The 144179-nt window shown below is 46.3% G+C and overlaps 1 protein-coding gene and 1 pseudogene across 1 annotated transcript; one reads left to right on the plus strand and one right to left on the minus strand.

Moving 5' to 3' along the window:
- The first annotated feature begins 7458 nt into the window (after positions 1-7458).
- On the plus strand, positions 7459-64691 carry LOC148220089 (uncharacterized; annotated as a pseudogene).
- A 1711-nt stretch (positions 64692-66402) lies between these two features.
- On the minus strand, positions 66403-74828 carry LOC148220090 (uncharacterized). The gene is made up of 2 exons (XM_088155774.1): positions 73069-74828; positions 66403-66427 (listed from the first exon to the last, which is right to left on the minus strand). The coding sequence occupies exons 1-2, from the start codon at positions 74826-74828 to the stop codon at positions 66403-66405; spliced, it is 1785 nt and encodes a 594-aa protein (XP_088011900.1).
- Positions 74829-144179: the final 69351 nt, after the last annotated feature.

A 144179-nucleotide genomic window follows, 5' to 3' on the forward strand; every position in this document is an offset into this window, starting at 1 on the left:
TGCACTGTGTGATAAGGGCCACCCACTTGCTCCATGTGCTATCGGTGGCATGATGGGTAGAGGGAAACTTTGCTTTGAACATCCACCCCAGCACCGGTAGTTGGGGTGCCAGGAGGAGTTGTACTTCAGTGCTGATTACCTCTGAGGTGGCTTATATGGGAAATGGAAAGGTAGAAACTTCCACAGATACTGAAGGGTTTGATTTGCAGCCGTGGAAAAAGCTTGGATTGATGTAAAAATAGAAGTACACAGACATTAAGCAGAAAAATTATAGACTTATATTTCTATAGTTGTAAGTAAGAATATCCCTTAAGTAAGAAACTATTAGATAAGATGGTGAAGTTTTATAGTGTAGTAATGTAATAGTATAAGGTAAACTAAGAGTTTAAGTGTTATAATGGAAGCATATGTGTGTACGTGTGACTAATTCATTGGATAAGAGTATATGCAATGCGGCAAATTAAGTAAAGGTGATAGGTCAGAAAAGCAAAATATACTTTGTAGCAATTTTCTATTGGATTCAAATGTTATATATGGCTTTGTAATGAAGAAACCTGAAACTGCTCTTGCTGACTTCTTGCTTTTCTAAATCTCACAACCTCGAGTCTGATGTATTTTGAAACATTAAATCATCCTTAGCACCATTGTTGTCCCATCCCTTCATTTTAAGGCGATGATAATAGACTTGGACTCCTTCATAGGCTGCTAAAATTTCCTTCTCTGTTGGAGTGTAGTTGGCTTCACTCCCTCTATAGCTTCGACTCCAGAATCCTAGTGGTCAGCCTCTAGTCGCACCAGGCACCTTCTGCCAAGGGCTCCATTCCAGGACAGACCATGGCTCCCGGTTGCAGAGTAGAGTATGCTCTTGATATCTGGTCCCGTCCTGACTGGGCCAAGGGCTACTGCATGAGCAATTTTCTCCTTAATCTGGGCAAAGGTTTGTTGCTGTCCAGGGCCCCACTGGAAAGTGTTCTTCTTGTGGGTAACCAGGTAGAAAGGGTTCACAATCTGGCTGTACTCAGGAATATGCAGTCTCCAAAAGCCTATGGCAGCTAAGAAAGTTTGTGTTTCTTTTTTGTTGGTTGTTGGAGACACTGCTGGGATCTTATTGAGGACATCAGTGAGAATCCGACGTCGTCCATCTTGCCACTTTACTCCCAGGAACTGGATCTCTCGAGCAAGTCCCTTTACTTTTTCTCTTCTTGGTGGTGAAACCGCCTTTAGGAGAATTGGAATAATTTTCTCTCCTTTCTCAAACACTTCTGCTGCCGTGTTCCCGCACACAATGATGTCATCAATGTATTGCAGAATGTTCTGGAGCCTCATGCTTTTCTAGTGCAGTCTGGATCAGTCCATGGCAGATAATCAGACTGTGCTTCCACCTCTGGGACAATCGGTTCCCGGTGTGCTGCGCTCCCCTCCACATGAAGGCAAACTGAGGCCTGCATTCTGCTGCCAGAGGAATGGAGAAAAATGCATTGGCAATGTCAATGGTGGCGTACCACTTGGCTGCCTTGGACTCCAGCTCATACTGGAGCTCCAACATGTCTGGCACAGCAGAGCTCAATGGTGGAGTCACTTCATTCAATGCACGATAGTCCACAGTCAATCTCCATTCTACTTCAGATCTACGCACAGGCCAAATGGGACTGTTGAAGAGTGAGTGGGTTTTGCTGACCAACCCTTGGCTCTCCAGCTCATGAATCATCTTGTGGATGAGAATCACAGCATCTTGAGTAGTTCTGTACTGTCAACGGTGCACTGTCGAGGTGGGAATTAGTACTCATTGCTCTTCTCCCTTCAGAATTCCTACTGCAGATGGGTTTTCTGATAGTCAAGGCAAAGTGTTCAATTGCTTAATGTCCTCTGTCTCTACAGCAGCTATTCCAAAAGCCCACCTGTGTTGCCTTCTGTTTTAGCCTTCTGATAGTTGACAGATTCTTTTACACTTTCTCACACTCTTTCTTCTAAACAATGATTGTTTTGCATTCCTCTTTGGAGGAAGAGGGGATTGATGGACGGGTGATAGGGCCAATGGAGTCAAGAGGTCTTACCCTCACGGTCCAATCCATGGTTGTTGTTGGAATTCTATAAATAGACATGCAATGTAAATAAAATGGTTCTTTTGCTGCATGAATCATCGGAGTCAAGAGTGTGAGTCTCTCTCTCTCTCTCTGTCATAACGACCACAGGTGGTGCCTCGAGTGAAGGAATGACCATGGGTGAGACTTCTCTCTCCCTTTCCTCTGATTCGGGGGGGTTTTAGCCATGGAGACTCCTTTGGTTTCTCTAGAGGACACTTTGGTTCTTAGCCTCTGGGGAGACCTTCTGAACAGATATCAGGCTTCCATCTCCCTGGAGGAGGTAGAACTGTTGTTCCTGTGGGCTTGGAGCCAGGATTTTCTTCCTAAGCCTGGCGATGCATTCTCGAGAGAGGCATGATCTCTCTTCAGGGACCATTTGTGGAGCACTCTGTCTACCTATGGAACAGATGGGGTGCAGTTTCTGTTGCTATGGAAAAGGATTGATAGCCTTGTGAACAATGTTTTTAGTCCCCGATGATCCGTAGAGGATCTTCGGGGCGGGAGCCCGTCTCCTGCTCTAGAGACGGACAGCGAATCTGATGAGAGTTTTGAAGTTTTTCCCTGGCTTCAGCCTTCCCGTTCTCTCCAGGCTGGGGGCCGGAGGTCCGCCCTTGGCCAGCTGCTTTCCAGCGGCCGAGGAATAGGCAGAGCCCCATGGGGCTCCGGGGCCCCGGTGGGGCGAGAGGCGCCAGCCCCTCCCGTCCCCGGGCCGCAGGAGCGGTCCGGGGGGCAACAGTCGCCCCCCCTCCCCCCCCGTGCATTCCTGGCACTCGGGGATGTGGGGTGCCCCCGGTCCAGCCGCCTCTAGCCACAGGGCTCAAAGTCGGGCACGGCACTGTGTCCAAGCGGTGGAGTGTCCGTGCGTCACGCACTGGACACAGCTGGACCAGAACAGCTCACCCTGACGCTTCTGGCAGTGGATGGGTTTGCGATCGCGAGCCCAGCGATGGCGCAACCCGCTGGATGCGCGCAGGCGCATGGAACCGCCGGGGTGACTCCCACCCCAATGGAGAGGCGAGTGGCTTCGCCCCGCCCAGAGGGGGTGGTGCTCCCCGTAGGTCAGCTGGCCACGGGGAGTGCTCCCCTGGGGGTGGATCCCGGGCCCCCACCTCTCTTCGCCGCCTCTGCCTGGAGTGGGGGCGGTCGAGAGCGGCGAGGGAATGACCCGGACCCCGACTGGTCCGCCCCCCCCCCCCCGCTGCCCAGGGTGCCTCTACTGCCTGCGCAGCTAGTCGATCTTTCCTGCACTCTCCCCTCCCCCGCCCCAGGTGGGAGTGGTTTCCTGCAGCAGCCTCCGTCATCCGGGGTGCCCCTCCCATCGGTGCCGGCCCCAGTGGCTGGGGCCCGAGGCGGGGATGCGGCGCTCCGGGCTTCGGCCTCCTCTGCACTCCACCCCTCCCCTGCCACGGAGGAGGATGAGGCTGGAGCGATCCCGATGGCAGCCGCGGGCTCTGCTGGGGTTGCAGCGGCCCGGGCAGCCGGGTTGACTGCGCTGCCTCTGCCTCCCGCGAAAGCGAGCGGGAAACCTGCGATTCCGGAATGTGACAATTGATAAAAGATTCGTGTTAATCACAAAAGCATTGGGGTTTGTATAAAACAGAATACTAAGCTCTAAAGTGAAGCATGGACACTAGATAAAGGAAATTATATGATTAAATAATTCTGTTTAAAATCACCTTGTTATGTTATATTATGTTGTATTATGTTACATTACATTATGTTATATTATGTTATGTTTTTCAAATAAGTTGTATCGGCTACCAGCTTGCGAAATCGGACTTCCCAAAAAGCCCTTCCTACCTTTGTCTAATCAGTACTGCCTATCCCAAAAACCAGACTCCCAGAACTTCCCTGGTGGTCATCTACAAGGACCGGATGGCTATCTGTGACTAATTATCACCCAAAGGCTTTGTGAATTTGTGAACAACGAGAACCCACAGTATAAGAAGAGGCTGCAAACCAAGGTTCGGTGGAGCGTGGAGTGGGCGGTGACCCCTCACGTTCCCCAGCATGCTGCTTGCTCTTTCTATATCAAATAAAGCAATCTAAATTTTACTGAATATCGAGACTTTTGTCTCTCATTTATAACAGGAAGAAACACGGATTGCTTAATTTGTCCCTTTTAAGTCTTGTGTTCACAGATCAGCTGACCCATCGCGAGGAGACGGTGGCTTTGGGTCTGCTGGGCTGCCTGCAATTCACTGGCCAGCGGTCCTGACTGAAGAACATCCCAAGATGCTGTGTACCGTGTCCCTCCCTGGTGGGACACCGCTGGAAGTTTATCTCCAGAGACTGCTTGACACTGGTGCGATCATCACAGTGCTTTGCCTGGCCTCCAGAATGGCCCCTGGATCCGGTGGAGGTGCTTGGTGCGGGGCTGGGTGGAACGAAGCAGTGTTACATGAGCCAGCGGTCCATGGTGATCACGAACCAGGGGGGCCAAATGGCCACGATTCGGCCTCTCGTTGCTTCAATTCCTTTTACCCTCTGGGGGGGGATGTTCTGTCCACATGGGGGGGGTGCACATCGAGGCAAATTTTTAATGGGCACCACTGTGGTGATGGAACTGATGGAGACACTGCAACCTGGTATGCTGTTGCCCACCATGCTTCCCACAGACTGGCCGATTTTCATAATTGCTTTAAAAAATTGTTTCTTTTTGATTCCTTTGCATTCTCATGATAGAACAGACTCTGCTTTCACAGTGCCAGCTCTCAACACTGATGGACCTGCACAAGGATATCAATGGACGGTTCTGCCTAAGGGCGAGTGCGTTCAGCAAGCGAAATTTGCTTGCCAAGTTTGTCGCATTGATCCTTCCACTGATGTCACTGTTCTTTTTATTACTCCAGATCAACAACCTACAGATAGTATTGACTAATGAGATGAAAAATGGTCTGATCCCTTGCACGTTCTGGAATGGGGTTTTTTTGCATCATCAGCTATGAAAAACGGCAACCCCAATCTTTGAATTGCTTGCTCACCTGATACGCAAATGCCGGCAACAGTGCTTGCAGTTGAGGGGAGCAGATCTTGCAGAAATCATACTCCTGGTACCGTGGGAGGACTTTGAGGTGGTCTTTGCAAGAAATGTTGCTCTGCAAAGTGCTCTTGACAGTTTTTCAGGGCAGATCACTTGTCATCTGCCCAGCCACAGGCTACTGTATGTGGCGAAATAAAATCATTTTTATTTGCGGCCCAGACATAGTCAGGGCCGATGCAAGGACCCACTGTCTTTCCTGACGGCTCGGGATGACCAGGAAAGGCCATTGTTACTTGGCAGGATGGATCTGAGTGGCAGATTCTGGAAAGTCATGAAGCTGGCTCAGCCCAATTGGTTGAATTGAGGGCTGCTGTCATGGCATTTGAGAGATTTTCTCAGGAACCTTTCAGTTTGGTCACGGATTCAGCCTATGTGGCCGACATCACACAGTGGTTGGGTTGTTAGTTTTGAAGGAGGTCAGTAATCCTGCCTTGTTTCATTTACTGAAAACCTTGTGGTGTGTCATTCAAGCCAGGGTTCATCCATTTTACATTCTGCATGTGAGGAGTCACACCGATTTGCCAGGATTTATAGCGGAAGGTAATGCAAGGGCTGACAAGTTAGCTAACCCAGTATGGGTAGCACCTCAGCCCGATACACTCGTGCAGGTCTGGGCATCGCATGGGTTTTTCCATCAGAATGCATATACATTACAGAAGCAAATTCAGCTGTTGCCAACTGAGGCTTGGGACAATGTTACCCAGATTGCTGAGTTTGGCTGGCTCAAGTATGTGCATGTAACGGTGGACACGTTCTCCTCTGCGATGTGGGCTTTTGCTAAAACTGGAGGGAAGGCCTGGGATGTCAGTGCTCACTGGGGGCAGGCCTTTGCCTCTCTAGGCATACCTTCTGCTGTGGCAACTGACAATGGTCCGACTGGTCAAGCCATTGTAGAACGTGCTCATGGTACTCTGAAGCGGGTTCTTGAAAAACAGAAATGGCGAATGCAGGGTGAAATTCCACACAGTCGGTTGGCAAAGGCTTTGTACACCATCAGTTACCTCACGGCTCTGCAGAACTCAAATAACCCTGTCATTCTGAATCACCACTTCTTGTTACAGGCTTCGGATGAGACGCATCTGCCTCGAGCCAAAGTTCGGGTGCAAAATCTGGTCACCAAACAGTGGGAAGGTCCTTACGACCTTATCACTTCGGGACGTGGGTATGCGTGTGTGTCCACAGATACTGGGGCACGCTGGGTACCTTCGAAGTGTGTCCGTCCTGACCTGCAACTGCAGAGACAGAATCTGGCCGACAGGCAGGGTGGAAGCTGTGACCAAACTGAAAGTCATCAAGTGGAAGCCTCATTGAGTGAGGACTCTGATGCAGATGATGTGAGTCATCAATCCAATGAGCCAACCATGAGCAGAGACTGATCATTGTTCATTTTCCCTTTCTACAGTGTTCATTTTTCTTTTTTCTTTTTCTTTTTTAAATGGTAAAAGGGTGAGATGTTGCCCTTATGTTTCAGCCTTCTGATTGTTAACAAATTCTTTTTGCAGTTTCTCACACTCTGGTCTTGTAAATAATGAATGTTTTGCATTCCTCTTTGGAGGAAGAGAGAATTGATGGACTGTTGATGGGACCTATGGACTCAGGAGGTATTATCCTCACTGTCCAATCCATGGTCATTGTTGGAATTCTATAGACATGAAATGTAAATAAAGTGGCTTCTTTTCCTGCTTGATTCCTTGGAGTCAGTGAGTGTGAGTGTCTCTCTCTGTCTGTCATTCTGTGACATGAAGCTTTGGTTGACACTGGTGCGCAGTGTACTCTAATACCTTTGGGACATGTGGAGGCAGAACCTGTTTCTATTGCTGGGGTGACAGGAGGATCGCAGCAGTTGACTGCTGAAAGCTGAGGTGAGATTGACTGGGAAGGAGTGGAAGAAACACCCTACTGTGACTGGCCCAGAGGCATCATGTATTCGGGGAATATATTTCCTCCAGAGAGGGTATTTCAAAGACCCAAAAGGACTCAGGTAGGCTTTTGGGATAGCTGCTGTGGAGACAGAGGGCATTAGGAAATGGAACACCTTGCCTGGACTGTCAGAGAATCCTTCTGCAGTAGGACACGTGAGGGTGGAAGAACAACGAATACCAATTATCACCTCAATAGTGCATTGCTGGGAGTATCGAATGAATTGAGATGCCGTGATCCCCATCCACAAGATGATCCGTGAGCTGGAGAGCCAAGGGGTGGTCAGCAAAACCCACTCACCCTTCAACAGCCTCATTTGGCCTGTGCGCAAGTCTGATGTGGAATGAAGATTGACTGGACTATCGTGGCTTGAATGAAGTTACACCATCGCTCAACGCTGCTGTGCTAGACATGCTGGATCTCCAGTACAAGCTGGAGTCCAAGGCAACGAAGTGGAACGCCACTATTGACATTGCTAATGCCTTTTTCTTCATTCCTCTGGCAGCAGAATGCAGGCCTCAGTTTGCCTTCCCTTGGAGAGGCATGCATTATGCTTGGAACTGTCTGCCCCAGGGGTGGAAGCACAGTCCCACCGTTTGCCATGGACCGATCCAGGCTACACTGGAAAAGGGTAAAGCTCCAGAGCATTTGCAGTACATAGATGACATAATTGTTTGGAGGAACACGGCAACCAAAGTATTTGAGAAAGGAGAAAAAATCACCCAGATTCTGCTAGAAGCCATCTTTGCCATCAATAGGAGTAAAATGAAGCGACCTGCCAGAGAGATCCAGTTCCTGGAAGTGAAGTGGCAAGACGGAAGGTGTCAGATACTCACCCAGGTCATCAACAAGGTCACAGTGATGTCTTCACCGACCAGCAAGAAGGAAATGCAAGCTTTCTTAGGTGCCATAGATTTGTGGAGGATGCACATCCCCGAATACAGCCAGATTCTGATCCCTCTTTATCTGGTAACACACAAAAAGAATTGTGCGTGTTTGGCACTAAAGACAATCCACAGAAGTGATTTTTTATGAGGGGAGCAGCTAGGCTTCTTCTACGTCTGACAAAAAAGCAATCAGTGATTGGTTTTGAGAACTGACAACCAGTTAAACCACTGAAAGAGATGGAAAGGCCTCTGTGAAATTCACATTTTAAAACTAACAAACCCTGGGAAAGTTCTCTCTCCCTTCCGGCCTCAGTACAGGAAACAGCCTGGCCCGGCCCCTCCGTCAGTGCTGGGCCCCAGTGATTGCTAGGCAGGGGGAGGAGATGCCATTGGCTGAGGTCCTGGCTGCTTCCCCCTTCCCCCAGCCAGGCCAGACTGGTCCATGGTGTGGCTGGAATGCTGCTGCTGAGTTTTGCCAGAAACCACAGGGCAAGGGAGAGGGGGAGTTATTGGCCTGTGGGTGCTGTCTCTGAATTCTAGTCTGGCTGTCGGGATCCTAGCCCCCTCCCAGAGCAGCCCCTGCCATTCTGGCCCGGGTCCCAGCTATCCTGGCCCAGGCCCCCAGTGCAGCTGTGGAAAAACTCTCCACCATAAAATAGTTCTTGGCCGAGGCCTGGAAGAGATCACATGACCATCTGCAGGCCCGGGCAAGATACTGACTCTTTCACTGCCCACAATGAGACTTGCATACACTTGGTTTTACCTCCTGAGTGAAAGAAAAAGACAGACATGAAGATACACAGAGAAACAGCATGAAAACACCGATGTCAGACAGAAGAAAGAAAGTCAGGTCCCAGATGGAAGGGATTGATGGAGATGCCTCAGTCTTGGACTGAAATTTCTCTTTTTTTTAAGCTATAGAGAATAGACTCTTGTTTCCCTATAACACATAGAAATGTATTATGGGATGGATGAATGTTCTAACTGTAAAGATGAGCAGAGGCGTTTGTGCTAAAGTAAGCAGATGTTGAAGTGGCTGTGATCCCATAGGTTTGAATAAAGAGGAGAGAAGAAGACCCTTGCTGCCCCCCAGGGAAGAGAAGACCTCTGTTTTCAAAGATGAAGAGAGCTTCTGTTTGAACTTTTATAATCCTTAAAGTGTGCCCCATAAGTTGATATGATCCTCAATAACGATTGTGGGAAGACTGTTAGTCCAGGAAGGAATTTTTACAGTGATCAGATTTCCATTCTCCCAGGGAGCTGATTCACTGTGACATCGAGGCCATGAAAAAACTGTTTATTGGGGAGAAATCTCCATAGACTGAAAAGAGAAGTCTCTTCTCCCAAGTAAATTGGTGAAAGACTATAGTTTTTAAAATATGGTAAATTGAATGATTTCTTTCTGTACGTTGTCAGTGTGAGAGAAAAGAGGGTGTGGGGGGGAGGATAAGTGTTCTGAAAGTTTTATTTTGATTCTTATTATTTTTATTATAGTTTCTAGTAATAAAGTTTTTCTTTGTACACTTTTATGTTTGAGCCTGTTTTGCCTTCCTCCTAATAATCCTATCTCATAGCGGGAAAGGAGTAAATAATTCTAGTGGATGCACTGGCAGTTTGCCCAATGCTAAAGTCACAACATAAATAATTTCCACTGGGGCCCTGAACAGCAACAAGCCTTTGCCCAGATCAAGCAGAAGATTGCTCATGCAGTAGCCCTTGGCCCAGTCAGGACAGGATCAGAGGTGAACAATGTGCTCTACTTTGCAGCCAGGAACAATGGTCTTTCCTGGAACCTGTACTAGAAGATGCCTGGTGAGACTTGAGGCTGACCACTTGGATTTTGGAGCCGAAGTTACAGAGGGTCTAAAGTTAACTACACCTCAACAGAGTAAGAAATCCTGGCGGCCTATGAAGGAGTTCAAGCCGCCTCAGAGGTAACTGACACAGAGGCACAACTTCTGACACCTCGACTACCAGTGCTGGGGTGGATGTTCAAAGGAAAGGTTCCCTCTACCCATCATGCCATGGATGCTACATGGCGAAAGTGGACTGCCTTGATTACACAGCACACCCTTATTGGAAACCTGAATCATCCTGGGATCTTGGAGATAGTTACAAATTGGCCTGTAGATGAGAACTTTGGTCTGACTGACAAAGAGGAGCAGGAACAGGTGACACATACTGAAGAAGCTGCACCATACAACCAATTGCCAGCAGAAGAAACACTGTACCCTCGTTTCACTGACAGTTCCTGTCTCATTGTAGGGATGAAATGAAAGTAGAAAGCAGCCGTATGGAGCCCCACGAGTCAAGTTGCAGAAGCTACTGAAGGAGAAGGTGGATCGAGCCAACTGGATGAGCTCAAAGCCATCCAGTTGGCCCTGCACATTGGTGAATGAGAGAAGTGTCCAAAGCTCTACTGCTACACTGAGTCATGGATGGTAGCCAATGCTCTTTAGGGATGGCTGGAAAGTCAGAAAAAGGTCAATTGACAGCATAAAGGAAGACCTGTTGTAATAATAATCAGCTGGGACTCAGTTTCTTCATGCAGGGAAAAAGCCAATTCTTTATTCACATAATGCATTTTTATACAGTTTTTACAGACCTTGTGTTGAACTCCCATTGGTTAGTAGTTTTATTGCTGTTCAATTCATTGGTTAGAAGGTGTTTTGTGTATACGTGCTAAGACACTCACTGAGATGCTTACATAGCTTCTTCACTGAATCTCATAGGATAGATTCATTGTTTATACAGGTGCCACTTATTTTTCTTCCCAAGAATAGGTTATTGTGCAACCGTATTATCATTCTCAAGATTTTTTCACATGGGAACTTACAAACTGCACTTAGAAGAAGTAACAAGCCAGCTGGTAATTTAGCAGAGCAAGGCCTGATTTTATAAAGCCTTTCTTTTATAATATCTTTACCTGTATGTAACAAAGACTGATCTGGGTTGCTGAAAAATGGCAAGACATTGCCACTTAGGTAGAGAATCTACCTGTGAAAGTCCGTCGTGTAGATGCCCATGTGCCCAAGAGTCGGGTTAATGAGGAGCACCAAAACAATGAACAGGTAGATCAGGCTGAAAAAATTGAGGTATCAGAGATATATTTGTATTGGCAACACAATGGGGAATTGTTTCTGGCTCAATGGGCCCATGATGCCTCAGGACACCAGCGCAGACATGCCACCTGTAAGTGGGCGTGAGACTCTGGGGTGGATTTAACCATGGACAGTATCTCCCAGGTTATCCATGACTATGAGACATGCTCTGTGATTAAGCAGGCCAAGTGGGTGGACCCCCTATGGTATGAGTGGTGATGGTCCAAATATAAGTATGGGGAGGCCTGGCAGATTGACTACATCACACTGCCTCAAACCCACCAAGGCAAGCGCTAGGTGCTGACCATGGTGGAAGCTACCACTGGATGGTTGGAGACCTACCCTGTGCCTCACGCTACTGCTCAGAACACCATCCTGGGCCTTGAAAAGCAAGTCCTTTTGAGGCATGGTACCCCTGAGAGAATTGAGTCAGACAACAGGACTCATTTCAAGAATGGCCTTAAAAACACCTGGGCTAGGGAACATGGTGTTGAGTGGGTGCACCACATTCCTTATCATGCTCCAACTGCTGGGAAAGTTGAGCAGTGCAATGGACTCAAAAACAAAATTGAAGGCAGTTGGGGGTGAGACATTCAAGCAATGGGATCTTCATTTAGCAGAGGCTACATGGTTAGTTAACACCACAGGTTCTACTAACTGAGCTGGCCTTGCCCAATATGAACCCCTGCATATGACAGACGGAGATAAGGTTCTGGTGGTGCATTTGAGAGATAGGTTAGCAAACACTGGATTAATTCTGCCTCGAGCAAAGACAAACTCATCCATGGCATTGTCTTTGCTCCGGGACCGGGTTGCACCTGGTGGGTGATGCCGAAGGATGGAGACACACAATGTATACCTCAAGAGGACCTTATTTTGGGTGAACTGTCGTAATACTGTTCCTGTATCTAGATCTAGATGTATAAAATTAGGGCAATGCATGTATGTATATAGTTTAAAGGTCTAAGTTTGATGTAAAGTTGCTATGGGAAAAAAATTTGGGGTGGATAATGACAAGAGTTAGATTTTTCTTTTTTTTTCATTCTCTCAGGGAGTTTTCTTCCCATTTGTTGCCCAGAAGATGATGAATGGACAGTACATAAGAGATAAAAGACATGACTGAGCATCTTGGCATTTCCATTGGAATGGTTCTGGGGGGGAGGGGAGAAGAGAGGGGAGAAGCAGTGTGATTTCAGCAGTCTCTTATCTGGGAGTAGGAGAGTCCTGGCCTGGCTTGGAGGAGTGACGGTGCTGGTGTTTGGTACTGGACTTTCTCCTGCTCAGGGGGTGCGGTACTGCTGTGAAGTTTCACCTGACTGCCTATTGGTTAGCCCGCTGCTTACAGTGACTTGTCAGTGGACTGGGAAATTCTCTGCCGCACCCACCCTCACTGGAGGAGACCCCCACCTTCTTTCTCCACAGAGAGAGCACCTTCCTCCACTGCTGGTGGTGTGGAACCTCACTGGAACTGTCATTGCCAGGATATTTTCATTGAACAAGTGAGGGCACGGGGAAAACAAGCAACTGCCTTTTCCCATTCACCTTCTCTCTCTAATCGGGGCTGTCATTGACCCCTGGGGAGGCTCAGGGCTTGCATTGAAGTGTCCCCTGAAGCCATGCAGGAGTCACTGCAGCCCTTCTGCTTTGACGTGATCCAAACATCGCCCCCTGCCGGTTGTGGTCATAATTACACCAAAAGGTAAAGTGCTTGACGGGCAGGGAAAAAGCTGTTATTGGGTTTTCTTGTTGGGTTTTCTGTCTTGGTTGTTGCTGTTGTTTGTTTGTTCTTATATATATTATAGTAAAGAACTGTTATTCCTTTCCCCATATCTTTGCCTGAAAGTCCCGTAATTTCAAAGTTATAATATTTTGGAGGGAGGGGGTAATCTTTTTCACTCCAGGAAGGTTCCTGCCTTCCTTGGAAGACACCTGTCTTTTAAACCAGGACAGTTTTGTTATCCAGACCCATAGGATTAGACATGCCTGCTGTGGTGGTTTGAAGTGGCTTGGTTTTTGGTTAAGGGAAAAAACCATCAGGCACAGAAGTAATTCTTTCTGTACAAAACATTACAGCTTCCTCTGTGTCTGGCAGGGCCAATTGCTGACTAGTTTTGAGAACTGGCACAGAGTTAGACAATTAGAGAAACTTGAACTCCCTCTATGAACACCATATTTAAGAAAGGAAAAACTCTCTCTTACTTCTGGCTTTTGGAGAGGTGGCAGGCCGGCCTGAGGAGCAGGGCCGCTGAGATCCTGGCAGCTCCTGCTGCTGCTAGGGTCCCGGGGCAGGCATCCCCCACAGAAGTGTGGCAGCAAAATCAACACCCTGAGTAGCTCCACGGCCTCTGTCTGGCAGAGATCTCGTGACCAACAGTGAGAGACAACTCCCTGATGCAGGGCTGGAGCAAGATTAACTCTTTCAGTGCTGCAGGATTCCCCAGAACAGATGAAACCTACAGACCTCAATCTTCTCCCGAGTCAGAGAAAAGGAAAGGGTGAAGACACGTGAGGAAAGTAATATAAAACACCAAGGTCAGTGAAGAAGGAGGGGCCAAAACCCAGAGGGAGGAGAAAGAGGAGATACCCTGGCCTAGGGGCTGAAATTCTTTTGTAAGGCTATGGTGAGGACATGATACACCAGGCTATTTTCCGTGTAATTCATGAAATGCATGGGGGATGAGCAAAGGCACGTGTGCTGAAGAAAGTAGATTCTGAAGGAGCTGTGATGTAATGAGAAGTTTGAACAGAGAAGGAGAGAGAGAAAGAACTTTTGCCCCTAGGATAGAAGAAGAGAACCTCTGTGGAAGATCAGATAGCTACAGAAGCTGAGCTGGGTAGCACAGAAGCTGAGCTGGGTAGCACCACAGACCTCCTGGCCTTGGTACAGTAGAAACCATGGCAGAGATAAACTCAAGGCAAGAACAAGAAGTGAAGACACCATGTCTGACCACTCTGATGAGAGAGGATGTTGACAAGGTGTAAGGGTTGGTCCAAAGTTGCCCTCGATTTTGCTTCCCGACCATCGCAAGGAGACCTCGAGGACCCCCACCCAGGCTGACTCTGGACAATGGTTTCCTGGCCTGGCCAAGATGGATGCTTGTGACTGTGTGCTGGTGTATTGTGTTCACTGGACTGTGCTGTCATGGCACCAAACAGAGGTTGTATTGTACCAACTAAGGACTGCTTGACCCCACCTGTCTCCTGCAGCACCACACAATGGTCCATAAATCTTCCCACCTCTTGGCCAGAAGCCACTCACTTTGGAGAAGGACTATAACAGAGTGACCCTCTGGGAAAGACCCTTTGAGATCTCCCCACTGATGAAGACTCGTCTATCGGATGACCCGTGAGGACGTCCGTCTCGTCTGTTGGTAGCTATTTTCCCATCCCCTTCTTTTCTTCCTGTTTCTCTATACTTTGTTCCCTATACCTCTCCCCTCTATCGTAACTGAATTGTTGGCATTTAATGAAATGCATTGCTGTTGTTGAATAAACTGATTTTCTGCTGTTGAATAAACTGATTTTGTCCCCTGCATTTTGCCTGTTTGCACCTTTAAGATCAAAAGAACCATCAAGACCCCCGCTCTGTATTAATAGCGGATCGTGACACAAGGACATCATTGGAGCAAGAAGATGTAAGAGGGACTTGATAACTGAAAAGATGGTGTCCCTAAGGGAACAGCGGCACGGGGGTCTGAGTGGAAAATTTTGTGGGTGTCCTAGGGTGATGTTATGGTGTTTGTATCTCCAATCGTGTTTCCTGATTATGTTTGGTATTATGTCCTGTGCTTCCAGGACTGACTCTGAGAGTGAAGCTTTGTTTTGTCTTGTTATCAGCCGGCTCACCTCCCCCATGGTCTATGTTTAGGAGAGGTTTTAGCTCGGTTTGCTTGCTTGCTTGCCTGCTTGCTTGCCTGCTTGCTTGCCTGCTTGCTCGCTTCTGCCTCTTTTTCTTTCCTTCGCTTTGCCCTTGCTTTTTTCTTATTAGTTAGTTCAGCTAGGCAGTCCAACCTTTTCCCTGGACTGTTTTCTCTTCCACCCCGTCCCCTCCCTCTCCTGGATACCATCTGAACCTGTTCCGGACGGGGACCTGGGAAACCCCAAGAAACACCGGGAGTCTACACTCTGTCACTGGCAGCAGTCATCCCCAGCACCAGAGACTGATAACTGAGCGACCACACGCCAGAGAGACTGAGTTTGTCATCCCTTCAGAACGGTGAAAGAGTTTTTTTGTCAGCTGGTGTTGTCTTTTTTCCCTGTGCTGGGGAGTGTCTTGCTTGTTAAATAAACAGGTTTTTTCTCCCACTCTTCTCCGAGGAAATTCTTCCCGAACCCGGTGGGGTGGGGGGGAGGAGTCGTGGGGTTTGCTGTCTGGGGGCTTGTCACGATCCGCTATTAATGCAGAGCGGGGGTCGTGATGGTTCTTTTGATCTCAAAGGTGCAAACAGGCAAAATGCAGGGGACAAAATCAGTTTATTCAACAACAGAAAATCAGTTTAGTCAACAACAGCAATGCATTTCATCAAATGCCAACAATTCAGTTACGGTAAAGGGGAGAGGTACAGGATAAGGAAAGGGGAAGGAAAGGAAGGGATGGGAGAATAGCTACCAACAGACGAGACGGGCGTCCTCGCGGGTCATCCGATAGACGAGTCCTCGTCCGTGGGGAGATCTCAGGGGTCTTCATCAGTGGAGAGATCTCAAAGGGTCTTTTCCAGAGGGTCGCTCTTTTATAGTCCTTCTCCAAAGCGAGTGGCCTCTAGCCAAAAGGTGGGAAGATTTATGGACCATTGTGTGGTGCTGCAGGAGACAGGTACGGACAATCAGTCCTCAGTTGATGCAACACAGTCTCTGGTTGGTGCCACGACAGCACGGTCCAGTGAACACAATACACCAGCACACAGTCATGAGCATCCACCTTGGCCCGGCCAGTAAACCATTGTTGGGAGTCAGTCTGGGTGGGGTCCTCAAGGTCTCCTTGCGACGGTCGGGAGGCAAAGTCGAGGGGAACTTCGGACCGACCCTTACACCACCCCGTGACTCACGATCGTCGTCAAGAGCGCCCTTTTGTAGAGTTGTAGTGAAGTCTTCAGTTGTGGTGTCTTCAGGACTCGTCCCCGTTGGTAGCATACCCCAGAAAAAACAGAGACAGGAGAGTAGGAAAAAGATAAGGGACAGGAAAAGGAGAAAAGGGAAAACAAAACAGATCAATTATGTTCAATTTTTGATTAGAAATAAAAAGCAAGTTTTTGATCTCAATTCTTTAAATTTTTTCAGTATTGATTAGAAATAAAGCAAGTTTTTGATTAAACAATTCTTTGTTCAATTTTTGATTAGAAATAAATCAATTTTTAAAGCAAGTTTTTGATTAAACAATTCTTATTAAAAAAAAAAGGAAAATATTCATTTTTCATTTTATCTGAAACCTTGTGTCAATAACCCTGGGGATGTCAACAGTAGCCGATCTGGGTATATCTGTCACAGATGCCAATTGTGTTAATCGTTTCGTTATCCTCCAAGTCATGATGTATAGAATTGCTGACAAAACAAAACCAATTAAAACTAAAATCAAGAGAACAATGGTGGGATGACACAATTTGTTCAGGATACCTGTAGCAGTAGGTGACCACCCAAATAGAGTATCCCACCACCTGTGTTCAGCATCTGCCTTTCCTCTTTCTAAAACACGATGTATTTTTTCCACATTGTGATGAACAGCTATTAGAGTTTTCTGTCCGTTTTTCTTGATCCTCTCCAAAATTTCGATCAGATCTTGGTGGAGCAACAATTGCTTCACCAGAGAGAGGTTCATTCCAATTGGAGTGGGCAATAGATGGTGGATCAGTGTGTAATTTGACTGCAAAAGATGGTGAGAAGTAACTGGGGCTACATAGGAAAAATCACATCCTGAAATCCTAGTAAAGTTGCAGACACAAAAGTTTGAATGATTTTTAGTATTCAGTACCAAATTTTCTATAAAAACACTATCACAAGCGGTTCTAAAGCATGCACATCCATTGCCTATATATACTAATACAGTTTCAGGAATCTCATTTGGATGGATTTCAAAGTTACAAACGTTCTGTTCTGTGTCCAAGCAGATATCTTGAGCTCTGATTGCATTACTTTCACAGATAAACCCTTGTTGTTCCCGGACAATGCAAGTTTCCAAATTGACAGTTTGCCACCTCCCACCGATTTGACGGGCCCATTCCCTATGCTCAAAAGGATAGAGAATGGCTCCATCATGGTTCAACCCTAATGCAATGATGGGGAATATTGAATGCACTGAAGCATTACGAATCGTCAGTACAAAGGCTGTGGCAATGCTTGTGCTGGGATCATAGGTAAAATTTACTAAGTTCCACCAGGACTGGAATTCTTTTTCAAAATCAGTGGCACTGTCCCAGACTATTTTTCGGATTTCAGTGGGAAAAGTGCCTTCCTCACCTTCTCTTATAATTAAAGCAGCAACTGACTGCATCCACAACTGGGCCTGGATACAACTGAGAGCCAAAGAGATGTTATTTTGAGTAGCACCAAGTGCATCGATTATCAATTTGTGGTCATTTACGTTTACCTTTTCCCAACTTGGTAATATGTTTGATAACAACCATTGTTGGGCTCCCAAAGCTGTTAAGGCTGTTTGTAGGGGCCGTTGTAATTTGGTTACATCTCCAGCTGTGGTAGCCAATTTATTCATTAGTACTTCTGAATCGATGCTATTCAAAATTCCCAATCCTGTTCCCACAACACCGGTTATGTCTCTTGCCATTCGTTTTTTAGCAGGATTTCGTTTCCGCAGCCAGGTTGTCCATCCCTCAAAAGAAGTTTGCAGAAAGGGTGAACAAGCTGGTTGGACTTCTGAGACATTATTTTGCATCAATAATTTGATTTGTTTGAGAGACCATGCCGGATTAAACAATATTTGTTGTTGGCCAGTTTTTCTAATTACATAAGGTCCAAATTGAAAAATCGTAGGGCTTAGCACAACCGGTGGTTGGGTAGTAGGTGTTACAACATTAACATCAAGCTCTCCCCAGTATTTTGTATTATTTTTCCCACACATGATTTTATAGGAAAATTGTACAGCAGTTAGGTTTAGCCAACAGTCTTGATTTTGGGGCTTGCAATATAAAGTCCGGCCATGAGATCCTATGCCATAACTGTATGCAGGTTCGGTGAGGGATTCAGTTGCTAATTTACAAGTTATTGCGACATTATCACCTTGTGTCACCAAGAAAGGAGGGAAAACCTTGTTTTTGTCATCTAACACTAGGGGGGTACTTACACCACGGTATATAACTACGGCGGTTAGCGTGGGTTTTTCTATAGCATTTATTCTGAATTTATAGGTCAGGCCTTTCAAGCTGGACTCATCTGTTGTGTTATTCTGCCAGGAGCATGTTACATAGGTTGGTCTGGTTAAAGTAAAGTTATGCCAACAGTCTGTAAGTTCATCTGCACAAAGCTTTGTAACTTCAACGTTGTTGGTGTCAGGGTCCAGGGTATAGTTACCAACCTTCCTTTGGCGACAGCACAGTATTAGGGGAGCTTGTTTTTTACATGTCCATGCTGTTGTGGGGCAGAGACTCGCCGTGATGTTAGGGTGCAAACTACTGGTTATATCTGTTTTTAAGTAATTCCCGGTGATTGTAATGGTGGTGGCTCTCTCCTGAAAGGATTTTTCCACTTTTCTGCATCCTACCTTGATCTCTTCACCAATTATTCCTGTTAGTACCCTAGCCCAGTCCTTTTTGTCCCAACCCCAGTCACTTGAACGGTATACCTCAGAATCGTGCAGTACTACGGTCGCAAGGCTTGGGTGACGATCTCTGGGGTAGGGTCCTAGAGCACTGGTATGCCTGATGGAAGCTTCACACCACGGCCACTGGGCCGAGTTTTGGCCATGGTGTGGTGGTAGGATACAGAAAAATATCAAAAAGATGATCATGGTTCGTCCAGTCCCCATGTCCCTCGGTGGTCTTCTGTGAAAGCAAACATAACAGAGTCTGCCACCAAAAGGCAGGAGGTCAAAATGATGGAACAATCCAACGGGTACTTATCCGATGCTCTTTTCCCAGAGCATTGGTGGCTACCCATGCATATTTATTTAGAGGAGTTTTTAGTACTAGTGGTACTTCTCCTACAGTAGGGAGGTTTACCAAAACAGGTTGCCCAGGATAATGGACTGGATTTTTGGAATCATTAGGTCCCTGTAGTGCAGGAATGATGCTTGGGGCTTTTAGACAAAAAGCAGTTATTTTGGGACACCCGTTTACCCCCCATCTGTCATTTATACCTTTTACAGCTTGCCATAATCGAAGATCCCAACCTCCCTCATGTGGCTTTAGGAGTCGCTTTAGAAGACCGTTGGTCCTTTCTACAATCCCGTTGGCTTGAGGATAATAGGGGGTGTGAAAAGTCCACTTTATTCCTTCTTCCCTTGCCCATTCCTGTACTACTTTAGCAGTAAAGTGGGACCCATTGTCAGATTGAATCTCCTGCGGCTTTGGAAATGTTCCAAACCATTCTCGCAATGCCTTAACAGTATTTTCTCCTGTAGCTCTATTAAAGGCTTCAGCTTGAACTAGCCCTGAAATTATTTCCACTCCCACCAGCACGAAGTGTTTACCACCAGACTTCTTAAAGGGGCCGATATAATCTACCTGCCATGCATCCCATAGGCCTTTACCTTTCCTTAAGTGCAAAGGGTCATCTTCCAAAGGATGCCTTTCTAGTCGTCTGCGGCATTGCTCACAAGCTGATATGCATGTTTTACACATTTCCCTGGTGACAGGCCAGCCACGAGCAAGGGCTTCTTTGTATAAATCTTTGGCACCTGTGTGTTGTCTTTTTATATGCAACCATTCTAACAGATGTTCCCAATCTTCTGTAATTTGTTCCTTTTTCAGGGGACTTAGTCTTGCTAACTCATCAGCAGCATTATTCCATTCACCAGCTAAATTTCCATCTGTCTGATGGGAAGCCACCCACCCCACAGCAAAGTTCCCGTGACTTGCTATATCTAGAATTTCTTGCCATTTTTCCTTGTGCCATACTGGGATTCTGTTGACTTCCCAATCATTTTGCTGCCAGAAAGGAAGCCACTCTGTACATCCTTTAAACACAGCATAGGAGTCAGTGTAAATACAAACAAGAGAGGTATTATGTGCCTCCTGCTTGAAAACACTCCAAACGGCAATCAGTTCACCAACCTGAGCACTGCCTTCTCCCTCAGTAATAATTCGTTCACCAGATGAAGTATGAAGGGCTACTGCTCTGTATTTCCACACTTTTCCCTCTCGTTTGGCAGAGGCATCAGTAAACCAGGAATTCACTGATTGTTCAGGGGAGAAAGGAGGGGCCACTTTAATTACTGAGGCAGGTTTATCGTGGCTGTTAGCCAAATTCTCTGTTTCTTGTATAGCCAGACTTTTTGCAGCTCCTTCTGTTACAGAGAAGATGTTACAGTAATGTTCTATCTGGGCATACCACTTCCTGACTGAGGATCTCTGGGCCACCCCGTCAGGGGGAGGGGTCCCGCTGGTGACTGCTTTGATAACTTTGAAGGGGCCTCTTAATACAATTGGTTGTTGACGTGTAATTTTTTCCACTTCTATGAGAGCTATACTAACAACAAAAAGCCCCTTTTCCCAGGTGGTGTATCTTTTTTCGGCATCTTTAAAACCACGAGAATAAAAACCAACCGGCCTTGTAGGGCCTTCTGGACCCCGTTGCCATATGTGCACTGATAGCCCCGAGGTAGCAAATCCCCATTCTACCTGGAAAGGATCTGTGGGATGAATAGGGCCTAGGGCTTGATGTGCAGTTGCTTCGAAAATCAGAAGTTGTAGTGCTTCCTCCTGAGAAGGGGTCCAATCCCATTTTACTTTTTTCCTCAGCAAGTCATAAAGGGGTCTGGCAATAATTGAAAAATCAGGGATGTGTTTTCTCCAAAACACTAATAATCCCAGAGCTTGTTGAAGCTCTTTCCTGGATCCGGGCATTTTAATTTGATCCAGAGAAGTTAGGGTATCCGGTGGAATACATGTCATGCCTCCTTTCCACCAAATCCCTAAAAACTTCACTTCCTGTGAGGGTTTTTGAATTTTCTCTGGGGGAATTTGTAAGTCAAGGCTTTCCAGATGAGAGATTATTTTCTGTTGGGTATCCCCCACTACTTCTATTTCATCCCCTCCCACCAGAATATCATCAATGTATTGATAGACAGCTACATTGTCAGGTTTGGGTATCTTTTCTAATTCCTGTGCTAAAGCATGGTGGGCTAGAGTAGGGGAGTGTTTATAGCCTTGAGGAAGCCTAGTGAAGGTGTATTGCTGTCCTTCCCAGGTGAAGGCAAAACGGTCCATGTCACCTGGTTGTATAGGTATCATGAAGAACATGTCTTTGACATCTATAGTTGCCATGATTGTATGAGCCTTCTCCTGAATTGAAGTTATAAGTTCAGCTAAATTTGGGACAGCTGCTGTGAGAGGATCTGTGTTTGCATTTAGTCTGCGAAAATCTACTGTCAGCCTCCACTTTCCGTTGGGTTTACGGACTGGCCACACTGGAGAGTTAAAGGGAGAATGAGTGTCAATTATCACTCCCTGATCTCTCAGGTCCTGAATAACTGGCTTGATTCCTTCTTTGGCACCAGTGGGAAGTGGGTATTGTTTCACATTAGTAATTTTACTGAAAGGTAAGGAGGGTGCAGTTTGGAGCAGATTAATATTAAAACGTGGTGTGCCAAAAGACCAGAGACAACCCTCCTCGTCTTCCCACTGCCTCCCAGCGAGGACATCCATTCCTAATAAATCATTTGGAATATCCCCAATTACAATTTTAATAAGTAACAAATTCTCTTCTCCAGGTAGTAGGATTTTTATCAGAGCTATATCCATAGCTTCTGTGGTCCCCAAGGCATTAAGGACAAAGCATTGTCTCCTCGTTGGAACAACTCCACATTTCTGCGCAGCTTTTCTTGTTAGTGCAGAAATTTGAGCTCCAGTGTCAACCACAAAAGTGACAGGTGACCTTCTAGGACCAACTATTGCTGTTATCAGGAGGTCCCCAGTATTGTGGTTTCTGGTGAGCGTTCTAAGAAATAACCAGTTTCCCCCCCCATCCCTCTGCTCACCCACGAGAGATGGGGTTTCTAGTTTCCCTGCTTCTGAAGCCGTTTTAGTTCCATTCCCAAAGACTGAGAAGGAGGAAACTCTGACTCAGCTCTCAGAACCTGTAGAGGAGATTGATTTGGCTCACTGCCCAGAATCTGGGGAGGGGTTAGGTTTGACTCACTGACCATGACTGGTGGAGGAGGAGGTGCACTAGGCTGAACAGTAGGAGAGTTTGATGTAAGGATCTTAGGGCAATGCCAATTCACAACAATTTTTATCAACTTGTCAAGTGGTAAGCCATCCATAACATCTTTAGGAATTTGTTTCTTTAACCCCAACGACCACCAGTACTGACGAGAAGTATTCAACTTCCCCTTTTCTGGCTTATCACTACTAGGAGAAATGATGTGTCTAACACCCTTGGTTTTCTCCACTTTATCCTCTGGGATTTTTACGGGTCCATATTTCCTACTGAAATTCAGCAATTCCTCTGCCACTTCGCTCCATGTCCAGATTTTACGGTTATTGTCCGGAGACTCTGGAGTCCGTCTAGGAGGGGTTTCATAGGGAGGGAAAGAGTCCACGGAACCAGATCGCTCACGTGAGTTTCCAAGAAATCTATCTAATCTTTCTACAGGTGTCATGGATGCAATAGTTTTTTGAAGGAGAATTGCGGTAGATTTGAGAGTTTCTGGGAGACCACGAATTAAAGGGGTCATGATTTCAGGCATTACAGGTAATTGCATAGGTGATTCATAGGTGGTAGTCAGTTTTCTCTCATGTATCATTTGCAAGCAAGCAGCTTTGTGAATGTTTTCCAAAAGTTGGTCGAGAGTACCAACTAAAGCTATAGGGTCTCCCCTTTCCAGGGGGTTAAGCCCCCCGGCCCAGAAAGCTGCACGTTGGGTCAAGGACCATGGGTAGCTTTTATCTCCGGTTGTTAAGAAAACTCCATGTCCCCAGTACCCACTAGCTTCGCTTTCTGATAATTTAATCTGATCTCCCCCAGTAAGAGACACTCGAAATACATATTCAGTTTCTGTTTCATGAGGGAGTCGCCCATATTCTTTTTTCAGTTTTGCTAATTCAGTGGCAGAATATGGGATTTCTTTTGTAGATATGTTTGGTTCAAAATCATCAGGACCAAGATAAGTATATTGTGTTTTAACCATAGGTCTTAATTTTGGACAGCAGTTTTCCCCAAGATTTTTCATTACAGTTAACTCCTTTTGGGGATAAATTTGATTAATGTGAACAATCTCCTTTTCCTCTGTTTCTGTGTGTGTTTCATTCTGCTTTAATTTTTTTGCACATTCCTTTTTTAGGGCAGCCTGTAGCATATGATTTTCGTCTCGCAATGAGTGGTTCTCATTTTGCAGAATTTGAACAAGATTTTGCAAAGAATCTATAATTGTGCTTTCTTCACTCACTCGCTTAAAGCGAGTTTCTATGGCTGCCGTAAGACAAGCTCCCAAAACTGAGCAGAGTATGGTTTTATTTTTGCCCAGTTTGAACCTTGACTCATGTTGCAAGGAATATATCCTATCAATCACATTCTCCAGATTAAACCAATTATTGTTCGCCCATTCCTCCCCACCTTGGGACGGTCTGGCGCTATACTTAGCTAATAGAGCATAGAATGCAGCTTTATTTGTTACAGTGGAATTCTCACTCATTTTGTGAAGGGATAAGTAAAAACCACAACAGGGAGGTCTATTGCTTAAGTTACCACACACAACGAAACAGCTTCCGCTGTGTGCCCCCCTTCGCTTCCCTGTGTAGGTGAAGAGACCAAACTACTTGGGAGGTACTCCTTAGTTACCAAAACACCAGGTTGTCTCTTCACTGCACCAAGTAGTCAAACATCATAAAAAACAACAAAACAACAACAACAGCAACAACAACAACAACAACAACAGTGTCCCGCCTTTTGCACCAGTAGATCTTTTGTGAAATTCTGACGACAGAACCCTCAAGCGAGTCTGGGGATGCTCCACACCAAGGTGTCTGCAGTCTGCAGGAAATCAGAAAAACCCCCCTTGCTTTCTAGACAGGCTCACCCATCCGAGGTGGCCAGCTAGGTGCGGCTGGAGTAAGACTTCCTTCCCCTGATACAGACTACAGACAACCTTGCATCCCTTCTGTCTGCCAGAAAATCCTGTCCGTGACGCCAATTTAATGTCACGATCCGCTATTAATGCAGAGCGGGGGTCGTGATGGTTCTTTTGATCTCAAAGGTGCAAACAGCCAAAATGCAGGGGACAAAATCAGTTTATTCAACAACAGAAAATCAGTTTAGTCAACAACAGCAATGCATTTCATCAAATGCCAACAATTCAGTTACGGTAAAGGGGAGAGGTACAGGATAAGGAAAGGGGAAGGAAAGGAAGGGATGGGAGAATAGCTACCAACAGACGAGACGGGCGTCCTCGCGGGTCATCCGATAGACGAGTCCTCGTCCGTGGGGAGATCTCAGGGGTCTTCATCAGTGGAGAGATCTCAAAGGGTCTTTTCCAGAGGGTCGCTCTTTTATAGTCCTTCTCCAAAGCGAGTGGCCTCTAGCCAAAAGGTGGGAAGATTTATGGACCATTGTGTGGTGCTGCAGGAGACAGGTACGGACAATCAGTCCTCAGTTGATGCAACACAGTCTCTGGTTGGTGCCACGACAGCACGGTCCAGTGAACACAATACACCAGCACACAGTCATGAGCATCCACCTTGGCCCGGCCAGTAAACCATTGTTGGGAGTCAGTCTGGGTGGGGTCCTCAAGGTCTCCTTGCGACGGTCGGGAGGCAAAGTCGAGGGGAACTTCGGACCGACCCTTACAGGGCTCCTTCTGGAGGTTTTCCCCAAATTTGCCCAAAACCAGGACAAATAAATTGGCGCCCAACTCGAGGCTCGAGAAAGTGGGAAAAAACCCTGTTCTAATAATAATAATTTGGTTCAAATTCTTTTGTGTTGGTATAGAGCAGTTATTGGCTATGTTGTTGGAATTCATGTCTTTTGGGGTGGAGGCCTGCATGGGTTTTTGGTCCCTAGGGTTTTTTGAAGTCTTAATACCTTTGTGGTCCCTGGGTTTATTTGCTTATCCAGAAATAGCTCCGGTATTGTCCCTAATGCGTAGTTTCTGTAGCAGAGGGGCATTGACCAAAATATCCATCGGGCTGGGCTTGGTTTTAATGGCCTGCAGGAGATTTATAAAGGTGCTGGAATCTGTTCCAGGAATGTATGGTTCTTGGTTGTGGTTGTGTACTCAGTTTGTTAGAGGAGAAGCAGGGGATGAGGCTTTTCAGCCTTTGTTCTCCTTCTTCTCCTCTGAATTTGTTACATCCTTATTAGAGAATGTTCAGTTCCCCCTGAGGGTTAAAGAGACCATCTTTCTGGTGTTTAATATAGTAGGCTTTCTCTATACAGTCTGCAGTTTCTCTAGAATGAGAGCTGAGATTTCTAGAGGGGCTGAGACCCCTGACCCCAGAGTAGAGCCAGGCGTGAGGAATCCTGAATGGTGTGGGAAATGGGAGGATATGGGCCAAATCTTAAAGGAATTTTCTGACCCTACATCCTGGGATTTTCCATGTGAACAAATTCAGAACCCAGCTGAGGTGGCAAAGTACCTGAAAGAGAAGTGCCATGGTAATTCTAAGGAGAAGAAGATCATTGCAGTGAGCTGGGCCCTGGCATATGCTTACCGTACCCTGCTAGATACTGTAGGGCAGCAGACAGAGGAAGGGGGACAGGCAGATAAATCAGCCACTATCCCAGTCACTCAGGCTGCAGCCAACACCCCAGGCTCGAGGCCAACAACTACACCAGACAGTGAGCCTAAGCCAGCAGCTAAACCACTCAGTAAGCCTCAACCAATGGCTGTTGCTACCAGCACGAGAAGTGGAAAGTGCACAGACAAGACTGATCGACCAGTGGATGATGATGATGATGATGATGCAGGAGAAGGACCCTCGACGCCTCCTGACATAAAACCAGGAGTCAAAGCAACTGGTAAAAGATCAGAGGCCAATATTGAGTCTTTTTCCCTAAAGGACCTCCGTGGCCTAAGAAAGGATTACACCCGACGACCTGATGAGTCTATAATTAGTTGGTTGGTCCGTCTTTGGGATGCTGCAGGCGAGGCTACAATTCTGGATGGCACTGAAGCCAGGCATTTGGGATCCCTGTCACATGATCCTGTCATCGACCAAGGAATGATGAGAGGGCCTAACCCTCACAGCCTCTGGGCACGGGTCCTGGACAGTGTAGCACAAAGATACCTGTGTGCAGATGATCTTTATATGCAGCAGACCCACTGGAAGACGATAGAACAAGGGATCCAACGCCTGAGAGAAATGGCAGTGGCAGAGATTATCTTTTCAGATGACATAACAACTAGGAATCCGGACTTGGTGCCATGTACATCTGTGATGTGGCGAAAACTTGTACGACTTGGGCCCCATGAATACGCTTCTGCTTTAGCAATAATGAAGCGGGACGAGAGGGATGAGACCGTGCTTGATATGGCAAAGAAGCTCCGAGCATATGCAGATGCTGTGCATGGCCCAACACATGCCAGAACTGCAGCTGTGGAAACACGTCTGCAGAAATTAGAAGACAAGATAGAGGAGAATCATAAGAGACTCAGGTAGGAGATTAAAGAGGACCTTCTCCAAATCTCAGCAGTACAAATTAGAGGCCCTGGTATCCAACGCAGACGTTCCCCTGATGGGGAGAGGAGGTACACCCCACGAGCTGAGCTGTGGTTCTTCCTACGTGATTGCGGAGAAAACATGAGGAGATGGGATGGAAAATCTACTGCTGCTCTGGCACAACGGGTGCGTGAATTGAAGGAAGGCAAGAACCAAAGAGGAAGTTCCACCAAAAGGAGAGCAGCTCCAGTTGCCCATAGCCAAGCTGCCAAGTATGATGATGATGATATATCTGATCCCCTTGAAGGAACCTCTAAGACATATGCCCAAGGAAAGAAGGATAAACAGGCTTAGAGGGGCCCTGCCTCTAGCCAGGGAGAGGCGAGGGAAAATCGTGTCTTCTGGACTGTGTGGATTCGTTGGCCTGGCACATCGGAACCACAAAAGTATAAAGCTTTGGTTGATACTGGTGCCCAATGCACATTAGTCCCATCAAGATATGTGGGGGCAGAATCTGTTTCTATTGCTGGTGTGACAGGTGGATCACAGGACTTTACCTTGGTGGAAGCTGATGTGAGCTTGACTGGACATGAGTGGAAAAAACATCCTATTGTGACTGGCCCAGAGGCCCCATGCATTTTGGGCATAGATTACCTCCGAAGGGGGTATTTTAAAGATCCAAAAGGATTCAGGTGGGCATTTGGGATAGCAGCTGTGGTGACAGAGGGCATCCAGCAATTGAACACCTTGTCTGGACTGTCTGAGAATCCAAGTACTGTAGGACTTCTGAAAGGAGAAGAGCAAAAGGTACCAATTGCCACTTCCATAGTGCATCGCCGACAATACAGAACAACTCGAGATGCTGTGGTTCCCATCCATAAAATGATCCGTGAGCTGGAGAGCCAAGGGGTGGTCAGCAAAACCCACTCACCCTTCAACAGCCCCATCTGGCCTGTGCGTAAATCTGAAGGAGAATGGAGACTGACCGTAGACTATCGTGCATTGAATGAAGTGACTCCACCACTGAGCGCTGCCGTGCCGGACATGCTGGAACTGCAGTACGAGCTGGAGTCCAAGGCAGCAAAGTAGTACGCCACTATCGATATCGCCAATGCATTTTTCTCCATTCCTCTGGCAGCAGAGTGCAGGCCTCAGTTCGCTTTCACATGGAGGGGAGTGCAGTACACCTGGAATCGACTGCCCCAGGGGTGGAAGCACAGTCCTGCTATCTGCCATGGACTGATCCAGACTACACTAGAAAAAGGTGAGGCTCCAGAACATTTACAATATATTGATGATATCATTGTGTGGGGGAACACAGCAGCAGAAGTGTTCAAGAAAGGAGAGAGAATCATCCAAATCCTCCTGGAAGCCGGCTTCGCCATCAAGAAGAGTAAAGTTAAGGGACCTGCTCGAGAGATCCAGTTCCTGGGAGTGAAGTGGCAAGATGGACGGCGTCAGATTCCTACTGATGTCATCAACAAAATCACAGCTATGTCCCCACCAACCAACAAGAAGGAGACACAAGCTTTCTTAGGCGCCATAGGTTTTTGGAGAATACACATTCCTGAGTACAGTCAGATCGTGAGCCCTCTTTACCTGGTTACCCGCAAGAAGAACAATTTCCATTGGGGCCCTGAGCAGCAACAAGCTTTTGCCCAGATAAAGCAGGAAATTGCTCATGCAGTAGCCCTTGGCCCAGTCAGGACGGGACCAGATGTGAAGAACGTGCTCTACTCTGCAGCCGGGAACCATGGTCTGTCCTGGAGCCTGTGGCAGAAGGTGCCTGGTGAGACTCGAGGCCGACCATTAGGATTTTGGAGTCGGAGCTACAGAGGGTCTGAAGCTAACTACACCCCAACAGAGAAAGAGATCTTGGCCGCCTACGAAGGGGTCCAAGCAGCCTCAGAGGTGGTTGGCACAGAAGCACAACTCCTTCTGGCACCCCGACTACCAGTGCTGGGGTGAATGTTCAGAGGAAAGGTTCCCTCAACCCACCATGCCACCAGTGCTACATGGAGCAAGTGGATTGCCCTCATTACACAGCGCACCCGGATTGGAAAACTGAATCGCCCTGGGATTTTGGAAGTAATTACAAATTGGCCTGAAGGTGAAAGTTTTGGTGTCACAGATGAGGAACAAGAACAAGTGACACGGGCTGAAGAAGCTCCACCATATAACCAACTGCCAGCAGAGGAAACACGCTATGCTCTATTCACCGACGGTTCCTGTCGCATTGTGGGGATGAATCGGAGGTGGAAAGCAGCCGTATGGAGCCCCACGCGACGGGTAGCAGAGGCCACTGAAGGAGAGGGTGGATCCAGTCAACTTGCTGAACTCAAAGCGGTTCAACTGGCCTTAGACATTGCAGGAAGAGAGAAGTGGCCAAAGCTTTACCTTTATACCGATTCATGGTTGGTAGCCAATGCTCTGTGGGGATGGTTGGAGAGATGGAAAGAGGCTAACTGGCAGCGTAGAGGAAAACCAATTTGGGCTGCTGAAGAGTAGAAAGATATCGCTCCCCGGTTAGAGAAATTACCTGTGAAGGTTTGCCATGTAGATGCCCATGTTCCCAGAAGTAGGGCTAATGAAGAGCAGCAAAACAATCAGCAGGTAGATCAGGCTGCAAAGATAGGGGTGTCAAAGATAGACCTTGATTGGGAACACAAGGGAGAGTTGTTCCTGGCTCGATGGGCCCATGATGCCTCAGGTCATCAGGGCAGAGATGCCACATATAAGTGGGCACGAGACTGAGGGGTGGATCTAACCATGGACAGTATTTCTCAAGTTATCCATGACTGTGAGACGTGCGCTGCCATCAAGCAGGCCAAGTGGGTGAAGCCCCTCTGGTATGGGGGGCGGTGGTCCAAGTACAAGTATGGAGAGGCCTGGCAGATTGATTACATCACACTGCCCCAGACACGCCAAGGCAAGTGCTATGTACTGACCATGGTGGAAGCCACCACTGGATGGTTGGAGACCTACCCTGTGCCTCATGCCACTGCTCGGAACACCATCCTGGGCCTTGAAAAGCAGGTCCTTTGGAGGCATGGCACCCCTGAGAGGATTGAGTCAGACAATGGGACTCATTTCAAGAATAGCCTTATCAACACTTGGGCTAGGGAACATGGCATTGAGTGGGTGTACCATATCCCCTACCATGCACCAGCTGCAGGGAAAGTGGAAAGGTACAATGGACTGTTAAAAACCACCTTGAGAGCATTGGGTGGGGGATCTTTCAAAAACTGGGAGCAGCATTTAGCAAAGGCCACTTGGTTAGTTAACACCCGGGGTTCCACCAACCGAGCGGGCCCTGCCCAGTCTGAGTCCCTGAATATAGTAGATGGAGACAAAGTCCCAGTGGCACATATCAGAGGTTTGTTAGGGAAGGCAGTTTGGATCAATTCTGCCCCGAGTACAGACAAACCCATTCGTGGGATTGTCTTTGCTCAAGGACCAGGTTGTACATGGTGGGTAATGCAGAGAGATGGAACAACACGATGTGTGCCTCAGGGAGATCTGATTGTGGGGTGAGGCAGCATGAGACAGAAGGAAATGTGTAAGTCTCGAAGGTTTGAGCAAGTGAGATGGAAGAAAATGTGTCCGAGTAAGTGAAAGATGGAAATTTCTACTTGCTGAAGTTTTTACATGCTGTTTAGTATGTTCACGATATGGAGATAAGGGGTGGAATGTCCTAGGGTGATGTTATGGTGTTTGTATCTCCAATCGTGTGTCCTGATTATGTTTGGTATTATGTCCTGTGCTTCCAGGACTGACTCTGAGAGTGAAGCTTTGTTTTGTCTTGTTATCAGCTGGCTCACCTCCCCCATGGTCTATGTTTAGGAGAGGTTTTAGCTCGGTTTGCTTGCTTGCTTGCCTGCTTGCTTGCCTGCTTGCTTGCCTGCTTGCTCGCTTCTGCCTCTTTTTCTTTCCTTCGCTTTGCCCTTGCTTTTTTCTTATTAGTTAGTTCAGCTAGGCAGTCCAACCTTTTCCCTGGACTGTTTTCTCTTCCACCCCGTCCCCTCCCTCTCCTGGATACCATCTGAACCTGTTCCGGACGGGGACCTGGGAAACCCCAAGAAACACCGGGAGTCTACACTCTGTCACTGGCAGCAGTCATCCCCAGCGCCAGAGACTGATAACTGAGCGACCACTCGCCAGAGAGACTGAGTTTGTCATCCCTTCAGAACGGTGAAAGAGTTTTTTTGTCAGCTGGTGTTGTCTTTTTTCCCTGTGCTGGGGAGTGTCTTGCTTGTTAAATAAACAGGTTTTTTCTCCCACTCTTCTCCGAGGAAATTCTTCCCGAACCCGGTGGGGTGGGGGGGGAGGAGTCGTGGGGTTTGCTGTCTGGGGGCTCCTTCTGGAGGTTTTCCCCAAATTTGCCCAAAACCAGGACAGTGGGGAAGTTAGAGAACTATAAATACTGGTAATCAGTGTAATAAAACTGACTTTGCTTGCATTGCATGGTCCTTCTCTTTCAATCGCTGCAAACCTCTGTTCCCAGAGATAGAAAAAGAGAACCTTTGCTTCTGTAGTAGAACAGATCATCCTTAAAATTGTAGCCCATTAGCCAAAGACAGTCCTTGAAAAGAGTTGGGGGAAAAACTGTGAGTCCATGGGAGAGACTTTTACATTGCTAACAGATTTCTTTTTCCAGGCGGACTGTTTTGCTGTGACATTAAAGCTATAAGAGAACCGTTTCTTGTGGAAAAGCATCCATGGAGTGGCAGGAGAGACTCCCTAAGTGAACTGAAGAAAAGATTTATTTTCAAAGTAGTAAACTGACTGAAAATCCTAAGTTTTGTCTCTTTATGTTGTCAGTGGGAAAGGGAAGAGGAGTTGGGGCGAGGAAAAGTGTTCTGAATGTTTATTCTGATTCTTACTATTCTTCTTTTAATTCTGTTAATAAAGCTTTCTTTATACCCTTTAAAGTTTTGAGCCTGCTTTGCCCTTCTCCTAATCCTTATCTCACAGAAGAAAATGATTAAATAATTTTAATGGGTACACTGGCGTTTGGCCAGCACTAAACCCACTACACCTGCTCATCTGTTACAGCCTGGAGACTGGGTCAATGTCAAATGGTGGGACAGTGATCCTCTACAAGCCAAGTGGAGAGGACCATTCCAAGTCCTGCTGACTACCCTCACCGGAGTCAAAGTTCCTGGCAAAGAACCCTGGATTCAGTACAGAATTAAGAAGGCCTCAGGTCCTGAAACAACTGGGAAAATAGAGACTGATAAAAATTAAGATTATTATGTGGTTTAAACTGTTCTTTCTGTGTTTGTTATCCCCACAGTTGGTAACCATGACTCAGGTATAGAGACAAAATTTGCATGTGACTCTAGTCCAAAATGTATCCAAAGCTCTTTATACAAACAACTGTTGGATTTGTACTCAAATGTCAACAATTAAAGGGAATAGCCACTGGCCATTAATTGGTGTTTTAATGACTAAGATGAACTGTAATGAGAAGTGGGAACAAATCACTAAGGCTTACCTGCCGATAACCCTAAGTGACCTAATTCCTGACCAAGAAAATTGTAAGGTTTCCTGTGTGATTGTTAATGTCACAGTAAGGGTCATTCTCCCTCCATATTTGTTACAAATAAATGTGGGGGTTAAGTCCCTGCCTTTTTCCTAGGCCTCTGGCAGCAGTCAGTAGCTTTATTGAGGTGGCCAGCACCCCAAAACCCACTCTCGTTAGCAAGTTCTTTAATAATGGCTGATTCGATCTATTATAGAAAAAATTATTTATTTAATAGACACAAAGCTAATAGACATAAGACTTAAAGCAAACTATCTACTACACAGGAATAAGGACAAAAAGAGACTACTAGCAAATAAATACAGCTCAAGGTTAAAGATACCATCAATTTTACAGCTAGCAAAGAAATAATATAACTTAGGATCCAGTGTTTCTTACCAACCAATTTGTGGTGGAGCACACATTGTGATCCTTTCTCTCAATTCCCAGGAAAGTAACTATGGAATGTGCATCCAAACTCTGGGGAGAATACGAGCACCTTGTCAGGGTGTGTGTGCAAGAAGCTTCTGCCTCTGTGATAACTTGTGTGTTTATAATAGTCTTTGTAAAAGAGTATCTCTCACTCAGGAATATTTATTTTTCTTTTCTCTCTTCCTACATTTGCTCTCCAGACTAAGATGTTGATTCTTAGCTGGGGCCTGAGCCCTTTTGGTGCCAGAGATGACCCCTTGCTGGGCCTGCCTGGGTTATCTCTTCCATATGCACCAACCATCTGTGGTAGAGAGGGGGGTGTAGACATGTCCTGCCATAATATTGTCGTGAAATTGAATCTGAAGAAAAGGCAAATCCAAAATCCGTAATAGCATGGCCACAGGCACCATAGAGAATGGTTCCCCCACAGGGATCAGGATGGTATTAGATATGTAAAAATGAGTCCTGGAAAGTTTTGCCCTTTGATAAAGATCGATCCTGTGCCCTAGGGGGTTTTAATTCCCAATATAAAAATATTTGATCACACTGAGGAACAAAGTGGATGGATGAGAACTTATGTAAGGAGGATGAAAAGATCCAACAGTCGCCTCATTGAGTGTCCCACTGTTTTCCATAGTGCAATTAAGGCTCTTATTCCTTCTTTAGGAGTAATTGAATTGGAGAAAGAAATTGTTAACATTTTGGTCATTATTGAAAATATTGAGAATCAAACTTCAGATGCAATCATGGCCTTACAAGATGTCCATGGTTTCTCTTGTGTGTTTCTGCAAAATAGAATGGCTCTCGATTTTTTACTAGCTGCACAAGGGGGTGTGTACTGTCATTAATACTAATTGTTGCTCTTATATAGATCAGAGTGGAAGGATTAATAAAGATTTGGCTGAAATTTAGAAACAAATTCAAATTTTACATCAGATAACTCTAAAAGATGCCTCATTGGACTTTGAAAATATCTTCCATACCCTCAAATCATGGTTACCAAACTGGACTCTCCTGGTTTGAAAGACAGGTGTCTGCTAGGGAAAGCAGAGCCTTTCCTTGAAATGGAGAAAGTAAATCCCTCCCTCTGAATTAGTATAATTTTGAAATTAAGGGGCTCTCAGGCAAAGATATGGGGATAAGAAAAGCAGTTCTTTACTAGTATATCTAACAAGGCAAACAAAACAACAACAACTACGGAATTAACAACAAACAGAACAGTAACCCAGTTCCAATCCTCCTCGGCCGCAGGCACTTTCCCCTTTGGTGTAGTTACCGTCACAGTTGGCAGTGAGCTCTGGCAGACTCACAGTGGACAGGGCAGGTGCGACGATACCTGCACAGCTGCAGGGGTGCTGGGGGTGATGGCGGCTGTGTCCCAGATGGGAAAGGGATGAAGGAGAGGCGGAACTCTCGGAAAACAGCAAGCTGAAGTGGGAGGGCATCCATGCAGGGCAGCGGTGAGGGGTCCAACAACAGAAAGGTAGCTCCAGGTGTTGGGATGGTGGGGGGGGACAGCAACCTTTCTCCTCCGAAGCCAGCAACTGCCCCCTTTTGTTAGTTTCACTTGAAGAAGAACAGACTCATAGGTTTTTCTCTATGAGAAAAGTCTTTTTTGATTCTGATGAGACTAATTGAAAGCTGGCTTAGTTATTGAGAGGTTAAAAATTTAATTTAAAAAGTTAATTCGCTCTGTGAACACACATTTTGAAGCAGGTAACCCAGGAAAAAGCTTTTTTTTTTTTTTTTCTGGTGGCAGTGAAAGTAACAGAATCCCGGCCTAGTCCCACTGCAGGCCTGCAGGTCTGGCGGGAGGAAGGGCCGGGCTTTCTTGTCTGGAGAACTGGCATGGCCCAGCAGAGAAGGGGAGGTAGCTATGGACAGTGGCCAGAGAAATTCAGGCTAATTTAAAATCCTAGCCGCTTTCCCCCCCTCTCCTTTTCCAGCGTAGCCAGGTTTCTGAGATCCTGGCAAAGCTCCAGCATTGCAGCCTTGGTTTTTTCCCTTTTCCCTGTTCAAAATCTTAACTTTTTTAATGCTCAGATAAGACGTGCAGACTTTTCAGTCTTCCCCGGAGTGAAAGGGAAAAAAAGAAATATTCTGAAGTCAGTAAAGGAAGAACTAAGTTTAAGTCTCTAGATAGAAAAAGAATGAGGAAATGCTGTGAAGATGGCTAAAAAGTGTTTTTTTATAAGGTTGTAAAGATGAACTGATGTATTAAATATTGCTATAAACCATAGAGAAAGACATGAGGGATGGGAAATATTCCATTTGATAGATCATTTGACCAAAAAGCACCAGTGTTAAAAATCTTTTATCCCAAGGAAAGGAGGAGATCTCAGTTTTCTAAGAATAAAGCATGAACAGAAAGAAAAGAGATAAAGAAAACCTTTGCTTTAGAACATTTCATTCTTAAAAGTAATACCCCATGAGTCTGACATGGCCCACATCCACAGCTCTAGAAAGGCTGTAAAGTTAGGAAGAGTGCCACAATTACAAGTTCCCAAGCAAATGCAAATCGTAAAAATAAAACCACTAGAAAACTGTTTTTTTCCTTCTTATGAAAAAAATCCCTATGGCCTAACAAGAAAAGGTTCTCTCTCCGAAGTAAACTGAAAAAAGGACTATTTAAGTTAAAAACTGACTGAAGTAGTTTTTTGTATGTTTCTTTTGTTGTTATGAAGGCTGGGAGAAGAAAGGAAGGACTGGTCTAAAAAATCTTATTCTGAATTTGGGGTTTTTTTGCTTCTTTGTGTAGTTAATAAATTTCTTTTTATGCCCTTTTAAGTTTTAAACCTGCCTTGCTTCTGCTTCTAGTTCTGTCTAACAACAAAAAATGAGTATATTCAAATTGACAAATCAAAACCATAACATTATTTAGTGCATTAGCCAGAAAAACAAAATTAAACCAAAACATTTTTTTAAGGAAAATTAAATTAAACCAACACACCTCCACCCTCCTTTACCTGCTTCTAATCTCATGGTGTTCCCCCCACTCCCTCCAAGGGAAACTCCCAAAAACCCAAGAAGGCTCCCCCCATCTCAAGGTCTCAAGGACCTAGCCATCAGTGCTTCTCAGCATGTCAATGCGAAAATATTCCAGAGGCAGAGAGGAAAGGAAAAACCAACCGCCAACATGCACCCGGATAAAAGAACTGTTCATACTGCTTGTATTTGCAGTCAGTTTCTGCATAATAGCTTGTTGAATGATTCGATGCTGTAATTAGATATAAGGGGTGGAGACTAGACAAGACAGAATTTTTGTCAAGTCTCTACAGGGGGGGAAATTACTTAAGATTTTTACTTTTTATGTATTTTTCATATATTCATAGCTCTGTATACTAGTGATGTAGCTCCTTGTATTTTTCCTACCCTTTCTCTTAGATTTTAGAGTAATAAGATTACCTTCTAACACATTAGTGAAACACTGTTTAGTCTTATTTCCAAGTAGGGGACCTACAAAATGACATAACAAATGGGGCAAAGAACCCCTTGGACCAACTCCAAGGGGCTGACCGAGGGATGGGTTACTGGGGCAACTGAATCTCCTATTGGATGTGCCTGTTAGATATCTGTCTTGGTTTGAAAGACAGATATTTGCTAAGAAAGATAGGACTCTTTCTTTGAAATGGAGAATGTAACCCCCTCCCTCCAAATTACTATAATTTTGAAATTAAGGGACTCTCAGGCAAAGATATGGGAATAGGAATAACAGTTCTTTACTAGGAAAATTAAAATAGAAATACGGTATGACAAAGAACAAACTCAAAACACTGACAAAGTCAGAATGCAACCTGAGACCCTGTCAGTCTGGGTGTTGGTAGTAGTCTGATTAAATGGTGGCTGCAGTCCTCCTGGAGGCATAGCTATGGTTCAGTTAAAGCAGTGCTCCTGTAGAAGGGTGCAGTTTTCCTCCAAAGGTCTAGTGATGATGTGGAAAAGGTCCGACTTTCCTCTGGGATCCAGTGAAAAAAAGGCTGCTTTGGTGTGCCAAATCTCTGTTTTTATCTAGGTAGGAAAGGCTTGGCTCCTCCCCCTGGCTGGACCATCTCCCAATGGGGTGATGTAATTTTATCAGTCATGCAGTGGAACTCAATGGCCCATTAACAGCCGATATCTTCCTGGAGGAAGGATGGGTTATGGAAAAGATAAAGATGATTGCTCCACCTGGTTTTAACAGATGGCACATTAGCAGAGAATATCTCCCATGGAGATAAGGATCACTGCCCCACCTGGTTTCAACAGATGGTGATAGAATACATACTTTTAGTCACTTCCTGTATTGCAATCTAAGACAATACCCTAATTAATTAACCTTATAAAAATTGTAGAAATTTGATTCTGAGTGTGCCCATAGCCCATAACTATGGATGCATGTAAAAGCTTCTAATAAGGAACTGCTTTTTTATCTTACCATTTTAATACTGTTGCATAGTTTTTTGTCTTTTATTTCAGGCAGTAATACCAATATCTGTACTTATTCATCTTTAAATATATAATCCAGGAACAGGTCTCTTCCCAAAAGAGGAGTCAAATACTCCAGTGAGTTATCCGTCTTTTGCCAAATTTAAAATTAATAGGGTTGAAGAATGCTCATTTATGTCTTTTTCCTGTTGCACCAACAACATTTAGTTTCTTAATTTTCTTTGGTTCATATTTAATTCAGTTTTTATTAAAAGTTAATTTTCTCTTTTCTCCTTCCCCAGGGGTTCAGCTGGGGTTCTGCCCACAGTTCCCATCCATCTTGATGTAGGGGTAGCTTTGCTACCTCCATCCCCTTCAACTTCTGGGGACCTTGGTTTCCAAAACCTTTGCAATACGCACACTGATTCAGTTTCAATCCTCCCTAGAAAGACCTATGTCTTTCTCGCCTTTCTCTTTTCAGCTCCCTTTTTTTTTTCTCTTTCTTCCCTTAGCCCTTACAGATGGTAAAACTATGAGCTCTGTCTGATGATATCTCTAGGGGACAACCTCTAATAATTACCAGGGGGCTTGAACCCCTATAGCCTTTTATTTTTCCAGGGGACCTGAACCCCTAATACCTGGAAGGGGAGAAACTCCGGGGGAAGAGGGGCAACAACTCTGAAAAAACCCCTTACCCTCTCCTTTTTTTGGGTAAATTTACCCAGGGTGTCTATAACCCAGATTACCTGTGAACCTGTGATACCCTTACTCTTCCCTATTCTGGGGACTCAAAATCGCCTTTTCAGTAACTCCTATATAGTTGTTACCAGTAACCTGAAAATAATAAATAATGCCTTTATATCGATGATGAGAGAGAGACGGGGACAGTGAATGGTGATCAGAATCCAATTTTTACTGACCAATACATCTGCTTTTATACCATTTACAGTAAGGCTGGTAATATTTTACTACAGCCATCTGGTTAACCATCACATAGTCAAACTTTTCATTTCGACTTAGTAAAATCTTATTTCCCATAACCCAGACTTGATTCAATCTTCTTTCAGTCAGAGCTCTATTTACTCTTGCCAGGGCATCCTCGTTATCAGGCTGCATATGCTGATTAAATCTGCAGTAGTATCAGTCTCATTTGCATTACCCATATCTGTGGCTTGACCCGTTGAGACTTTCACCCTTGTTCCCGACTAGCTCAGATGTTAGGATGAAGCCTCTGGGATCTGCCACACGGAAGTGAATAAAAGATAACAAAAGAGGCTCTTTTGCCCCTGGGGAGAATCTGAGGTTTATTTCTTGTGGTCCTCCAGGAGCGAAAAGAGAGCGAGGTCAGGGGGCACAGGTCTTTTCTAGGGTCTGTAAGGGGGCGGGAAGAAATTGGATCTCGGCCAACTAGGCATGGCCAGAGTGGAGAGGGACCAGGCCACAGGACATTGCAGGGGTCACGGAATCTACCATTTCCAATACATCTAGTGAGTTACAACATCTCCCCGTTTTTTGTTTAACAAAGTTGAAAGAAGGATATTAGGTTCATCTTGATTCAAATTATGATCTTGCTCACCACTTGCAGTTGGTGGGAGAGTTAGATTCTTCTAGGTTTTTCATCTCTATGTGATTGACTACTGCAGTAGAAGGAATGAGACCATTAACAGCCTTGAAAACCAAGTGACGTAGTGAATCGTTAAAAAAAAAACGGTATAATCACGGACAAAGACCCTCTAACTAATTAAAGTTAGAAAGTGGTATGTTTATTCGCCGGTGGGCAGCACGGGAGTCACCTCTGAAAGGTGCGACCGCCCCGAACAAGGTTCTTTGCCATCTATTTATTGCCCAAGATCTTACATACAATACATATGCATAACCCCAGCACCTCCCATCCCCATCCCATATTAAAATGAGCCCATTAGTCCTTCACGCGTGCTCAGTTCTTCTCTTGAATTTGGGTTGGTGGTCTCGAAATGGGTCAGTGGTCTCGAAGGATGAAGTCAGGAGAGTCTTTATCAGGTCTCTCTGACCCTCTGACACAATCCAAGGCCCAGTGCTTCATGGTTAAGGGTTTACTTATTTTACGTTGTTCTGTACGTAAATTTATAATAGCAGATAATTATACCAATTAGCTCTAGCCTAAGCATCTAGTAATTATTAACCTACCATTTACCTACCTAACTTACATCCTGGCCATGGAAACTACTTCTACTCTTAGCAAAAATTCTAACTTTTTTAAACCATGATTCAGTAGGATCCCAAACGCCATTATTACAAGGAAAAGAATAATAAAAATTAACATAATTGTTTTAACTATAGATGTCCACCACCCTGTGAGTCCCCAGCCTTTGAACAGTTCATTGAACCAATCTTCAGATTCTTGCTTCACTTGTCCAATCAAGCTGTTCATGCTTTGGAGGTTAGTACGGATGTTAGGAGCTCTCGAGATCAGGTTCATGCAGCAAAGTCCTTCAAATTCCTGGCACTCATGTCCATGCAGCAGCAGGAGGAAGTCTAAAGCAGCACGATTTTGGAGTGCGGCCTGCCTGGTAATTTCCTCGTCTTCCAGGAGGGAGCTGATTGTGGTAGATGTTAAGTTTGCCTGTTTGACCCCCCAGCCCTCTAGGTGGCCCAATTCACCCAGAGCTTTGGCTGCTGCAACCCATGGAAGGAACAGGGACACAGCAATTCTTTTGGACTTGGCCCAATGGAAAATTTCAGAATCACAGTTTGGGTCCAAATTGTCTGCACTTCTCTTTTGGATTTTATTATAAAATTTGTTTTTGTGAGTCCAATCATTAATTAAGGTTTCGTTGGGTGCCAACAGGGACAACCGGCAGAAGGTGCATGGCCCTCCTAAGAGCTGAGACGGGATTCCTGCCCATGCCTGATTCCACAAATCAAGAACAATCCCCTATGGAGGCTTTTGGGGCTTGAATGAGTTGGGGTGTCAGCTGCAATATGGTTTAGAATATTACACCACCTTTTGGCAGTGAATTCGTCACAATATTGCATTATGTTGTGGAACTCTTTCATGCTAGAAGGTTTTGGGAGGATCATAAAATGAATGCAATATTGTGCTGGGTAGGAACCCAACAGCTCTAATTCTTGGGGTTCCTGAGCTGCTTTGGGCAAACTTGGCAGCAACTCCTCTATGGGGTTCTTACTCATTACAGCTTGCTGCCTATGATTTTTGTATAATGAAATTGTGTGTGACTCAGGAAGTTCATTGTGCATCTGTGTTTCAAAGCTGGCTGAATATTCTCCAGCCTTCAATGGGATTCCTACCAGGCCGGTGGACATAGGGTTTTTTGTTGCTGCAGTGGACAGACATATGTTTTCCTGTTGGAGGGTCTGTGCCAGGGTCACCCAGATTTTTTACTTGGCTGAGGGACAATCCATGCAGCTGCCAAACTGTTCAGTGTTAACAAGAAGACAACTTGGATGGGGTTCATCACAGGACTGAGTGAAGGGAAGGTTTTTTGTAAAAGGAAAGACAAAAGTTATAAAACCTGTTAAAGGTCTCTGTCTGCCAGAATGTTGTCCTCTATGAGGATTTCCTTTCCTTTTTTCGGTGGTGTCTTCTTTTCAAAGCCACAGCCACTTGCTCCTTGTCCCCCTCAGTTGGAGCAGGATGTTTGGGGACATATGGTTTCACCCACTTTTGGGGAATCCACCGAGGGCCTGAGGGAGTGGATATGCATGCATAGCCACGTCCCCAGGTAACGAGCTCATAGGGACCTTTGGTTTCCCAGGTTTCTGGGTCCCTAATCAAGACTGGCAGATGTTGGAATAACTTGAACTGTTTCCCACTGTTAAAGTGACGTACCACAGGTGGACTCATGTTTTCAAATGAACAATTCAGGAATTGATAGTAAACATGGCTTTGCAGAGCTTCTGCTGTGGAGACATCCACACAGTTGAACTGCTCTGTTTAGCCAAGACCTGCTTGAGCATCTGATTGGCTAGCTCAACTACACCTTGGCCTGTGGGGGAGTAGGAGGTGCCAGTTTTATGTTCCACTCCCCACTGCTGGATGAATTTCAGGAACTCCTTGGACTCATACACTAGGCCCTTATCAGTTTTGATTTTCCTAGGGATCCCCAACACTGAAAAGGCTTGCACTAGGTGTTGTTCGGCGTGCACTGCCCTTTGTCCCCCGTGGGCAGAGACATAGACTGCACCTGAATATGTGTCAATGCTTACATGAACACATTTGAGGCAACCAAAACTGGGAATGTGTGTGATGTCTGTCTGCCATACCTCACAACTACCAAGACCTCGGGGGTTAACCCCCATGCCCATTGATGGCGTGGTCTGGAGCTGACAGTTAGGGCAGGTGGCCACAATGGCTCGAGCCTGACTCTGTGTTAGCTGGAACTGATGCATCACACCAGGCACATTCTGATGATACTGCTGGTGGCTCAGCTTTGCCTGTTGGAAGATGTCAGGGAGGCATGCTTGCTCTTCTGGGGTTGCTTGTTCTGCTGGGGTTGCAAGAGATTCTGCTTGACGATTCCCTTCTGCAATTTCGCCTGGTAAATCTGTGTGTGACCTCACATGCATCACATAGAACGGATGTTCTCTATGAGAAATCAAATAAATTAGTTTTGAAAGCAACCTGAAAAGCTGCTCATTCTCGATGTCCCTGAGCACTGCCTGCTCCACCCTGGACACTACCCCCGGTACATAGGCTGAGTCCGTGTGTTGGTTTGAAAGCAAAACCAGTGGGAGACTCCAAGTCAGTAATACAATTTAATAGGAAAAAAGAGAAAAAATAAAATACATGCAATAATACAAAAGAAAAACCACCGACAGAGTCAGAATACAACCTGACACCCTGTCAGTCAGGGTGTTGGTAGCAGTCTGTATAAATGGTGGCTGCAGTCCTCCTGGATGACAGATGTGGTTCAGTTGAAGCAGTGCTCCTGTAGAAGGTCCAATTTTCCTCTGAAGGTCCAGCAATGATGTGGAAAGGTTCAGCTTTCCTCTGGGATCCAGTGGAAAGTGCTGCTTTTGCGTCCCAAACCCCAGTTTTTTATCTAGGTAGGAAAGGCTTGGCTCCTGCCCCTGGCTGGTGCATCTCCCAATGGGATGATGCAATCTTTTCAGTCATACAATAGGACTCATCCCCCTGATTTTATCAGATGACACATCAGCAGAGGATATCTCCCACAGAGATAAGGATCACCCCCCCTCCCACATTTCAACAGATGGTGATATAATACACATTTTTGCATTGTAGCCCAGGACAGTCCGTTACCAAGTTGATTGGCTCTGAGAATTTCTCAAAGGCTCTCAGAACTGCTGCCAGTTCAGCTACCTGGGGTGATCCCTCCACAAACTCAACAACAGCTTCCTAATGCTGAGTCTGGGGATTTCTCCAAGTCATCACTGACTTGTGGGAAGCCCCGGATGCATCCGTGAACACTGTGAGAGATTTGAGTGGTCTCCGACTCCTCTTCTCACATGGAATGAGGTGGAATTCCTCATTAAACAGCTTGTGAGACAGGGCATGGACTGATATTTGTCCCCTATAGCTGTCCAGAGATAATTGGAGACTGGCATTGCTCTGGAGCAAATGCTCAAACATCTCTTTAGTCAATCTTTCAGGAGAGTTCCTCCCCTCCTCAGACAGTTTGACTGGGAGGTGAATACATGTGAAGTCACAACCAGCCAGTTCATACAGTCTCATCCTTGCTTTCCGAATCAGCTGAGCTATCAGCTCTTGCTGCTTAGTAATGGTTTTGTATCTTTGGTGGGAGAGGAAGACCCACTCTATGATTTAGAGTGACTCTCTCTGCCCCTCAATCCATTGGAATATCAACCCGTGTAAGTGTGGCAGTTTTCCTAGGACAATGAATTTGAAGGGCAGCTCGGACTGGTAACGATGAGCTTGCCTCTCTCCTAAAGCCTTCTGTACCTTTTCGATTGCAGTCTTTGCCTCTGGGGTCAGTTCTCTGGGAGAAACCAGCTCTCTCTCCCCCTTCAATAAATTAAAGAAAGGTTCTAGGTCCTCATTAGTGACGCCTAGCCAGGGCCTGATCCAATTCAAAGACCCACACAAGGAATGGAGATCTGCCAAGGTTTGTGGATTACAATTAATTTCCAATTTCTGCGGAACAATGGTCTGTGCAGTAATTTCCAAGCCCAGGTACTTCCAAGGTGGCATCCTTTGGATTTTGTCCTCCTGCAATTGAAATCCAGCAGAAGTTAAAACCTTAACCACTAGTTCAAGTGTGTATTGGAGTATAGAGTCATCAGGGGCACACACAACCACATCATCCATGTAGTGTAAGATGATGGCTTCCCTTCTCTGAGCACGCACAGGGGATAGCAACGAGGCCACGTACCACTGGCAGATGAAGGGACTACATTTCATTCCCTGCGGAAGAACTTTTCAGTGGTAGTGCTTCATTGGGTCTTCTCAATTGATGGCATGAACCGAGAAGTCGAACTGTGGAGCATCTTCTGGGTGTAGGGGAATGTGGAAGAAACAGTCCTTGATGTCTAGAACAGCCAATTGCCAATCTCTGGGAAGCATCGTTGGAGAAGGCATCCCAGGTTGGAGAGACCCTATGTCCTCAATCACTTTGTTTATTTCCCGGAGGTCGTGGAGCAGCCTCCACTTGTCCTTCCTTGGCTTCTTTATTACAAAGACCAGAAAATTCCACGGACTTGTGGTCTCCTCTATGTGGCCTTTAGCCAATTGCTTCTCCACAAGCTCTTCAAGCGCCTTAAACTTCTCCTTACTCATCCACCACTGTGCTACCCACTTTGGGGTATCATATAGCCATGTTAATTTATGGGTAGGGCCCTCTACAGTGGCTGCCTCTAAAAATCCTGGGGAGTCTTAGGAATAATCAATTTTACTCCCCACTAGTACATGGTGTCTCTCCCCCATAGAGGGCATTTATAGTCTGTAACAAATGGAAGGATGCTAGCCAATTTTCCATCCGGCCCTTCAATTTGCACGATGCTTTTTGATATTTTTGCCAGTTTTACCCCTCCTACACCTTGGATTTTGCCTGCCATAGGTTGTAATTCCCAATGTGATGGGCACATCTTCTCGGGTATGATAGTCACATCAGCGCCTGTGTCCAGTACCCCTTCCACATGGAGGTGGTCTGATCCACGAGTTAGGTTGCATGCCAGAGAAGGTTTGTCCTCACCCACCACTTCTGCCCAGTAGACTTCAGGTGATTTTCCATCTACTGGGACCTCTGCTGGGATGGGAATGGCCTGGGCGAGGATTTGTCCCTCGACCAGGTAATATGGTGGTAGAGGACATAGTGCCAGGAGAATGAGGCCAGTTATGTTTCCCTTGATGGTCATGGGCGCTACCTCAATCTCTAGGGGTGTGTGTGCTGTGTCCCCGATAACAAAGTACTCACTGTCCAGTTTCATGTGGTTTAACATCACGTCCTGTGTGCTGTTGGGCAAGTCCACTGTTATGACTGTCCAATCAGGTGACCTGAAATGAAAACCTTTGGTAGTCACGAGCCTAAAACAGCCTAGTGGCTGCCAAACCTTGTTAATTGAACATTTGACATTTTGATTGTCCTGCATCCCCACACCCTGTATTCCATCCTCCCCCCTTTTTTTTTTAAGAGGGAGTCTTTTGCCAGTGTGGATCCCGCAGTATTTATAGTCCAGGGCGCGATTGTGTTAATGGCGGGTGTGCGCTGTAGATCTAGGTTTTTTGTTTGTTGGTCTTCTTCTGTTTCTGGTTGTGTGGACAGTCTCTGGCGAAGTGTCCTGGCTGCTTGCACTGGAAGCAGATGATCTGCTGCAGCTGCTCTGGTGACATTGGTTGCTTCTTTGCTCCTGATGTCACAACTGCCGTCATCTTTGAGTGTGCCAGTCCTGGATTTCTCTTGTGCCCACTGAGCAGTTCTGCTTTCCTGGCGCAGGCTTCTATCATCTGTGCTAAGCTAGGCGTTGGCTCGAGGGGAAGGCTAAGGATAACCCTGTGGTAGGTTTCATTAGCATTCCTCTGAGCCATCTCCTTAATCACTTTGGCTTGTACCACCGGATCACTCACCTGTCTTTCCACTTGCACACGAAGGCGATCTACAAACTGTAAGAAATTCTCAGAAGCAAACTGTTTAATGTTAACATAACTACCCTTGGCATCCACTGTTGGTAATTGATTAAAAGCCTTTTTTGCAACATTGCATATTTTATCCAGGACAGACTTGGATAGTACTTTGGTTTGTTTTTCGAGGCAATGCCAATCCCCTTCCCCACATAGGTGTTCATATGTTATTTCATTATCATCAGCATCTTTTGCATCCTCCGAGCTTTGTAAAAGCTCTTGTAAAAGCACCTTCAAAAATATTTTCCACAGGCTTTTCCATAGGTCATATTCTGAGGGAGTTAACAGACATCGGAAAAGCTCCTTGATATCATTTGGGACTAGTTCGTTTGAGCTAAAGGTGGCTCTCATCATGCCTTTAAAGATTTCACTATTTCTGCCAAATTCTCTCTGTACTTTACAAATTTCCTTTTTATCTTGATAGGACAAAGGCTGATAACTTCTCTTGCCATTTCTCCTACCGAGATAAACCATGGGAGCAGCTGATGGTACATATTCTTCATATTCTTCTCCCAGGTTTTGACTCCCAGGGCTGGGCACCACCCCCCCCCCCCCCCCGCCACTGGGCCAGGGAGGCTGCCCACCCACCCCCACCACGGGGACCCCATCTGTCCCGCAGGGGCTGTTAACTGATCCCTCCTCACCCCCATCCCCACTGGCACTGAACCCAGCAAGGGCTTCACTGCCCCCCCCCCCCCCTGCAGTAGCTTAGAAGGCAGGCATGTGAAACTGGAGCAGGGGTGTGGTGGTGGGATCCAGGGTTGAAACGTGTGGGCGGGGTTGCAGGATGATGTCATGCAGGGCAGGGTCTGGGAGGAGGGAGGGGGCAAGGCAGCCGAGGGCAGGAGTGGGTTATGGGAGGGGAAAGGGTTAGGGGCAGGGACCAGAGGGTAAAGGGGATTGTGGGATGATGGAGGAAACATGTGGCTGCCACCATATGGGACCCCCACCACTCTCTCTACAGTGCCCTGGGGACAAGCTGCATGGCCAGAGCCGTCTTGGATCTTGTCCCCGGCCCCTTCAGGCTTAGCCACATGGCCGTTGCCCTGAAGGGAAGGGAAGTCACTTCTATAGCTTTCTGAACACTGCTACGAAGGAAAAACATTTGGGAGGGAAGGGTACAAGGAAGAATGACTGACAATTTCTAAAAAATCATCAGAACCGGGATACTGGGGAGGAATCAGGGCCCCAGAGCAGCTACGGCTGTGCTGGGTGCCCTGCATCTCCCAGGGAGACCCGTGGGTCCCCTCCAGTTCCAGGTTATAGCATTTTGGGGAAGGGGAAGGTGAATCTGAGCTATTTCACTGTTGCTGGCTGTTGTGTTCTGTCTGAATTAGAAGTTTCTGAATTTGTAAGAATATCGGGAGGAATACAGAGGCTGTTTCATCTCCATTTTCCACTTTTAAAGTTAATAAATCCCCAGTCCTCCAGGAGCGAAAAGAGAGTGAGGTCAGGGGGCACAGGTCTTTTCTAGGGTCTGTAAGGGGGCGGGAAGAAATTTGATCTCGGCAAACTAGGCATGGCCAGAGGGGAGAGGGACCAGGCCACAGGACATTGCAGGGGTCACGGAATCTACCATTTCCAATACATCTAGTGAGTTACAACACATATCCATACCTTTACTCACCATGGGATTCTGCCTGAGCCCCACGAGAAGACCAGAAGTCAAAGCTATCTTTCAGAATCCCTCAGAGACAACTGGAGATCTATTAGCTGCAGACCCTCCGGGGCTGAAGTCCGAAGTCCCAGTTGTGGTGCCAAATTACCATAAAAAAATGTCTGGAATATTAGAATAATATTGTCTCTCCAACAGTAAAATTGTGCTAAGGAGGGCTGTGGAGACCGATGGGCCAACTAAGAAAGCATCTGCCACTCTCCCTTGGAGAGGATAACCTTAAGCATTATCCCTCCTGGTAGTGGTTGGGAAAAATAGCTCCCAGCATGCCTCCCTGCTCTAGGCAGATCGCTTCTACCCCATTGGTCCTTCCCCCTTCACCCCGCCCCTTGTCTTCCCCATATAAACCCTACTCCCTGCGCAGTCTGTGAGCCGGACTTCCGTCCCTGCTCAGCAGCAGAGCAGTCTGTCCCTGGTCCCCTTCGTGGAAGAAGCTGAATAAACTTCTCTGCGGAATACCATACGGGGCTCCCTTCCTTCTCTCCAGCATCACTCGAGGTGGGTCACAAAAGAGCTGAATCACTTGGCCTGGAAGCATGGACGACGTGCCTGTTACCATCAGGATGTCTTTCTAAAGACATTACTCTGGAAGGTCGCTGCACCAGAGCGCCCTGTGCCCACCGGTACCTCCCCGCCGGTGCCGCTCCACTGCTACCCACCGTGACAGAGGGCATCATTTATTCAGGCCTGAGGAGCACGCAGGAGAGTCTAACCTAAACTGGACACATGACTTTACAAGACGGTTACCTATATACAGTCCCTACCATGGTACAATTCACCCATTACCATAAATCTCACCCCAAGTACCCAGAGATTCAGTCCTTTGTTTTGTCTATCACTGCATTCTTGGGCCAAATATCTTCTTATCTCCCAACCATCCTTGCTGAAAGCAGCTTTTGCAGGCCTTGTTTCTCTGCTAAAAGTTTCACAGGCACAGTAAAAATTGAGTTAACCCTTTTAGTATCAGGTACAGCTAGGTTTAATTTCTGATTATACCAAATTCCTCACTATAAGTGTGGTCACAATCCCAGATGCACCAATAATGTCAGTTATACTATGACTGCTCTCATTCGGAATCACAGATTCATCAGTAGCGTAGTTCACTATTTCAACACTATAAATCTGGTCAAGCTGGATAAGAACTTTTGTGAAAACAGGTTCACAAGTAGTGTGGTTTATTGTAGCAACAGATTATAGATTCTTTTAGATTGCTGGTGATAAATTCACTACACTCACAAAATACATGTATATAGGGCAATGTACAAGTGTCCTGTCTGGGTTTCTGTGAAAGCGGGTGGAAACACCAATTTAATGTAGGAGTTTTGGTTCGCCAATTTGAAATTTCCTGACCAATGCACCAATTTATATTGTGGCTTTAGCATTGACCAAATTGCCAGTGCACCCACTAGAATTATTTACTCATTTCCTGCTGTGAGGTAGGATTAGGAGGAAAGACAAACAGACTCAACTTTAAAGGGTACAAAGAAAATCTTTATTACTAGAAACTATAACAAAAAATAATAAAACTCAGAATAAAACTTTTAGAACACTCCTCCTCTGTGGACACACACATTTAGAGAGCTAGGAAATTACAGCTTGAGAATTCTTTCTCAGGCCTGGACTTCTCCTGCCTCTCAGGTTCATTCCCAGAATGATAAGCTGATTGTGGCTTCAGTTAGGGAGGAAGTCTCCCAAGATGATAATATGGTGAAAAACAGAATGGAATTCATAATAAAGATTAACACCTGGGCTTTTTCCCTGGGACACATCCTGAGGTAGGGTCTTATGGATGTTTTTCCCAATTGTCCAATGAGTTATTGTCCTGTCTTAGCTCCGCGTAATATGCTTTAAATACGGGATGTCTGTTCAATAAAGTTGGCCTTTTTTCCCTAAAGAGATCCATGTGTGTTGCTCTCCTTGCTCTCTCTCTCTCTTTCTAGCACAGTAACCACACTCCTCCCTTACGATTTCTTTTCTTTCACACTGACAACATACAGAAAGAAATCATTCAATTTACCATATTTTAAAAACTATAGTCTTTCACCAATTTACTTGGGAGAAGAGACTTCTCTTTTCAGTCTATGGAGATTTCTCCCCAATAAACAGTTTTCTCGTGGCCTCGATGTCACAGTGAATCAGCTGCCTGGGAGAATGGAAATCTGATCACTGTGTAAAAATTCCTTCCTGGACTAACAGTCTTCCCACAATCGTTATTGAGGATCATATCAACTTACGGGGCACACTTTAAGGATTATAAAAGTTCAAACAGAAGCTCTCTTCATCTTTGAAAACAGAGGTCTTCTCTTCCCTGGGGGGCAGCAGGGGTCTTCTTCTCTCCTCTTTATTCAAACCTATGGGATCACAGCCACTTCAACATCTGCTTACTTTAGCACAAACGCCTCTGCTCATCTTTACAGTTAGAACATTCATCCATCCCATAATACATTTCTATGTGTTATAGGGAAACAAGAGTCTATTCTCTATAGCTTAAAAAAAAGAGAAATTTCAGTCCATGACTCTCCTGCTTCCCTCATCTGGGAAGTGACTCTTCCTTTTGTCTAACCTTGGTGTTTTCATGCTGTTTCTGTGCGTATCTTCATCTCTGTCCTTTTCTTTCACTCAGGAGAGAGAACAAAGTGTCTGCAAGTCTCATTCTGGGCAGTGAAAGAATTAATATCTTGCCTGGGCAGTAGATGGTCATGTGATCTCTTCCAGGTGGCAGCCCCAGAGCTATTTATAATAAAGAGTCTTTCAAGGCCCCACTGGGGCTGGGCTAGGATCTAGGATCGTAAGGGCCCAGCAAAAAAGCAGTGGTGGTTGTTCTGGCTGCATGGCTGCTTTCTGGAGTTTACTACATTTAATTGCAGCCACGGGCTGATGGTCTTCCCCCTGCCCAGCAGGCACGGATTGCGGAGCCTTGCTGGAACAGGGCCCAACTGTCTCTCACCCATGCCCCGCGGGCACTACAGCAAGGCAGACCCATCCAACCCAGACCCACTCCTTCAGGGTGGGGAGACACCCTGCAGACCAGTGGCAGGGCAGGGTTTTAATGTCAGCTAGATGTTCTCCTGAGCTGTGGTCCCCCTGGCACAGCCAGGGGGAGGGAAAACTAAGATCTTAGCAGCAGTGCAGGCCTCCCCTCCCCCTTTCCATCAGGGACCCAGGTCGAAAATGGGGCCCGGAGGGCTTCCTGAGGTCTTCGGGCCACACGGAGGGGTCCAGGCTGGTGTTACCTGCACTGAGACTGGAAGGGAAAGAGAACTTTCCCAAGGTGTGTTTGTTTTAAAATGTGAATCTCAGAGAGTTGTGTCCATCTCTTGCAGTGGTTTAACCAGTTGTCAGTTCTCAAAACAAATCACTGATTGTTTTTTGTCAGACATAGAGGAAGACTAGCTGCTCCGCTCAGAAAAAATCACTTCCTTGGGTTGCCTCTAGTGCCAAACACGCACACGTCCCTGGGCATACTCCAATACAGTCAGAGGTGCAAATCTTAGCAAAGAGATGTCTTTGCTTTTGGGAGAAGAGCAAGCCCATCAACTAGTCTGTAAGGTGGTTGTATTATTATCTTCACACCAAGGAGTAAGAAGGAAATGCGCTGCAAGCAGAAGAAGGGACATGTAACCTGGGAAGGGTACAGGGATACCGTTCAGATGTGTAGGGATGGGATCTCGTGTTTTGCGATTCAATTTAAGTAATGAAATCTATGTGATATGTAACAAAAGGTTAACCACAAGTAATATTGCAACAAGATGTGCAGGTAAAGCAAGCGAGATAGCAGAGCTAACAAGATGGCAGAGCAAGTGAGATTCTAAGTGCCATCAAAAGCAAGATAGAAAGTTTTAACAGAACTTGCAAACTGCAAAATTAGCTAAAAACAAGTTAGACTGAAAAACAAGAGGCACCAGGCATGTGCTGAAGATAGAGGCAAAAAGTTCAAACACAAGGAAGACTACAGAAGTCTTCATCAACACACCACCAGAAGACTGATAACCACCACAGAAGGAACTGATGCATGGCAAAAGCAACAGACAGATGACAGCTCTAAGCAAATATAAGTATGCTAATGATTTGTTGTAATCGCAACGTTGCATGGAAGGACTTTTAAAGTGTAACTGAAGGCTAAAGACGATTGAGTGTTTTTGGTGGAGAGATCCTCCTCACTCCCAGCGCTGAATAAACAAATACTGGCTCTGTAGCCGTCTGACTATACAGTTTTATTATCTTGTTCAGTTTTGGGCATGAGTACAGAAGAGCAAAGAAAACTAAGTCTCTGTGAATAAAACAGATCAAACCCAGAAAGGTTCAAAATATACTCCAAAACTCCATCAAAAGCAAGGGAGGTTAAATGTTGGTGCCAAAAAAAAATTATATCATTTATTTACTAGTAGAAGAGGCAAAGAGAAAGAAAGAAAGAAAGAAAGAAAGAAAGAAAGAAAGAAAGAAAGAAAGAAAGAAAGAAAGAAAGAGAGAGATTGAGAGGAATTGGGTAGAAATATATCACCTTTACTAGGGTCCCAACAATGTCTCTTTGCTCCCCTCCATCTGGTCTTCTTGGTGGTGAGGCTCCCCCGTCACCCCGTGCCGCAGAAAAGTATAAAATCCAATGGATTAATATATGCTTGGGCCAGGTGGGAATGTCCAGGAGCCTCCCCTGGGGAGGACAAGTTTGACACTGTCCCTTGCAACACTGTGGATCTATTGCATCATATGTAGTGTTCTGGTGCAGGGTCTTGGGACCCCTTTGGGGGGGCCTTTGATGAGCCATGACACCCCCTCTGCCGTTTTTCTCGTGGATGCGGCTTTTCCCAGGGTGAAGGGGCCCCACAGCTGAGCTAGTCTCCACGGGGGAGGATGAGCGCTCACTGCCTCTGAGCAGAGGCTTTTTTACCACACGCCCAAATCCACTCCTCCTCCCCCTCCCCCCCCCCCTTTTGGTGCAAGGCTCTGTGCAAGCCTGACAGCTGATAAACCTGAGACTGTGGTCTCCACCCTGAAAGTGCTAAGCTTAATCCTTTTGTGAATGTATTCTCCCCCAGCCCAGACCTGAGTCACTTTATCTATCTCCATCAACTTGCAGTCCAGGGCCTGTCAGGGCCCCATTCAGGGTGTGGTGGTCTTCCATGCAGCTTTTGTTATACAATTTTGCTATAATAGGCAAAAGTCCTGCATGATGATGTTTAAGCTATAAATTATAACATTTCTGTCTCAGACATCAGGAAAGTCAAGGCATAGATGGAACGGGACTTGGCAAGGGATGTGAAAAATAATAAGCGATTCTATAAGTACATTAGGTCAGAGAAGAAAGGCCAAGGAAAGTGTACTCTTGTAAGGTCCCAAAATCTCCTTCAACAAGACACTTAAAAGGGCTTACTGTTTTTCATGTACTCTGAGTTAGACACAGGGGAGAAATACTGACAAGGTATTCTCAAGGTGTTACCGTATGGATTAGAAATCCTGAATATTGGAATATAAAGTGTATAAACTATAATAGTAGTAGTAATGCTAAGGCTTGGAGACTGCAGTTCCCAGAGTAGGCCCTGGGAAACTAACTTAGGAATGTGCTGTGCTGAGAAAACAATGTTCAAAAGATTTAGCAGAGCATGCAGAACTGTTAGTGATAAGGTTAAAGTATAATCATAAATAAAGTACTGGTGGTGGGCAGTGGCGTAAGAGAGAGATTAAGGGGGAGAACACTATAGTCCTAGGATAAGCAACCATGTAAGATTTATGACGTAAAATGCTATCTACAAGGTGAATGTATCTATATTATTTAGAAGAATGTGTACTTCTGCACATAAACCATTTGTAAAAAGGGTATAAAAACTCTCTAAAAAAGGGAACCGGTGGGATTCTGACTTTGGATGTGAGTCCGCAGGTCCCCGGGCCCCGAATAAAGCACCGCATAAACTGACACTCTGTTAGTTTGTGTTTTACTTGGGGTTTCGGGCAGCAAAGGGGTCAAAACAACAAAAAACTTTACTGGCAACTTCAGAAAATCGGAGAACTTTGGCAAAAGTTTAAAGCAGCATTCAATCAATTTAAAACATTTTACAAATCATTAACTTAGCCCATTCAACTTAGGATGCTCCAAGCCCATCTGATTTTCGGTTACTCAAAATTCTGAGTAGAGGGAATTAGAAGAAGAAAGAGAAAGAAAAGATATAAAAAAGAACAAGCATAGCTACCTCTCTTGCTGTGTTCAGCTGATAGAAATGCCAAAAGGAGGTAGGGTCAAGACATGCTTGCCTTGTGTTCTAGGTTAAATACCCTTTGGCTTTCCTGGGCCCTTCCCCCAGGTGGAACTTCCTGTCACTTGGCCACTCTGGGACTAGATTGGGTCTTCAGGGGTGAGGCATGGAGCACTGCCTCCAGTGTGCCAGTGATTGGCAGCTACTGCAGGGCTGGGATACAGCCTGGAGAAGGTGGGGTGTATGGGACAGTGCATTGCTTCACCAAAGGCAAGGCCCGACCTGCCCCTTTCCCCCCACACAAAATATTTTGAGCCAGGAGTCTCCTCCAGTCTCTCACAACTCCCTGGATAAATGAGAAGGGGGCACTGGTAACAACAGCTATGGAGAAGGCTGAAGTACTCAACAAATTCTTCGTCTCAGTCTTCACTGTCAGTCAGGATTCTCAAGTCTCTCAAGTCCCTGGACTTCCAGGTGGGGGTTGGAGGAGCAGAGTCCCTCCCACTGTAAGCGAAGAGTAGGTTCAAGACCACCTGATAACATTGAATAGGCACAAGTCTAAGGGGCCTGATGACATGCATCCTTATGGAAACAAGCTGATGTTGTTGCTAAGCGACTCTCCATCATATGGGAAAAGTCCCCAGTGATAGGAAAAAGAGAAACATCACTCCTGTTTTTAAAAAGGGAAGAAAGGAAGACCTGGGGGACTGCAGACCAGTGAACCTCATCTCTGTGCCTGGGAAGATCGTGGAGCAGAATGTCATGAAAGTAATGTTAAAGGTCAACAAAACAAGGTTATCCAAGACAGCCAGCACAGCTTCACTAAGGGCAAATTGTGCCTGACCAATCTGGTGGCCTTCTATGACGGAATGACTGCAATGGTTGACAAGGGAAGACTAACTGATGTCATCTACCTAGAATTCTGTAAAGCCTTTGACACAATTCCACACATCATCATTATCTCTAAACTGGAAAGCTATGGATTTGAAGGGTGGACTATTTGGTGGACAAGGAGTTGGCTGGATGGATGCAGCCAGAGAGTTGTGGTGTTGGGGGTTGAATGCTTCCCTTTTCTTTCTGTGGAATTTCTCCCATTGTTTTGCTAAGTGGCTACACCTTAAGAACAGTAATGTTCTCTCGAAGGGAGGTGGGTGGAGGGAGGGGGGGGAGACCGGAAAAGGAAAGGTGGGACGGGGGTCTACAGCGGGCTGGGACTCTCTCGCTTGGCTCGTGGAGTGGGAGGATGCCCCGGTGCTCTGATCTGGCATCTCCCCTGCCATCCCAGCGCTGAGATCCACGCTCCCTGCTGTTGGACATCGCTCTGCTGCTCTCCCACCTCACCCTACTACCTCCGGACACTCTGCCGAGCACCACGACCGACACTGTAAGGGGGGGGAGTCACTTCCCCATCCCTCTCACCCCTGGGCTGCTGCCGCCATCACTCCAGCCCTCTTCAACTGCGTGGGACCTGCCCTGCCCCCAGCACCGGTAACTGAGCGCAGGGAGACAGCCTGCAGCCAAAAGGGACTGGAACTGAGTTATACTGTTCTGTTCTGTTGTCAATTTTTATAGCTGTTGTTGTTTTCTGCCTTGTTAGATATCAGTAAAGAACTGTTATTCTTATCCCCACATCCCCTGCCTGAAGGCTTCTGATTTGAAACTAAAATAATTAAAAGGGTGGGGGTTGCATTCTGCATCTCAGGAAAGGGGCTCTTGCCTTTCCTTAGCAAATACCTGTCTTTCAAACCAAGACATGTGGTCAATAGCTCAATGCCTGGATGGAAATCAGTGATGAGTAATGTCCCTCAGGGCTCTATCTTGGGACCGGTGTCCTTTAATAGCTTCATCAATGACAAAGGTATCAAGTGCACCCTCAGAAATTTTTCAGATAACACGAAGCTGAGTGGTGCAGGTGACACAACATAAGGATGGGATGCCATCCGGAGGGACCTGGAGGTACTTGAGAAGTGGGCTCACAAGAACCTCATGAGGTTCAACAAGTCCAAGTGCAAGGTGCTGCACCTGGGTTGCAGCAATCCCAGACATGAGTCCAGACTGGGAGGTAAACTCATTGAGAGCAGCCCGGCGGCGAAGGACTTGGGGGTGCTGGTGGGTGAAAAGCTGGACATGAGTCAGCAATGTGTGCTTGCAGCTCAGACAGCACCCTGGGCTGCATCAAAAGAGCTGTGGCCAGCAGGTCAAGGGAAATGATAGCCAAGATCCACTCTTAATACAGAGCGGGGGTCTTGATGGTTCTTTTGATCTCAAAGGTGCAAACAGGCGAAATGCAGGGGACAAAATCAGTTTATTCAACAGCAGAAAATCAGTTTATTCAACAACAGCAATGCATTTCATTAAATGCCAGCAATTCAGTTACGATAGAGGGGAGAGGTATAGGGAACAAAGTATAGAGAAACAGGAAGAAAAGAAGGGGATGGGAAAATAGCTACCAACAGACGAGACGGACGTCCTCACGGGTCATCCGATAGACGAGTCTTCATCAGTGGGGAGATCTCAAAGGGTCTTTCCCAGAGGGTCACTCTGTTATAGTCCTTCTCCAAAGCGAGTAGCCTCTGGCCAAGAGGTGAGAAGATTTATGGACCATTGTGTGGTGCTGCAGGAGACAGGTGGGGTCAGGCAGTCCTCAGTTGATACAACACAACCTCTGGTTGGTGCCATGACAGCACAGTCCAGTGAACACAATACACCAGCACACAGTCACAAGCATCCACCTTGGCCAGGCCAGGAAACAATTGTTTGGAGTCAGCCTGGGTGGGGGTCCTCGAGGTCTACTTGTGACAGTTGGGAAGCAAAATCGAGGACAACTTCGGACCGACCCTTACAATGATTGTCTCCCCTTCTACTCTGACCTCATGAGACCCTGCCTGGAGTACTGTGTCCAGTCCTCAGCACAAGACGTGGACCTCTTGGAATGAGTCTAGAACAGGGTCATGAAGATGATCAGAGAGATAGAGCACTTCTGCTGTGAAGACAGGCAGAGAGAGCTGAGGTTGTTCAGCCTGGAGAAGAGAATGCTCTAGGGAGACCTCATTGTGGCGTTCCTGTACTTAAAGGGGACTTATTAAAAAGAAGTAGAGAGTTTTTACACAGGCAGACAGTGATAGGACATGGGGGAATTGTTTAAATTAAAATAAAAGAGATTTAGATTAGATCTTGGAAAATTCTTTACTGCGAGGGTGGTGAGGTACTGGCAGAGGTTTCTCAGAGAGGTTGTGGATGCCCTGTCCCTGGAACTGTTGAACGTCAGTTTGGATGGGGCAGTGAGCAACCTGTGGTATCCCGGCCCACATCAAAAATGTTAGAACTAGATGGTCTTTGAAAGTCCCTTCCAACCCAAACCATTCTGCGATATGATTCTGTCTCAGTTTGAAACACAGGTGTCTGCTAAGGAAGACAGGAGTCTCCCTTGGAATAGAAGATATGACGCTCTCCCTTGAATTATTATAATTTTGAAATTAAAGGGCTTTCAGGCAAAGATGTGAGAAAAGGAATAACAGTTCTTTACTAGAGTGTGTATGTATAACAAGGCAAACAAATAACAACAATTGTAACAAGAAAGAACAGAAAACCCAATAAACAGTCTCTTCCTGCTCTTTGAGCAATTCCCACTTTTTGTGTAGTTATGGTTGCAGCCTACAGGGTCACTGGCAGACTCCCAGCAGGGCAGTGATACGTTTAAGTTTTCTGTTCTGTTCTGCTTGGATGTGCTTTTCTGTTGTGCTTGGGTGATGAAGACAAAACAGTCCGATTGCAGCTAAGGACTCAAGGACAGTATCTTTAAACTTCAAGCCCTAAGCATAGACAACGTGAAAAGAGGAGGGAGGACACACAAGCAAGCAAGGAGGATTAAACTTCCCTATTTGAGACTATTAATTGGACAGTTGACTCCTGCATGCAAATGGACTGAAACCTATACAGGTGTGAGAACTTGTGACCAACTCCTCCTTTGCTTCCATCTTGGAGCCATCCAGGCAGGGGTCACAACTGTAGCACTCATACTGCTAGGGTGTGGCTTTTGCAGGCCTTTCCCAGACCTCTCAATAAATACCCCTTTTTGAGGGGACTCAACTCTGTGTGTAGCCTCTGTTCCAGCTCCTCAAAGCATCAGAGCTGGCGACCCAGATGGGACAGGGAAGGCATCTGGAAAACCCCCTGGACTGAAGCCCCAGAAAGGCCCGGCAGAGGTCCAGAGGTATCAGAGGCAAGAACCTCGGGAACAGAGGCACATGAGTGACCAAATAAAAAGGGTATTCTTTTTAGCATCTGGGTTAGGTGCTAGGAGTGTTTGTGGATTATAATTTTGTAAATTGTAAATTTGTTTTGGGGAACCTTAGAGTTCCAAGTAGAATTGTTTTGCTCTTTATCCATCTTCTTAAAGAGCAGGTTTAAATTGCAGCACCACTGACCTAAAGCCAAAAGATAGCACAGCTGATTAGTTTCTATGCTGTGGCTGTGAGGGTTGTGAGTTCTAATCCCGAGTCTCTGTTTGTGTCTCTTACTCTTTATTCTTGGGCATCAGAATGGGGTGTGTATTTTCTGGTGAACATGATAATGGTAGTTTTCCAAGGGATAGCCCTTTGGCGTTAATATTGAAAAATTGGACTAATCTAATCAGGGAAGAGTCTATACTTTCAAAACCTAAACTTATTAGACTCTCAGAGAAAATATGGCCAACATATGAACTAGATAATAGAGAAACGTGGCCTAAATTTGGGATTTTAGATCGAAAATTAATATCAAGTTTAATATCCCGAATACACGATTCTTTGAAGAATTAGAGTATGCCCGACTTTTATGGTATTAGCATGTGAACAGGACTAAGATAAGAAGAAAGAACATATATTAGTCTTAAAAGATAAAAAGAAAGAGCTACCTTTCAGTAGTATATATAAAAACCCAGAGGAGGCGGAGACAGACCTGCTTGCTCCTGCCATGAGGACAGGATCGGTTCTGGCCGTGCGGGGCGGGGACCCAGGCCAGGACGCGGGCTAGGGCCAGGCCGCAGGCTCAGGCCGGGGCGCAGCTTCAGGCCAGGGCCCGGCCCCTCCTCCGGCACCGTGGCAAAGGGGGGCAAGGAGAACCACAGCTCAGGCGGGGCCCCAGTCAGTGAAGGAGGAAGGCAGGCTTTGGCAGCAATGGACACTGCCCCCGCCGCCTCCGGCAGCAGCCCGAGAGGAGAGGCTGGGGGGCAGGGCCTTTTATAGGGAAGGCGGAGAGGGAACCTCCCATGTGGGGAGCGGTGTCCCCTCCGTTCTCAGGCCTGTGAGATACCATGGCAAAGCCGAAGGTCAAGAATCTGCCTCGGAAGGTGACATCACCAAAGATCGCATACACACAGCCCGGCAGCGGAGTCGCAACAGGTCTTGTATGAAGCTTTCTAGGATTGGGACTAGCCGAGACCAACTCTTGGCTACTACAGAGACAGACAGCTCTTACTCAAATGATTCTGATGAGGAAGAGGAGGATGAGGAAATGGACGAGATTATTGCTGCCTTAAACAGACTGAGAAGGGGAAAGATAGCAAAAAAAGCCCTCAGAGAGCGTAGCCCAATTGCTCACCACACTAGATCAAAAAGGGAGAGAGACAGGGAACCAGTTTTGCAAGCCCCTTTGTGACAGGCAGTTGGTAATCAGGGGCCAGTATACGTGAAAGTACCATACTCCCTTATAGAGTTCGAACAGTGGAAAACTACCATAGGAAAATATAAAGAGAACCCAAATAAAGTGGCAAAATTGGTGGAACAGGCTATTAACTCACAAAACCCTGACTGGGAAGACTTGAACTCCATGTTTGATACATTACTCGATCCCACTGAGAGACAAATGGTTAATAAAGCCATCACAACCTCTGTGGAGGGGAACATAGTCAGTGGATTGCTTCAAAGTACTGTCACTCAGATATTTCCACTTGAGAATCCTGGGTGGGATCCAAATATACCAGAACATATGGCAAGGCTAAAACGATATCAAAGTCTTGTAGTATATGGGTTAAAACATGGAGTACCTAAAGCTATAAATTGGTCAAAGCTTTATGAAGTAAGACAAAATTATGACCAATCACCATCTGATTTTTTGAACAGGTTAAGAGAAGCTGCTATCAAATATACTGACCTAGACCCTGAATCAGCTGATGGTAAAGCACATTTCGTTTTGTTCTTTATGGGTCAGGCCTCAAATGATATAAGAAGGAAGCTTCAGAAGATAGAGGGGGTCGGAGATATGGAGAGACAGCTAGAGGTTGCCTGGAAAGTATTTTGAGATAGAGGTTCAACTGAAAGAGTTAAATCCATTAAATCCCAACCCAGTAAGAAGGCAACTCAGGAAAAGTCACCCAAAGAAACTTCCCCTACGGAGAAGGACCAGTGTGCATACTGTAGAAAGTGGGGACATTGGAAAAAGGACTGTCCAGAGTTAAAAGAAAAATCCTCAGTTCCCCAGCTTCCAAAAGTACAGACCTCAAGTGGCTCAGGCTCCGAGTGATGGAGACCGAGGGCTATTCCCCCAGCAGAGCCCTTGGCTATAACTAAGCTGGGGAAAGATGACATCGAGTTTTTGGTAGATACAGGAGCAGCATATTCTGTATTAAATACCTTAGAAGGGAAACTGAGTCACGACACTGTACATGTTGTTGGGGCGACTGGGGTAAGTGAAACATGGCCTTATTTCCAACCTTTAAAATTCAAATTGAGGCAGCATTGGGTAACTCATCAATTCCTTTACATGCCTAATTCCCCAAAACCATTGCTGGGCAGGGACCTACTAGAAAAATTGGAAGCAGAGATCAAATTCAAAAAGGGAAAGGGTGTAGAAGTTATAATTCCTGAATCTAAATTTGACCAAGTTGCTGCACTTTTTATACAGGAAAAATGCAGTGAAATCCCCGCTGAAGTTGAAAATGTGGTAGATCCAGTAGTGTGGACCAGTGATATCCCAGGAAGATCCAAACGGGCAGAACCAGTGAGTATTGGATTCAAACCAGGAACCACACCGGTAAGGCAAAAACAATACCCTTTAAAATTAGAGAATCGTAAGGGATTGGTACCTATAAGTGAAAAATTTCTACAACATGGTTTGTTTGTACAATGTGAGTCTAAATTCAATACCCCCATTTTAGCTGTCAAGAAAGCAGACCGTAAGAGTTACTGATTAGTAAAAGATTTAAGAGCAATCAACAAAATTACAGAGGATATACACCCAGTAGTAGCCAATCCCTACACTCTCTTGACCACACTGACAGACGAATTAGGGTGGTTTACTGTTATAGAGCTGAAGGATGCCTTTTTCTGCATTCCTGTGCATAAAAACAGTCAAGACCTTTTTGCTTTTTGAGTGGGACAATCCCGAGACAGGGAGGAAATGTCAACTTACCTGGAGAGTTTTACCCCAAGGTTTCAAGAACTGCCCTACCATATTTGGAAACCAACTAGCAAAGGAATTGGAAGATTGGAAAAGACAAGAGACAGAGGGAGTTATTCTTCAATATGTGGATGATACCTTGATTGCAGCCAGAACCAGAGAGGACTGCATACGATTCACTGTAAGTTTATTAAATTTCTTGGGACTGAGTGGATACAGAGTCTCTAAAGACAGAATACAGATTGCTAAAGAAGCAGTAGTCTATTTGGGACTTGAGATCTTCCGTGGACACCGACAGCTTAGCAAGGAAAGAAAATAAGCCATCTGTCGACTCCCAGAACCCCATACTGTAAGAGAGATGCAAGCTTTCCGGGGAATGGTAGGTTGGTGTCGTTTGTGGATAGCAAATTATGGACTACTGGTAAAACCCCTATATGGGGCATTAAAAGCAGCCAAGAAAGGAATTATCCCATGGACTGAACATGCTAGAGCAGCTTTTAAACAGCTGAAATACTCTCTAATGCCAGCTCCAGCAATGGGACTGCCAGACCTAACTAAACCTTTTGAACTTTTTACATATGAGAGACAGAGTATGGATCTGGGGGTACTAGCACAGCGTCTTGGGAACCAGCAGAGAGCTGTGGCCTATTTTTCCAAACAGCTAGACAGTGTTGCCCAAGGTTGGCCAGGATGCCTAAAGGCCGTGGCAGCCACTGTCATTTTGATCCAGGAGGCCCGAAAACTCACGCTTGGGGGACACATTGTAGTGTTTGTACCCCATGCAGTAGCAACTGTCCTCGAGCAGAAGGGGGGACATTGGCTGTCTGGCAACCGGATGCTGAAATACCAATCTCTGCTATTAGAACAGGATGATGTTACCCTGAAAACTACTTCTGTTGTTTACCGTGCCATGTTTCTGTCCTCCATCTCAATTGACAATGAGCCAGAGTATGACTGCTTGCAAATAATTGAAGAGGTCTATTCCAGCCGACCAGATCTGAAAGATGTGCCCATGGAGAATCCAAATTGGGAGCTTTTTACCAATGGAACCAGTTTTATGAAAAGTGGCAAAAGGATGACAGGCTATGCAGTGACCACACAGGACAAGGTAGTTGAGGCAAAAGCCCTGTCAGCAGATGTGTCATCACAGAAGGCTGAACTGATTGCATTGACAAGAGCCTTAGACCTGAGCGAGGGAAAAAAGGTAAATATATGGACTGACTTGAAGCATGCATTTAGTGTTGCCCACGCCCATGGAGCCATCTGGAAGGAAAGAGGACTCTTGAACTCTCAAGGTAATCAAATCAAGCATGCTGAGCAAATCCTTGCCCTCTTAGAGAGCATTAAAAAACCTGAAAAAATAGCTGTTATTGTAGAGGTCACCAAAATGGAAAATCCACTCCAGAATTGGGAAACTGTTTTGCTGATAAAATGGCAAGAAGGATTGCAGAAAAAGGTATTCTTGCAGTGGTTCATCAGAAAGAGTACGATTTGTTGGGTACACCCCAAAATATGACTAAGGGGACCACAAACTAATTCAATTTCTCAAAGCTGAAATTACAGAGAGTGGATGGGCTGTTACACCGACAAACCAGGTGGTAGTCCCACCCCTGATCCTACAGGAGTTAGTACAAAGAGAACATGAAACCACACATTTTGGGGTTGAAAACCTTTTGAAACATCTAAAAAAGGTAGTAATAGAAAAGAGAATGACTGATATTATACAATCAGTAGTAAGTAAATGCAAAATTTGTTGTAAGAACAACCCTGACACAAGGAAAAGAGTTATGTTAGGAGTAACAAAGGCAGGGGATCTTCCTGGGGATTACTGGCAAATAGATTTTGCGGAGTTACCATGCAAAGAAGGATACCGGTTGTATTGGTTTGAAAGCAAAACCAGTGAGAGACTCCAAGTCAGTAATACAAATTAATAGGGGAAAAAAAAAAAAAGAAACAAAAAAAATGCATGCAATAATACAAAAGAAAACCACTGACAGTCAGAATACAAACTGACACCCTGTCAGTCAGGGTGTTGGTAGCAGTCCGTATAAATGGTGGCTGCAGTCCTCCTGGATGACAGATGTGGTTCTGTTGAAGCAGTGCTCCTGTAGAAGGTGCAGTTTTCCTCTGAAGGTCCAGCGATGATGTGGAAAAGGTCCGACTTTCCTCTGGGATCCATTGGAAAGGGCTGCTTTTGCGTCCCAAACCCCAGTTTTTTATCTAGGTAGGAAAGGCTTGGCTCCTGCCCCTGGCTGGAGCATCTCCCAATGGAATGATATAATCTTATCAGTCATACAATAGGACTTAATGGCCCATTAACAGAAGATATCTTCTGGAGGAAGGATGGGTTGTGAAAAGATAACGATGATCATCCCCCTGATTTTATCAGATGGCACATCAGCAGAGGAGATCTCCCACAGAGATAAGGATCACCACCCCTCTCACATTTCAGCAGATGGTGATAGAATACACATTTTTGCATTGTACCCCATGACACTGGTACATTCTGGTATTAGTTGACACCTTCAGTGGATGGCCGGAAGCTTACCCCTGTCGCACTAACACAGCCAAGGAGGTAGTGGAAGTCTTGCTCAATCATATAATTCCGAGGTTTGGGGTTCCCTTGGGAATGTCATCAAATAGGGAACCACACTTTGTAGCTACAGTGGTTAAAGAAGTTAGTCCGGGTTTTGGGAATTATTTGGGATCTGAATACGTCCTATAGACCTCAAGCGAGTGGTAGAATTGAACCTATGAATGGAACTCTTAAAAGACAAATTAGTAAAATTTGCCAGGAAACATCTATGACATGGGTTCAGGCCCTACCTATAGCTTTGTTGAGAATCCATATACAACCCAGACGAAGGGATAACATTAGTCCCTATGAAATACTGTATGGTAGACCATATCAAATCCCGCACGTTCCAGGTGAAATTCATATGAAGGGGAAACGTGATCTACAGTGTTACTTAATGGCTTTAAGTTCCACCTTGCACAAACTGAGTTACATCGTGTTGTCCAGACCCATAGGACTGGACACACCAGCACATCCTTTCCAGCCTGGAGACTGGGTCTATGTGAAGTGGTGGGACAGTGATCCTCTGCAAGCCAAGTGGAAAGGACCATTTAATGTCCTGCTGACTACTTTCACCGCAGTCAAAGTTGCTGGCAGAGGACCCTGGATTCACTACTCCAGAATTAAGAAAGCTTCTGCTCCCGAATAATTGTAACAAGAAAAACTGATGGAAATAATATTTTAAGTGATTCCTCTTCTGTGTCTAATTGATAGACTTTTATATAATAGTTGATTGTGTAGAATACTATTCTTGTTAAATGTTTAGATGTTTATTGTTATTAAGTGTAGGTTTATTGTATATTCAGTATTAGATACTTATCTAATGTTAGATATTTCTCATTATTAGATACTTATTTGTCATTAAATACTTGTCAGTAATATTTAGAATAGAGACTCGACAAGGTAGAAGCCTTGTCGAGCCTCTAAAGGGGAGAAATTGATACATTTAAGTTTTAAGTTTTCTGTTCTTTTCTGCTTGGATGTGCTTTTCTGTTGTGCTTGGGTGATGAAGACAAAACAGTCTGCTTGCAGCTAGGGACTCAAGGACAGTACCTTTAAACTTCAAGTCCTAAGCATAGACAACGTGAAAAGAGGAGGGAGGACACACGAGCAAGCAAGGAGGATTAAACTTCCCTATTTGAGACTATTAATTGGACAGTTGACTCCTGCATGCAAATGGACTGAAACTTATAAAGGTCTGAGAACTCGTGACCAACTAAAGGAGCTTGAGACAGAAAGTGAAAAAATAACAATTTTGACTGAAACATTTATATATTGGGTACAGAACTCCCTGGTCACCATGCTACTTGAGATGGAGGTGTGGCACCTAACCTTGTATATGTGTCTGAATGTGTGTAACCATTTGCCCATTATGGTTCTCTTTTTCAGATCAGACAGAGGAACCAAGTTTGCTTTGTTGATACACTCTGTGATATCAGTTTATATAAAGATACCATCAGAGACAATGAAGATTGTTTGGTATTTGTATTTGCTGCTGTTTGCCTGTCCTGGACTGGGCTGCTACTTCTGGGGATTTTTTAATAATCACATCTAGCCTGTTGGGGGAACAGGAGAGGATGATTTTTCCCAGCTTTTCACTCTTTCTCCCCTTTCAGGTCTGATACATCACATTTTGAGAATGTTAAATTCCCTCTGGATGTTAAGGACACCAATATTCCTATTGCTAGTTCTGCTATGTGTCCTTCATACAGTCTACAACACATTTAGAGTCAGGGCTGAGATTTCCAGGGAGGTTGACCAGAGATCTGACCAAGGGGTGGGAAATCCTGACTGGCATGGAATGTGGGAGGATATGGGCCAGATTTTGAAGAAGTATTCTGCTCCAATAGTTTGGAAGTTCCCCCCTGAACAAATACAGAACCTTGCTAAGGTAGCAGAATATTTGAAAGAAAATTGCAGTGGCAGTTCAAGAGAGGAGCAGCTTATTGCACTGTGCTGGGCCTTGGCTAATGCTTATTGCACACTGCTCGATATTGTACAGCAGCACCTACAGCCGGAGGGGAAGGAGAACAAATCTACAGACACCACAGTCACTCAGGCTGCAGTTAAACCAGATGGGCAGCCTGAGCCAATAGCAGTTGCCCCTGTCCAAAGGAGGAAATACAACACCAAATCTGTTTGCCTGGTGGATGACAATGGGGAGGCAGGACCTTCAGAGCCAGCAGAGGAATCAGTCAGAAATAATCACCAAATCCCTATCCTTAGAAAGTCTACACAACCTGCCGAAATACCTCACCCAATGAGCATACAAATCCATATTGAGCTGGTTGATCTGAGTCTGGGATACTGCAGGTGACAGAACTATTTTGGACAGTACTGAAGTGAGGCACTTGGGATCTTTGTTGAGGGATGTGGGTATTGACCAGGGGATAGTGAGGAGGCCAGAACCTCAGCCTCTAGATGTAGCGGCCAGTGCCTGAGGTCGGTCAGACCCTGGCTGTCGCTGACGTCCTGAATAGGGGGTCCTGCAAGGAACAGCCTTTCCTGGAGTCTTAGGCAGTCTCAACTGCAAAGGTACCAATATGCAAGCAAGGCCTGGAATTCAGGCGATCAGCTCTTATAGTGATTTCAGCTCTAAGTGATTTCAGCTTGGCTTGCAAGGCACCTCGGCTGACGCAGAGATGAGAGACGGGGCAGCACTGTGTAGAGGTTCCACAGAGTTCTTTATTGTCTTCTTCTGCGAAGGAGAGTCCAGGGACAGCGGCATTCCGCTGAACTGGGTGAAAGCAGGGGTTTTTATAGGGAAAGTGTGGCTTGACAGAGTGACCAATGGTTTGGGGTTAAGGAAATATGACCAATAGTTTTACAAGGAGATAAAGCAGGGTCCGAAGTGAGGAGAAGGGTCTCAGCCTAGTCATCATGACTAAGCAATTCTTATCTAGGGGATAGCTCTCCAAAGAAGCCTTGTGAGGGGCCCTGCTCCCTCCACATCTGGACATGACTCTGAACAAGGGTGAAGGAAAGACACCTTTGCCAGGAAGACCTCCAGCTGCAGCAAGGCCCTTGGAAAACCATGAAGCATCCTCCAGAAGGAAGGATGACATGTATGATCCCCTCGAAGGGACCTCCAGAATGTATGCCTGGGGAGGGAACAATAGCCAGAACTGGAGCAGCCTTGCCTCTAGCCAGGTAGAGGCCAGGGAAAATCAGGTCTTTTGGACTGTGTGGATCCGATGGCCTGGCACATCAGAAACACAAAAATTCAAAGCTTTGGTTGACACTGGTGCACAATGTACCCTGATACCATTGGGACATGTGAGGGCAGAACCTGTTTTCATTGCTGGGGTGACAGAGGGGTCTCAGTAGTCGACTCTACTGGAAGCTGAAGTGAGCTTGACTGGGAAGAAGTGGAAAAAACAATCCATCATGACTGGTCCAGAGACCCCATGTATCATTGGCATAGATTAGTTCAGGAGCAGGTATTTCAAAGACCCAAAAGGACATTGGTGGGCTTTTGGGATTGCTGTTGAGACAGAAGACACTAGACAGTTGAATACCTTGCCTGGTGTAGCAGGGCATTTTGCCCCCACAAGAGCTTATTTGTTGCTTGTTAACTGGTGAAATAACTCAAACAGGACAAGCTGTCTTTTAGTGAGTTATTTCGGCACCATGGAATTAATGCCTCCAGCTGCCAATAAACATCTTGCTATGGAAGTGAGATCTGGAAAGATAAGCTGGATTTCTCACTGACAGACACCTCACTTTAGAAACTGTAAAAGCTACACCAAGCTTTCACAAAGCAGAAATCTCCTGCACATACCCTGGAAATGTGTGGAGTTTCTCTCCAAAGCAGGGACGTCTACTTTGTGGTTACTTCTCAGAGGTTGAGTGAAAGGACTCTGTGTACACTATCATCATTTCATTATTAAGTTACGTTTGGCTCCTAATCAATGCTATTTCTTTGCTAGCTCTTATATAGGTACCTTGCTATCATGCACTGTTTATGTAATCTACTAGTAGTTCTTTTTGGTTTATATTGTGTAGTAAGTAACTCTGATTAAGATCTTTTTCTGTTATCTCCTGGCTGATCAATAAATAAGTAATTTTATAATAGACCTGATCTGCCATCCTTAGACCTTGTGTGCCAGAGTGATTTCTTAAATTGAAGCTGTTGCCAAAAATCTGAGGCTAAGGCAGGGCTTGTCTGAAGCTCCCACTCGTCTCATGATACCTGGTCTTTCAGAGGACCCTTCTGCTGTAGGACTCCTGAGGGTTGAAGAACAGCAGGTATCAATTGCTACTGCAACAGTCCATCATCAGCAATACCATGTGAACTGAGACTCTGTGATTCCCATCCATAAGATGATCTGTAAACTGGAGAACTGGGGAGCGGTCAGCAAGACTCGTTCACCCTTCAATAGTCCTACATGGCCTGTGCATAAGTCTAATGGACAGTGGAGACTGACAGTGGACTATTGTGAGGTTTCGGAGCCTCTGGGAGGGTAATAACTCCTCACAAGGGGCACCAAATGTGAGGTTTCGGGGGACCTCCGGGTGCCACCTGTGCACCCACACTGTCGGGCTAGTTCTTCTATTGTTTAAAAAGCGAAGCGGCTAATAGTTGCTATAAAGTTATTTATTGCAGAAGCACATCAGTCTCAAAAGCAAATACAAAGCAAGGCAAAGCAATGGCATAAAGCAATGGCAAAGCTGCAGTGGCAAAATGCAATGGCAAAATGCACATGGCATAAAGCCATGGCATAGAGCACCAGCTCTCCCTGATGCATGTTCTTTTATAGAAACTTTCTAACCAGCTAAGACACAAACTCGGACCACTACTTCTTAACCTATTAGAATTCTGGTTTCTTAGCACGCCAGGCTACTTATAGACTACGTTCATGGCCTATCTTGTTCTAACTGAAAAATGTAAGCAATATTCTTAACTCTAACTCTATTATGTCTGAAGCTAGGTTCTTGTAGCCTCTAAGAAAACACTAGCATGTTTTTCAACCTTCACTAGAACATGTACTACTTCTCAGGCATCTAAGACCTTTTGCTTACTAAAAGCACTTAAAACTTATTCCATTTACTTACTTATTTTCTCTCTCTTATGTTACAACCTAAATCTTCACCTCTGCCTTATAAGTGAGAGGCCTAACATACTTCAATCCATCTAAAGGTTTCAACTCAATCCTTGCATTCTGATCTCTTTCTGAAGAAATCAGAGAGACTCCTGACTTACTGACTCCAACAACTATTGTGGCCTGAATGAAGTCACACCGCCACTCAGTCACTGTGCTGGACATGCTGGAACTTCAGTATAAACTGGAGTCCAAGGCAGTCAAATGGTGCCACTATTGACATGACTAATGCCTTTTTCTCCATTCCTCTAACAGCAGAGTGCAGGCCACAGTTGGCCTTCACCTAGAGAGGCATCCAGTACACCTGGAACCAACTGCTGCTGATGCTGTTTGGGTTTTGCCTTTTTTTCTATGTTCTCTGTATTCTTCACACATATATTTGTAACTCTGTCAACTTGCCACAGTGCAGCTGGTCTGAAGCTGTCCCCTAAACTCAACCAGCCTAGAAGTAAACAAATCCTTGGGTGAACAAGAATAGATTGGATTCAAATCTATACAGGGATCCTCAGCCAATTTCATTCAGCCCTAAATGCATATGTATCACTGGTCAGTGAACTGGGCGGTGTTAAAGCCAGACCAATCAGCTGTCTAGACGAGTGTCCTGGTTTAGGGCAAATTTGGGGGAAAACCTCCAGAAGGAGGCCCCAGACAGCAAACCCCACGACTCATCCTCCCCACCACCCGGTTCGGGTAGAATTTCCTCAGAGAAGAGTGGAAAAAAAAACCTGTTTACTAAACGAGCGAAACACTCCCCAGCACAGAAAAAACAACACCAGCTGAAAAAAAACTCTTCCACCGTTCTGAAGGGATGACAAACTCAGAAAGTCTCTCTGGCGAGTGGTCGCACACTTATCAGTCTCCGGCGCTGGGGATGACTGCTGCAGGTCACAGAATGCAGACTCCCGGTGTTTCTTGGTGTTTCCCAGGTCCCCGTCTGGAACAGGTTCAGATGGTATCCGGGGGGGGAAACAGTCCAGGGAAAAAGTTGGACTGCCTTGCTGAACTAACTAATAAGCAAAAGCAAGGGCAAAGCAAAGCAAAGGAAAGAAAAAAAGAGGCAGAAGCGAGCAAAGCTAAGCTAGCAGAAAGCAGAGCTAAGTCAAGCAGCAAGCAGAGCTAATCCTCCCCTAAACACAGACCATGATGGGAGGTGAGCCGGCTGATAACAAGACAAAACAAACCTTCACTTTCAGATTCAGTCCTGAAAGCACAGGACATAATACCAAACATAAACAGAACACACGATTGGAGATACAAACACCATAACATCACCCTAGGACATTCCACCCCTTATCTCCATATCGTGAACATACTAAACAGCATGTAAAAACTCCATCAAGTAAAAATGTCCATCTTTCACTTACTCAAACACATTTCCTTCCATGTCACTTGCTCAAACCTTCGACACTTACACATTTCCTTCTGTCTCATGCTGCCTCACCCCACAATCAAATCTCCCTGAGGTACACATCGTGTTGTTCCATCTCTCTGCATTATCCACCATGTACAACCTGGTCCTTGAGCAAAGACAATCCCACGAATGGGTTTGTCTGTACTCGAGGCAGAATTGATCCAAACTGCCTTCCCTAACAAACCTCTGACATGTGTCACTGGGACTTAATCTCCGTCTACTATATTCAGGGACTCAGACTGGGCAGGACCTGCTCGGTTGGTGGAACCTCGGGTGTTAACTAACCAAGTGGCCTTTGCTAAATGCTGCTCCCAGTTTTTGAAAGATCCCCCACCCAATGCTCTCAAGGTGGTTTTTAACAGTCCATTGTACCTTTCCACTTTCCCTGCAGCTGGTGCATGGTAGGGGATATGGTACACCCACTCAATGCCATGTTCCCTAGCCCAGGTGTTGATAAGGCTGTTCTTGAAATGAGTCGCATTGTCTGACTCAATCCTCTCAGGGGTACCATGCCTCCAAAGGACCTGCTTTTCAAGGCCCAGGATGGTGTTACGGGCTGTAGCATGAGACACGGGGTAGGTTTCCAACCATCCCGTGGTGGCTTCTACCATGGTGAGCACATAGTACTTGCCTTGGCGTGTCTGGGGCAGTGTGATGTAATCAATCTGCCAGGCATCCCCATAGTTGTACTTGGACCACTGCCCACCATACCATAGGGGCTTCACCCGCTTGGCCTGTTTGATGGCAGCGCACGTCTCACAGTCATGGATAACTTGAGAAATACTGTCCATGGTTAGATCCACCCCTCAGTCTCGTGCCCACTTATAGGTGGCGTCTCTGCCCTGGTGGCCTGAGGCATCATGGGCCCATCGTGCTAGGAACAACTCTCCCTTGTGTTCCCAATCAAGGTCTATCTTCGACACCCCTATCTTTGCAGCCTGATCTACCTGCTGATTGTTTTGCTGCTCTTCATTAGCTCTACTTCTGGGAACATGGGCATCTACATGGCGAACCTTCACAGGTAGTTTCTCTAACCGGGTAGCAATGTCTTTCCACTCTTCGGCATCCCAGATTCGTTTTCCTCTACGCTGCCAGTTAGCCTCTTTCCATCTCTTCAGCCATCCCCACAGAGCATTGGCTACCATCCATGAATCAGTGTAGAGATAAAGCTTTGGCCACTTCTCTCTTTCTGCAATGTCTAAGGCCAGTTGAACCGCTTTGAGTTCAGCAAGTTGACTGGATCCACCCTCTCCTTCAGTGGCCTCTGGGACCCGTCGTGTGGGGCTCCATACGGCTGCTTTCCACCTCCGATTCATCCCCACAATGCGACAGGAACCGTCGGTGAATAGAGCATAGCGTGGTTCCTCTGCTGGCAGTTGGTTATATGGTGGAGCTTCTTCAGCCCAGGTCACTGTTTCTTGTTCCTCATCTGTGATACCAAAACTTTCACCTTTGGGCCAATTTGTAATTACTTCCAAAATCCCAGGGCGATTCAGTTTTCCAATCTGGGCGCGCTGTGTGATGAGGGCAATCCACTTGCTCCATGTAGCACTGGCGGCATGGTGGATGGAGGGAACCTTTCCTCTGAACATCCACCCCAGCACTGGTAGTCAGGGTGCCAGGAGGAGTTGTGCTTCTGTACCAATCACCTCCGAGGCGGCTTGGACTCCTTCGTAGGCAGCCAAGATTTCCTTCTCTGTTGGGGGGTAGTTAGCTTCAGACCCTCTGTAGCTCCGACTCCAAAATCCTAATGGTCGGCCCTGAGTCTCATCAGGCACCTTCTGCCACAGGCTCCAGGACAAACCATGGCTCCCGGCTGCAGAGTAAAGCACGTTCTTCACATCTGGTCCCCTCCTGACTGGGCCAAGGGCTACTGCATGAGCAATTTCCTGCTTTATCTGGGCAAAAGCTTGTTGCTGCTCAGGGCCCCAATGGAAATTGTTCTTCTTGCGGGTAACCAGGTAAAGAGGGCTCACGATCTGACTGTACTCAGGAATGTGTATTCTCCAAAAACCTATGGCGCCTAAGAAAGCTTGTGTCTCCTTCTTGTTGGTTGGTGGGGACATAGCTGTGATTTTGTTGATGACATCAGTAGGAATCTGACGCCGTCCATCTTGTCACTTCACTCCCAGGAACTGGATCTCTTAAGCAGGTCCCTTAACTTTACTCTTCTTGATGGCAAAGGCAGCTTCCAGGAGGATTCGGATGATTTTATCTCCTTTCTCAAACACTTCTGCTGCTGTGTTCCCCCACACAATGATATCATCAATATATTGTAAATGTTCTGGAGCCTCACCTCTAGACCTCTACACCTCTAGTGTAGTCTGGATCAGTCCATGACAGATGGTAGGACTGTGCTTCCACCCCTGGGGCAGTCGGTTCCAGGTATACTGCACTCCCCTCCATGTAAAGGCGAACTGAGGCCTGCATTCTGCTGCCAGAGGAATGGAGAAAAATGCATTGGCAATATCGATAGTGGCGTACCACTTTGCTGCCTTGGACTCCAGCTCGTACTGGAGTTCCAGCATGTCCGGCACGGCAGCACTCAGTGGTGGAGTCACTTCATTCAATGCACGGTAGTCCACTGTCAGTCTCCATTCTCCTTCAGATTTACGCACAGGCCAGATGGGGCTGTTGAAGGGTGAGTGGGTTTTGCTGACCACCCCTTGGCTCTCCAGCTCTCGAGTCATCTTATGGATGGGAACCACAGCATCTCGAGTTGTTCTGTATTGTCGACGATGCACTGTTGAAGTGGAAATTGGTACCTTTTGCTCTTCTCCCTTCAAAAGTCCTACTGTAGTTGGATTCTCGGACAGTCCAGGCAAGGTGTTCAATTGCTGGATGCCCTCTGTCACCACAGCTGCTATCCCAAATGCCCACCTGAATCCTTTTGGGTCTTTAAAATACCCCCTTCGGAGGTAATCTATGCCCAAAATGCATGGGGCCTCTGGGCCAGTCACAATAGGATGTTTTTTCCACTCATGTCCAGTCAAGCTCACATCAGCTTCCACCAAGGTAAAGTCCTGTGATCCACCTGTCACGCCAGCGATAGAGACGGCTTCTGCCCCCACATATCTTGATGGGACTAATGTGCATTGGGCACCAGTATCAACCAAAGCTTTATACTTTTGTGGTTCCGATGTGCCACGCCAACGAATCCACACAGTCCAGAAAACACGATTTTCCCTCGCCTCTCCCTGGCTAGAGGCAGGGCCCCTCTAAGCCTGTTTATCCTTCTTTCCTTGGACATATGTCTTAGAGGTTCCTTCAAGGGGATCGGACATGTCGTCATCATCATCATACTTGGCAGCTTGGCTACAAGCAACTGGAGCTGCTCTCCTTTTGGTGGAACTTCCTCTTTGAGTCTTGCCTTCCTTCAATTCATGCACCCGTTGTGCCAGAGCAGCAGTAGATTTTCCATCCCATCTCCTCGTGTTTTCTCCACAATCACGCAGGAAGAACCACAGCTCAGCTCGTGGGGTGTACCTTCTCTCCCCATCAGGGGAACGTCTGCGTTGGATACCAGGGCCTCTAATTTGTACTGCTGAGATTTGGAGAAGGTCCTCTTTAATCTCCTCCCTGAGTCTCTTATGATTCTCCTCTATCTTGTCTTCTAATTTCTGCAGACGTGTTTCCACTGCTGCTATCCTGGCATGTGTTGGGCCATGCACGGCATCTGCATATGCTCGGAGCTTCTTCGCCATATTGAGCATGGTCTCATCCCTCTCATCCCGCTTCATTATTGCTAAAGCAGAAGCATATTCATGGGACCCAAGCCGTACAAGTTTTTGCCACATCACACATGTACACGGTGCCAAGTCTGGATTCCTAGTTGTTATGTCATCTGAGAAGATAATCTCTGCCACTGACATTTCTCTCAGGCGTTGGATCCCTTGTTCTGTAGTCTTCCACTGGGTCTGCTGCATATAAAGATCGTCTGCACACAGGTATCTTTGTGCTACACTGTCCAGGACCCGTGCCCAGAGGCTGTGAGGGTTAGGCCCCCTCATCACTCCTTGCTCAATGACAGGATAATGTGACAGGGATCCCAAATGCCTGGCTTCAGTGCCATCCAGAATTGTAGCCTCACCTGCAGCATCCCAGAGACAGACCAACCAACTAATTATAGACTCATCAGGTCGTCGGGTGTAATCCTTTCTTAGGCCACGGAGGTCCTTTAGGGAAAAAGACTCAATATTGGCCTCTGATCTTGTACCAGTTGCTTTGACTCCTGGTTTTATGTCAGGAGGCGTTGAGGGTCCTTCTCCTGCATCATCATCATCATCATCATCATCATCGTCATCCGCTGGTCGATCGGTCTTGTCTGTGCACTTTCCACTTCTTGTGCTAGTAGCAACAGCCATTGGTTGAGGTTTACTGACTGGTTTAGCTGCTGGCTTAGGCTCACTGTCTGGTTTAGTTGCTGGCCTCGAGCCTGGGGTGTTGGCTGCAGCCTGAGTGACTGGGATAGTGGCTGATTTATCTGCCTGTCCTCCTTCCTCTATCTGCTGCCCTACAGTATCTAGCAGGGTGCGATAAGCATATGCCAGGGCCCAGCTCACTGCAATGATCTTTTTCTCCTTAGAATTATCATGGCACTTCTCTTTCAGGTACTTTGCCACCTCAGCTGGGTTCTGAATTTCTTCACATGGAAAATCCCAGGATGTAGGGTCAGAAAATTCCTTTAAGATTTGGCCCATATCCTCCCATTTCCCAGACCACTCAGGATTTCTCATGCCTGGCTCTACTCTGGGGTCAGGGGTCTCATCAGTCCCTCTAGAAATCTCAGCTCTCATTCTAGAGAAACTGCAGACTGTATAGAGAAAGCTTACCATATTAAACACCAGAAAGATGGTCTCTTTAACATTCAGGGGAAAATGAACATTCTCTAATAGGGATGTAACAAATTCAGAGGAGAAGAAGGAAAACAAAGGCTGAAAAGTCTCATCCCCTGCTTCTCCTCTAAAAAACTGGGTGCACAACCATAACCATGAACCATACATTCCTGGAACAGACTCCAGCACCTTTATAAACCTCCTGCAGGCCATTACAACCAAGCCCAGCCCGATGGATATTCTGGTCAGTGCCCCTCTGCTGCAGAAACTACGCATTAGGGACAATACCGGAGCTATTTCTGGATAAGAAAATAAACCTAGGGACCATAGAGGTATTAACACCTCAAAAAACCCTGGGGACCAGAAACACATGCAGGCCTCCACACCAAAAGACATGAATTCCAACAACATAGCCAATAACTGCTCTATACCAACACAAAGTAATTGGAACCAAATTATTATTAGGACAGGGTTTTCTTCCACTTTCTCAAGCCCCCCGTTGGGCACCAAAATATTTGTCCTGGTTTAGGGCAAATTTGGGGGAAAACCTCCAGAAGGAGCCCCCAGAAAGCAAACCCCCACGACTCCTCCCCCCACCACCACCGGGTTCGGGAAGAATTTCCTGAGAGAGGAGTGGAAAAAAAAACTGTTTATTTAACAAGCGAAACACTCCCCAGCACAAAAAAGAAATGAACAACACCAGATGACAAAAAACTCTTTCACCGTTCTGAATGGATGACAAACTCAGAAAGTCTCTCCGGCGAGTGGTCGCTCAGTTATCAGTCTCCGGCGCTGGGGATGACTGCTGCAGGTCACAGAATGCAGACTCCCGGTGTTTCTTGGTGTTTCCCAGGTCCCTGTCTGGAACAGGTTCAGATGGTATCTTGGGGGGGAAACAGTCCAGGGAAAAAGTTGGACTGCCTTGCTGAACTAACTAATAAGCAAAAGCAAGGGCAAAGCAAAGCAAAGGAAAGAAAAAAAGAGGCAGAAGCGAGCAAAGCTAAGCTAGCAGAAAGCAGAGCTAAGTCAAGCAGCAAGCAGAGCTAATCCTCCCCTAAACACAGACCATGATGGGAGGTGAGCCAGATGATAACAAGACAAAACAAACCTTCACTTTCAGAGTCAGTCCTGAAAGCACAGGACATAATACCAAACATAAACAGAAGACACAATTGGAGATACAAACACCATAACATCACCCTAGGACAGGTCGCTTTACCATGACTGGTTGGCCCATCTTTAATTATTCTGAAAAGTTTCAACTTTATAATTTGGAGCTGTTTCAAAAGACATAATGCTCAGGAAAGCTCATGAAAAGCGACTGCCAATTGGTCCATATAAAGTATTTATCTGGTAAAGCATATAGGGTAACCCTTTATCCCGTCCATATTTGTGTGGTCTAAGATAGTGTTTCAACAAATAATTGGCACGTTCCACCATCCTATTGCTTGAGGATAATAAGGTGTATGGAAATCCCATTTAATACTTTCCCTTTTGGCCCAGTCTTGTACCATCGCACTCATGAAGCGTCATCCATTGTCAGTTTGTATAGAGTCTGGAACAGGGAGACTGGCAAACCAGTCACTGAGTCCTGAAATACTTTTTGCATCAGGATGCCTGCTTTTAGTGGCAACTAATAGTCCAGATACCACTTCCACACCTGCTAGTATGTACTTGTAATTGTTAGATGTTTTTAGAGGTCCAATATAATCTATTTCCCAAGTCGACCAGAGTGCTTTGTTATTTTTGGTATTCAAGGGCGGTGCCAGGTCTAGATGGTTTTGTTCAAGTCTCAGGTGGCACTAGGGACACTGTGTGAGGATAGCTGTAAACATCTTCCTGGTCAATGGCCAGCCTCTGCTTTGTTTTGCAAAAAATAGAGCTTCTTGTCCGCTATGCCCTAATTTACAGAGTAACCACTCACCTAATCAACACCAATGTTGTGGGTCTTCTAACTGATCAATTTCTATTTTCCTTATTTTTGTCAGTTGATCCACTTTTTTCTTCCAATAGGTTTGTAAACCTGGTCGTTGGCATGAGTTTTAACTCATCCCATATGGATTTGCCAGGACTGAGCCTGAGACAACCATTCCCAATCTTCTTTCTGCCAAACCTTTCCATCTGCTTGCCAATCCAATGCTTCCAACTGCCATAATCACTGAGTGGTGCCAGCCCAGACTGCATAAGAATCAAAATAAATTGTCTTTGCTTTCTCTCTCACTGCCAATAACACCTTTAACTCTCCCACCTGCTCATTTCCCATTCCTTCTCCTACTACTTCCACTCCTGTCTCAACGTTAAGAGTAAACTGCTTTATATTTCCATTTACCATCAATGCATCTGGCTGAGGCGTCATTAACCCAGACAACTTCAGTCTGAGGTAAAAGCAGGGGCATCCATTATAGGACTTGATTTAAATGACTTTTGTAGAGTTAACATGTCTGGTGTTACAGCAATCTGTAGCCTTATAGGTTTTGTTGGTCCCTCCTGGGGGTTGAATTGTTCCCTTTTCTTTCTGTGGAATTTTTCTCATTGTTATGCTAAGTATTTTTGGCTACATCTTAGTAGCAATAGTTTTCTCTCGCAGGGGGGTGGGGGATAGGGGAAGACTGGAAAAGGAAAGGTGGGACAGGGGCCTGGGCGTCTTTCTCGCTCTTGCTTTGCTTGTGGAGTGCAAGCAGGATGGCCCTTGCTCCGATCTAGCATTTTCCCCGCCATCCCAGCGCCGAGAGCCATGTTCCCTGCCATCGAACACCGCTCTGCTCCTCTCCCACTTCATCCTACTACCTCCAGACACTCTGCCGAGCACCATGACCGACACCGTGAGGGGGGAGTCGCTCCTCCATCCCCTCTCACCCCTGGGCCACAGCCGCCATCACTCCAGCCCTCTTCGACTGCACGGGACCTGCCCTGCCCCCACCACCAGTAACTGAGCTCAGAGGGAGACGGAGCCTGTGGCCAGAAAGGGACTGGAACTGAGCTATACTGTTCTGTTTCATTGCCAATTTTTATAGCTGTTGTTGTTTCTACTATTTTGCCTTGTTAGATATCAGTAAAGAACTGTTATTCCTATCCCCATATCTTCTGCCAGAAAGCCTCTGATTTGAAACTATAATAATTAAAAGGGAGGGGGTTGCACTCTGCATCTAAGGAAAGGGGTTCTCACCTTTCCTTAGCAAAATACCTGTCTTTCAAACCAAGACAGTCCCTCAGTAACATGCATCTGATCTATGACTCCTGAAATGTATGCATACCATTTGTGGACTGTGGGTTGCAAACTTATGTGAAGTCATCTGTTTTTCCCCAAGTAACCATAAACGGACTTTGGCAGTGTAACCTATAGTACTTTTTCCATTAAAGACAGTCAAAGGAACTTTTTTTTAAACTTAAGTTCAATTTCTTGTCTTCTGTAAGGATGATTAAAGAAATTTGGGTTCCAGGCCTGCAAGTCTTATCCGAGCACTAAAAGTTTTACACAGAAGTTGCAGGGGCTGGGCCAGGATTTCAGGAGACTCAGGCCGTGCTGGGAGGGTGAGGATGGGGGGCTGCTAAGATCTCAGTCAGCCTCCCTGGGGCTCAGCTGCAGAACCTGCTGCCCGTGGCCAGCCCTCCTCCCTGCTGGGACATGCCAGCTTTCCAGACAGGGGGCCCGGCTGCCTCCCCCAGGCTGTTCTGAGGCAGCTGCAGAGCCCCGCGGAGCTGCAGGCCAGCAGAGGAGAAGGAGGGTCCAAGATTTAAAAAAAATGAGCTTCTTCTCTTCCTGCCCATCTGGGCCCCAGTTGCAAACAGGGCCCAGTGGCCTCCCGGGCCCACCTCGGCCTGGCCTGGGCAAGAGTCTCGAGCCACGTTTGTTATCTTGAATGAAGCAGGAAATGAAAGAGAGCCTCTTTCCGGGTTACCTCCTTCAAAATGTGTTTTCACTGAGCAAACTAACTTTCTCCAATTGGTTTCTCAGGCTGTCAATAACCAAACCAGCCTCCAATTGGTCCCATCAACTCACAGAGGAAGTTCTCATGGAGAAAAACTTCTGTGATTCTGCCCTCCTCCAGATGTAACCAGCACAATGTGCTAAAACCAAAATTAATTCATATAATGATTCTTCATTAACCAATTCTTTTACAGTTACTGTGAAGGTATTACACCAGTGTTGCAAATATGGACTATGGTTTGTTGAATATGTACTAAGATTTATGGTAGAATGTTTATTACCTTTATTCATATGCACTTTGCTAGCATCATACTCACTCAACCATCCTGAAAAATGCAAAGATCTTGCTTATTCTGACATTATAGGTTCAGCAAAGCAAATGTATAAGGATTAGTTTAGTAAAAGGGTATTTCATTAACAAATTTCAGTTGCAAAGTTTTCTAAATACTTACCTCTTATCACTTTTGTTTACAATGTCTAAAATTAATTTTCATGGTGAAAATCACTAACAACTACCTATCATATTTCTACATAGCTAAAACATTCATTCCAACTGCTGTTAAAATTAATAGAAAGTTCCTGAGTATAGCAAGCTTATCACTGCTGTCACTGAAATACTAATTTGCATGTTTTCGTATTCTGAATCAAAATATAAACATAGCTTTTAAATACTGGTTTTTGCAACCAAATATGCAGATGCAATATTCACAAGACTCAAGTCATTTGAAATCACCAATGAGTGAAACTATACATAAGAGTAATAACAGAAACTTCAAATTGAACAAAATAGTTTGCCTTACAGCTTTGAGGTCATATCCCTATACCTTTCCTGAAGAAAACATAATTTAAAGATGCATTATCATCCCAAAACACGTTTAAAGCGATTAAAATTGTTGCCAATTTCAAAACTCTAAACAAAAAGAAAAGGTTTGATTATTTACACTGCAACCATTAGTGATGTTATTCCATATACAAATGATAGTACAATAACTACATAAGGATAAATTCCCTCCAACCTCAGGAAATAACTTCATAGTGTCTTTAGATATCAAAATGATTCACTTTTATCACTGTTCTGTAATGCTAACACAAACGTGTCATTTCTAATTTTATACTAGGATGTTGTCACTGGCGGGGTTTTGGGGTCCCTTTGGGATCCCTGAGACTGTTTCTGCAGCCCTCAGAAACGGAGCAAGTTCCCGAGCCTTGCCCAGATAGAATTTTGGCTCGTGGTGAGCTCTCAGACCAGCAGGGTAAAGAGACCGGGATATGCAGAAAGGCACAAATCCATAGTTTATTCTATGAAGGCATCCCATCTAGCATATATAATGGTTATTGTTTTACAGGGGTTTTTATATCTTTTGAGGGTTTTGCAGTTTGTACCAATTACCAAGGGAATTCTACATTCTAACCAATCCCTGAGGGATTTCACATTCAAAGCTGGCCTATGGATACTAAAAGAAAATCAACCACTAATATTGAAGATAGATGAGGGTCTACCAAGGGGGGGGAGCTGGATTCTTTTTTGTATTCGTCATTTCACAAGCCATTTCTTATCTTTAAGCTATGGTTTTCCAAGGAGCTTGTTCTGAGGATGCAGGGAGACTTTCTTCTTTATGAATATTTTCTGCTCCCTCCACAGGATGTAACCAGGAAAACCTAAGAAATAGAGATGTTTCCTTTGATAGTGTTGAATTATTTTAGTTATTACAAAAGTGTAAGGGTAAATAGTATCTTCAAGAGAGTGTCTATATATATATAATTATATTGTTTATAACTTCTTCATAATATCATTAATTAAAGGTTTATTTTAAAGATATGATAGGGAAACCTACCAGTTTGGGTTCGGCTCAGGCCAAGCTGTAACCTTAACTAGGCAGGAAAAGTTTTACCATAAAAGACCTTCTCAGTTTAAGCCTCGGCCTTGGACAGACTCTGGCTTTGACTGACAAAGAAAAAATATTAAACCCAGATGTTTCTGAGCTAAAGATGAAAGCAAGTAATTTTAACTAGCTGATTTAGCCTTGCAAAAGCTGAAACCCTTTCCTTTGAGATAAACATGGAGAATCTTATCCAGAGAAGATTCTTTTAAGTTATCATTTAAAAAGGAATTTCCTCAGCAATGACAGACACTGGAGATGGTAAAGCATATAGGCAATTATAAGTCTCACCATATCAAGTTCATTCAAAAGTGCATGTTTTTGTTCCTGTTATAATTTCTAAAAGAGAGTGAGAAAGGAGAAATAGAAATATGCATGTTTTTAATTGAAATGGTTTTGAGTTAAATGGTTTCTGGTTTTTAGTGTTAATGGTTTTGAGCTAAATGGGTTTTTGTTTAGTGTTGGATTGTAACTTTATAACTTCTAAGCATTGAGCCTGTGACATGTTAAGCTGAAAAATTGTGACGTTAACAGTTTTTGCCTAACAGTTTCTAAATATGAACAGCACAACTCCAATGATACATCAAGCACATCAATGGTTGTGGAACACTAAGCTTATTGAATTCAGTAAAAAAGTTTTAAGTTTAATTTAACCTAAAAAGGGTGACATGTCACATTGTATACTGCAGCTGGTCTAAAAGCTGCAGCCTGAAACTCAACGAGCCTGTAAGTAGGCAGGAACCTGGGTGAGTGATGATAGGATGGATTTGAACAGAGAATCCCAGCCAATCTATTGAACCCTAAGTGCAGATGTATCATTGACCAAGGAAATGAATGACTGGGACTGTAACCAATCATGTGTGTGCCCAAGAAATTCAGATCCTCAAATTAATGAGAATGCAGAACAATAGAGGCCTTTTGTCACATGGATCACAGAGAGTCGTGCTGTGTCTGTCTCCAGACATGACCTCAGATGTTACACCGGTCTGCTGAGATATTAAGCTCATCAGGCCTTGAATGAGGCTTTTCAGCCTTTGTTTTCCTTCTTCTCCTCTGAATTTGTTACATCCCTATTAGAGAATGTTCATTTTCCCCTGAATGTTAAAGAGACCATCTTTCTGGTGTTTAATATGGTAAGCTTTCTCTATACAGTCTGCAGTTTCTCTAGAATGAGAGCTGAGATTTCTAGAGGGACTGATGAGACCCCTGACCCCAGAGTAGAGCCAGGCATGAGAAATCCTGAGTGGTCTGGGAAATGGGAGGATATGGGCCAAATCTTAAAGGAATTTTCTGACCCTACATCCTGGGATTTTCCATGTGAAGAAATTCAGAACCCAGCTGAGGTGGCAAAGTACCTGAACGAGAAGTGCCATGATAATTCTAAGGAGAAGAAGATCATTGCATTTAGCTGGGCCCTGGCATATGCTTATTGTACCCTGCTAGATACTGTAGGGCAGCAGACAGAGGGAAGGGGACAGGCAGATAAATCAGCCACTATCCCACTCACTCAGGCTGCAGCCAACACCCCAGGCTCGAGGCCAGAAACTACACCAGACAGTGAGCCTAAGCCAGCAGCTAAACCAGTCAGTAAACCTCAACCAATGGCTGTTGCTACTAGCACAAGAAGTGGAAAGTGCACAGACAAGACCGATCGACCAGCGGATGACGATGATGATGATGATGATGATGATGATGCAGGAGAAGGACCCTCAACGCCTCCTGACATAAAACCAGGAGTCAAAGCAACTGGTACAAGATCAGAGGCCAATATTGAGTCTTTTTCCCTAAAGGACCTCCGTGGCCTAAGAAAGGATTACACCCGACGACCTGATGAGTCTATAATTAGTTGGTTGGTCTGTCTCTGGGATGCTGCAGGTGAGGCTACAATTCTGGATGGCACTGAAGCCAGGCATTTGGGATCCCTGTCACATTATCCTGTCATTGAGCAAGGAGTGATGAGGGGGCCTAACCCTCACAGCCTCTGGGCACGGGTCCTGGACAGTGTAGCACAAAGATACCTGTGTGCAGACGATCTTTATATGCAGCAGACCCAGTGGAAGACTACAGAACAAGGGATCCAACGCCTGAGAGAAATGTCAGTGGCAGAGATTATCTTCTCAGATGACATAACAACTAGGAATCCAGACTTGGCACCGTGTACATGTGTGATGTGGCAAAAACTTGTACGGCTTGGGTCCCATGAATATGCTTCTGCTTTAGCAATAATGAAGCGGGATGAGAGGGATGAGACCATGCTCAATATGGCGAAGAAGCTCCGAGCATATGCAGATGCCGTGCATGGCCCAACACATGCCAGGATAGCAGCAGTGGAAACACGTCTGCAGAAATTAGAAGACAAGATAGAGGAGAATCATAAGAGACTCAGGGAGGAGATTAAAGAGGACCTTCTCCAAATCTCAGCAGTACAAATTAGAGGCCCTGGTATCCAACGCAGACGTTCCCCTGATGGGGAGAGAAGGTACACCCCACGAGCTGAGCTGTGGTTCTTCCTGCGTGATTGTGGAGAAAACACGAGGAGATGGGATGGAAAATCTACTGCTGCTCTGGCACAACGGGTGCATGAATTGAAGGAAGGCAAGACTCAAAGAGGAAGTTCCACCAAAAGGAGAGCAGCTCCAGTTGCTCGTAGCCAAGCTGCCAAGTATGATGATGATGACGACATGTCCGATCCCCTTGAAGGAACCTCTAAGACATATGTCCAAGGAAAGAAGGATAAACAGGCTTAGAGGGGCCCTGCCTCTAGCCAGGGAGAGGCGAGGGAAAATCGTGTTTTCTGGACTGTGTCATTCGTTGGCCTGGCACATCGGAACCACAAAAGTATAAAGCTTTGGTTGATACTGGTGCCCAATGCACATTAGTCCCATCAAGATATGTGGGGGCAGAAGCCGTCTCTATCGCTGGCGTGACAGGTGGATCACAGGACTTTACCTTGGTGGAAGCTGATGTGAGCTTGACTGGACATGAGTGGAAAAAACATCCTATTGTGACTGGCCCAGAGGCCCCATGCATTTTGGGCATAGATTACCTCCGAAGGGGGTATTTTAAAGACCCAAAAGGATTCAGGTGGGCATTTGGGATAGCAGCTGTGGTGACAGAGGGCATCCAGCAATTGAACACCTTGCCTGGACTGTCCGAGAATCCAACTACAGTAGGACTTTTGAAGGGAGAAGAGCAAAAGGTACCAATTTCCACTTCAACAGTGCATCGTCGACAATACAGAACAACTCGAGATGCTGTGGTTCCCATCCATAAGATGACTCGAGAGCTGGAGAGCCAAGGGGTGGTCAGCAAAACCCACTCACCCTTCAACAGCCCCATCTGGCCTGTGCGTAAATCTGAAGGAGAATGGAGACTGACAGTGGACTACCGTGCATTGAATGAAGTGACTCCACCACTGAGTGCTGCCGTGCCGGACATGCTGGAACTCCAGTACGAGCTGGAGTCCAAGGCAGCAAAGTGGTACGCCACTATCGATATTGCCAATGCATTTTTCTCCATTCCTCTGGCAGCAGAATGCAGGCCTCAGTTCGCCTTTACATGGAGGGGAGTGCAGTATACCTGGAACCGACTGCCCCAGGGGTGGAAGCACAGTCCTACCATCTGTCATGGACTGATCCAGACTACACTAGAGGTGTAGAGGTCTAGAGGTGAGGCTCCAGAACATTTACAATATATTGATGATATCATTGTGTGGGGGAACACAGCAGCAGAAGTGTTTGAGAAAGGAGATAAAATCATCCGAATCCTCCTGGAAGCTGCCTTTGCCATCAAGAAGAGTAAAGTTAAGGGACCTGCTTAAGAGATCCAGTTCCTGGGAGTGAAGTGACAAGATGGACGGCGTCAGATTCCTACTGATGTCATCAACAAAATCACAGCTATGTCCCCACCAACCAACAAGAAGGAGACACAAGCTTTCTTAGGCGCCATAGGTTTTTGGAGAATACACATTCCTGAGTACAGTCAGATCGTGAGCCCTCTTTACCTGGTTACCCGCAAGAAGAACAATTTCCATTGGGGCCCTGAGCAGCAACAAGCTTTTGCCCAGATAAAGCAGGAAATTGCTCATGCAGTAGCCCTTGGCCCAGTCAGGAGGGGACCAGATGTGAAGAACGTGCTTTACTCTGCAGCCGGGAGCCATGGTTTGTCCTGGAGCCTGTGGCAGAAGGTGCCTGATGAGACTCAGGGCCGACCATTAGGATTTTGGAGTCGGAGCTACAGAGGGTCTGAAGCTAACTACCCCCCAACAGAGAAGGAAATCTTGGCTGCCTACGAAGGAGTCCAAGCCGCCTCGGAGGTGATTGGTACAGAAGCACAACTCCTCCTGGCACCCTGACTACCAGTGCTGGGGTGGATGTTCAGAGGAAAGGTTCCCTCCATCCACCATGCCGCCAGTGCTACATGGAGCAAGTGGATTGCCCTCATCACACAGCGCGCCCAGATTGGAAAACTGAATCGCCCTGGGATTTTGGAAGTAATTACAAATTGGCCCAAAGGTGAAAGTTTTGGTATCACAGATGAGGAACAAGAAACAGTGACCTGGGCTGAAGAAGCTCCACCATATAACCAACTGCCAGCAGAGGAACCACGCTATGCTCTATTCACCGACGGTTCCTGTCGCATTGTGGGGATGAATCGGAGGTGGAAAGCAGCCGTATGGAGCCCCACACGACGGGTCCCAGAGGCCACTGAAGGAGAGGGTGGATCCAGTCAACTTGCTGAACTCAAAGCGGTTCAACTGGCCTTAGACATTGCAGAAAGAGAGAAGTGGCCAAAGCTTTATCTCTACACTGATTCATGGATGGTAGCCAATGCTCTGTGGGGATGGCTGAAGAGATGGAAAGAGGCTAACTGGCAGCGTAGAGGAAAACGAATCTGGGATGCCGAAGAGTGGAAAGACATTGCTACCCGGTTAGAGAAACTACCTGTGAAGGTTCGCCATGTAGATGCCCATGTTCCCAGAAGTAGAGCTAATGAAGAGCAGCAAAACAATCAGCAGGTAGATCAGGCTGCAAAGATAGGGGTGTCGAAGATAGACCTTGATTGGGAACACAAGGGAGAGTTGTTCCTAGCACGATGGGCCCATGATGCCTCAGGCCACCAGGGCAGAGACGCCACCTATAAGTGGGCACGAGACTGAGGGGTGGATCTAACCATGGACAGTATTTCTCAAGTTATCCATGACTGTGAGACGTGCGCTGCCATCAAACAGGCCAAGCGGGTGAAGCCCCTATGGTATGGTGGGCAGTGGTCCAAGTACAACTATGGGGATGCCTGGCAGATTGATTACATCACACTGCCCCAGACACGCCAAGGCAAGTACTATGTGCTCACCATGGTAGAAGCCACCACGGGATGGTTGGAAACCTACCCCGTGTCTCATGCTACAGCCCGTAACACCATCCTGGGCCTTGAAAAGCAGGTCCTTTGGAGGCATGGTACCCCTGAGAGGATTGAGTCAGACAATGCGACTCATTTCAAGAACAGCCTTATCAACACCTGGGCTAGGGAACATGGCATTGAGTGGGTGTACCATATCCCCTACCATGCACCAGCTGCAGGGAAAGTGGAAAGGTACAATGGACTGTTAAAAACCACCTTGAGAGCATTGGGTGGGGGATCTTTCAAAAACTGGGAGCAGCATTTAGCAAAGGCCACTTGGTTAGTTAACACCCGAGGTTCCACCAACCGAGCAGGTCCTGCCCAGTCTGAGTCCCTGAATATAGTAGACGGAGATTAAGTCCCAGTGACACATGTCAGAGGTTTGTTAGGGAAGGCAGTTTGGATCAATTCTGCCTCGAGTACAGACAAACCCATTCGTGGGATTGTCTTTGCTCAAGGACCAGGTTGTACATGGTGGATAATGCAGAGAGATGGAACAACACGATGTGTACCTCAGGGAGATTTGATTGTGGGGTGAGGCAGCATGAGACAGAAGGAAATGTGTAAGTGTCGAAGGTTTGAGCAAGTGACATGGAAGGAAATGTGTTTGAGTAAGTGAAAGATGGACATTTTTACTTGATGGAGTTTTTACATGCTGTTTAGTATGTTCACGATATGGAGATAAGGGGTGGAATGTCCTAGGGTGATGTTATGGTGTTTGTATCTCCAATCGTGTGTTCTGTTTATGTTTGGTATTATGTCCTGTGCTTTCAGGACTGAATCTGAAAGTGAAGGTTTGTTTTGTCTTGTTATCAGCCGGCTCACCTCCCATCATGGTCTGTGTTTAGGGGAGGATTAGCTCTGCTTGCTGCTTGACTTAGCTCTGCTTTCTGCTAGCTTAGCTTTGCTCGCTTCTGCCTCTTTTTTTCTTTCCTTTGCTTTGCTTTGCCCTTGCTTTTGCTTATTAGTTAGTTCAGCAAGGCAGTCCAACTTTTTCCCTGGACTGTTTCCCCCCCCGGATACCATCTGAACCTGTTCCAGACGGGGACCTGGGAAACACCAAGAAACACCGGGAGTCTGCATTCTGTGACCTGCAGCAGTCATCCCCAGCGCCGGAGACTGATAAGTGTGCGACCACTCGCCAGAGAGACTTTCTGAGTTTGTCATCCCTTCAGAACGGTGGAAGAGTTTTTTTTCAGCTGGTGTTGTTTTTTCTGTGCTGGGGAGTGTTTCGCTCGTTTAGTAAACAGGTTTTTTTTTCCACTCTTCTCTGAGGAAATTCTACCCGAACCGGGTGGTGGGGAGGATGAGTCGTGGGGTTTGCTGTCTGGGGCCTCCTTCTGGAGGTTTTCCCCCAAATTTGCCCTAAACCAGGACACTCGTCTAGACAGCTGATTGGTCTGGCTTTAACACCGCCCAGTTCACTGACCAGTGATACATATGCATTTAGGGCTGAATGAAATTGGCTGAGGATCCCTGTATAGATTTGAATCCAATCTATTCTTGTTCACCCAAGGATTTGTTTACTTCTAGGCTGGTTGAGTTTAGGGGACAGCTTCAGACCAGCTGCACTGTGGCAAGTTGACAGAGTTACAAATATATGTGTGAAGAATACAGAGAACATAGAAAAAAAGGCAAAACCCAAACAGCATCAGCAGCAGTTGGTTCCAGGTGTACTGGATGCCTCTCTAGGTGAAGGCCAACTGTGGCCTGCACTCTGCTGTTAGAGGAATGGAGAAAAAGGCATTAGTCATGTCAATAGTGGCACCATTTGACTGCCTTGGACTCCAGTTTATACTGAAGTTCCAGCATGTCCAGCACAGTGACTGAGTGGCGGTGTGACTTCATTCAGGCCACAATAGTTGTTGGAGTCAGTAAGTCAGGAGTCTCTCTGATTTCTTCAGAAAGAGATCAGAATGCAAGGATTGAGTTGAAACCTTTAGATGGATTGAAGTATGTTAGGCCTCTCACTTATAAGGCAGAGGTGAAGATTTAGGTTGTAACATAAGAGAGAGAAAATAAGTAAGTAAATGGAATAAGTTTTAAGTGCTTTTAGTAAGCAAAAGGTCTTAGATGCCTGAGAAGTAGTACATGTTCTAGTGAAGGTTGAAAAACATGCTAGTGTTTTCTTAGAGGCTACAAGAACCTAGCTTCAGACATAATAGAGTTAGAGTTAAGAATATTGCTTACATTTTTCAGTTAGAACAAGATAGGCCATGAACGTAGTCTATAAGTAGCCTGGCGTGCTAAGAAACCAGAATTCTAATAGGTTAAGAAGTAGTGGTCCGAGTTTGTGTCTTAGCTGGTTAGAAAGTTTCTATAAAAGAACATGCATCAGGGAGAGCTGGTGCTCTATGCCATGGCTTTATGCCATGTGCATTTTGCCATTGCATTTTGCCACTGCAGCTTTGCCATTGCTTTATGCCATTGCTTTGCCTTGCTTTGTATTTGCTTTTGAGACTGATGTGCTTCTGCAATAAATAACTTTATAGCAACTATTAGCCGCTTCGCTTTTTAAACAATAGAAGAACTAGCCCGACAGTGTGGGTGCACAGGTGGCACCCGGAGGTCCCCCGAAACCTCACATTTGGTGCCCCTTGTGAGGAGTTATTACCCTCCCAGAGGCTCCGAAACCTCACAATAGTCCACTGTCAGTCTCCACTGTCCATTAGACTTATGCACAGGCCATGTAGGACTATTGAAGGGTGAACGAGTCTTGCTGACCGCTCCCCAGTTCTCCAGTTTACAGATCATCTTATGGATGGGAATCACAGAGTCTCAGTTCACATGGTATTGCTGATGATGGACTGTTGCAGTAGCAATTGATACCTGCTGTTCTTCAACCCTCAGGAGTCCTACAGCAGAAGGGTCCTCTGAAAGACCAGGTATCATGAGACGAGTGGGAGCTTCAGACAAGCCCTGCCTTAGCCTCAGATTTTTGGCAACAGCTTCAATTTAAGAAATCACTCTGGCACACAAGGTCTAAGGATGGCAGATCAGGTCTATTATAAAATTACTTATTTATTGATCAGCCAGGAGATAACAGAAAAAGATCTTAATCAGAGTTACTTACTACACAATATAAACCAAAAAGAACTACTAGTAGATTACATAAACAGTGCATGATAGCAAGGTACCTATATAAGAGCTAGCAAAGAAATAGCATTGATTAGGAGCCAAACGTAACTTAATAATGAAATGATGATAGTGTACACAGAGTCCTTTCACTCAACCTCTGAGAAGTAACCACAAAGTAGACGTCCCTGCTTTGGAGAGAAACTCCACACATTTCCAGGGTATGTGCAGGAGATTTCTGCTTTGTGAAAGCTTGGTGTAGCTTTTACAGTTTCTAAAGTGAGGTGTCTGTCAGTGAGAAATCCAGCTTATCTTTCCAGATCTCACTTCCATAGCAAGATGTTTATTGGCAGCTGGAGGCATTAATTCCATGGTGCCGAAATAACTCACTAAAAGACAGCTTGTCCTGTTTGAGTTATTTCACCAGTTAACAAGCAACAAATAAGCTCTTGTGGGGGCAAAATGCCCTGCTACACCAGGCAAGGTATTCAACTGTCTAGTGTCTTCTGTCTCAACAGCAATCCCAAAAGCCCACCAATGTCCTTTTGGGTCTTTGAAATACCTGCTCCTGAACTAATCTATGCCAATGATACATGGGGTCTCTGGACCAGTCATGATGGATTGTTTTTTCCACTTCTTCCCAGTCAAGCTCACTTCAGCTTCCAGTAGAGTCGACTACTGAGACCCCTCTGTCACCCCAGCAATGAAAACAGGTTCTGCCCTCACATGTCCCAATGGTATCAGGGTACATTGTGCACCAGTGTCAACCAAAGCTTTGAATTTTTGTGTTTCTGATGTGCCAGGCCATCGGATCCACACAGTCCAAAAGACCTGATTTTCCCTGGCCTCTACCTGGCTAGAGGCAAGGCTGCTCCAGTTCTGGCTATTGTTCCCTCCCCAGGCATACATTCTGGAGGTCCCTTCGAGGGGATCATACATGTCATCCTTCCTTCTGGAGGATGCTTCATGGTTTTCCAAGGGCCTTGCTGCAGCTGGAGGTCTTCCTGGCAAAGGTGTCTTTCCTTCACCCTTGTTCAGAGTCATGTCCAGATGTGGAGGGAGCAGGGCCCCTCACAAGGCTTCTTTGGAGAGCTATCCCCTAGATAAGAATTGCTTAGTCATGATGACTAGGCTGAGACCCTTCTCCTCACTTCGGACCCTGCTTTATCTCCTTGTAAAACTATTGGTCATATTTCCTTAACCCCAAACCATTGGTCACTCTGTCAAGCCACACTTTCCCTATAAAAACCCCTGCTTTCACCCAGTTCAGCGGAATGCCGCTGTCCCTGGACTCTCCTTCGCAGAAGAAGACAATAAAGAACTCTGTGGAACCTCTACACAGTGCTGCCCCGTCTCTCATCTCTGCGTCAGCCGAGGTGCCTTGTACCCCCTCTCCCTTTCCTGGATACCATCTGAACCTGTTCCAGACGGGGACCTGGGTAACACCAAGAAACACCGGGAGTCTGCATTCTGTGACCTGCAGCAGTCATCCCCAGCGCCGGAGACTGATAACTGGGCGACCACTCGCTGGAGAGACTTTGTGAGTTTGTCATCCATTCAGAACAGTGAAAGAGTTTTTTGTCATCTGGTGGTGGGTTTTTTTTTTTGTGCTGGGGAGTGTTTCGCTTGTTAAATAAACAGGGTTTTTTTCCACTCCTCTTTGAGGAAATTCTTCCCGAACCCGGTGGTGGTGGGGGGAGGAGTTGTGGGGGTTTGCTTTCTGGGGCCTCCTTCCGGAGGTTTTCCACCAAAATTTGCCCTAAACCAGGACAATAATTTAAATTTTTTAAATATATCATTTCCAACACCTGCAGCCAGCGACCTGGACAGCTGCATCCTTGAGGGTTTCTGTCTGGCTTAGCACAGTGTAACAGCGGCAATGGGTTTTGACTGTTTGTAAACCACTGCTGGATCTAGTCAAGTTGGGGAAAAAATAAACAATCCAACCCCCCCCCCCCCAAGCCAAAACACCACGCCCACTTAACACAGAACCCACCAACAGGAGTCAGGAGGGTGGCTGTGCCCTTCCTGTTCATCTTGCCTGTGCAAACTACCGTGCAAACTGCCATGCCACGTCCTCACTGACATGCCCCGCCTCTGCATGCCCATCCCTGTTCACCTCACTCCCTAGAGCCGTTTAAATCTGCAACTTGTCCTAGTTCCCGGGAAAAAGCTCTTCTTCCTCACTGAGAAATATGAGTCCCATCTGGTGCCAACATGCCTGGTGCTGTGTAGGCCATACCATTGTCAAAACACCAAAAATGTTGGTGGTGACACTAGCTGTGAAGCCATGTCTTAATAGACTGGGCCCATGTCTTTCTTTTAATATTGCTGCTTTCAACTCAAAGTATGGAGGAGAAAATAACTTGTGCCTCAGATTCCCTTACCAAATGTCCCAAGACCCTGCAATACTATTTGATCACCTTCAGACTACGTGTTGCCACTTCCTCACTTCCTAGAAGGGACCCCAGGGACTGAAGCGTCCTGATGAGAAGAGGGGTGATGTGTAGAAGAAACTGCTGGTACTCATGGGACCCTGTGTGACTCACATCTTGGTTTTCTTTACCTGATGCATACATGGTGAGGAGCAGGAGTGTAAAAATTCAGGGAGAACCAGCAGCTCTGGCATATAGTCCTGAGCTTTGGCAGAAAATCATTCTCTGTCTCTATTAAATATGTGATGTTCCAGCCCAAAACATTATCCCTCCTTCCCTGGTCAAAGGATGATTTAGTCTGGCTTTCATTCCCAAGTGGCAGGGCCTCCTAACCTGGTTGGGACTTTGTATTTCTGCTGGCGACATGATGCTGGACCAACTTGTCTTATTGCAGCATCAGCAATGCTTGTCCTGAGTAATCTGCATGTGGCTATAGGTGAAAATGCTTCAGCTGGCCAAGCACTCCTTGGGTGGACAGTACCAGAGCCCCTTGTCAACATGATATTGACCCATGGGGTGTGGAGGGGAAAGGGTGAGGAAAGAGCCTGGGTCTTATGCCAGTAATTTTCTCCTGTAGTCAACAGGAATGGATCCTCCAGCCACCAGTCTGCTGCAGGGAAAGGCATGGGTCCTCACTGTTGTCTTTTGTGCACAACAATGCTCTTGCATGATCTTTGACACAGATTGATATACTCTGGTATGTAGAGCCACTTGCTGGATGGGAGGCTTGCACCACACCTCTTGCAAGGTTCCAGCACAGCCAGAGTTTGTGATATTACTCTTATCACCTCTGTCTGCTCTGGTCCCCTCCAAGAAGGCTGAGTTTAGCCAGAGAGCCCTTGGAAAGGGGTGATTCAAGGGGTAAGGTAAAGGACATGGGGCAAAGCCTGTTTGAATTACAGCCCCTAGCATTAGGATAATTGCTAGTCTGAGAAACAGCCTGCAGAGGACATATATATGTAGCATCATGTGTATTGTCCACAAAAATCAGATTTGTTACCCAGGTGCAACAAGCACACAAAATGTGCCTTTCAAGATCTAAGATAGTGTTTCGAGCAGTAGCATGGTTTACAGGGTGTGTTTCCAGCCAGCCACTGTCTGCCTCCACCATGGTATGTAGCTCTCGCCTTGGCGTGTTTGTGGCAGTGATCCAATGTAGTCAGTTTGCCAGGGCTCACCATATCAGAAACCCAGCCACTGCCCTGTATTCCAAGGAGATTTCACTCGCATGGCTTGCTTGATTGCAGTACATGTTTCACATTCCTGAATAGCCCATGTGATGGCCTTCACGATCAGGTTCATCCCTCGGTCATGAGCCCATCTGTATATAGCATCTCTTCCTAGATGTCCTGATGTTTCATGAGCCCATCGGGCTATAAATAGCTCACCCTTTTGCTCTCAGTCCAAGCCTACCTGAGCTATTCCAATCTTAGCAGCCTCATCTACCTGTTCATTGTTCTGATGTTCTTCAGTGGCAAGGCTTTTGGGCACCTGAGCATCTACATGGCATACCTTCAGAGCCATGTTTTCTACCCATGCAGTGATGTCCTGACACAATGCAGCAGCTCAGATGGGTTTACCCTTGCATTGCAAATTGGTCTTCTTCCATTGCATTAGCCACCATCCAGGAGTCAGTATAGTGACAGAATATAGGACACTTTTGTCATTCAACAATCTTTAGGGTTAGTTGGATGGATTTCACTTCTGCAAATTGGCTTGACTTGCCTTCTCCTTCAACAGCCTCAATGACTCATCATGTGGAACTCCACACAGCAGCTTTCCACATCCAATGTTTTCCTACCACATGGCAGGATCCATAAGTAAATAGAGCATAGCCTTTTTCATCTTCTGATAACTCGTTATATGGTGATGCTTCTTGGGCATGAGTCACCTTCTCACGTAATGCTCCAAAATCTCTGCCTTCTGACCAGTCTATAATCTCTTCCATCATTCCTAGGAAATTGTGTATTCCCATTCAGGCTTGTTATGTAATCAGTGCTACCCACTTACTCCATGTAGTGCTGGTTGCATGATGTGTTAAGGGGTGTTTCCTTTGAACATCCAGTATAGCATGGGTAAATCGTAGTGCCAAGAAGAGACATGTTTATGTCCTAACAACTTCTGAGGTGGCTCGAACCTCCTCATAGGCTGCTAATATCTCTTTTTAAGTTGGAGTATTGTGGGCTTCTGATCCTTAATAACCCTGGCTCCAAACCCTAATGGTCGACCTTGAGTTTCTCCTGAGGTCCTTTGCCAGAGGATCCAGGTGAGGCCCTGCTCTCCAGCTGCAGTGTGGATTTTATTTTACATGGCTGGTCCTGTCCAAAGAGGCTCAAGAGTTACGGCACGAGTTATTTCCTGTTTGATCTGCTCAAAGGCCTGTTGTTGCTCAAGGCCCCACTCAAAATGGTTCTTTTTCCAGGTCACTCAATAGAGGGGCCTCACAAGCTGGCTATAACCTGGAATATGCATTCTCCAGTACCCCACAAGGCCAAGAAAAGCTTGTGTTTCCTTTTTGTTAGCCCGTGGAAACATAAGTTGCTATTTTGTTATCCACCTCCATAGGCACATGATGGCGGCCATCCTGCCATTTTATTCTCAAGAACTGGATGTCCCATGCAGGTCCTGTTACCCATGCAGGTCCCTTTACCCAACTTTGTTTTATGGCAAAACCAGATTTCAGAAGAATTTGGATTATTTACTTCCCTTTCTCTGGAACTTCTCTGCTGTATTGCCCCACACAGTAATATCATCAATATATTGAAGGTGCTCTGGAACTCCACTCTGTTCCGGTGCAGTCTAGATTAGTCAATGGAAAATAGAGGCACTGTGTTTCCACCCCTGGGGCAGTCAATTCCAGATACACTGGACACTCCTCCAAGTGAAAGTAAACTGTGGCCTGGACTCTGTTGATAGATGGATTGAGAAAAATACATTAGCAATATCAACTGGGGCACAGTTTGGCTGCCTTTGACTCCAGCTCATACTGAAGTTCCAACATGTCCAGTACAGCAGCACTCAGAGGTGGTGGGCCTTCATTCAGGCCCCAATAGTCTACTGTCAACCTCCATTCCCCAATAGACTTTTGCACTGGCCATACGGGGATGTTAAAGTGTGAGACAGTCCCCCTGATCACTCCTTGGCTCTCCAGTCAATGAATTAATTTCTGGATGGGAATTACGGAGACTCGGTGCAACATCGATTCCAGTGCACTGTCCTGATAGTACTCAGCAGTTTCTGGTCTTCAACTTGCAGCAATCTGTTGTGGTTTGATACTGGCCAAATGCCAGGCATCCATGAAATTCGCTCATTCACCCTCCCCTGCCACAGATGGGCAGAGGAGAAATTTAATGAAAGCTTCATGAGTTGAAATAAGCACTGGGAGAAAAAACACTCTGTCCCGCTTTGAGACAAATTTAGGAGGAAACGTCCCAAAAGGATATCTCCTCTAGAGTGTTTTAGCAACCCCTCCCCCACGGATTTCCACAGGTTTGGAAAAATTTCCTTGGAGAAATTGAAAAAATAAAACTGTTTATTTAACAAGCAGAATGCTCACAGGCATGAAAAGAATGTGAAATAATAAAACCTTTCGCTGCTCTGAAGAGATGGCAAATTCAGAGTCCTTTCTGTAGGTGTGGCTCGGTCTCTCTGGGCTGGGGTGCGGCATCCAGTGTGGGCGGGCCCCCGGGAGATGTCCTGGTGTTCCAGACTGGAGAAAAGATGAACAGTTACAGAAGAAGAAGCCACAGTCCCAGGAAAACTTTTCTTGCCTCAGGTAACGAATGAGAAGCTGGTAAAAAGCAAGGAAAAAAACATCCGTCTCTCTCCTGAGAAGCAGAGAAAACCGAGAGCTGGGGAGAAGCTGAGAGCCTTAACTGTGTTTTGAACATAGGCGGCAAAATTTCCATTGCTTCACCCCTGTACTGGTTTGAAAGCAAAACCAGTGAGACACTCCAAGTCAGAAATACAATTTAATAGAGAAAAAAAGAGAAAAAATAAAATACATGCAATAACACAAAAGAAAACCACTGACAGAGTCAGAATACAACCTGACACCCAGTCAGTCAGGGTGTTGGTAGCAATCCAATTAAATGGTGGCTGCAGTCCTCCTGGATGACAGATGTGGTTCAGTTGAAGAAGTGCTCCTGTAGAAGGTGCAGTTTTCCTCCGAAGGTCCAGCGATGATGTGGAAAAGGTCCGACTTTCCTCTGGGATCCAGTGGAAAGAGGCTGCCTTGGTGTTCCAAATCTCAGTTTTTTATCTAGGTGGGAAAGGCTTGGCTCCTCCCCCTGGCTGAAGCATCTCCAAATGGGATGATATAATTTTAACAGTCATACAGTGGGACTCAATGGCTCATTAACAGACGATATCTTCCTGGAGGAAGGATGGATTGTGAAAAGATAACAATGATCATCCCTCTGATTTTATCAGATGGCACATCAGCAGAGGATATCTCCACAGAGATAAGGATCACCACCCCTCCCCTTTTCAACAGATGGTGATAGAATGCACATTTTTGCATTGTAACCCAGGACATAATCCACCCCTTACTCTATTACCATCTACATCATACCCAAACCAATACCCTCTTACAGATATATATATATATATGTAAAATACAGAATGAAACCTTACACACAGTTCTCACTTAAAATTAGGTCCCCTTGCGGTACACAATGGGTTTCCCCATCTTTCTGCATTACCCACCAAGTGTAACCAGGTCCTTGAGCAAAAACAATCCCACGGATTGGTTTGCCTTTGCCTGTGGTGGGATTAATCCAAACAGTCTTTTCTAAAATACCTTTCATGTGTACCACAGGGACTTTCTCTCCATCCACTGTGTGCAGGGGTTCAGAGTGGGCAGGACCGGCTCGATTGATGGACCCTCAGGTGTTAACCATCCAGGTGGCTTTGGCCAAGTTCATTTCCCAATTTCTGAAGGTTCTCTTACCAAGTGCCTTCAGGGTGGTCTTAAGGAGTCCATTGCACCATTCAACTTTCCCGGCAGCTGGAGCCTGGTAAGGGATATGACATATCCATTCAATGCCATGTTCTCTGGCCCAGGTATTGATAAGGCCGTTCTTGAAATGGGTTCAGTTGTCTGACTCAATTATCTCAGGGGTACCATGCCTCCAAAGGACTTGTTTTTCTAGGCCCAAGATGGTGTTCCGTGCAGCAGCATGAGGCACAGGGGAGGTTTCTAACCATCCTGTGGTTGCTTCCACCATGGTCAGTATGTAGCGCTTGTCTTGGCAGGTTTGGGGAAGGGTGATGTCAATTAGCCAGGCTTCCCCATACCTGCACTTCAACCATCTTCCACCGTACCACAGAGGCTTCACCCGCTCAGCCTGTTTGTTTGCAGCACAGGTCATGCAGTTGTGGATGACCTGTGAGATGCTGTCCATGGTAAGGTCCACCCCTCGGTCACGGGCCCATCGGTATGTTGCATCTCTCCCCTGATGACCAGAGGCATCATGGGCCAAACGAGCTAGGAATGATTCTCCCCTGTGCTGCCAGTCTAGATCCACCTGTGATACTTTCACTTTGGCAGCTCGGTCCACCTGCTAGTTGTTGTGATGTTCTTCATTAGCCCGGCTTTTGGGTACTTGTGCATCCACGTGTCAAAACTTTATGGTCAGTTTCTCTATTTGGGCAGCAATGTCCTGCCAAATCTCAGCTGCCCAGATGGGTTTCCCTTTGCGCTGCCAGTTGGCCTTTTTCCAGCTATCCAGCCATCCCCATAGAGCATTAGCTACCATCCATGAGTCAGTGTAGAGATAGAGCCTTGGCCACTTCTCTAGTTCAGCAATATCCAAAGCCAGCTGAAAGGCTTTTAGCTCTGCGACCTGACTCGATCCACCTTGTCCCTCTGTAGCCTGTGCAACTTGTCATGTGGGGCTCCATACTGCAGCTTTCCATTTCTGGTTAGTGCCTACAATTCGGCAGGAACTATCAGTGAAGAGGGCATATCGTCTTTCAGTCTCCAGTAGCTCATTATATGGTGGGGCTTCCTCAGCACATGCCACTTGTTCCTCTTCTTCTTCAGAAGACAATCCAAAAGTCTCACCTTCAGGCCAGTTTGTAATTATTTCCAGAATCCCAGGGCAATTCAGATTTCCAAGATGGGCGTGGTGAGTGATGAGGGCAATCCACTTGCTCCATGTGGTGTCAGTGGTGTGATGCGTGGAAAGAACATTTCCCTTGAACATCCAGCCCAGTACCAGTAGTCGAGGTGCCAGAAGCAGCTGCATTTTGGTGCCAATCACTTCAGAGGCCGGTTGAACTCCTTCATAGGCAGCCAAGATCTCCTTCTCTGTGGGAGTGTAGTTGGCTTCAGATCCTTTGTAGCTTCGACTCCAGAATCCCAGTGGTCGACCCCGAGTCTCACCAGGCACCTTCTGCCAAAGGCTCCAGGACAGACCATGGTTTCCAGGTGCAGAGTAGAGCACGTTCTTCACCTCTGATCCTGTCCTGACTGGACCAAGGGCTACCGCATGAGAGATTTCCTGCTTGATCTGGGTGAAGGCTTGCTGTTGTTCAGGGCCCCAATGGAAATCGTTCTTCTTACAGGTAACCAGGTAGAGAGGGCTCACAATCTGGCTGTACTCAGGAATGTGCATTCTCCAAAAGCCTATGGCACCTAGGAAAGCTTGTGTTTCCTTCTTGGTGGTAGGTGGAGACATAGCGGTGATGTTGTTAATTACCTCTGTTGGGATCTGACGATGTCCATCTTGCCACTTGACTCCTAGAAACTGAATTTCCTGAGCCGGTCCCTTAACTTTACTTCGCTTAATGGCAAAACCAGCTTTCAGTAGAATCTGGATAATCTTCTCTCCTTTCTAGAAGACTTCCCCTGCTGTGCTCCCCCATACAATGATGTCATCGATATACTGTAGGTGTTCGGGACCCTTGCCCTTTTCCAGTGCAGCCTGGATCAGTCCATGGCAGATGGTAGACTGTGTTTTCATCCCTGGGGCAGGCGATTCCAGGTGTACTGCACTCCCCTCCATGTGAAAGCAAACTGACACCTGCACTCTGCTGCCAGAGGAATGGAGAAAAATACATTGGCGATGTCAATGGTGGCGTACCACTTTGCTGCCTTGGACTCCAGCTCGTACTGGAGTTCCAGCATGTCCGGCACGGCAGCACTCAGAGGTGGGGTCACTTCATTCAGTGCACGATAGTCCACAGTCAATCTCCATTCTCCTTCAGATTTACGCACAGGCCAGATGGGGCTGTTGAAGGGTGAGTGGGTTTTGCTGACCACCCCTTGGCTCTCCGGTTTACGAATCATTTCATGGATGGGAATCACCGAGTCTCTGTTGGTACGGTATTGCCGACGGTGTACTGTTGTTGTGGCGATTGGTACCTGTTCCTCTTCAACTCTCAGTAGTCCCATAGCAGAGGGGTCATCTGTGAGATCAGGCAAGGTATTCAGCTTTCTGATGTCTTGTGTCTCTACAGTAGCTATCCCAAAAGCCACATTTTTGCATTGTAACCCAGGACACCCCGCCTTCCTCGGGCCTCGTTTAAAGCTACAGGACCCATTTCTGAGCACAAAGCACACAATAGGGGATACAAAAACATCACCCCAGGACACACTCCAAGGGCAGTATAGGCTCAGCTTAAAGTTACAAAGTGAATTTATTACTAACAAAATCAGAGGAGGATAAGGAGAAGTAAAATAAGCCCTTAAAAACACCTCTTTTCCCCCCATGCCTCCCTCCTTCCAACCAACAGTGCAGGGAGACAGGGGATGGAGGTTTTGGTCAGTTCATCACCCAAGATCTTCTACTGTTCAGGGAGAGGAGTCCTTCCCCTGTGGCACCATGGAGTCTCTCCCACAGGAGACAGTTCTCCATGAACTTCTCCAGTGTGGCTCCAATCTCACTAGCAGCAGTCCTCCCAAAACTGCTGCACCATGGACCACTCTTCCACAGGGTGCAGTCCTCCAAGGACAGCCTGCCCCAGCCTGGAAGGAGAGGGCCCCTCTCTCCACTGGGTCTTCCACTGGATCACAGCCTCCTCCCGGCATCTACCTGCTCTGGCGTGGGCACATTCCCCATGGGCTGCGGGTGGATCTCTGCATTCTCCATTGATCACCATGGGCTGCAGGGGGACAGCCTGCTTCACCATGGCCATCACCACAGCCTGCTGATGAATCTCAGCTCTGGCACCTGGAGCAACTCCTCTCCCTCCTTCTTCACTGATCTTGGTCTCTCCATGTTGTTTCCCTCATATGTTCTCATCTCCGCCTCTTCTCTGGGTAGAAAAAAACTGCCTCACTTTTTGATTTTCTTCTTAAATATGTTATCATAGAGGCATTACCAACATCTCAAATTGACCCAGCCTGGACAGCAGCTTTCCATCTTCAGAGCCATCAGGGATTGGCTCTGCTGGACATGGTGGAAGCTTCTAGCAGCTTCTCACAGAAGTCATCTCCGTGGCCCACCCGCTACCAAAAACCAGGCCATGCAAAGCCAACACATTCCACCCCTCACCTCTGTGTATCCGTGGAAAACCAACACTGACTTCCTCTCCTACTTCTCCCTCTCCTTCTTCCTCTTCTTCCACCCTTACTAATCAATGGTATGGATCTGTAACTCACCTTGTCCGTTTTTTCTTTTTCACTACTGCAGCAATTACTGTAGTTGCTGTGTTTTGAGTCCCTGTCTCAGCTATAATGTCCTCAAACGCAGTTTGGGTTCCTGCCTCAGCTACAGTCCTCTATGGTAGTGAGCTGTGGCTCAGTAGGCACAGGCCAGGCCCCAGTACAGGATGAAGAGCTGCTGGTTTTCATTGGAGTAAGCAAGGCACCCTTTGATCAGTTTGTTAGGGTTGATTACCTGTTCAGGTGTTAAGTCCCAGGTAATGGGAGGTGATAACTGCCCTAAAAACCTGCCCAAATCCTTCCACACACTGCCACCCAGGACCTGGATGCCTCAGGCTACATTTCAATATCTCCTCACCTAAAGTTTGTTTTATTTTACACAAAGATAACACCAGATTCCATAAACTCCATAGCATACCAACAGTATTAGCTAATATTATTAACAGTATTAAACAGCTTACATAAGGTTGAGCAATGACTATGGGAACCTGCATTGTGAAACAATTTGCATCAATCTTTGGCAGGAAGAGGGAGGTGTATTCAATCATCCCCAAAAGACAGCTTCCCCTTCATAACAAGGCCATCAATGCCAGGGCAAAGAACAGAGCTATTGTTTTTATTAACATGTTCCCAAAATCAGCAAAATAAAAAGATAAGTATACAGATGACAAATTCCATGTCCCACACAGGAGCTTGTTACTCGATAACTGCTATTTACTATAGCATGTAATATATATATATAACTGCCTTTGTCTTGCCTTACATTGGGTGCCATAAAGGACTGTGGTGGGTTGACCTTGGCTGGAAACCAGGTGCCCACCAAGACAGTCTGTCACTCTCCTTTGCAACTGGACAGGGGAGACAAAATAAGATGGAAAACAGCTCATATGTTGAGATAAGGCAGTTTACTAAAGGAAAAGAGAAAGTTTGTGTGCACACAAGCAAAGAAGAGAAAAACTGAGGTGATTCCTCTTTTCTTCTCTGGTCCTCTGGCTAGCTCTGGACCAGAGAGGGGTGGGAAATCCTCATAGACAAAGGCAAAAAAACAGACTCTTTTCTCCCTTGCGAAAATACGGTCCACAGTTTATTGTGTGACACACATGGTGAAAGGAGAAAGAGAGAGAGAGAAGATGGCTGGCATTTTTAAACTCAGGGGAAGGGGAGGAACAGACCAGCAACCAATGGGACTCCGCCGACTGGGAGGGGCGAAAGAAAGGACTCTACCATGCCACAACTTGGGCGGGGAGAGAACGGGATAAACCATTCAGTGCAAATATAAACAAATTTCTTAGTGCAATACATCACCCCCTTTTTTGTTAAATAAGGTTAATAGAAAGGCATCTGACTTATTCTGATTCAGAATATGGATTTGCCCAACACTTAGAATTTGCGGGCAAGTTAGACTGTTTTTGGTTTGTCAACTCCATGTAGTTGTCTTCTGAGGTAGTAGAAATTAGACCGCTAATGGCTTTGAAAATTAAGCAATGTAGAATTCCAAATGCCAACACTATAAGGAAAAGAACAACAAAAAATGACAAAATTGTTTTAACTATTGAAGTCCACCACCCCGTGAGTCTCCAGCCTTTGAACAGTTCACTGAACCAATCTTCGGATTCTTGCTTCACTTGTCCGATCAAGCTTTTCATGTCTTGGAGGGCTGCGTGGATATTGGGAGCTTTTGAGGTCAGGTTCATGCAACAAAGTCCTTCAAATTCCTGGCATTCATGTTCATGCAGCAGCACGAGGAAGTCTATGGCTGCACGATTTTGGAGTGTGACCTGCCTGGTAATTTCCTCATCTTCTAGGAGGGAGCTGATGGCGGTGGATGTTAAGTTTGCCTGTTCGACCACCCAGCACTCCAGGTGGCCAAATTCACCTAGAGCTTTGGCTGCTGCGACCCATGGAAGGAACAGGGAAGCAGCAATTCTTTTTGACTTGGCCCAATGAAAAATTTCTGAATCGTCAATCAAGGTTTGTTTGGGTGCTAACAGAGACAACCACCCAATGGTACATGGCCCTCCTAAAAGCCGAGAAGGGATCCCTGCCCATGCTCAATCTCCACAAATTAAGAACAGACCCTTAGAGAGGCTTTTGGGACTTGAATGGTGTGGGTTGTCTGCTGCAACATGACTCAGAATATTGCACCACCTCTTGGCGCTGAATTCCTCTCGATATTGCAGTATGTTGTGAAATGCTTTGGTGCTAGATAATGGGCTGAAAGTAAGGTGAATGCAGTATGGTGCCAGGGAGGAACCCAATAGCTCTAATTCTTGGGGTTCCTGACCTGCCTTGGGCAAATTTGGCAGCCACTCATCTATGGGGTTCTTAATCATTACAGCTCGCTGCCTACGATTTTGGTGTTGTTGGATGCTTTGTGACTTCGGACCTGGGTTAGGCATACATGTGTCAAAGCTGACTGGATATTCTCCAGCCGGCAATGGGATCCCTACCAGGCAGGTGGACATATCATCTCTTGCTGCTGCAGTGGACAAGCATATATTTTCTTGTTGGAGTGTCTGTGCCAGGGTCACCCAGATGTTTTGGCATGGCTGAGGGACAATCTACATAGCTGTCAGACTGCTCAGTATGAACAGGATGAAAAGTTAGATAGGGCTCATCGCGAGGTTGGGTGGGAGGTAGATTTTTTCTGAAAAGGAAAACAAACATTTTAAAGCACATTAAAGGTCATTATTTCTACAGGAATGGAACCAGATCTCAGGAAGGTTTTCTCTCCTCTTTCTAGCAGCATCTTCTTTTTGAAGCAACTGCTACTTGCTTTTCATCCCCTTCTGCTGGAGCTGGATTTTTGGGGATGAAAGGTTTTACCCACATTTGGGGTATCCAATGTGTGCCTGAAGGGGTGGATACGCACACGTAGCCATGCCCCCAGGTAACAAGTTCATAAGGGTCCTTGGTCTCCCATGTTTCTGGGTCCCTATTTAAGACAGGTGGACGCTGGGACAACTTAAACTGATTACTGCTGTTAAAGTGACATACCACCAGAGGACTCATATTTTCAAATGAACAATTTAGAAAACTGATGGTAAACATGGCTTTGCAAAGCTTTTGTTGTGGCGATGTACACACTATTGAACCTCTCTGTCTAGCCAGGACTTGCTTGAGCATCTGATGGGCACGCCCAATCACACCTTGTCCTGTGAGGGACTAGGGGATGCCGGTTTAATGTTCCACTCCTCACTGCTGGACAAACTCTAGGTACTCCTTGGATTTATACGCAGGGTCATTATCGGTCTTGATTTCCCTAGGGATCCCCAGAACTGAAAAGGCTTGCACTAGGTGCTGTTTGGCATGCACAGAGGTTTCTCCTGCATGGGCAGAGGCATAAACCGCACCTGAATAAGTGCCAATGCCTGTATGTACATATTTGAGCCAACCAAAACTGGGAATGTGTGTTACATTTGTCTGCCACACACTGCAGTTCCCAAGGCCTCAGGGATTGACCCCAACACCAAGCGATGGCATGGCCTGGAGCTGGCAACTGGGACAGGTAGACACAATGGCCTGGGCCTGACTCCGTGCTAGTTGGAACTGACAGATCAGACCTGGCACATTCTGATGGTATTGATGGTGACTCAGCTTTGCATGTTGGAAGATGTCTTGGAGGCGTGCCTTTTCAGCTGGGGCAGCAAGGGAGTCTGCTTTACTATTCTCTTCTGCGATTTTCCCTGGCAAATCGGTATGCTACCTTCAATGCATCACATAGAACGGATGCTCTCTATGCGAAACTAAATAAATTAGTTTTGAGAGCAACCTGAAGAGATGCTCGTTGTCAATGTCTTTGAGAACTGCCTGCTCCACCCTGGACACTACCCCCACCAGGTAGGCTGAGTCGGTTACCAAATTAATTGGCTCTGAGAACTTCTCAAAGGCTCTCACCACTGCGGCCAGTTCGGCTACCTGGGGCGACCCCTCCACAAAGTCAACAGCAGCTTCCCAATGCTGAGTCTGGGGATTTCTCCAAGTCATCACAGACGCCAATGAACACTGTGAGAGCTTTGAGTGGCCTACAGCTCCTTTTCTCATGAGGAATGAGGTCAAATTCCTCATTAAACAGCTTGTGTGACAGGATGTGGACTGATAATTGTCCACTGTAGCTGTCCAGAGATAACTGGATGTTGGCATTGCTATGGAGCAGATGCTCAAACATCTCTTTGGTCAGCTTCTCAGGAGAGTTCTTTCCCTCCTTAGAAAGGTTGACCGGGAGGTGAATATACACAAAATCCCAACCAGCCAGCTCACACAGTCTTACCTGTGCTTTCCTGATCAACTGAGGCATCAGCACTTGTGGCTTGGTGCTGGTTTTGGATTGTTGATGGGAGAGGAAAACCCATTATTATTAAGAGTGGATCTTTCTGCCCTTCGACCCATTGGAATGTTAAACCATGCAAGTGTGGCAGCTTTCCCAGGACAATGAATTTGAAAGGCAACTCGGGCTGATAACGCTGATCCTGCCTCTCGGCCAAAGCCTTCTGCACCTTTTGGATTGCAGCTTTTGCCTCTGGGTTCAGTTCCCTGGGAGAGACCAGCTCTCTCTCCCCCTTCAATAAATTGAGGAGGCGGCCTAGATCCTCATTGGTGAGGCCTAACCAGGGACTGACCCGGTTCAAAGACCCACACAGGGAATGGAGATCTCGTAGGGTTCTGGGATCACTAATGATTTCCAATTTCTGTGGAACAATGGTCCGTGCAGTGATCTCCAAGCCCAGGTACTTCCAAGATGGCATCCTTTGGACCTTGTCTTCCTGCAGTTGGAATCCAGCAGAGGTTAAAACTTTAACCACTAGGTCAAGTGTGTATTGGAGTATAGAGTTATCAGGGGCACACACAAGAACGTCATCCATGTAGTGGAGGATGATGGCCTCCCTTTTTTGGGCATGCACCAGGGACAGCAACAAGGCCACGTACCACTGGCAGATGGAGGGACTACATTTCAACCCCTGCGGCAATATTTTCCAGTAGTAGTGCTTCATTGGGGCTTCTCAATTGATGGTAGGAACCGAGAAGGCAAACCGTGGAACATCTTCTGGGTGTAGGGGAATTTGGAAAAAACAGTCCTTGATGTCCAGGACAGCCAATTGCCACTTTCAGGGAAGCATTGTTGGGGAAGGCATCCCAGGTTGGAGGAACCCCATGTCCTCAATTACTTTGTTTATTTCCCGGAGGTCATGGAGGAGTTGCCACTTATCTTTCCCCAGCTTCTTAATCATGAAGACTGGGAAATTCCAAGGGCTGGTTGTCTCTTCTATGTGGCCTTTAGGTAATTGCTCCTCCACGAGCTCCTCGAGTGCCTTAAGCTTTTCCTTACTTAATGGTCACTGTCCTACCCATCTTGGAGTGTCATCCAGCCTCTAAAAATCCTCGGGAGTCTTAGGGATAACTAATTTAACCCCCCCACTGGGACATGATGTCTCTCCCCCACAGGGGGCACTTGTAGTCAGTGACAAATGGACGGACACAGGCCAATTTTCCCTTGGGCCTTTCAATTTGCACAATACTTTTTGAGATCTTTGCCAATTTGATCCCTCCTACGCCTTGGATTTTGCCAGCCCCGGGTTGCAACTCCAAATGTGACGGCCACATCTTTTCAGGTATGATCATCACATCTGTCCCTGTGTCAAGCAACCCTTCAACATGGAGATGGTCTGACCCATGGGTTAGGTTGTATGCCATAGCAGTGTCTCTACTCCTCCCTTCCTATCTGGGACACAGACGCCATCATCCCCAGCACCCCTGCAGCCACATGCAATCGCCGCATCTTTACCTGCTCACCAGGAGGTGGCCAGCGCTGCCTGCCAGCTAGGACAGTAATTGCACCAGAGGGGAAATGTGACCACAACCGAAATAACTGTTAATGGGTTCCTGTTCTATTTACTGTTAATTTAGTAGGTATTGTTGTGTTGTTTTGTTTGCCTTGTTATATATATATATATATATATATATATATATATCTCAGTAAAGAACTGTTATTCCTACTCCCCATATCTTTGCCTGAGAGCCTCTTAATCCTCAAATTATAATAATTTGGAGGGAGGGGGGTATACATACTCCATTTCAAAGATAGACTCCTGCCTTCTTACCAGATACTTGTCTTTCAAACTAGGACAACCTGCGATAGCCTCACAGAGTTCAACAAGGCCAAGTGCAAAGTCCTGCAGCTGGGTCAGAGCAACCCCCAGTATCAATAAACAGTGGGACATGGTGGGATTGAGAGCAGCCCTGTAGAGAAGAACATGGGGATACTGGTGGATGAAAAATTGGATGTGAGCCAACAATGTGTGCTTGCAGCCCAGAAGCCAACTATATCCTGGGCTGTATCAAAAGCAGTGTGGGCACCAGGTCGAGGGAGGATTCTGCCCCTCTATTGCTCTCTTGTGAGACCCCGCCTGGAGTACTGTGTCCAGCTTTGGGTTCCCTAGTGTCCTGTTAGAGCAGGTCCAGAGGAGGGCCACCAAGATGATCAGAGAGCTGGAGCACGTCTCCTATGATAAAAGGCTGAGACAGTTGGGGTTCTTCAGCTTGGAGAAGAGAAGGCACTGGGGAGATCTTATTGTGGCCTTTCAATATAGAAAGGGGGCTGTACTGGGTTTGCATGGCCTGGTTTTTGGTAGCAAGAGGGGCTACAGGGTTTGCTTTTGTGAGAAGCTGCCAGAAGCTTCCTTCATGTCCGGCAGAGCCAATCCCCGGTGGTTCCAAAGATGGAAGTGCTGCTGACCAAGGCTGGGCCAATTAGAGATGGTGGTAATGCCTCTATGACAACATATTTAAGAAGAAATAAACCCAAAAGTGGTGGTGCAGTTGTAATTTGAGTCAGAGATGAGCCGAGTGAGAACGTGGGAAGAACAACTATGCAGACACCGAGGGCAGTGAAGAAGGAAGGGGCCAAGGTGCTCCAGGCACTGGAGCTGAGATTACTTTGCAGCACATGGTGAAGACCATGGTGAAGCAGGCTGTCCCTCTGCAGCCCATGGAGGACAACAGGGTTGCAGAGATCCACCTGCAGGCCGTGGAGGAGCCCCACACTGGAGCAGGTGGATGCCTGAGAGAAGGCTGTGACCCCACGGGAAGCTCGTGGAGAGAGGGGCCCTGCTGCCATACTGGAGCAGCCTGTCCTTGCACGACTGCATCCCGTGGAAGAGGGACCTGCACTGCCGCAGTTTGGGGAGGACCGTTGCACGTGGGATGGACTCACGTTGCAGCAGGCTGCAGAGAGCTGTTGCTCGTGAGATGGACTCACATTGGAGAAGTTCATGGAGAACTGTCTCCTTTGGGAAGGACCCCACAGTGCAGCAGAGAAACGACTCCTCTCCCTGAGCAGCGGGAGAAGCCATGGGTCATGAATGGAGCATAACCTACTGTGCTGGTTTTGCACATTTGACATTTGGTGAGGAGGGAAGAAGCTACCAAAGGAAGTGATTTTTCTGAGAGGATCTGCTGAGAGCTTCCTCTATGTCTGACAAAAAACCAATCAGTGATGGGTTTGGAGAAGTGACAACCGGTTAAACCACTGACAAAGTTGAACATGCCTATGTGAACACACATTTAAAAACAAACAAACCCTGGGAAACTCTTTTTTCTTCCACCTCAGTAGAGGTAACAGCAGGGCAGGGTCTGCCATGGGGCTGGGTCCCTTCTCGGGAAGCCCACTGGGCCCCATCCTGGCAGGGCCAGGCCCTGCTCTCATGCATCACTGGCCAGTCTGGGTTCCCTCCCCCCAGCACGGTCAGACTGGCCCGTGGAGTGGCTGAAAAGCTGCCACTGCTGAGTTTTCCCAGAAACCATCAGGCAAGAGGGAGGGGAAGCCGTCGGCCCATGGGTGCTGCCGCTGTGTTCTAGCCTGGCTGCTAAGATCCTAGCTTCCCCCTCCAGCGCAGTTGCAAAAAAATGATCCACCATAAGCAGCTCTGGCCTCGACCTGGCAGGGATCACATAACCATCTGCAGGCCTCGGGCAAGATATTAACTCTTTCACTGCACAGATGCGACTTGCAGACCTTCCATCCTCTCTCGAGTGAAAGGACAGTGACGACACGCAGAGAAACAACATGCAGACATTGAAGTCCGACAAGAAGGAAGAATCAGGTCCCAGATGGCATAGAGATTGAGGAGATGTCTCACTCTTGGGCTGAAATCCTCTTGTAAGGCTATGGAGAAGATATGATCGATACATCAGAATCTTTTTTCCTTGTAACTCATTGAAAAGCATGGGGTGGTTAAAGAGTTCAAATTGTAGACATGAGCAAAGGCATTCATGCTGAACAAAGAGATGTTGAAGTAGCTGTGATTTGATGAGAAACTTGAAGAGAGAGAGAGAGAGAGAGAGAGAAGAGTGATGAAGACCCTTTGCCCCTAGGGAAGAAGAAGGAGAAGAAGAAGGAAAAGAAGAAGAAGAAGAAGAAGAAGAACAACAACAACAACAACAGCAAGAACACCTCTGTTCCCAGAGATGATCTCAGAGTTAGCTGAAGAGAAGCTTTGCTTCCAGACTGCTCAATCCTTAAAAGTGTACCCCATAAGTTGACATGGCCCTCGAAAACAGTTGTGGGGAAAGCTGTACGTCGAGGGGAGGGGCTTTTACACAGTGATCAGATTTCCATTCTCCCAGGCGGCTGACTTGCTGTGACACTGAAGCCACGAGAGAACTGTTTTCTTGTGGTAAGGTCTCCATAGACTGACAAGAGAGACTCCTCTCTTTAAGTAAATTGGAGAAAGACTATTTTAGAGATGGTAAACTGACTGATTTGTTTCTGTACGTTGTCAGTGGGAAAGAAAAGAGAGTGTGGAGGGAGGAGAAATGTTCTGAAGGTTTTATTCTGATTATTATTATTTTTTCTTTTAGTTTCCGTTAATAAAGTTTTTCTTTATACCCTTCAAGGTTTGAGCCTGCTTTGCCTTTCCTCCTAACTGCATCTCACAGCAGGAAATGAGTAAATAATTCTAGTGAGTGCACTGGTGATTTGACCAGTACTAAACCCACCACACCCCCATTCCCTGTCTCCCTGCGCCGCTGAGGAGGGAGGGAGCGCTGGGAAGGAGGGAGGGGTGGGGGGGAAGGTGTTTTTAAGGGTCTTATTTTACTTCTCATTATCCTGCTCTGATTTTGTTAGTAATAGATTCACTTCATATCTCTAATTTGAGCTTTTTTTTTTCCTGTGATGATATTTGTTGAACCCTTTGTTACATTTTCTCTCCTCTGTCTGGTATGGGGGGGAGTGAAAGAGTGACTTTGTTGCGTGCTTGGCATCTGGCCAAGCTTTCAAACCAATACACAGAGACCTCCCCCCTCAGGGTGGCTGCTGCTTCCCAGGAGGGAGTTATCACAGCTGAGTCATGGAAAAGATAAAGAAACTGCTTCACCCATTTAAACTGCTCATGTAGATGGTAGTTGAACACATACTTTTGGTTACACTGATGCAGGGGACTTAGGAGTTAAAGAGTGATTGATTAGGGGTGGCTGACTAGACAATGTATCTTGATCACTTAACATTTACTGTGCTTGCAAAAGCAGGATGAGAGAATTCAAGAATGCAAGGCTATTGTGATAAGGAAGATCTTCTGGACCCCTAAACAGGCCAACACCAGTCTTGTGGTTTGAACTGCGACCAAGAGACCAGGGAGCATGCACAAGGAGGAAAGGTGAAAAGTTCAGCTCCGAGGAAGACTGCTTACTTCATCCTGTATGACCACCATACAAGCACCAGAAAGCACTGTGCAAGCGCAGAAGGACTTTAGGCTCATTATAATACGAAGCGAGGCTAGGTGGGGCTAGGAAAGTGAATATGTATAGGCGTATTGTTAAACAATGCATATGTAACATTTCAGGGAACAAATAGAGGGATAAGTGTTGCTGAGGGCACGCATGCTTTCGGAGGAGCTATCCCCCATGCGTCTCAGTGCTGAATAAATAGATACCTACTCTCCAACTTTTACAAGTTGCTGAGTTTTTCCGCGTATCAACACCTTACAGTGTAACCCAAGAAAACACCTTAGAAAGGAAACTGAGTCAAGATACTGTAAGAATTATTAGTGCCACAGGGGTGAGATGAGACCTTTTTTCCAACCTTTGAAATTTGATTTGGGAAAACACTGGGTGATTCATCAATTTCTCTATTTGCCAAATTCTCTTAAGAAGAATCTATTGAAATTTTGCAAAGGGGGGAGAAAAGCAGATAATTTAACATGATTTACAGTGTTAAATTTTAAAAATACCTTCTCCTGCATTCCTGTGAATAAGAAAAGCCAAGAAATCTTTGCTGTTAAGTGAAAGCATCCTGAAACGAGGAAAAGGAGCCAACTCACCAAGACAGTCCTGCCTGAGGATTTAAAGAACAGCCCAACTATATTCAGAAATCAGCTGGCAAAGGAACTGGAGAGCTGGAGAAGGTAGCAGCTAAGAATTGCTGCATCAAGTAGTTGTATCCAACTCACTATAAGTTTGTTCTGTCAACATCAATGACAGGTACCTTGTACCATGTTATTGGAACAAGGTAATGTCATTCTGAAAACATTTGCTGTGAACCCTGGTATGTCTCTGTTTTTGACACTAACTGATAATGTATCTGAGTATAACTGTTTACAGACCATCAAAGAGGCCTATTCCAGCAGACCAGACCTGAAGGATGTGCCTTCAGAAGATCCAGATTGTGAACTGTATACAGACAAGAGCAGCTTCATCCAAGATGGCAAACAGATGACAAGTTATGCAGTGACAACCACAAACAAGATAATCAGGACAAAAGCCTTGCCATTGGATGTATCATCACAGAGATCTGAACTGATTGCATCAACGAAAGATCTACAACCGAGCAAAGGAAAGAAGGTAAAAATATAGACTAATTCTGAAAATGCCTTTAATGTTATGCATGCCAGTGAAGTCACCTGGAAGGAAAGAGGACTGCCAACTGTTCAAGGTAATGGAATTGAATATACTGAACAGATACATGCCCTGCTACAGAGTATTTGGAAGTCTAGAGGAGTAGCTTTTATGCACTGCAAAGCTCATCAAAACAGGGAAACAATCGCCAAATTAGAGAATAATTTTGCTGATGAAACAGCAAAAGGGGCTGCAGAAAAAGGCATCTTAACAGTGGGGCCACAGAGGGGAATTGATTTGTTATGGTTTACCCCAAAGGGTGATCAGAAAGATCACCTGTTATTTGAGTCCCTTAAGGCTGAAACCAAAGAAAGTGAATGGGCTATTACACTAGAGGGACAGACTGTAGTCCCACCCCTGCTCCTTTGGGAAATTGCTCAGGAGAACATGAAAGCACACATAGTGTTACCAGATGGTAAATGGCCTACACCTGGTGAGCTAACACAATGCTTGTTCTCCTAAACTACTGGTCTATGTAAACTGCTGTTGGGGGTTGAATTGCTCCCTTTTCTTTCTGTGGAATTTCTCCCATTGTTATGCTAAGTAGTTGTGGCTACACCTTAGGAACGATAAACGTTCTCTCGAAGGGGGGGTGGGTGGAGGGGGAGGGGGGGAGACCGGAAAAGGAAAGGTGGGACGGGGGGGTCTGGAGTGGGCTGGGACTCTCTCGCTTGGCTCGTGGAGTGGGAGGACGGCCCGGGCTCCGATCTGGCATCTCCCCTGACATCCCAGCACTGAGATCCACGCTCCCTGCCGTTGGACATCGCTCTGCTGCTCTCCCACCTCATCCTACTACCTCCGGATACTCTGCCGAGCACCATGACCGACACCGTGAGGGGGGAGTCGCTCCCCCATCCCTCTCACCCCTGGGCCGCTGCCGCCATCACCCAGCCCTCTTCAACTGCGTGGGACCTGCCCTGCCCCCAGCACCGGTAACTGAGCGCAGGGAGAGAGGGCCTGTGACCAGAAAGGGACTGGAACTGAGCTATACTGTTCTGTTTCGTTGTCAATTTTTATAGCTGTTGTTATTTCTGCTATTTTGCCTTGTTAGATATCAGTAGAGAACCGTTATTCCTATCCCCATATCTCCTGCCTGAAGGCCTCTGATTTGAAACTAAAATAATTAAAAGGGAGGGGGTTGCACTCTGAATCTCAGAAAAGGGGTTCTCGCCTTTCCTTAGAAGATATCTGTCTTTCAAACCGAGACAACTGCACAATGCCCATTGTGCAAGAAGGAGAACTGGAAGCTCACCAGCCTGTGTCCTGCCAACTCAGCCAGGTCACCTGGAACATTCGGGTCTATCACCACCAGGGACCACTGTCACTATCCGCTATTAATATAGAGAGGGGATCGTGATGGTTCGTTTGATATCAGAGGTGCAAACAGGCAAAATGCAGGGGACAAAATCAGTTTATTCAACAACAGTAATGCATTTTTATTAAATGCCAACAACTCAGTTGCGATAGAGGGGAGAGATATAGGAAACAAAGTAGAGAGAGAGAAAAAGAAGGGGACGGGAAAATAGCTACCAATGAGACTAGACAGATGTCCTCATGGGCCAGCCAATGGACGGGTCTTCATCCATGGGGAGATCTCAAGGGTCTTCTCCAGAGGGTCGCTCTTTTATAGTCCTTCTCCAAAGCGAGTGGCTTCTGGCCAAGAGGTGGGGAGATTTATGGACCATTGTGTGGTGCTGCGGGAGACAGGTGAGGTTGGGCAGAACATGCAGTCTCCAGTTGGTACAACATAATCTCGAGTTGGTACAACACAATCTCTGGTTGGTGCCACAACAGCACAGTCCAGTGAACACAATACACCAGCACACAGTCACCTGACAAGCATCCATCTTGGCCAGGCCAGGAAACCATTGTTCGGAGTCAACCTGGGTGGGGGTCCTCGAGGTCTCCTTGCGACAGTCGAGAGGCAAAAATGAGGGAAACTTCCGACCGACCCTTACAACCACCAGAGAGATCCCCAGGACAGAAGAACGTGTGCGTAAAGGGGAGGGGAAATATGTTAATGATTTTGGGGAAATGATTATCATATGTATGTTTAGTCCGAGACAATCAATGAATATGTATGCAACATACAGTATATAAATAGAAACTTTCCTGTACTCAACATGCACAGCTTTTGGGAGGAGCTATCCCTCCTATGCATCTGGCCAAATAAAGAATGCCTGCTTCTTAATGTTTTATTGCTGTTAAGGAGTTTTTTTATTTTACCAAATTTTTGGTGACAGTTTTGGTGGCCTAAGTGGAACAGACTCCTGAATTTCAATGGATCCAAGGGATTCTCAGGGAGAACCTTCGATCTCCTGTCCAAAGGAAATCAGAGCAAGACCCCTGGTAAGATAAAGGCATTCTTTACTCTAAAGGTGTTATCTGTTAACCTACCTGTAAGGCACAGCAAAAGCTATGCAGTGTTTGGTTTAAAGGTACCTAAAGTGGGAAAAGGGAAGGGTTAAAGTCCCTTCTAAGGAGCTCCTAAACAGTAATTTGTTATAATGGGAAACAAAACCTCGAAAGGGGTGTCACAGGTGTCACCGCTGGAATGTATCTTGAAACACTGGAAACAAACTGGGGGTGATCCCCTCACGAGTGAAAAACTTATAAAATTTTGTAAGCAGTGGTGGCCACCTTACACGCTGGAAGATCAAGAGAAGTGGCCTGAGGATGGAACCTTACAGTATAACACCATATTACAGTTAATGTTGTTCTGCAAAAGGCAAAATATGTAGGATGAAGTTCCTTATACTGACCTCTTTTTCACCCTAAGAAATCACCCAGAATGGCAAAAGGAATGCTGGAGGACCCTGCAAGATTCATTATTTTATTACTTGAAAAGGAAAAGAACGTCAAAGGGTTGAAAAGGTGTTGTTCTGAGTGCAGCATAGGGCAGAGGTACTTAAAGTGTGGGAGAGAGGAAGAGTATGACTTAGAGCTGATGGTTGCTCCATGGCAAAGAGCGGGGGAGGGGGTGAATGATGAATCATGGCAAAGAGCACGGGCGGGGGTGAATGATGAATCGCTGGGGAACACAACTAGAGGCATAAGTAGGTTATGAGAGAGTAGACTGGAATGGAGAGAATGCTTTAGGGGATTGGAGGATTTTAGCCCGATTGCAGGATGCACTAGGAGGCAAGGAGATGTTGGGGGGAATGCTGGGGATATTCTGATGGCTCCCCTCCAGCAGGTGGTCGGGAATCATAGTCCAGTAACAGTAAAGACCCCGTTGTCAATTGTGGGTTTAATGTCATGGAGAAAGGCAGCAGGAGATTATAGAGAAGATTCAGATAGAGTTTTGCTAAAGTATTTGAAACCATAATTAGGACCCAGGACTCTGACTGGAATGATATACAAGTGATGTTAGATACATTGTTGGATAGCACAGAAAAAAGGATGGTGTTGACCATGGCCAGAAAGCAAGTGGAGGGGGCACATGATTATGGAGACTTAGAAGGAACTGTAGATCAGAATTTTCCCTCAACAGATCCAAGGTGGAACCCCAATTTACCGGCCCTGAGATCATTTAACAGGATAATAGAGATGAATATTGTTTGGTGTAAAGCATGCTGTACCAAAAGCCATGAACCCATCAAAACTGTATGAGGAAAAGCAGGACAGTACTGAATCCCCCACGGCTTTCATGGAACAATTGAAGGTGACTGCCAGAAAATGTCTGGAAAATGTCTGGATCCCGAGAATCCAGAGGGGGCTGTACAGTTAGCAACTATATAGGGCAGTCGGCTCCAGATATTGGAAAGAAACTCCAGAAACTGGAAGTAGCAGAGTCACGTGACTTAGGAAAGTTGTTAGATGATGCGTGGAAAGCATATCACAACAGGGATAGGGAACTACGGCAGGCTAGAAGGGAAAACAAGAGACACGAGAAACTGTTTGTGACTTTGGAGGTGGCTAAGGGACCTGTGGAGGGTAGTAAGGGACTGGCCAACAGGGGAGGTCAGCTGGGGGGAACAAGGGGAAGGGGAGGCAGGAGGCTCCCACCGTTTCCCCGACAACAGTTAGGGGAAGACCAGTGTGCAATCTGCAAGGAAAAGGCGCATTGGAAGCGAGAATGCCCACAGACTGGAAAGCTGGACCCGGTCTTACAGGCTGTTACATTAGAAAATGAAGATTGAAGGATTCTACCCCAGCTGAACTCCTGGTTACATTGAGGCTGAGGAAAGAAGAAGTGAAATTTTTGGTGGACATAGGAACAACTTATTCTGTATTGAATACATGCAAAGGGAAACGTAGTAAGGATGTGGTAAATGTAATTGATGCTACAGGGAAAAGTTAAACTCGGTCCTTTTTAGAACCCATGAAATTTAAATTAGGAAAGAATTGGATTACTGAACAGTTTCTATATACGCCCGAATGTCCAGTCCCCTTGCTGGGGAGAGATTTATTGGGAAAAGTGGATGCTCAACTAATCTTTCAGGTTGGGGAAATACAAATTCAAATGCCAGAATCAAAAGCCGTTGAGGCAAGGATTTTTATGTTACAGGAGTCAAATGAATTGGAAGAAATCCCAGAGGAGGTAGAGAATGCTGTGACCCCATTGGTATGGGCAACTGAAATGCCCGGACGATCAAAAGCGACCAAACCAGTGAGGATTACTCTCAAACCTGAAGCTAAACCAGTAAGGCAAAAACAATATGCTATTAATTGGGAGGCAAGGAAGGGGCTGGAAAAGCTTATAGAAAATTTTTTAGAATATGGGTTATTGAATTCCCTCTCCTATCTCTATCAAAAGCACTTTGTTCAATGGCTGAAACAATACTTGATATAGTCTGAATTTTAAAGGTCATGAAAATTTTCTCAAAAGTGAAAAATTAATATAGCAGTCAGGTTTTAAACCAACGGGAATTTTTGTTTACCTGTTTGAAGATTTCCTTCACACTCAAATGCTGGCTGATGGATACCTAGAAGAAATCAATTCCCACAAAATGCTTCCAGGTAAGCCATTACATCATCCATTACAATTTGCTCCAGCGTCCCGTTCCTGTCCAATTGAAGGTCCCTGTTTAAGAGACTCAAGTACGGAGAGAAATAAAATTAAATATGACTACAGTGCCTTTAAATCTAAATCGAACTTCCTGATCAATCTCATAAAACATTTGGCTAAATGTTGCCATTGATCTGTTTCTACTGAACACAATCACGTCCTGGATTGTTACAGGTTAGTTCATTACAAAGAAAGGAATGCACAGAAGTTAAAATATTTCTACAGAAGCATTTGACATCATTCCTTTTGGATGCGGAACCATTCAAACACTGCTTACATAAGAGGTCAAATTACCTTCTTCCATGTTAGTTCTGCACTGTGCTCAGCGGAGCCTTTCTGGTTTATTGGCCTTTGACTTGGACATAAAGCTGTGTCTTGTTCAGTAGGGACATTATTCTATATGCTTACATGAAGTGAAAAGTACTCTTTTTCCATACCTTCACACAACAGCATTAAAACAAGGCCTAAGTAGTACAACCAATGTTCAAAGATGCTCTTCCTTTTAAGTTGACAATACAAAATTCATACCTTGTTCTAATTTGATCTCAAGAAGAAAGGATGTTCTCCAAATTCTCCTTCAGCTCTTCCTCACAGCTCACCGTTTTGCTTTTATCTAAAATTGTATCCAGATAATTTTCATCATCTAAGGCCACATAAAAAAGCTAGTAAAAATGGTTTCGTAGCTACTAAAATCTCCTCAACTATTCAGGATTCAAGGAAGTTAATTATGCACATATATTCTACACCCAGAAGAGAAAGCTCCCTCAGCAAAACTCATCGCCTATGAAAATCTTCCTAGATAATGAACACCTCTGACACTGCCACCCCAAGTTGCTTGTTGAAACAATGAGAACCTCACATCCAGTCAGACTCTAGACCTGCACAAGATCTTGTAATAGCAACTTGCAGCCACTTTCTACAGAAAGCAGCAGTGATCTCTATCACTGTTGCCATACCAAGAATAAGACAGGACTGTCCATTCAGCGTGAATCAAGCAGTTAGCAAAAATGCACCTGACAGAATGAAACTGAAGAGTAGAAATTCCCATCTAAAAGTCAAAGATTACATTTTTAATTTTATAGCAGGTATTTTGAATTTCAGAGGGCTCTTTGCATTAAGAAGTCCTGTCTTTATAGCACACCCTTGTTTTTATGTTTCCACCTGTATTATGGCCATTTAGCCGTCTCCTTAAAATCACTCCAAAGAAAAACATTCAAGTGAACAAGTTCTTTCTAAACTGCTGGAAGGTGAAATGAATGAGTAAGAGGATATGTAACATGATGAAAAGCTGCCTGGAATTTTACGACTGGTATCCAACATGGCGTCTTCTATCTGGAGAGTAAAAAAATCAGTCTCCATGGAAACTGCTAAGAATGCAGATTATCAAAACTTCTGTTTATTCTGGCACCATAAAGCACCAAATCACATTCTATAATTTATCCCTTTAGAAACAGCTGCCCGACTTTTTTTTTGTATCGAAAAGATTGGAAGACATTTGGGAGATCATTTCCAGCTATTCCTAAAGTCTGATCTTAAGCAGACTGGGCCATACGTCATTCATCCCTATCATATGTGTTTCTGATAGAAATGATCATAAAAATTCAATCTATTGATATTACAAATAATAAATACATGAATTATGAACACTTCCACGTGAAACTCTTCCACACCAAACTGTTTATTTGGAGTGTTTTGTCACACTATGGACCTCCTTCTAAGGTGATATCAATAGCCTACCACGCAGTAGGCATTGCAGGTGGGAGCACAGGAAGAACAGACTAATCCCAAGGAGTGATGAAAATATATGTCATCAAATAAAAGAAACGTACATCGACGTGCTCCACTTCTTCTTCAAACCTACATTATAGTTTCTCAGTCATCTGAAGCGTGTTGGAGTGCACAACTTCAGCATCTTCTGCTGTGCAAATGTTCATATCTAACAGGGTCATCTGAAGGAAAAGAAGAACAAATTATTGACATGCACAGAAGAAATACTGTGTGGCTTTCAGAGAGCCTGGCTAAAATGTAGTGTTACTTTTCTTGTGGTGGACAGAGACAGATTCAGCCTCCTACATGCCATCTTAGATTAGTAAATACCATCTGGTTGGACACAAAGGGAGAAATTGAGGCAGAGGTGGAATTTCTTCCCCTAGATAGGACAGATTTAGCACAAGGGCTGAGGCCCCTTGCATCTTCCACATTCATGTAGGACAGCACTCCCTTCATTACAGGCATTTGTTACAGCTTTTCCACATTTCAAGTACAAATACCAACTACTGCTGTGAAACCAAACGGATGGCTTACTTTTTGAACAGAGTAAGGCGGAGGTTAAAAAGGCATTCCACTTGTTATCTCAATGTTTGGTGCATCCTCAGACGCATTTTACTCGAATGACACATTGGACCACGACTATCACAGCCAAAAGCTGTGGCACTCAACTTGCACATCTGTCCTTTCTCCTGACATTTGCCCTCGACCAGCTCATACTGGATGCTCATTTTCTCCACGCACTCCACATTAGTGCTGTCTGAATGCTATGGAAGAGACCACAGTCAAAATTCCCATCTTTCATAGTGCAGTGTGACATGGAAACATGACAGAGGCCATGTGCTGAATCTCAGCACACGGAACAGATCCCAGCAGTGCCTACAGACCTTTGCCTACAGACACCAGACACTACCAGCCAAAGAAATCAAGACATTTTCATACACAGCTCTTTATGCTTCAAAGTAGCAAGGTACTTACAATCGCTACCAAATTCTTTGCTACCATACAGGCTAGAAACATCCCAACAGGATGTGCTCTGGAGCAAGAGAAGGCAGACACACAGAGGGAAGGCATGCTGCAAGGACACAGAGAAAGGAAGTATCTCCAACACTTCCCCTCTTCTCCTTATACTTCCCCTCTTCTTCTGCAAGAGTTAAAAAGGAGTATTTTTGTATGATTGAGAAGGGATCCATGTCAAAATTACCTTTTGATTTCCCCCAGATTCATTCTAACCAAGCCAGTTCCTGCTAGATCTCACCATGCACAGGTGTTTGTACTGGCCAAAGGAAAGCCATGCCACAGGCAGCTTCTTTGGGTCTTACTGCCACCTCCAAGCAACTGAGAAGGTATGTGGCAACACACGGAACAAAGAATAGAGCAAACATGCACTCTCAAAGCAACTGTCTGCCTCATTGTTGCCCGGGAGAAAAGAAAATATTGCTTGAATTCCAGACTGTTCTTAGTATTTCCAGACCTACCTAGACTTTTCTTTCAATTCTCCAGAGTTCTGCACCATTCGCTTCCATCAGATTTGGCACGTGTTGGAGGCAACAGGGTGCTATCAAAGTAGGAAACAAGAGTCAGGTATCCTAAAATACAAACCACTCAGTACTTCAAATATAAAATTATGAATCCGAATATCCATACTACGGGGCTTTCTTTTATTTACAGCCATCTTGGCAATGAAAATAAACCTGAGATTGTTGTTGTTCAAGGCCAACTGTTTACTGCCCGATAAGGAACTAACTGTCATCTACCTTGTTCCTACATCCACCGTTAAAAAACCTCCCTGTAAAGATCGTAATGCATTGCACCCACACCAATGTGTCTTGTGTTCAGGATGGATATTCAAACGTAGCAACGTTAGATTTCTATCCAGACTCCTCTCTTAATTTATTACGCAAATAAAATCCCACGCCATGGAGAAAAAATGCCTTGACAAAAGCATCAACTTCTAGCTCTCCACCCATCTTTGCCCATTTCTACTATGTTTCAAGATTTACTTCTGCATTCCTCCATTTTTAGAGCCTGGTCGCCACCTATTAAGTGTAGCTGGGGCACTGAAAATCAAGAATGCATTTTTTCCATTCAAAAGAGCTGTACAGAAATAGATGTAGTCCCTGCCTTACCGCTGCATTTAGCAATCACACATTGACAGGAAGCAAAGTGCATTTTGTAGCCAAGTCCTTCATTAACTCCAGGAACAATTGTTTTCCTTTATGCTATACCCTCTTTTGCCATACCCGATATATTGCAAAACCTTCAGTCTTGTTCACTGAGTACCATCTGCTCCTTTACCAACTTTTCCATTTCCATATTCACAGTTGGGGGATTCTGTATTTCTTCACTTGCCATAAATTCTCTGCAGGATGGAAAGTAGATATGTAGAATGGAATCACATGATATATGTGATACCATGCGTGATATCACGTAGAAAGAAAAAATGATCAAGTATTACTTTGATAGAAACCAAAAGTGAACACTAGCCACTTTTTGTTGCTCATTGTCCAAAAGAAGACTGCCACATTTCTGACCTGAAACTCTGAACTACACACTTCTTTCGCATGAGCTTCCAGTCCTTGACTCTCCCTTGCCATTTCAGTTGATGCCATTTTTCTTTCTCAAGCTCTGATTTCCTTCGATTCAAGAGTAGCTTGGCAGTTGCCCTCTCATTATCCAGCAGTGCTCTCTTTACATTCTGGGTATTAAAAAAGTAAAACCAGAAGTAGAAGCAGCATACGACATGCAAAAACAAAGAAAAAATTTGTCTATTCTACAGAAAATGAGGGGAGAAAAGAACACAAATGATAACCAATACCCTGCCAAGTAAAAATTTCTTCTATATTTCAGTGATTGATAGGCAGAAAAAATGAAATTCATTTGGGGAAAGAAAGACATTCTAGGAATATTCAGACTGCTATCTTGCCCCAGGTAAAACATTTACTATGGCCTTAGCGTTAATGAGCTTGTGAACATCAGCTGCCAAGAGGAAGGACATTTCCTCCAGTTTCACAGAATACTTGGTCAGTACATCTGCTATCTGTGCAATCAAAGAATACAGAAAAGCAACAACAATGAAAAGTAGAACTCAAATATCAATTTCCCAAGTTAAAATCTACATGAACAAGACAATTTTTCCATTCAAGTGAATTCGATTTAATTAATTCCTTAACTACATAAGTATCATTCTCACGTTCAAGAATAGAATTCAAAGAATCAACGTTGCTTCCTCTGAGACATTGAAGCCTGAGTAGATGCCAACTTCAAATCTATTAGGACGGCATGAAAGCAATACCTGCTACATTTAGTACATGTAAACTACAAAGACATCTAGAACAGCTCTAAAAGATGAACAAACCCATGAACTTTGAAGGAGACGCTAGCAAGAAATGTCGAAATAGGCTTTATCTGCCCAGTGCTTTTCCCAAAAGCTTGGGCACACCTTGGCGTCAGTGAGAGTCTCTGTCTCATTATTCAGCAGCTGGCTTAGGGTAAAAAAGGATGCATGCAATCACTTCATTCCTGTTCATGACATAAACTTATTGCAAAATCATGGAAACCATTTGCTTGGAAATATAGCCTAAAAAATAGGTGTCAGACTGGGTAAATATCTAGATTGCTACGAGCAAAACCAATTTCTTTTTAACAGGAAAGCCATACAATATGCCTGCCATGGCAAATATTAGTCTACTAGCCCTGCACTTCAACGGGCAGTGAGCAGTTCATTACACCAAATTTACATTTGTCAAGGAGACAGTCTATTTATTACAAGCCCCTAGTTCTAGAACCAAGAATTCAGGAGTTGCTCATTCCCAATGAAAATCTGTCCATTTCATACCTTTGGGGTTTTATGCTTCTGTTTTTTACCTGTCTTGAGTGTGGCTTTCTTGTGAAGCCACTGATGGGTGATTTTCCAACACATTTCTGCTGATTACACGGTAATTGCATGGCATCAGCAGACATCTCTGAATGTCTCTTTAAAGTATGCTTTTTACTCTTCTTAGAAGACCTTGTCTTCTTCTTTCCTTCACCCAAAAGGTGGGCTAAGTGAGCCTTCAAAGAACCATCAACGCAACAATTAGAATTCTTTCAAACCTACTGAATGGAGAACAGCCACAAAAAAAAAAAACAAACAAACAAACAAAAAAAACTAGTACGCGAAAGACAGCAGAAGAGAAAGGTAAAATAATGAATCCTACATGCCACATGCATAACTCTCTTCATTCGAGGCTTTTTTCAAAATGAGAAAAAAAAAAGATCATCTTTTCCTCAGAGAGGAAAAGTGGAGTAACTGGATTGTGTTGCCTTGCTTACAGTTACCAGAAAAGTCAACAGCAGAGTTGAAAACTCCTGAAGCTGGCTAACTACACCTCTAAATGTTTTACTACTGTGTTATGATCCTGTCTTCAGTTAATAGAACCTGATATACAACAAAGAGATGGGAGCACATGGAGATGCATTGGAGAGCCTACGCTGGAGGTAACACATTCATTTTTCACTCAAATCCAAATTAGAAATGTTGAAAATGACCTGGGGCCATTTCAACAGCCAGCAAACTGAGTAACACAACCAACCTTTGGCTTTTATTCAATCCTTTGCTTGTTTTACCTGGGCCTTAAAGATCTGTCTGGAGCCTTCCTCTCTGCAAATATATCACAGTCGTCCTATTGAGAAGCTATGGCTCATCACAGCTGCTTGGCGAGGCCTGCTTCCAGAACTGGCAACTACAAGCTGGGAGCCAAGAGATACAACATTTCACTTGGAAAAGGGCCTTCCATGAATCCTAGAATCCCAGAATGGTTTGGACTGGAAGCGACCTTAGAGATGATAGATTATTTTCTTCCCACATCCTGACATGGGCAGGGACACTTTTCCACTAGTCCAGGTTGCTCCATGTCCGCTCCAGCCTGGCCCTGGACACTTCCTGCCATGGGGCTCCCACACAGCCTCTTTGAGCAACATGTGCCAGGCCTCAGCACCCACACAAGGAAGAATTCCTTTCCAATATCCCATTTACCCCAGCCCTCTGGCACTTTGAAGCTATTCCCCCTTGTCCTGCGAGTCCAGACCCTTTTCCAAAGTCCCTCCCCAGCTATCTTGGAGCCCCAGCAGGCACTGCAAGGGGCTCGAAGGTCTCTCTGGAGCCTTCTGTTATCCACATTGGACACTGTCCTGGTTTTGGCCAAATTCGGGGGAAAACCTCCAGAAGGAGCCCACAGACAGCAAACCCCACGATTCCTCCCCCTCCCGCCCCCCCCCCCCCCCCCCCACCGGGTTCGGGAAGAATTTCCTTGGAGAAGAGTGGGAGAAAAAAACTGTTTATTTAACAAGCAAGACACTCCCTAGCACAGGGAAAAAAAGACAACACCAGCTGACAGAAAAACTCTTTCACCGTTCTGAAGGGATGACAAGTTCAGTCTCTCTGGCGAGTGGTCACTCAGTTATCAGTCTCTGGCGCTGGGGATGACTGCTGCAGGTGACAAAGGGTAGACTCCCGGTGGTTCTTGGGGTTTCCCAGGTCCCCGTCCGTTCAGATGGTATCCTTTCAGATGGTATCCAGGAGAGGGAGGGGACGGGGTGGAAGAGAAAACAGTCCAGGGAAAAAGTTGGACTGCCTAGCTGAACTAACTAATAAGCAAAAAGCAAGGGCAAAGCGAAGGAAAGAAAAAGAGGCAGAAGCGAGCAAGCAGGCAAGCAAGCAGGCAAGCAAGCAAGCAAGCAGGCAGGCAAGCAAGCAAGCCGAGCTAAAACCTCTCCTAAACATAGACCATGGGGGAGGTGAGCCGGCTGATAACAAGACAAAACAAAGCTTCACTCTCAGAGTCAGTCCTGGAAGCACAGGACATAATACCAAACATAATCAGAACACACGATTGGAGATAGAAACACCATAACATCACCCTAGGACATTCCACCCCTTATCTCCATATCGTGAACATACTAAACAGCATGTAAAAACTCCATCAAGTAAAAATGTCCATCTTTCACTTACTCGGAAACATTTTCTTCTGTCTCATGCTGCCTCACCCCACAATCAGATCTCCCTGAGGCACACATCGTGTTGTTCCATCTCTCTGCATTATCCACCATGTACAACCTGGTCCTTGAGCAAAGACAATCCCACGAATGGGTTTGTCTGTACTCGAGGCAGAATTGATCCAAACTGCCTTCCCTAACAAACCTCTGATATGTGCCACTGGGACTTTGTCTCCATCTACTATATTCAGGGACTCAGACTGGGCAGGGCCCGCACGGTTGGTGGAACCTCGGGTGTTAACTAACCAAGTGGCCTTTGCTAAATGCTGCTCCCAGTTTTTGAAAGATCCCCCACCCAATGCTCTCAAGGTGGTTTTTAACAGTCCATTGTACCTTTCCACTTTCCCTGCAGCTGGTGCATGGTAGAGGATATGGTACACCCACTCAATGCCGTGTTCCCTAGCCCAGGTGTTGATAAGGCTGTTCTTGAAATGAGTCCCATTGTCTGACTCAATCCTCTCAGGGATGCCATGCCTCCAAAGGACCTGCTTTTCCAGGCCCAGGATGGTGTTACGGGCTGTAGCATGAGACACAGGGTAGGTCTCCAACCATCCACTGGTGGCTTCTACCATGGTGAGCACATAGTACTTGCCTTGGTGTGTCTGGGGCAGTGTGATGTAATCAATCTGCCAGGCCTCCCCATACTTGTACTTGGACCACTGCCCCCCATACCAGAGCGGCTTCACCCGCTTGGCTTGCTTGATGGCAGCGCACGTCTCACAGTCATGGATAACTTGAGAAATACTGTCCATGGTTAGATCCACCCCTCAGTCCTGTGCCCACTTATAGGTGGCATCTCTACCCTGGTGGCCTGAGGCATCATGGGCCCATCGTGCTAGGAACAACTCTCCCTTGTGTTCCCAATCAAGGTCTATCTTTGACACCCCTATCTTTGCAGCCTGATCTACCTGCTGATTGTTTTTCTGCTCTTCATTAGCCCTACTTCTGGGAACATGGGCATCTACATGTCGAACCTTCACAGGTAATTTCTCTAACCGGGTAGCGATATCTTTCCACTCTTCAGCAGCCCAAATTGGTTTTCCTCTACGCTGCCAGTTAGCCTCTTTCCATCTCTCCAACCATCCCCACAGAGCATTGCCTACCATCCATGAATCGGTATAAAGGTAAAGCTTTGGCCACTTCTCTCTTTCTGCAATGTCTAAGGCCAGTTGAACCGCTTTGAGTTCAGCAAGTTGACTGGATCCACCCTCTCCTTCAGTGGCCTCTGGGACCCGTCGTGTGGGGCTCCATACGGCTGCTTTCCACCTCCGATTCATCCCCACAATGCGACAGGAACCGTCGGTGAATAGAGCATAGCGTGGTTCCTCTGCTGGCAGTTGGTTATATGGTGGAGCTTCTTCCGCCCGTGTCACTGGTTCTTGTTCCTCATCTGTGACACCAAAACTTTCACCTTCAGGCCAATTTGTAATTACTTCCAAAATCCCAGGGCGATTCAGTTTTCCAATCCGGGTGCGCTATGTAATGAGGGCAATCCACTTGCTCCATGTAGCACTGGCGGCATGGTGGATGGAGGGAACCTTTCCTCTGAACATCCACCCCAGCACCGGTAGTCGGGGTGCCAGAAGGAGTTGTGCTTCTGTGCCAATCACCTCTGAGGCTGCTTGGACTCCTTCGTAGGCGGCCAAGATCTCTTTCTCTGTTGGGGTGTAGTTAGCTTCAGACCCTCTGTAGCTCCGACTCCAAAATCCTAATGGTCGGCCTCGAGTCTCACCAGGCACATTCTGCCACAGGCCCCAGGACAGACCATGGTTCCCGGCTGCAGAGTAGAGCACGTTCTTCACATCTGGTCCCCTCCTGACTGGGCCAAGGGCTACTGCATGAGCAATTTCCTGCTTGATCTGGGCAAAAGCTTGTTGCTGCTCAGGGCCCCAATGGAAATCGATCTTCTTCTCCTTAGAATTACCATGGCACTTCTCTTTCAGGTACTTTGCCACCTCAGCTGGGTTCTGAATTTCTTCACATGGAAAATCCCAGGATGTAGGGTCAGAAAATTCCTTTAAGATTTGGCCCATATCCTCCCATTTCCCACACCATTCAGGATTCCTCACACCTGGCTCTACTCTGGGGTCAGGGGTCTCAGCCCCTCTAGAAATCTCAGCTCTCATTCTAGAGAAACTGCAGACTGTATAGAGAAAGCTTACTATATTAAACACCAGAAAGATGGTCTCTTTAACATTCAGGGGGAACTGAACGTTCTCCAATAAGGATGTAACAAATTCAGAGGAGAAGAAGGAAAACAAAGGCTGAAAAGCCTCATCCCCTGCTTCTCCTCTAACAAACTGAGTACACAACCACAACCAAGAACCATACATTCCTGGAACAGACTCCAGCACCTTTATAAATCTCCTGCAGGCCATTAAAACCAAGCCCAGCCCGATGGATATTTTGGTCAATGCCCCTCTGCTACAGAAAATACGCATTAGGGACAATACCGGAGCTATTTCTGGATAAGCAAATAAACCCAGGGACCACAGAGCTATTAAGACCTCAAAAAACCCTAGGGACCAAAAACCCATGCAGGCCTCCACCCCAAAAGACATGAATTCCAACAACATAGCCAAAAACTGCTCTATACCAACACAAAAGAATTTGAACCAAATTATTATTATTAGAACAGGGTATTTTCCCACTTTCTCAAGCCTCAAGTTGGGCGCCAATATATTTGTCCTGGTTTTGGCCAAATTCGGGGGAAAACCTCCAGAAGGAGCCCACAGACAGCAAACCCCACGATTCCTCCCCCTCCCGCCCCCCCCCCCCCCCCCCCCCACCGGGTTCGGGAAGAATTTCCTTGGAGAAGAGTGGGAGAAAAAAACTGTTTATTTAACAAGCAAGACACTCCCTAGCACAGGGAAAAAAAGACAACACCAGCTGACAGAAAAACTCTTTCACCGTTCTGAAGGGATGACAAGTTCAGTCTCTCTGGCGAGTGGTCACTCAGTTATCAGTCTCTGGCCCTGGGGATGACTGCTGCAGGTGACAAAGGGTAGACTCCCGGTGGTTCTTGGGGTTTCCCAGGTCCCCGTCCGTTCAGATGGTATCCTTTCAGATGGTATCCAGGAGAGGGAGGGGACGGGGTGGAAGAGAAAACAGTCCAGGGAAAAAGTTGGACTGCCTAGCTGAACTAACTAATAAGCAAAAAGCAAGGGCAAAGCGAAGGAAAGAAAAAGAGGCAGAAGCGAGCAAGCAGGCAAGCAAGCAGGCAAGCAAGCAAGCAAGCAGGCAGGCAAGCAAGCAAGCCGAGCTAAAACCTCTCCTAAACATAGACCATGGGGGAGGTGAGCCGGCTGATAACAAGACAAAACAAAGCTTCACTCTCAGAGTCAGTCCTGGAAGCACAGGACATAATACCAAACATAATCAGGAAACACGATTGGAGATACAAACACCATAACATCACCCTAGGACAGACACCCTCATCTCTCCCAGTCTGTCCTAGAGCAGAGGAGCTCCAGCTTTCAAAGCAGCATAGCAGCCTCCTACCCGTGAAACTCGACTCCACCGCTGGCCTTCCAGGCCCAACAGATATTGCTTCTGGTGTCGCTCGGGGTTACTCTCGGCTCTCTCCCCGCCCCCCATGGGGCCCTCAGGCAAAGCCGCTTGGACGCCACTCCTGCCGCTGTCAGACCAACGAGGGGCGGGGGCCAGCCCAGCCTCATCCACAATCCACTGTGTCCTCGGTGCCTGCTGCCGGGTCGTGGCAGACCACACACCAGGAAGCAGAGCTCCGGAACAGAGTATCATAGTCCCACATTTGTGTTCGTCCCTGCACAAGGCAGGCCAGACTTGCCATGCCCGGACCTTTCAGTTCAGCACGAGAATGAGAATACACCAGCGCCATGGGGGAGGAAACCTCTAAAGACTCCCTCATACTTGGTCTCTCAACTTAATGCCTAGGCACGTGCCATTCCTGAGGCTACGCTAACGCTTTTTTTACCTTGCGGGTAAGAAATGCCATTGTACTGGTGTGCAGCTAAAGGCGCAGGAGAGGCAGGCCAGGCCAAAAGCTGGGGCAGTGTCCTTCCTCACACCTTTGCTATGGTGTACTCCATGCAGCTAGAGCGAAGTGAGAAGGATGCGAGGAAGAAGAAGGCGTTCTTAAAGTAGCCCCCTGTCAAGCAGCCCTGAAAGGGCGCATAACACACGGCGTCTCGCTGCCCTCCATTCTACATACTCTCAGCTCCCTTTGCCGACTTGCAAAAGTTGCTACCAGAGTAGAGGGGGCCAGACTGAAGAGACAGTGCCTAGGTTCACCTTCTACTTATTGCACATAAGCCACGTCCATCTCCTCGCTGCACTCTGTATTTCCCTTACCCGCAGCATTTACTGTGGTGCTGTCTGCAACTCGGAGCCTAGAAGTGACTGCCAATGTTTCCACAGCGGGCTGCAAGGGTACGAAGGAGCAGCACAAGCAGCAGTGCTTCAGCTTGCTCCTTTTGACTGCTAAGGGCACTTGGAAAGGTAAGCGAGAGGCAGCCACCTTCCTCTCCTAATAGCCTGTAACATAGTGCACACAAGCACGGTACTTGTACGACTTTGTTCACGGCCCTTGCACATGCCTCGTGCCGCTTTCACTCCCCAGAGGCCAGAAGCCGCTGAAGCGGCGCCACACAACCAGCAGCGCGCCAGCAGCCAAGAGCTCGAGAACGCGGCTTCTGTCCAAGCCCGCCTAGGGCGGGCACCTTTGTTCTCAGAGCTCCGTGCAACAGTCTGCCTCTCTCGCAGTTCGAATGGAAAATGAAAGCTTTTCGCCCACGCCCTTCACAGAAATCTGTTGCCAGGACGAGAAGGTCTTGTGGCCAGAGCTCGCCCCTGATGCGAGGAAGCTGCTATTAGCACCGCATTGCAGGGGCACTTCTCACTCCCTGACTACGTGCCCAGCGCTCTCCGAATTCGCTGATAGCTCCACGGTCCTTCTCAGCTGCAAGTAGCAGCGCTCACAGTACATAGAGCTTCGCAAGGACCGAGGACCTGGAGGGACATATCGCACAAAAAATGTGCCAGGACAGAGACGTGTTCTACATTGTCCCTTCTCGTCATCCACTTTGTGCTTCTGCTACTTCTGCTCTTAGAAATCGCTCCTTGAAAGATGAGCGAAAGCGTCTTTCTGGGTGCATTGCACTGAGTGTGAGCTCGCTAGGGACTTTGCACTCGGAGCCAAGGCAACAGGGCGTGCTTGCCCGCAGAACTGATGACAAGCTGATGGGCAGAGCAGAAACTTACCGCTGGAGTTCAGCCCTGTCTGGAAGGGAGAAGGCGAAGATTGAAGCCGCTTGCGAGCGCAGAGCGGCGAAGAGCACACGAGCAGTCAAAGATCTCCTTCACAGTCGCTTTCACTTCTCAGTGCTCTTGCTGCCTGGAAAAGTAGCACAGAGCTGTTGCACGCCAGGGCAAAAGCTGGGCCAGTGCCCTTCCTCACACCTTCACTGCAGTGTACTCCATTGTTGGGGGTCGAATTCTTCCCTTTTCTTTCTGTGGCATTTATCCCATTGTTATGCTAAGTGGCGACACCTTAAGGTAATGTTCTCTCACATGGAGGTGGGTGGAGGGAGCCGGGTGGGGGGAAACCGGAAAAGGAAAGGTGGGACGGAGGTCGGGAGCAGGCTGGAAAACTCTCTTTGGCTCGTGGAGGGAGAGGACTCCCCGTGCTCAGATCTGGCATCTCCCCTGCCACCCCAGCGTTTAGATCCACACTCCCCGCCATTGGACATCCCTCTGCTGCTCTCCCACCTCACCCTACTACCTCTGGACACTCTGCCGAGCACCACGACGGACACCGTGAGGGGGGAGTCACTTTCCCCATCCCTCTCACCTCTGCGCCGCTGTCACCGTCACTCCAGCCCTCTTCAACTGTGCGGGACCTGCCCTGCCCCCACAGCACCGGTAACTGAACACAGGGAGACGGCCTGCGGCCAAAAGGGACTGGAACTGACTTCCACTGTTCTGTTCTGTTGTCAATTTTTATAGCTGTTGTTGTTTTCTGCCTTGTTAGATATCAGTAGAGAACTGTTATTCTTATCCCCACATCTCCTGCCTGAAGGCCTCTGATTTGGACCTAAAATAATTAAAAGGGAGGGGGTTGCACTCTGCATCGCAGGAAAGGGGCTCTTGCCTTTCCTTAGACCATACCTGTCTTTCAAACCAAGACAGATTTTGGTGCCCGGAAAGTGAGGCATTGCCTGCAGGCATTGAGAGAGGGGTAGAAAAGGGGATAACAGTTCATGGATTATCCAAGCTTGTGGTAGGTGACACCATGCTGTCCAGCTTACCCTCGATTGGCCTCCATGTGGTCACTGCTATATCTCTCCCATTTGCAAGCTCTTTTGTAAACATGAGTCTCATAACCAAGGTTACTGTGGCTATTATCAGGTTCATTTTGTGGGTTGATCAGTTGAGGAATGCATGGATTTTTAATTTTCTCTGGAAGATGGCCACATGGATTCAGAGCTATCGCACTATAAGTGTGTGTTTCTGGGGCTACTTCAATAATGGTACTTACTGTGAGGAAGTGGCAGCAGGTGAAAACTTCTCCCAACCCATCACACGGTTTTTGAAGTTCACCCCACCAGTCTTCAAGGGGTTCAAATCCGCTTTAAATGCTAATGACATTATACTGTGGCTAGTGTTGCTTATATCCCTGTTAAACCTGTTCTATCTAACATTCAGAGATAAGGGGAGATTGACTTGGATAACGACCCTGATATCTACCGCAGAGACTCGGGATGTTACCCCAAATCCTGATCCTGTCCAAGAGACTAGGGAGGTTACCCCAGAGCCTGACCCTGTTCCAGAGACTAGGGATATTAACCCAGAGTTTGACCCTGCCCCACAGCCCACCTCGGAAAGGAACCACCCAGAATGGGTCGGGGTGCTAGCGAAGGAGATACATGAGATGGGCCAGATGCTGAAGGAGTACCTCTCCCCAGCTGGTGAGAAACCCTCCCCCTGCCTTAAAGAGGGAGACTCTGATGGTGCAGCAGTGGGACCCACAGACGTTACATCTGTCCAGGTTCCAGCTGAACTGCAAGGGCACTCACAGCCAGCAGCAGTTGCCCCTGTGGAAACTAGGAAGTCTAAGATGAAAACAAGGCACCTAGATAATAAGGGTCAGGAAGGGGGCCCCTCACAACCAGCAGGGGAGCCAGAAGTTGAGATCATCACTGAGTCCCTGTCATACGAGAGTCTCCGTAACCTGCGAAAAGACATTGTACGATGGGGCCGTGAGCCTTTTACAACCTGGTTACTGCGGGTCTGGGACCTTATGGGCACAGGTGTGCAACTGGACGGTTCTGAGGCAAGGAATTTGGGAGCCTTGACCCAGGACTCAGGTGTGGACCAAGTATTTCTAAGGCAGACATGTCTCCTTTACCTCTGGGAGCGACTTTTAATGAGTGTGAGAGAGAGATTTGTCCACAGGGAAAGAATGCAGGAGCACCACCAGAGAACGGGTTGGAATACCCTTGAGGAAGGGATCCAACAGCTGAGAGAAGTGGCAGTACTGGAGGTGCTCTTTGGGAGGGATGGACAGCATGACAATGACCCTGACAAGGTCAGGTGCACAGGGCAGAGGTTGTGGAATCTGGCAAACCTGGGCCCATCTCAATATACCCCCTTTATTGCAATGATTAATGTTGATACCAACCAAGTGACAGTGGGTTCTGTTGCCAACAGGCTCAGGAATTTTCAGAGTATGATGGCTGGCCCAATGCAGGCTCATGTCTCTGCTGTGGTTAAGGACCTCAGAGTGGACTTTAAGGAGGAGATGAAGGAGATAAGGGAAGAGGTGAGGAAGATCACTGCAGCACCAGTGCGAGTCATGGACCCCAAAAGTAGAGCCCAACGCCCCCCAGCTAGGGAGAGAGGGTACACCCCACGTGCTGACCTGTGGTTTTTTCTACGTGACCACGGGGAAGACATGAGAAGGTGGGATGGGAAACCCACTTCTGTCCTGGCAGCACGGGTGCGCCAACTCAGGGAGGGGAACACCAACAGAGGGAACTCCACTAAAGTGAAGGTAGCCTCAGCCTCCCATGACCAAGGTGCAGGGTATTACAGAAGGGAGGATGATCTGTCAGATCCCCTTGAAGGAACCTCCAGTATGTATGCCCAGGAGAGAAATAATAACCAGGGCTAGAGGGGCCCTGCCTCTAGCCAGGGAGAGGCATGGGAAAACCGGATCTTTTGGATGGTGTGGATCCGATGGCCTGGCACATCAGAGCCACAGGAGCACAGTGCATTGGTTGACACTGGTTCACAGTGTACATTAATACCATCGGGACATGTCGGGAAGGAACCTGTTTCAATTGCCGTGGTTACCGGGGGATCTCAGGAATTGACTTTGCTGGAGGCTGAGGTGAGCCTGACTGGGAAAGAGTGGCAGAAACATCCAATTGTGACTGGCCCAGAGGCACCATGTACCCTAGGCATAGACTTCCTCAGGAGCGGCTATTACAAAGACCCAAAGGGACTCGGGTGGGCTTTTGGAATAGCTGCTGTGGCGGCAGAGGGCATTAAGCAGTTGAACACCCTGCCTGGGCTATTAGAAAACCCATCTGCAGTGGGACTCCTCAGGGTGAAAGAGCAACAGGTGCCAATTGCTACCTCAACAGTGCACCACTGGCAGTACCGGACGAATCGAGTTGCCGTGATCCCCATCCACAAGATGATCCGTGAACTGGAGAGCCAAGGGGTGGTCAGTAAAACCCACTCACCCTTCAACAGCCCCATCTGGCCTGTGCATAAATCTGAATGAGAATGGAGATTAACCGTGGACTATCGTGCATTGAATGAAATGACTCCTGTCACGATCCGCTATTAATGTAGAGCCGGGGTCATGATGGTTCTTTTCATCTTAAAGGTGCAAACAGGAAAAGTGCAGGGGACAAAATTAGTTTATTCAACAGCAGAAAATCAGTTTATTCAACAACAGCAATGCATTTCATCAAATGCCAACAATTCAATTACAGTAGAGGGCAGAGGTATAGGAAACAAAGTATAGGGAAAGGGGAAGTAAAGGAAGGGATGGGAAAATAGCTACCAACAGACGAGATGGGCATCCTCACGGGTCATCCAATAGACGAGTCTTCGTCTGGTGGGAGATCTCAGGGGTCTGCTAGAGGGGATAGACGGGTCTTCATCAGTGGAGAGATCTCAAAAGATCTTTTCCAGAGGGTCGCTCTTTATAGTCCTTCTCCAAAGCGAGTAGCCTCTGGCCAAGAGGTGGGAAGATTTATGGACCATTGTGTGGTGCTGCAGGAGACAGGTATGGTCAAGCAGTCCTCAGTTGGTACAACACAACCTCTGGTTGGTGCCATGACAGCACAGTCCAGTGAGCACAATACACCAGCACATAGTCATGAGCACCCACCTTGGCCAGGCCAGGAAACCATTGTTCAGAGTCAGCCTCGGTGGGGGGTCCTCGAGGTCTCCTTGCGACGGTCGGGAGGCAAAATCGAGGGGAACTTCGGACCGACCTTTACACCACCCCGTGACTCACGATCGTCGTCAAGAGCACCCCTTTGTAGTGTTGTGGTGGAGTCTTCAGTTGTGGTGTCTTCAGGACTCGTCCAAGTTGGTAGCACATCCCAGAAAACAGAGACAGGAAAGTAGGAAAAAGATAAGGGACAGCATAAGGATTAGGAGAAAAGGGAAAACAAAACAGATTAATTATATTCAATTTCTTGATTGCTAACAATTTCAAACAGTTTGTTCAATTCTTTAATTTTTTTCAATTTTGACTAGAAATAAATCAAATTTTTTTAAGCAAGTTTTTGATTAAAGAATTCTAATTGCAATTAGAAGATAATCAATCCTAGTTAAAATCATATTTTATCCTATTTCAAACCTTGTGTCAATAACCCTAGGGATGTCAACAGTAACTGATCTGGATACATCTGTCACAGATGCCAATTGTGCTGACCGTTTCATTGTTCTCCAACTCATAATGTATAGAATTGCTGATAAAACAAAACCAATTAAAACCAAAATCAAGACAACAATGGTGGGATGACACAATTTGTTCAGGACACCTGTAGCAGTAGGTGACCACCCAAATAGAGTATCCCACCACCTGTGTTCAGCATCTGTCTTTACCCTTTTCAAAAGACTATGTATTTTTTCCACATTGTGATGAACAGCTATTAGAGTTTTCTGTCTGTTTTTTTTTATCTGCTCCAAAATTTCGATCAGATCTTGGTGGAGCAACAATTGCTTCACCAGAGAGAGGTTCATTCCAATTGGAGTGGGCAATAGATGGTGGATCAGTGTGTAATTTGACTGCAAAAGATGGTGAGAAGTAACTGGGGCTACATAGGAAAAATCACATCCTGAAATCCTTGTAAAGTTACAGAAAAAAAAGTTAGAATGATTTTTAGTATTCACTACTAAATTTTCTATGAAAACATTATCACAAGCAGTTCTAAAGCATGTACATCCATTGCCTACATATACCAGTACTGTTTCAGGAATTTCGTTTGGATGAATTTCAAAATTGCAAACATTCTGTTGTGTATCCAAGCAAATATCTTGAGCTCTGATTGCATTACTTTCACAGATAAACCCTTGTTGTTCCCGGACAACTCAAGTTTCCAAATTAACAGTTTGCCACCTCCCACCAATTTGATGGGCCCATTCCCTATGCTCGAAAGGATAGAGAATAGCTCCGTCATGGTTCAACCCTAATGCAATGATGGGGAATATTGAATGCAGTGAAGCATTACGAATTGTTAGTACAAAGGCTGTGGCTGTGTTTGTGCTGGCATCATAGGTAAAATTTACGAAGTTCCACCAGGACTGGAATTCCTTTTCAAAATCAGTGGCACTGTCCCAGACTATCTTTCGAATTTCAGTGGGAAAAGTGCCTTCCTCACCTTCTCTTATAATTAAAGCAGCAACCGACTGCATCCACAACTGGGCCTGGATACAACGGAGAGCCAAAGAGATGTTATTTTGAGTAGCACCAAGTGCATCGATTATCAATTTGTGGTCATTTAGGTTTACCTTTTCCCAACTTGGTAATATGTTTGGTAACAACCACTGTTGGGTCCCAAAGCTGTTAAGGCTGTTTGCAGGGGCCGTTGTAATTTGGTTACATCTCCAGCTGTGGTAGCCAATTTATTCATTAGTACTTCTGAATCAATGCTATTCAAAATTCCCAATCCTGTTCCCACAACACCGGTTATGTCTCTTGCCATTCGGTTTTTTTAGAAGGATTCCGTTTCTGCAGCCAGGTTGTCCATCCCTCAAAAGAAGTCTGTAGAAAGGGTGAACAAGCTGGCTGAACTTCTGAGACATTATTTTGCATCAGCAATTTGATTTGTTTGAGAGACCATGCCGGATTAAACAATATTTGTTGTTGGCCAGTTTTTCTAATTACATATGGCGCAAATTGAAAAATCGTAGGGCTCAATACAACCGGTGGTTGGGTAGTAGGTGTTACAACATTAACATCAAGTTCCCTCCAGTATTTTTTTTCATTTTTTCCACACATTATTTTATAGGAAAGTTGTATAGCAGTTAGATTTAGCCAACAGTCTTGATTTTGGGTTCTACAATATATAGTCCAGCCATGAGGTCCTATGGCATAACCGTATGCAGGTTCGGTGAGGGATCCAGCCACTAATTTACAAGTCATTGCGACATCATCACCTTGTGTCACCATGAAAGGAGGAAAAACCTTGTTTTTGTCATCCAACACTAAGGGGGGTGCTTCTTCATGTCCCTCGGTGTTCTTCTGTGAAAAGTAAACACAGAGTCTGCCTCCAGGAGGCAGGAGATTAAAATGATGGAACTATCCAGTGTGTAGCGTGGACTGGAATTCTGTTAACTTCTCAATCATTTTGCTGCTCAAAAGGGGGCCACTCTGTACCTCCTTTAAACACAGCAAAAGGAGGCCACTCTGTACCTCCTTTAAACACAGCATAGGAGTCAGTGTAGATGTGAACAAGGAGATATTCTGTACCTCAAGTTGGAAAACACTCCAAACAACTGTCAGCTCACTGGTCTGAGAGCTGCCTTCGCCCTCAGTAATAATTTGTTCACCAGCAGAAGTGGGGAGGGCTACTGCCCTGTATTTCCCCACCTTTCCCTCTCGTTTGGCAGAAGCATCAGTGAACCAAGAATTTGCTGATTGTTCAGGGGAGAAAGGAGTGGCTACTTTACTTACCAAGGCAGGTTTGTCATGGCTATTTGCCAAGCTCTCAGTTTCTTGTATTGCCAGATTTTTTACAGCTCTTTCTATCACTGAGAAGATGTTACAGTAATGTTTTATCTGGGCATACCACTTCCCAACTGAGGATCTTTGGGCCACCCCGTCAGGGGGAGGGGTCTCAATAGTGACTGTGATGTGTTTTCTCCAGAACACTAATAATTCTAGAGCCTGTTGGATCTCTTTCCTGGATTCAGGCAATTTAATTTCATCCAGGGAGGTTAGAGTATCAGGTAGAATACATGTCATACTTCCTTTCCACCAAATTCCCAAAAACTTCACCTCCTGAGAAGGTTTTTGAATTTTCTCTGAGTAAATTTGCAAATCAGGGTTTTCCAAATGAGAGATTATTTCTTGTTGGGTATCCCCCACTGCTTTTATTTCATCCCTTCCCACCAGAATATCATCAATGTATTGATAGACAGCTGTATAGTCAGGTTTGGGTATCTTTTCTAATTCCTCGGCTAAAGTGTGGTGGGCCGAAGTGGGGGAATGTTCAGACCCTTGGGAAAGCCCAGTGCAGGTGTACTGCTTTGGCTCAACTCCCAGAGCCTGTGGAGGAGATTGATTTGGTACATTGTTCAGAACTTGTGGAGAAGTTTGCTCTGGTACACTGCCCAGAACCTGTGGAGAAGTTTGCTCGGGGGGTGCATCACTGATATATTCTATTTTAATCACAGGTTTCAAGTTGGGGCAGCAGTGTTCCCCACAATTTTTCATCAAAATTGGGTCTTTTTGAGAGTCTATTGGATTAATGTGAATAGCTTCTGTCTCCTGTGTTTCTTTTGGTGTTACACCCTGCGTTGAATTTTTGTCCCATTCTTCTCTTAAGGCAGCTTTTAACAAATTATTTTCATCTAGCAACAAATGGTTCTCATTCCTTTCTTGATCTAATTGTTTTTGCAGAATTTGAACTAGATTTTGTAGAGTCTATAATTGTGCTTTCCTCATTTCTTCAGTCAGAGCGAGTTTCTATAGCTGCCGTAAGACAAGCTCCTAAAACTAAGCAGAGCATGGTTTTATTTTTGCCCAGTTTGAACTTTGACTCATGTTGCAAAGAATATATTCTATCAATCACATTCTCCAGATTAAGCCAATTATTGCTCGCCCATTCCTCCCCACCTTGGGACGGTCTGGCGCTATACTTAGCTAATAGAGCATAAAATGCAGCTTTATCTGTTACAGTGGAATTCTCAGTCATTTTGTGAAGGGATAAGTAAAAACCACAACAGGGAGGTCTATTGCTCAGGTTACTACACACAACGAAGCAGCTTTCGCTGGGTGCCCCCCTTCGCTTCCCTGTGCGGGTGAAGAGACCAAACTACTTGGGAGGCACTCCTTAGTTACAAAACACCAGGTTGTCTCTTCACTACACCAAGTATCAAAAACATCATAAAAAACAACAACAACAACAACAGTGTCCCGCCTATTGCACCAGTATATCTTTTGTGAAATTCTGTCGACAGAGCCCTCAAGCGAGTCTGGGCATGCTCCACACCAAGGTGTCTGCAGTCTGCGGGAAATCAGAAAAACCCCCCTTGCTTTCTAGACAGGCTCACCCATCCAAGGTGGCCAGCTAGGTGCGGCTGGAGTAAGACTTCCTTCCCCTGATACAGACTACAGACAACACTGCATCCCTTCTGTGTGCCAGAAAATCCTGTTCGTGATGCCAATTTAATGTCATGATCCGCTATTAATGCAGAGCCAGGGTCATGATGGTTCTTTTGATCTTAAAGGTGCAAACAGGCAAAGTGCAGGGGACAAAATCAGTTTATTCAACAACAGCAATGCATTTCATCAAATGCCAACAATTCAATTACGGTAGAGGGCAGAGGTATAGGAAACAAAGTATAGGGAAAGGGGAAGTAAAGGAAGGGATGGGAAAATAGCTACCAACAGACGAGACGGGCGACCTCACGGGTCATCCGATAGACGAGTCTTCATCCGTGGGGAGATCTCAGGGGTCTTCTAGAGGGGGTAGACGGGTCTTCATCAGTGGAGAGATCTCGAAAGGTCTTTTCCAGAGGGTCGCTCTTTATAGTCCTTCTCCAAAGCAAGTAGCCTCTGGCCAAGAGGTGGGAAGACTTATGGACCATTGTGTGGTGCTGCAGGAGACAGGTACGGTCAAGCAGTCCTCAGTTGGTACAACACAACCTCTGGTTGGTGCCATGACAGCACAATCCAGTGAGCACAATACACCAGCACATAGTCACGAGCATCCACCTTGGCCGGGCCAGGAAACCATTGTTCAGAGTCAGCCTCGGTGGGGGGTCCTCGAAGTCTCCTTGCAATGCTCGGGAGGCAAAATCGAGGGGAACTTTGGACCGACCCTTACAACTCCACCACTGAGCGCTGCTGTGCCGGACATGCTGGAACTCCAGTACGAGCTGGAGTCCAAGGCAGCAAAGTGGTACACCACCATTGACATCGCCAATGCATTTTTCTCCATTCCTCTGGCAGTAGACTGCAGGCCTCAGTTCGCTTTCACCTAGAGGGGTGTGCAATACACGTGGAACCGACTCCCCCAGGGGTGGAAATACAGCCCCACCATCTGTCATGGATTGATCCAGGCTACACTGGAGAGGGGTGGAGCTCCAGAACATCTGCAGTACATTGATGACATCATTGTGTGGGGGGACAGGGAAATGTACGTATTTCAGAAAGGAGAAAAGATCACTGAGATTCTGCTGGGACCCGGCTTCGCCATTCAAAAGAGCAAAGTCAAAGGGCCTGCCCAAGAGATCCAGTTCCTGGGAGTAAAGTGGCAAGATGGATGGCGCCAGATTCCCAGTGAGGTCATCAATAAGATCACTGCAATGTCTCCACCAATCAGCAAGAAGGAAACACAAGCCTTCCTAGGTGCCATAGGCTTTTGGAGAATGCACATTACTGAGTACAGCCAGATTGTGAGCCCTCTTTACCTGGTCACCGCAAGAAGAACGCTTTCCACTGGGGCCCTGAGCAGCAGCAAGCCTTTGCCCAGATCAAGCAGTAGAACGCTCATGCAGTAGCCCTAGGGCCAGTCAGGACGGGACCAGATGTGAAGAACGTGCTCTACTCTGCAGCCGGGAACCATGGTCTGTCCTGGAGCCTTTGGCAGAAGGTGCCTGGTGAGACGCGAGGCCGACCACTGGGGTTCTGGAGTCGAAGCTCCAGAGGGTCCGAGGCCAACTACACTCCGATGGAGAGGGAGATCTTGGCCGCCTATGAAGGGGTCCAAGCTGCCTCAGAGGTGGTTGGCATGGAAACACAACTCCTCCTCGCACCCTGACTACCAGTGCTGGGGTGGATGTTTAAAGGAAAGGTTCCCTCAACCCACCATGCCACTGACGCCACATGGAGTAAATGGATTGCCCTCACCACACAACGCCCCCGTATTGGAAACCCGAATCGCCTTGGGATTTTGGAGATAATTACCAACTGGCCGGAAGAGGAAGACTTTGGTCTTGCCGACGAAGAGGAACAGGAACAAGTGACCCGGGCCGAAGAAGCCCCACCGTATAACCAACTGCCAGCAGATGAAACATGCTATGCTCTTTTCACTGATGGTTTCTGCCGGATCCTGGGGATGAACCGGAAGTGGAAAGCAACTGTATGGAGCCCCACACGACAGGTCGCACAAGCTACCGAAGGAGAAGGTGGATCGAGTCAACTTGCTGAACTCAAAGCTGTTCAGCTGGCCCTGGACATTGCTGAAAGAGAGAAGTGGCCAAAACTCTACCTTTACACTGATTCATGGATGGTAGCCAAAGCTCTGTGGGGTTGGCTGGAAAGGTGGAAAAAGGCTAACTGGCAACGTAGGGGAAAACCAATCTGGGCTGCCAATGAATGAAAAGACATTGCCACCCGGATAGAGAAGCTGCCTGTGAAAGTCCGTCACGTAGATGCCCATGTCCCCAAGAGTCGGGCTAATGAGGAACCCCGACACTATGAGCAGGTAGATCAGGCTGCACAGATAGAGGTGTAGAAGATAGATTTAGACTGGCAGCACAAGGGAGAGTTGTTCCTGGCTCGATGGGCCCATGATGCCTCAGGTCATCAGGGCAGAGATGGCACATAGAAGTGGGCACGAGACCTAGGGGTGGATCTAACCATGGACAGTATTTCTCAAGTTATCCATGACTGTGAGACGTGAGGTGCCATCAAGCAAGCCAAGGGGGTGAAGCCCCTCTGGTATGGGGGGCGATGGTCCAAATATAAGTATGGAGAGGCCTGGCAGATTGACTACATCAAACTGCCTCAAACTCGCCAGGGCAAGCACTATGTACTGACCATGGTGGAAGCCACCACTGGATGGTTGGAGACCTACCCTGTGCCTCATGTCACTGCTCGGAACACCATCCTGGGCCTTGAAAAACAAGTTCTTTGGAGGCATGGTACCCCTGAGAGAATTGAGTCAGACAATGGGACTCATTTCAAGAACAGCCTTATACACACCTGGGCTAGAGAACACGGCATTGAGTGGGTGTACCATATCCCCTACCATGTACCAGCTGCAGGGAAAGTTGAACGGTGCAATGGCCTGCTTAAAACCACCTTGAAGGCACTGGGTGGGGGAACTTTCAAGAACTGGGAGATTAATCTACCAAAGGCCACCTGGTTAGTGAACACCCGAGGTTCCACTAACTGAGCAGGCCCTGCCCAATCTGAGCCCTTGGGAATATCAGATGGAGATAAGGTTCCAGTGGTACACATGAGAGGTATGCTAGGAAAAACTGTTTGGGTAAATCCTGCCTCCAGCAAAGACAATCCCATCCATGGAGATGTATTCGCTCAAGGACCAGGTTGCACCTGGTGGGTGATGCAAAAGAATGGAGAGACCCGATGCATCCCCAAGGAGACCTTGTTTTAGGGTGAAATACCTATAGTACTGTGCCTATATCTCTAACTGCATGTATGTATATATAATGTAACAGTGTAATTTGATATAGCATATTAGTATGGGAGAAATTCAGGGGTGGATAATGTTGGAGGTTGAACTATTCCCTTTTCTTTCAGTGGAATTTTCTCCCATTGTTATGCTACGTAATTGTGGCTACACCTTAAAACGACAGATAATGTTCTCTCCTAGGGGGGTGGCTGGAGTGGGAGGGGGGGGGAAACCGAAAAAGGAAAGGTGGGACGGGGGGGTCTGGAGCGGGGCGCTCTCTCTCGCTTGGCTCTTTGGAGTGGGAGGACAGCCTGGGCTCCGCTCTGGCATCTTCCCCTGCCATCCCAGCACTGAGATCCACGCTCCCTGCCTTTGGACATCGCTCTGCTGCTCTCCCATCTCACCCTACTACCTCCGGACACTCTGCTGAGCACCACGACCGACACCGTGAGGGGGGAGTAAGGTTCCCCATCCCTCTCACCCCTGGGCCGCGGCCGCCATCACCCAGCCCTCTTCAATTGCGCGGGACCTGCCCTGCCCCCACAGCACCGGTAACAGCACAGGGAGACGGCCTGCGGCCAGAAGGGATTGGAGCAGAGCTAGACTGTTCTGTTGCCAATTTTTATAGCTGTTGTTGTTTTCTGCCTTGTTAGATACCAGTAAAGAACTGTTATTCTTATCCCCATATCTCCTGCCTGAAGGCGTCTGAATTGGACCTAAAATAATTAAAAGGGAGGAGGGGTTGCACTCTGCATCGCAGAAAAGGGGCTCCTGCCTTTCCTTAGACCATACCTGTCTTTCAAACCAAGACATCGTCCTGTTGAGAAGCCATGGCTCATCACAGCTGCTTGGCAAGGCCTGCTTCCAGAAGAACTGGCAACTACAAGCTGGGAGCCAAGAGATACAACACTTCACTTGGAAAAGGGCCTTCCATGAATCCTAGAATCCCAGAATGCTTTGGACTGGAAGCGACCTTAGAGATGATAGATTATCTTCTTCCCACATCCTGACATGGGCAGGGACACTTTTCCACTAGTCCAGGTTGCTCCATGTCCGCTCCAGCCTGGCCCTGGACACTTCCTGCCATGGGGCTCCCACACAGCCTCTTTGAGCAACATGTGCCAGGCCTCAGCACCCACACAAGGAAGAATTCCTTTCCAATATCCCATCTACCCCAGCCCTCTGGCAGTTTGCAGCTATTCCCCCTTGTCCTGCGAGTCCAGTCCCTTTTCCAAAGTCCCTCCCCAGCTATCTTGGAGCCCCAGCAGGCACTGCAAGGGGCTCGAAGGTCTCCCTGGAGCCTTCTGTTCTCCAGATTGGACACCCACAGCTCTCCCAGTCTGTCCTAGAGCAGAGGAGCTACAGCTTTCAAAGCAGCTTAGCAGCCTCCTACCCGTGAAATTCGATGCCACCACAGGCCTTCCGAGCCCGACGGATATCGCTTCCGGTGTTGCTCGGGGTCACTCCCGGCTCTCTCCCCGCCCTCCATGGGGCCCTCAGGCGATGCCGCTCGGACGCCATTCCTGCCGCTGTCAGACCAACGGGGGGCGGGGGGCCAGCCCAGCCTCATCCACAATCCACAGTGTCCTCTGCGGCTGCTGCGGGCTCATGACGGCCCACACTCCCGGAAGCAGAGGTCTGGAACAGAGGATCATAGCCCCACATTTGTGTTCGTCCCTGCACAATGCAGGCCAGACTTGCGCCATGCCCGGACTTTTCAGTTCAGCGCGAGGATGAGAATACACCAGCGCCATGGGGGAGGAAACCGCTAAAGACTCCCTCATACGTGGTCTCTCCACCTAATGCCTAGGCACTTGCCAATACTGAGGCTACACTAACACCTTTTTTACCTTTTGGGTAAGAAATGCCATTGTTCTGGTGTGCAGCGAAAGGCGCAGGAGAGGCAGGCCAGGCCAAAAGCTGGGGCAGCGCCCTTCCTCACACCTTCGCTGTGGCGTTCTCCTTGCAGCTAGAGAGAAGTGAGAAGGATGCGAGGAAGAAGAAGGCATTCTTAAAGTAGCCCTCTGTCAGCAGCCCTGAAAGGGCGCATAACACACGGCGTCTCGCTGCCCTCCGTTCTACATACTCGCAGCTCCCTTTGCCAACTTGCAAAAGTTGCAACCAGAGCAGAGGGGGCCAGATTGAAGAGGCAGTGCCTAGGTTCACCTTCTACTTATTGCACATAAGCCACGTCCATCTCCTCGCTGCACTCTGTATTTCCCTTACCCGCAGCATTTACTGTGGTGCTGTCTGCAACTCGGAGCCTAGAAGTGACTGCCAATGTTTCCACAGCGGGCTGCAAGGGTACGAAGGAGCAGCACAAGCAGCAGTGCTTCAGCTTGGTCCTTTTGACTGCTAAGGGCACTTGGGAAGGCAAGCGAGAGGCAGCCACCTTCCTCTCCTAGTAGCCTGTAACCTGGTGTGTGAGGTTTCTGGGGACCTCCGGGTGCCTCTTGTGCACCCACACTCTCAGGCTACTTCTTCTTTTATGTAAAAAGCAAAGCAGCTAATAGTAGCTGTAAAGTTATTTATTGCAGAACCACATCAGTCTCAAATGCAGAGTCAAAGCTAACTAAGTCCGTTCCAGGTTCTAGCTCAAAGTCCCAAACAGAAGCCGATGCACCCCGTGGTCCCCGCAGGGCCGGATGAGCCGGGCAGCTCCTATCTTCTTCTCGGGTCTTGATTTCAGCTGCGAAAACAAAAGCAGAGCAAAAGCTGTGGCATAAAAGCAATGGCTAAAAGCAATGTCTCTTTCCAAGCCTCTTCTTTTATAGAAACTTACGATCAAACTAAGACGTAGAATCGGACCGGACTCGGACCACTACTCCTTAACCTATTAGAATTCTAATTTCTTAACACGCCAAGCTACGTATAAATTACGTTCATGGCCTATCTTGTTCTAACTGAAAAATGTAAGCAATATTCTTAACTCTAACTCTATTATGTCTAAAGCTAAGTTCTTGGAGCCTCTAAGAAAACACTAGTATGTTTTTCAACCTTCACTAGAACATGTACTACTTCTTAGGCATCTAAGACCTTTTGCTCACTAAAAGCACTTAAAACTTATTCCATTTACTTACTTATTTTCCATCTCTTATGTTATAGCTTAAGTCTACACCACTGCCTTATAAGAGGGCTAATATACTTCAATCCATCAAAAGGATTCAACTCAATCCCTGCATTCTGATCTCTCCCTGAAGGACTCAGAGAAACACCTGACTTACTGACTCCAACAGTGGCGCACACAAGCACGGTATTTGTGCGGCTTCGATCACCGCCCTCGACCACGCCTGGCGCCGCTTTCACTCCCCGGCGGCCAGAAGCCGCTGAAGTGGCGCCACACAGCCAGCAATGTGCCGGCAGCCATGCGCTCGAGAACACTGCTTCTGCCCAAGTCTGCCTAGGACATGCACCTTTGTTCTCAGAGCTCCGTGCAACAGTCTGCCTCTCTCGCAGTTCGAATGGAAAACGAAAGCTTTTCGCCTACGCCCTTCACAGAGATCTGCTACCAGGATGAGAATGTCTTGGGGCAGGAGCTCGCCCCAGCCACGAGGAAGCTGCTATTAGCACCGCATTGCATGGGCACTTCTCGCTCCTTGACTACGTGCTCAGAGCTCTCCGAATTCGCTGCTAGCT

The sequence above is a fragment of the Sturnus vulgaris genome, chromosome W (assembly GCF_052056855.1).
Source record: "Sturnus vulgaris isolate bStuVul1 chromosome W, bStuVul1.hap1, whole genome shotgun sequence".
NCBI classification, from domain to species: domain Eukaryota; kingdom Metazoa; phylum Chordata; class Aves; order Passeriformes; family Sturnidae; genus Sturnus; species Sturnus vulgaris.

Bases quoted from the DNA above. Each gene is read 5' to 3' on its own strand.
- LOC148220090 (XM_088155774.1), bottom strand. From the start codon at position 74,828: ATGTTGTTGGAATTCATGTCTTTTGGTGTGGAGGCCTGCATGTGTTTC. The intron at 66,428-73,068 runs GTACACCCCACG...ACTTCTTCCCAG, and splicing joins TCCCCTGATGGGGAGAGAAG to TCAAGCTCACTTCAGCTTCC.